Here is a 142,204-nt window from a genome sequence, read left to right as displayed (position 1 = left end):
GTAAAATCAACATGGATATATAGATCATGTTAGCTGTTCTGAGGGGACTGCCAGTGTTACACCGAAACATATAACATTTGTTTAGAAATAATAAAAGGTAAGTTTTACACCACCATTAGTGCTTGCTTTAGCTGTATTCTTAACACAATCAAAGGAAATATTTTTTTTGTCTAGTGGCAAACTTAGTAACAGCATAAATCTGATCATTTCAGATTAGAAACCATTTTAAGGCAAGCTTGCTGACTTTGGATTTCTTTCACCAAATTCCTAGAAAGTTGACACCAGTAGCTGCTGTGGTGCTGTGCATGGTCAGAAGGGAAGGAGTCACATCTCTGCTGAGATTCTCGTCCAGCCCTCTGTAATTCCCTAGCTGTGAAACCATTTCATAGCTGCTTATATTCAGCATTTGCATCGCATTTAAGATTGATGACCAGCTGATGGAAAGTTTCACATTTCTTGTTCTTTTCCAGTGATCAGATATTTGCCTAGAGTGAAAAAAATTAACATAAGAAAATGAGAGCCCAGCACAGCAGCAAGGGTTATAACCTGGGAGCTATAAGAATGGAAATGTAGGCAGCTAGAGAAGGGAATTGAACTGAAGTCCTATACAACTATAGCTTGTGCTCTGCTGTTTCAACTGTTGGGCTAAGTACAGACACCAAAATTTCCCCACTGTGTACGATCTTCAAAACAGTAATAAAATGCAAATGGTTTAGCTTTGGATGTTTGGTTTTTGGAGAAACTGCTCCCATGGTGGGGATCTTTAATCAATAGCTGTTCAAGTTCTTAGTTCAGGAGTTTAACTAAAATCCACTGGTACAGCTGGAGGTGAAAGGGAAGATTGATCTTAAGCAAATGAGCGCTCTTGGGTAGGATTGTTTCAATTAGAGACATTGTCCCGTGTTCTGCCTTTAATGATTAGCCATGTGCGTTTCCTCATGCAGGTGGAATGTCAGTCACCCATGCGTTATCTCTTCAGTTTGAAAGCTAATCCATATGCTAAATGGATCGTGTTCTGTTCAGTTCCTCTATGTTGACATAAATTTCAAAGGAATAATCACTAAATCCATTCAAGAAATGTTTTAAATTTCCTTTGATATCTAAGAAATGAATATATGCCTTCACTATGTGTTTTGGCTGTTAGCTGTAAGTTTGAGTTAGATAGACTTGATCTGATGCATAGTTGGCTTGTACTTAAATTTCGTATATGTTGATAGATCCAAATAATATCTTTTGGCTTTCCTCCCCTTAAAGATGAAGTGCTAAGGCAAAGGAGAGAACTTCCTGACAACTCGACGGAGTTTGTTGGATAATTTCACTTTCTCTACCCCAGGGTGCTACAACTTGTGGTGGTTTGTATTTTAGAATAATAGATCCTAGCTGTTTTGGAAGAGTAGGGCGTTAAGAATTCTTAGTGAAAGTTTTAATGCGTGTGAGACGATAGGTGTATCCCTCCTGGCAGAGTACTTTCCTTGTCTGGTCGCTGAGTTTATCTGAACTAAAGAAGCATATGCTATCTGCAGAGCGTGTAATCTATTCAAAATGACCTTTAAACTTTGACAATGGCTTGTGGTAGAGTACAGGTATGACACACACATCTGCCCCAAAAGAATGATACCAAGATATTAGCTATTTGATCAGCGGGGTGGTGCTTCAGTAATTTCAAATTTAAAGTTATTTAACTTTTAATTAAAAATCAGGAAACTGATCATCTATAGCACTTGTTATTGGGCACAGCTGTGTTAAGTGGGTGCTTGTGGAAGATCACAGAACAAATGGGAGGTGATTGGAGCCTCTTATGGGACCCGAAGCTGTGTGTGTGTATCCTGGATGTGTAAGCTCAGGTGTTAGCACGCCCTGTGCTTGACTGGTCCTCGCTGGTGTTTTTTGTGTGTTGCTGTTCTGGTGGCTGGGCAGAAAACAAATGGTTTAAAAAGTTTACGGTTTAATCAAACGGTTTTCAAAGTTAAAATATGCAGCAGGATGTTTTTTTCCCCCCTTTTGTTGTTCAGATGGCCATTTCTGTACTAAATCTTGTACATAGCTGTGATGCTGTGTTGGTGACACCGATTTCTGTGCCAGCGGGCAGCGTCAAACATGAGCTTGACTCCTGTGAGAAGCTGTGCTGGGGGACACGGAGACTTCACAGCGCTACCACCTAGGGAGCAAGAGGAAATCCTCCAGCCAGGCGATGCCCCTCGCATACCGGATAGCTTCGGGAGGAAACTTGGATCGTTTAAACAGGAGCGATAGGCAACTGACCTGCTCATCTTCTGAAACCCTTCTTTTGGAGCTTTGTTTTATCACAGGCTTTTAAAAAATAAAGAAGTTGGGCCAATTCTTGCAGTGCAAACTACCTGAATTTTCTAGCAGGACTTGCAACTTGCCTTTTTTCCCGGTAGCAGCTGGTTTGACTGTTGTAGGTGAGCTGCTCTCCAGGGCTGAGGCACTTGGTTCCTAGTTGTTTCCCAGTCAGCTTCATGAAACTGCATGCAATATACACACACATGTATCAATGAAGAGCAAAGCACTCTTATTCAGAAAAATTGATCCTGTTTTAAGCCAAATTTAGCCAATCTGTTAAAAAAAAAAAAGTGTATTGCCATATTTTCACTTTTTTTTTTATTAACAGGGGATAATGAGGTCCTTCATCACAACTGTTACTGGAAGTATTGCTCCATAAATCACTCGTTCAGGTGTAGCTTCCCAAGTTATTTCCACATGATAAAAAAAAGTCAAAAAGATTCTACGAAGAAATTCATAAAAACTTGTTTAGGTAACCTGGGGCTGTTTTATGTGGGGAAGCAAAGTAGTTGTTCATGGCTTTGTCTTCTGAGGATGCTTCGTGCAGGATGAGGTCATAGAATCCTAGAACCATCAAGGTTGCAAAAGCCCTCCAAGGTCATCTGGTCCAACCACCCCACCACCACCAATGTCACCACCAAACCATGTCCCCAAGCACCACGTCCAACCTTGCCTTGAACACCCCCAGGGACGGGGACTCCACCACCTCCCTGGGCAACCCGTCCCAATGCCTGACCACTCTTTCTGAGAAGAAATGTCTCCTCATTTCCAACCTGACCCTCCCCTGGCACAACTTGAGGCCATTCCCTCTGGTCCTATCACTGGTTACCTATGAGAAGAGGCTGACCCCCAGCTCCCCAACCCTTCCTTTCAGGCAGTTGTAGAGAGCAATAAGGTCTGCCCTGAGCCTCCTCTTCTCCAGCCCAAACCCCCCCAGTTCCCTCAGCCTCTCCTCCTGCACTAGTTGGGTCAGGGGCACATCTTGACAGCACACATGCTCTCTAGGGTAATTTGTGGCCCTGCCTCTGATGCCTAACTGTCTAGCCTGGCTGCCTCGTTGGGTCCATGCCACCGCTTGCCATGGGTTGGCTAATCCACAGCTGCACGCCTGGTGTGTTGTAGATGCTGCACCAAAGCAGCCTTGTGTACAGACAGCTGCTTGTTTCTTGGGTGGGAATCCTCGGTCTTGCTGTGCCTCTCACCTTTGTACTGCTCTGCACAACCAGCTATCGATGTGTAATGCTTTAGTAAAAACAATGAATCATTTGGTTCTGTCCCGTAAGGAAGGCCGAGCAGCTGTAAAGATTGTAGATATCTGGGTTGGGAGAGCAAATACGTTCTTTTTCCCACCCAAGGTACTCTACCACCCGATGCTGCACAGGCCGTATCGGCTGACCTCAGCAGATTTAAGTAATAGAATTGCTTTGGTGTGGGTGCAGTTGCACATCTTCAGTGTCGCTAGAAAGTCTGCAGGCCAGACCTTTGTCATGATTCTTTGGAAAGATCTTGCTTTGCTGAAAAAGGAAAAAAAAAAAAAAGTCTTTACTGCTAAATGACTTTCAAGTGATGTAATAAAATGATTCAGTATTTTCTAGTTTAAAAAAAAATGATTCTGAGGAAATCATGTAATTTTGAAATCTTTCCTGAAATTTGATACGTGATTTAATGTAGGTAGGTGAAACAATTTTACAGACCCTCTTATTACTTAGAGGTTTAAGGCTTTGAAACCTTTATTTGAAATATATTTATGTTGGACAACTCTTCTAGATTTCGTACATCACTTCTCTGTTCTTGTGTGCCCATTTTCTTATTCTCTTTACGTTGACTGGGCAAAAAATCACAAAGTCTTCAGAAGGTCCACAAATCATCCCGCTATTTGGCCAGGGTAAGCTTAAAAACATGGTTTCTTACAGGTTCTGGTACCTGACTGCTTCCACTGCGTGGATCTTCCCCTTTTTGTGCTGTGGACTCCCTTTGCTGCGACATCTGCTGCCTCCAGGAACCTGCTGTGAACCGAAGACAGCTTTTATGTTCCCTCCTTGTGCTCCCACCCCAGTTAGCCTTGTGTTGTGGGACGGCAACATCCGTGGCCGTGCATTAATTGCAGCCTAAGCCTCCCGTGTACGCCCGTCCCAGCCAGCGACAAGCTGAACTTGAAGTTCTTGTTGCCGAGCGCTGCTTTCTTTGCAGCGACGATCCCTGATGGTTATTTCACGTTTCCGTGCCGTGTGCTGCGCGCCGTGGAAGTTGGAGAAGCTTTTGGAGCTGGAAAGGTGGGGGTAAGGAATCAACCCTCCTTGTCCTCCCCTGCACAACTAGACCACACCTAAAACATCACCCTGAAAGTCACCACTCTTTCACCGAGGGTTGTTTTATCTTTTTTTGGCCTTTTCTGAGGTGAAATCTCTTCCTTTTAGTGCCTTGCCCGTGGGGTTGGTTACTGGGGCCCGAGATCCGCTGCTCTGGGCACTTGGGTTTCCAAATACGCAGCTGGTGTTTTGATGGGCGGGCGTGAGACACCTCGTGTTAAGGCGTAGGATGTTGAAACTGATTATACAGTTGTTCCCTCCCTTAATGAGGGCTGTCGGTGGGGTAGGATAAATAAAGCCGCGTGTGATGCTCTGCCTGGCGAGCCAACGCAGGCAGCAGGATGCGGGGCGCTGGGTCCCTCCTGCTGCCTCGCTGCTTGCTTCTCGTGCCCTGCCTAGCACACAAATCGCTGCTGTGTTTCTTTACCTGATGAGCATTCCTCGTGCAAATACTTTCAAAGAGGCTTTCAGATAGATTTAACTTTTCCGAAGTACATCTGACATAGGCGCTTTAGCGCATAAGGATGTACCAGGCTATTAAGCATCTGTGCTGATGAAAACATCTCCTGTTGAACACACTTGTGCATCTGTTCAACCTGTGTTTTATATAGAAAGAAGCTTCTTAACTTGTTAAACTTATTTTGTAGTAACTTATTTCACAGTCAGTCTTCCCCTTGTTTGCATTTGCAAATGCATTTTCTTCCATTCAAGGCCAGACTTGCCTGTTTACTTCTCTCCAAGTTCATTCATATGCTTTTCACACAAACACTCATCAGTCCTGTGAGGGATGATTTGCTGCTGCTGTCACAGAGCCTGTTCTCTTTTACACACAGCAGCAGAACCCAAAGCCTGATCTTGAAGTCTTTTTTTAAGCACTTCTTTTCAGCAGAAGATCCCATCTAGAAGGGGTGGAATTTCTTCAGTAACTGTAGGTAGTGGATTTTCAAGTGACACCTCTTTGGGACTATTGACTAGTTGGCAAATGTTGCATTTAATCATAGAAGTTCTCGCTTTCTTGTGTGTTGCACCTCTTAGGGCAAAATGTGCCATCCCGCGATGCCTACCTGTGTGTTTGATGTGTGGTGCTGCCAGATAGCCTCGCACAGAACAGCTCGGGTTGTTCCTTAGGTGACAGGGCCTGGAGATGAGGCTGCAGGGCTTGGTTTTAATGATCCGGTTCAGAGCACTCCTCTTGCTGAGTAATATCCTCGCATTGTCTTAACACCAAAAGTCATCATCCAGTAATAGATAACCGTGACTTAAAGATGAGGTCATGAATGCCTGGAGTCATCCCAGTTTGACTTGTAGTTAAAGGAAGGGCTAATCTCTCGATCTCAGGACCTTTTGGATGGGGAAGTCATTTCCTGCATGCTTCCTTTAGTAATTACACTTGGAAATGGCAGCTCTTCCAGTTCTGGCAGCACTGGTTCCGAGTTTATGGTGGCTGTGCTACCTGCTTCGTGTGTCTGAAGAAAGCTTGTCTGTCCCAAGTCCTTCCTGATGAGAGATTGATCATGGCAGGACAGAGCTTTGCCTTCAAGGATGAATGAAACCTTTCAGGTGAAAGTCTCCAGTTCAAGTCCCAATAGACCACACACAGGCACGGGGCTTGATTTTTGATTCTTATTGAGTGATGCTCATTGGTAAAGCTATCTGAGTGCCAGTGACTGATTTTTGGAGTGATAATAATAGTAAAATGTCATCGGTAATTGTGGAGAGCGAAGTTAAAGCTTCATATTCAGTGCTAGCAAGCTGCCTTATGTCACGTTTCAATCTTAATAGTTGCTTCTGTGTGTGTTACTGTAGCATCATGCTCGTACATCACCTCTTCATTCATCAGAGTTTGAAACTAAGTTACTGGAGTGCTACTTATTATTTCGGCAGTTTTTCAACTTTGTCTTCTCCTGGTGACAGTCGTGACACTAGCAAAGCTGGAAGGAAGGTGGGCAGGGTAACTTTTTTAAACACCCGTTTGAAGATTCACTAGATCTTGTCTATCAGAAGTCCACGGAATAAAAATTGGGTAACGTTGTTTCAGCTAGCCAGCCTTGGTCTCTGCTGTGCTCCTAACCATGCTTTGTTACAAAGAACCAACCGTGTTTTAACTAAATTAACCTGTCAGCTTCTGGCGTTATAGCTAGAGGTGCGTTCTTTCATTTTACACTTCCTCTGCTGCACTTTCGAAGGTGTTGATTGCGCTGTATCAAGACTAAGCAGTCTTTAAATTTTTTTATTGCTCACACTGTACCAAAGGCTAGAAGAGTTTACTGGTCCATTTGGAAGCCAAAAATCTGAGGTTTCATACTTAAAATTAATTCTAGTCTTCCAGCAAAGCTTCATTAAATAGTAGCAATTAAGAATTCTTTTGCTCTTTAAAGTGTTGGATATTCGAAGCTGGGAGTTGTTAGTCAGAAGTAGCATAAATTATTTTGGTGATTCTGTTCCAGGACCTTCTAAGGCAACTGCAAAAAACAAAGGAGCACCTGGAATCTTGGCAGCAAGGAAAGTGGAGTTTGTATTATCAGGTTCTGGTGGACCAGAGACACGGTGCTTTTCAAAAAATTATTCATTTCCCTGGAAAGCCCCAGCATTTTTGTTGGAAATATTCATTTATAAAATCAGTGTACTGATTTTTTTGTCATTGATCTTCCGTCATAGAACATGCAATAATAATTAAAAAAAAAAATCTGTTTTGCAGATTTAATCCAGTGCACAAATGAGATGAATGTGAACATCCCACAGCTGGCGGACAGTTTGTTTGAAAGAACGACCAACAGTAGCTGGGTAGTGGTCTTCAAATCTCTCATCACAACCCATCATCTAATGGTGTATGGAAATGAGGTAATACAGAAAACGGTATTTTTCTGAGAACAGTTACAAGAGTTCATTCCTATTTCAGCTAAATTCTTCCACTAATTATCTTTGAAAGAAAATCTTTATTTTAGCCCGTTTTGTGTCCAACTTTGCATGAACATAAGATTTATTGTATCTGTCTACTTAGGTTTTTCTGCTTCAAAGTTTGTAGTGCTTGTTCTGAATGCAGATTTGAATGCTGGAGGTACCTTTTTCTGTGGTGTTATTTAAAACTCAGCTCCTAACTGATTTCTACCATCGTCTCCCAGCCTTTTACAGTGAAGGGAACTGCATGCCTGTGAGCTGGTTTTGAGCGTGAACATCACAGTAACACCAAATCCTGTAGAACAATTAAACAAATGAATAAAACCCCAATTTAAACAAAAAGCAGTAAGTTTGTTTTGCTCCACAACATGAATTCCTATGGGGCTTTATTTTTCAAGACGCCAAGCATAGCAGCTGCTTGGATTTTCTGTGTTTAAAAAACAGCAAAGCTTTTCTATACTTTTCAGGCTTTATTAGAAAGTATTTGTAAACATTGCTTGCTACTGCAAGCAGTCAGTATAACATAAGCTGTGTGAATTTTGGAGTTGAGGGATAGCTTTAGAAAATTACACGTAGAATTCTGTAGACAAAACCTTTAATTTCAGTTTGCATTCAGCATTCTTGTATTTTCTGTGACTGGGTTGTGAGGTTTAAATTAAAAATAAATAAAAAATACGTGCCTGCATACATACGTACAAAAAATGTAAGCATTTACACACACGCACAGGTTTCTATTGCAGGTTAGCTGCAGAGTACTTTTGGTCTTGGTGAAATACACTGGATTTATCCTTTGAAGCTAAGTAAGCCACAAGAGGGCAAACTTTTCATGGTGATGTTAAGCATCATTGTTGGGCTAATTGATACTTTCCAAAGTAGCCTCTACGCTTTTGCTGTGCTTGCACTTTTTGGTATAAGTTTTAAACCGATACCGCTATGCTTTACAATTAAAGGTATTCACAGAACCACTGTCTGAAATTCGTAAAATTTTAAGAATAAAACTGCCAAACAAATTTTGCTTGACAAGTGTGTTACAGAAATTATGAGGATGAGTGCTTCTCAAGATTCAACTTCTCACAGCTAGAAATGGTACTTGAACAATAAACAAGGAAATCATTGAATGCTGATGAAAATATCTGGAAGGTGATAAAGAATCTGTAAATCCCCCTGTAAAAGTTGAGAAGCGTTTGGTCCTCCAGCTTTCACTTTATTCATTTATGGCTGAGCACTGAGTGCATTACCCTCCTCTAGTCTATTATCTATTTATGCTAATGAAAATAATTTAGTACGTGTTACGCTAATCAGAACTGTTTTTTCTCAGTGAAAATGTTGTTACAAGTGAATGATTGTCTGGATTATATTTGTAGCCACTCTCTAGAGAGTGTTTCATAAAATTATTTTTCCTGCTAACTGAAGATGTGCTGCCAGTGGTCTGAAATGTCTTTAAAAGATGAAAATCACATCATTCGTTTTGTGAAACAGTTTGGAATTACTTGTAACTAACCTGAGATGTACTAAGCATGGTACTGTAATGTTTTATATGGATTATTATGTTTGTTTAATGCTTAATTTATAAGCAAATTAACCTGTTACCTTATTTACATACTTAAGCTAAGTGCTATTAAAATTATGTGCTGAGTAAAGATTCCATGGGAGACTGGTAAAATTAAATGCACTGTTTTAAAATTGAAGTTAGTGAAACAACTTTGAGCATACAGAATGAGGATTTGAAGGGATTTTTTTAGAAGCTTACGGTTCGGTATTCTGGCTTAAAATAAACAGTCTTTCAGTCAGTCCTTCATGCAATATCTGTGACTTGAATTTGCTCACAGATTTTTACTGAAATAAATAAATAGCTTCATATGACAATTCAGCTGAGGTTTTGTAATAGTTTCCGGATTTGAAATCAATTCTAAAGCCTAAACGCTAAATTTTATAACCTGGATAACAAGAGTTTCTACTACTGTTACCTCAGTTCCAGCTCACTGGTAATATAGTAAAAGGATTCAAATTTTTCCTCTCATCTAGCGTTTTATCCAGTATCTGGCGTCCAGAAACACATTGTTTAATTTGAGCAATTTCCTAGACAAAAGTGGATTACAAGGTAAGATATCTCTTTCATTAAAAATTAGTAGTGTGCTGGCAGACAGTAAATGCAACTCAGTAATTTTGATGGACCCTTGTCATTGAAGAAGTAATTTCTGTGCATTTTACCCCCAGAGTGCATTTCTTAATTTAGAGTGCTGTCATGGCATGGCAGAAGTTACATGCTGGAGGAATTTGTTGCATCTTTTAGAAATAATTCCTATAAAAGTTTCTAATGTCTTTAGTTACATAGATCTGAATTAGGATTCTTGAGATTTCTGAGAAGACGTCTCCATTTGGAGAGGTGTACTTTGATTAGGAAGTTAAATTTCGAAATGCGTCATACGTGCATTGGGTTCAGTATGTCGGTGAGACAAGAACTGCTGTCTTAAAATAAAAACGATAAAACAAAAACCCGACCTAATGTATTTCAGAATTGCTTAAAGACTATTTCATCCATTTTTGAGATGGATGAAATAGTCTTTAAATTCTGTGGGTATATGAGTTTTTACTCGGTTCAGATTTATTAACTGGAATATTCTTCCAAACCGTTACACTACAGTTCAATGCAGTTCTGATCATACATGTGGCTGTCTTCCTCTTTTTTTTCCATGAGGTGTTTTTTGCTTTCTGCATTGCTTTTTATATAGCTGGTTGTAATTTTTGCTATGAGTGTACTAACCCTGGTATGTTGGGTGATTGCCTGGGGACAGCTGCCTTTCACGGATGGCCAAGGGTCTACCAAATTGCCTCATTTTATCGAGTCTCAATTTCCATGTTCCCAATATAAATTATGAACAGATTTTTTTTGGCCTGCATTCTTATGAAATATTTTGATAACTGTTAGTCTGTCAACACCATCTTAATTTTAGTAAAATTTCTATCACATTCTAATTCCTTCAATGCCTTCTTTTGTTTGCTTCAATGCCACTTCTTTTGTGGAGTTGATGCAAACATGTTCATGAATGCATCATATAATTATTTGGTAGTAATTTCACTCCTAATTTTAGGAAATGTGCATAAAAATACTGTTTTGCTTTTGAAAGTAATTTCCTTAGGAAGTGAAGTATAAACTTCTACATAGTTTGGTTCTTCTACATGTTTGCAGTATTGTCTGTTGGATTTACAAGCTGAATACAAGGACGTACACAATTCTTGGTAACACAGACTAATCTGGCAAAACCAGGCAAAAATATAATGAAGACCAGGCAAAAATGTAATGAAGCTGTCTTGTGTTAGTATCTTGAACATTTAGAGTAAGGTTTTTGTTCTTTAATTGACTGGGTAAGTAATAAGCTTCTGAAACTTCTTTTTTCAGGGTATGACATGTCAACATTTATCAGGCGGTATAGCAGGTATCTGAATGAAAAGGCAGTTTCCTATAGACAGGTGGCTTTTGACTTCACAAAAGTAAAAAGAGGGTAAGAACTGCTTTTTGGTTTGCTTATCTTGAGGTTCTGTCTTACATACATCTGTAATTAAAGTGGAAATATGTTGGTTACAGCTTAGTGCTGTATACGTAAAAATATTTGTGAAATTACACAGTAATGGCTGTTTTCCTCACTTAGATGTGCCCCACAAGACACGCTCTCAACTTCCTAGTAATACATATTGCCAGAATATTTGACTTCAATTATTGTAATCTTACTTCTTGTAAACTTTGAGTTTAATATATAGAAATGAAAAACAGTATGCATCAAAGTATATTAAGAAAAACGGATAAATTTTCTGTGATACATCAAAAAGTTGCTTTACCTTGTGTGCAGTATATGGGACTGCAGCTTACTTGTGCATCTAGCTTTGGAATATTTAAATGACACATATTTAGTGAAACAATACTTTGGATTTCCTGGTGTGTCTCTGTTCTTCACACAGCAATTTTGGGGAAAGTTGATTGCCTTTGTTAAGGTAGTGCAGCTCATACTTTTGAGAAGACATTGTGGCAGTTGCTTTTTGTCTACCTGAATTAAAAATTTCCCTTGAAAGTGAGCTCCTTCAAGACAAATTGGTTATTTGAGACTTGGTACCTGTTTTGTATGCAAAATAACAATGTAGAGCACCAGTAATTGGATAACTTGTGTGTTATTAATCAGGAGATGTCGTTCATGAGAGGCCAGAGAGAGTATACCGATCACGGCTAAAAGTCTTTCCCTTTTTGTTCATTATCTCTGTAAGCAGTGTTTTTTAAAGTTTAAAAACAGTTTTACATTTGAACATCCTTTATCATCCATAGACAGGATAATTTAGTGTTGCTAAAATCTTATTTCACCCACAAAACTTAATTAAAAATTAAGCAGGGGTTAACCATAGCATTATGCCATCTGCTACTGTCTTGCAGCAACGGAAGTGGCCTGAGAACACTGTCCAAATCCCTTAGGTCTCATTGCTAATACTGTAGAGCCCATTTTGTTTTAAACTGTAATAATAAAGTAAAAAGGGAATACTTGGATTTCTCTTACTCTTTCTGCCTTCAGAGATGATTGGAGTCCCAGCAGCACCAAACTCTTAGCCTCACAGCAGGTGTGCATGGGGGTCAGGTAGCTGCAGACCCACCAGAGGTGCACACTTGTTTCGTAGTCAAGATGTTCTAGGCCTAAGAGGTAAATTATTTAGCCCCCAGCCTGTGCTTGGAGGTTCTTCCACGAGGTAGGAGAAATACCTGTTCTGGGGACAGCGATCTGTTGGTTCCACACCTCATTTTTTTCCAGGGCACTGCACCCGTGCCCTGTCACACTGGGCTTATTGCAGTCGCTGTTGGCTGTTAGGAGGGAATAAACTGCTCGAGTAGAAAGCTGACCACAGCCAGCTGCCTGTTGCCTTCCAGGTTGGAGAACAGCCACAGCCTTTCTGTGCAGATGCACAGACTTGCACTTCCAGGAAACCTTTGGTTTGCTATGTGCGTGCAGATGGGCTGTAAGGCTGGCTGATCTGTCTTACAGGCAGCAGTTGTTTCTTGTCACTGAGGTGATTTAACCTCTTCCTTGGCTGTTGCTTTTCTTGGATATTTGATAGTAATTTCATACATTTTTTTTCAAATAGATGGCAAAATAACACGTAGTCTGTTCTGAGCAATTAAACAACCATTGGTGGTTCACCATTAAAAGGAATTGTCATGTAAACTCTATAACCTTTCTGGAAAAGATTGAAAAGCATACTACTGAGCTTGTTTTTTCATTCTTACTGCTTTCAGTCGGAAAGAAAATAATCTAGAGTGACATGAAACAGTCAAGTTATTGGGAAAAGCATAGGTAAAAATATGCTTCAGGAAAAAAACAACCTTGGGAGTGTTTTTTTGGTTACCTGATGCGTCATAACTACTATATTTCTAAGCAATATCAGTTTCATTCCCTCAGAATAAATATTCATCTTGGAGTCATGTTTTGGCCAAATAAAAATTGCTGCTTTTGTGCACTGCAGTTATTACAGCTGTATTGGCCAGACAGCATTTTTAAACATCAAAATGCCTGCTTTGTATGGCCATACGAATTTAAATGTTTTCACTGACCTGTTTTATTTTCTACATTCCGTTTCTCGCTAACAGTTGCCTTCAAAATTCACTCGAAGGACTTTCTTTTGTTTTGTGCAAACAGGGCTGACGGAGTGATGAGAACAATGAGCACAGAAAAACTCCTAAAAACTGTACCAATTATACAAAATCAAATGGATGCACTTCTTGACTTCAATGTAAGTTTAGCAGCGTGTACACATCAAACACGCTATTGACTATTGTACAACCTCTACAAGCTTGTAAAATAGGTTAAGATTAAAGGTCTTGAACCTGGTTCCGTGTTCTTCCTTTTTGTTCATCTTATCCACGGAGTTTGAAAAGCAAAATGCATTTTGTTCATTGATATACCCCAAGAAACCAGAAAAAAAGAAATGTGATGCTCACTGGAGAGAATGCTTCATACTAAGTCAGTGCTAATTGTGCACATTGTATAATAATGTTATTCATGTAGAAGTTGATTACTTCTGCGCTCTCTTCAGTTCTGTTAATTAATGTTAACATTAGTTAACACAAATGTTTATCAAAATAATTGAATTTATTCTCTGCTGAGGGATCCTGTGTTGATTTACTGCTTACCTTCCAGTAACAGCCAATGAGATGATCGCAAAGCATGCATCGGGACAGACTACTGAAGTTCAACTCTAAGTTTCCCAATAAGGGATCAATTCAGTTAAATTAACTTTTTTCTGATCTTCCTAGGTCAATAGCAATGAACTTACAAATGGTGTAATTAACGCTGCCTTCATGCTTCTCTTCAAAGATGCCATTAGACTGTTTGCTGCATATAACGAAGGGATTATTAACCTCTTGGGTAAATATAACTGCTTTCTGGAATGCTATGTTTTGGGGAGGGAGCTCAGTAAACAGTTGCAAACATCTGCTCTTTTTTTGAGAAACAGAAATGGTAATATTACTGGTTTTACAGCAATACTATTTTTCCCAAGTCAGATTTATTTCCAAGGATTTTCTGTCTGGTTGCATTTTTCACTGCATTGTATATAGGGATCAGCACGTTTTTGAAAGCAAAGCCAATTCAAGATTTTATTTTCTTTTTCTTGTAGTGTTTTGTTTCTCATTGAACTGCTTGGCAAATATGAACCATAATACTGATTCTTTTTTTTAAGAAAGAAGAAACAATCGCATTTTGTTTGTTGTTAAATGGAGCAGGTTACTGTCAGTTACCAGTTTGCAGCCACAGTATCAATGATTGATTGAGTGGCTTTTGAAGCCTTAATGTTGGTTGTTTTAAGTAATTGGCTGGCTTCTGTTTCTAGAGCATATCTTGTGTTTTAAGGGAAATTATAATTTCCCACTTTGGGTCTTTTCACTTGTACACATTGCACATACAAGGGAGACAAAGTCTAGAAATAACTAAGTTGAAAGTAGCCTGATGATATGCCTGATTTTAGTTGTATTCTGTGATTGGATCAAGCTATGTGATTGCAGCTATTTTTATATTTTTATATTATTTATATTATATTTATATTTTTATATTTTTATTTTTATATTTTTATATTTTTATTTTTATATTGCTGGCAAAATGGAAAGTAAAATCCAGAATTAGTCAATGAAGGACAGATATATTTAGAGTCCCTGTCAAGTTGTTTTCCCTTAGTGATAAGAACTTGGATAAAGTTGCTTTGATTGATGTTTTGAATGAAGCCCAGTATAGAAACAGGCCTGAAAGCACTATTTCAAGAAGGTGGGGTAGAACCTCCCACTTTCAGCACCAGTGTTTTGCAATCTGTTGCATCTCGTTGTAGGCCACGCTATAAAAAGAGGCATCAGTCTTGCAGAAAATACCACAACCTTGCCTGATAGCTGAATACTGGAATAGTGTAGACTTGTGACTGTCAGATCATAAACTTTTTTTTAACGAGGAGGATGAATTTACATTTCTTTGGGTGACCTATTCTTAGGCTTGACAGTCCTCTTCAGGGTGCTTATGTTTGAGAGATCTAGTACCTCCAAGGTAAGATTTAACTGCCTGCAGATGATCATTAGCTCGTGTTTAGTGGTGCTTTTGTCATTTGGCGTGAGTTAGGCATGGTGACTTCTGCAGTTAACGTGGCAAACTAAATCTGCAGGCATTTTCCGTTTGCCCTGTTTTATTTGCTTTTACTTTTGAAATACACACAGGAACGTTGCAGGATGCTCGATTTTAGTTAATGCAAATATTCTTACTGTTTATAGAAAAATACTTTGATATGAAAAAGAACCAGTGCAAAGAAGGTCTTGATATATATAAGAAGTTTCTCACTAGAATGACACGGATTTCGGAGTTCCTCAAAGTTGCAGAGGTAAACCCCAGTGACTGAGTCCTCTAGTCGAAACAGTCTGTAAAGTGCTTATTTTCTTGTAAAGCAGATACTGCTTCCTTTCAGCCTGTCTAGTTTCATTTCCATCAAAGTGTCATCCTGTCAGTCTCTTTCCTTGTGATCAGTTCATTTGAGGACTGTGTTGAAAAACCTGACTACAAAATACTTTTATATTTATACATCCTCCTTAAGTGAAAGATAAACCAGTATTTTAAAACTTCCTTGGTTGCGTAACATTGTTAGCAGTCCTTGAAAAGAGCCTTGCTGTAACCAAGGTGATCTGCTACTTTCCATGTATTCTAGTTTGAAACCCAAAATTCTGTCATTTTAAGTTTTAGATGAAATAACAGCTCAACAAATAAGAAATTGAGATAAGTAGGTGAACCTGTGATTTTTTTAAAGATCTTTTGACTAATTCCTATAAGCATGCTCATAGAAGATAAATATGTATTTAATGTATTTATTCTGTTGCATTTTGAAGGATTGTTGAATGTCCTAGTATTAAGAAATTTCTCAGTTGAGATGTGCTGCTGCTCTTGCTTTACTTTTCTTTATTATTCATAACTCTTTTTGCAAAAATCTCAATAGTAAAGCTTGTTTTTGTTGTTTGTCCTTTCAATTGATAGGCTACTATCTTTCTACTGTAACAGTGTACGTGCTGCTGCAGAACATTTAGTTTGTGCATTTTAGAAAACAGCAATAGTTAAATAAAGCTGCTTTAAAAAGCTTTGAAGGTGCTTTATTTTAGCACTTACATCTCTGTATCAGTAGGTCTGAACTTGCTCCGTAAGTTGTGGGATAGGCAAAGTTCTCCAGCCTTACAATTTTGAAACACTTGATTCTCATTCTGTTTTGTTTCTAAGGTCACATCTGTTTAAAATCTCTGTAATGTGTGTGCATTTAACAAAAGAATTTCCTATAACCAACCATTATAGAGTTCAGATTGTCAGTATTTACAACGTATCTGGACAGATTTATGCTTTTTACGTGATTCCATCTTAACATTGTTTGCTTTTTGAGCATCTCTGCCTGTAAAAAACGCAAACAGATTCTAAAGCTCGTTTGTTTTATTACAGCAAGTTGGAATTGACAGAGGAGACATACCAGATCTTTCACAGGTAGATAAAGCTATTATGCATTTGTCAGTACATGTCTGTTTTGGGGTTGCATAATCAGAAGAATTTGGCATTATAGCGTTCACTTCTGCTTTCTTGCATATGTTGCCACCGAGTTATTTCAAAGTTTGTGATTAAATCCAAACCCTGTCAGAGCCTGGCTTTCATATGCAGTGATCCTATTTTAAAATGTTATAGGCTGTTTATTTCACACTCTAATTGAGTTTTGAGACAATGTAATTTTCATCATGCTTGATAACACAATTTGTCCCTGAGTTCACGTAATGAAGTTCTTACATGATGTTATGAGGCTACGATTTTTAGCAAGCTTGTTTTTGGCAACGTGCCCATTGAAATAATTTGTGAAGGTTTGCAGAGCATGCACATAGAAGTGACTTTAGGTACAATTTCCCTCTTAAAGTCTCCAGAAATACAGACTGCTTCTGATTGTTTACTGTTTCCTAGCTGTTAATTTTTACATCTCTTGACATATTTCAGTACCTTATGGGTGAGTCATTATGACACCGAATAATGTAGTGACGAGACTAAATCACCTGATATTTAAAGTAATTAAATATCAACTGGGCGCCAAGATGTGATATAAGTATTTTGAGTTGTTACGAGTTGCCTTAGAGTTGTACTCTCTGAAAGTCTTTTAACTACTGACTTGCTTTGTCTTTAGATTTTTCCTATCTGTTACCTGTTGTGTCTCTTTCCAGGCACCAAGTAGCCTTCTTGATGCTTTGGAGCAGCATTTAGCTTCTCTAGAAGGAAAGAAAATCAAAGACTCCACAGCTGCAAGCAGGTGCTTATGCCCTTGTCCTTTAAAATAAAAAATAAAAATTAAATCAAATGTTAAGTCCATTATTTTGGGACTCCATTATGAACTAAAGTTTGCATAGGTTCTGTTGAAGTGAAGATTGTATTGTATTAGTTATCATGGTATAGCAGGTTTTCATATGTCTTGCTGAGTACTTCAGACAGTTTCTTCCTTGTCAACAGAAATAGAACCTAAGGAACTGCAAAAACTTGCTGTAGAATCCCACAGTGTAGTAGTTAGACTTCTAACATCTAATCTTGAGCCTTGGAAGAGAAACTGTGGTTTGTTTTTTTTAAATTAACTGTCAGAAATCTTTGTTTTGTTAATAATTACACTTCCATAAGTTATGGAGCATTTATTTACGAATGTCCTTAGGATTCCAGATGAGAGAGACTCTTTCTTTTTTTTTGTCAGAAGCAAGAAAATGCTTCTAGAAGTCCTTAAATTAAAAATAGATGCTCAAAGTAATTGGGGATTAAATCATTCATTGGTTTTTGAATGCTTGCTAAAAGACAAAGTACAATACAGAGAAATCCTCTAGGCGACTAACTTGATAATGATTAAATAAAAAAAAAAAAAACCTTTATACTGGAGGGTGGGGGAAAAGACTTGCAAAATTAAATAGCATTTATTTTTTCATGTTCAAAGAATAAGGCACTAACATTTTGCATGTTCTTGTTTATGGTGGTGACAATTTTAGGACTTTAGCACTGTTTTATTAGCTTTTGTAGTGTTACTTTAGTCTGTTTTACAAGTCTAGTATTTAACTTGAATCTTTTTGCACGCTCTTAAGCATGATAAATTGCGGACTTTTCATCTGGGTTTTGCTGGTTGCATTGATAGTTTCTTAACTAAATCTGTTAAATTAACAACAGTTTGAACTGGAACCTAGTTTCAGAGATTTTTGTGTATCTACACATATTGCTGTCCTAAGTCAATAGGGAAAGAGCAAAAGCTTCAAATAAAGATTTCCATGACAGAGTTAGGAGGGGAAACATTTAAGGAAGGTAAACCCACGATCCGACAACATGTGAGAGTAGATTGATTTCTAGGCATTTTTATTTTGCAAGTTCATACAGTGTATCTTATTGACACTTACAGTACTTGTACAGTGATATAACCAGTGTTTTAAAGAGTTCAAAAGGAACTGAGCAGGAGGGTGGATACAGGCAAAGTGTTCTTCAGATGTTTCTATCACGTGTCACCTATTAACAGCCAGCTTTTCTCCGGTCCAATTACTTTAGGGCTACCACCCTTTCCAATGCAGTTTCTTCCCTTGCAAGCACCGGCCTGTCTCTGACAAAAGTTGATGAAAGGGAAAAACAAGCTGCATTAGAGGAGGAACAGGCTCGCTTGAAAGCTTTAAAGGTAGGCATACAGAACTTTTAACTGAAAACACTTCTGTGCTCTTATTTGATAGCTTAAGATTCTTGAGGGAGCAGAATGAAAAGCCAGTGTTGTTAATACTGAATGGGTGCTGGTGGCAAAGCACTGGAAGTAGACTCTTACATACGTACGCCGTACAACTTGTGAAGGGTTTGTTAAAGCAGTTTCTGAAGGATTTGGGGCACCCCTGACTCTTGTAACTATCTTAAGTAACTGACGTGCTACTGTGTGGAATAATTAAAAAAGCAATCTTTAGGTTTTGTTTTACTTGCCTCCAAATTCATATACACAAATGTTGTTTCTGGATTTCTTATGCCAGCTCACTTTCCCAACAGGAGCAACGTCTAAAAGAACTTGCAAAGAAACCTCATACCTCTTTAACAACTGCAGCTTCTCCCGTGTCGACTGCAGCAGGAAGCATAATGACTACACCAGCCATTGATATTTTTTCTACCCCTAGCTCTTCAAACAGGTATGCTTCAATGGTGTTGCTTCACTGTGAGATGGGGTGCAGCCAGGGTTTCCTCTAAACTTCGGAGGAATGTACGTTGGAGAAGGTTGTTTGGGTGTAGAGCTCGTTAGTGACTGAAATGTTTTGTGTAAAGTTGATGGGAAAATGACCTATCACTAAAAATAACAACGTAGAAGTGTTTTTCATCCTCTGTTTGCAGAATAATTTCTGATAAGGACCAACTGCTGACAGCTCTTGTATCTGTTGTCAGGCGAGCAAGACAGTTGAAATTGTAAATTGCATGTGTCCTGCCCCCAGAAAACCTTTCAAGTTATTTTAGGAAAAGTCGAATAAAAGTTCAGTATGGGAGGTCTTAAAGATAACACAGGATTTCATGTTGCATTTCTAGATCTTCAGAAGTTGAATTGTAACAAATGTTCTGGGTAGATTTTCAGAAAAAGGACAGCCTGAAACAGGGTTTGAAAGAAGAGAGGCAGGTTTTTCTGTCTTGAGTTGTATCTGGAACATCTGTCTGCAAGGACTGGCAAAGATAGCGCAGGAGTACTCACTGCCTGCTAATCCTGCTCTTTGACTAGCAGGAGCTGTTGGTATGAGTAAGTGTGTGAGATTTATTCTGTAAAATACTTGTCAAATCAAATAGTATCAGCGAGTACAGTGCTTCTATGAGTACGGAAGAAGGAAATAGCTCTTGCAAGGCGTATTTTTGCTTTGGATTTGAACCTAAACCTGAAGAAGAATTGCTTAGTTTCATTAGAACTCATGCAAGAATCTACTTGCCCCCTTTTGCTCTTTGCAGCTCTTTAAAAGGAGTCAGCACTTCTACAGCCTTCTGTCCCACTAGAAAACTATTGTAGGAAGTTACTTGACACCACATAAGTAGCAAATAGCTGAGTCATGTGTAAGGAGCTTGAGAATCTTTCAGTGTTCGTAACTGAAAGGTTTCCTTGATTTTTTTTAAATTGCTTTTTAGAGGCCAAAATATTTGAAATGGCAGTATGCTTTGAACTAGAAACTTTGAATGCCTGATTTTCCTTCTTACAATGTCTGAAATATAGAAATATCTGGCTAGACATGCTTCATATTTCTAAATTCAGTTGCTGGCAGTATAACTGTGATGAGCAAAGAACAGATTTTACAACAGAAGCTGCCATGAAGTGGGTTTGTTGGATTGTAAGTTCAGTTGCTTGCTATTAGACAGAATGTTTCCCGTTGAATTGTTGACCTGGACAAGCTTTACTTGAAAATGATCTTGACGCTCCTGCTCACTAAACAGGGCTGTGCCAGACCATGCTATTTTTTAATAGAGGCGGCGGTGGCAAAACGGGATTTTGATCACTGTTGAAGTGAAATAGTAAGAACAGAATGACGCAAGGAATTGGGTCAGCAAGAAGAGATAAAGGTCTAGGATGTCCCTTCTAGCCTTCAAACTCTGCCAGTCTCATTTCAAGAAAACCTTGAATGCCACACTTACTCAGCTTCTGTCTGTAGCCAAGTGTGCAGATGTTGGTTCACTTCACATGCTGAAAAGTTCCAGGTGAACACCAGTGCTCCCTTTCTTTTTTTAGGAGGAATTTAATTTTGAAATTAACTCTTTGCTAGAGGATGAGTTTTATTGTGCCTGTTACTCTCGAAGTCACTGCAAGAGTTGTATTTAAGACTTCGCTCTTCATTTCTGTAGGATATTCTTGGATCTCAGTTTGGTTTAGATCTGAGTGGAAAGATCTGATAGATTGTGGAATTTTTAGATGTAACTTTTCGATGGCGTAACCCATTAAAGTAAGTTCCATCAGCTTGATCTCACACTGTGGGGCTTTCACGAGATTACTGAAAAAGTTGCTGAGGATTACTGAACTTAAAAGTCATAGCTATGGTGTTAGACTGTGAGGAAGATGAGAAGGCTGGTTATCTTTGTCTTGGCTTTGGCAAAAGTCACTTGGTATAACGGAACTTTCTATATTAACACTTTTCTACAAAACTGAAAATGTGAAATTCAGCCAACTTAATGATTATGGCTTAGTTGCATCCGTTTTGTAACAGCCAATTTGTAACAAAGCTTTCTTTACTGTTGGCAATTGTTAGTGTTTGCCTTGTATCGAAAACTGTGGTGCAGCTCAAACAGTTGTATTAATTTGTCGTTGTAGCACTTCAAAACTGCCAAATGATCTGCTTGATTTGCAGCCAACGTTTCATCCATCTGTACATCCAATATCTGCTGCTCCACAAGTAGGAAGTACCTGGGGAGGTAAGAATTCTGACTCAGATTAAGGTTCTAATTGCTGTGGCAAGATTCCTGTGAAATGTTTCCCTAGTCTGTGGGATGTTTCTTCAGGAAAAACTTGTGAAGAGAACTTGCAAAGACAAGCTAGAAATGGATTAAAGGAGCAGGGGAAAAGTCAGATCCAGGTACAGATTAAAGTAATGTAGAAGCATGTGGTGATCACAGTCTTGACATAAGCGTTGTTAATAAAAATGTTCCTTTAGTTCCAGCTGAGTCAGCCTTATAACTGCTGTCTTCAAGGGTCACATAGCGAGCTACAGAAGCTTAGCTGTGAGAAGTGATTTCTGTGAAGATGTCTGTCAGATACTGAACCGTATCATGCACTGAACTTGAATATGCAAGTTTTCAAATACATTTTAAATGGTGTGAAGGTAAATCAATTTTGCAAGTGATAATAGAGAAGAATTTAGATGAGGCAATTGTGAGACAAATGTGTCTAAAAAGCAAGACAATCCAAAGCTAGTTTTTGAAAACAAAACAAAGCACCTCTTTGAAATGCAGCAGAAAACTTGTATTTAACTACAAAAGCAAATAAGCTGTGGCTAAAGCAAGGAAAGACATCCAGCCAAAGTTGTTTTTTTTTTTTTTTTTTTAACTGAAGAGCTAAATTGTGAAAGGGAATCTCTTCAGTTTATTTCAGAACATGCAAATTGTCATTCTGCTCTGTTGCTGTGATGGACTGAATGAGATCTTAGCTGATCTTACTGATCTCAGCATGCCCTTAAACCGGGGAGGCAAGGCAGGAGTATTGTAGAAAGTCATGAGTGTTACTTCAAGATGAGTTAATCTTAAAGCTTTTGGTCAAAGCTGTTGCCATTCTTCTCTTTGCTGCTTTGCAACGTTACAGAATACTTCTTGTGTAGGTAACACGTGCTGGTTGCTTGTGTTGTTGGTTATACTGGTGGGGGATTAAAAATCTCTTACAAGATGTTTCTTTTTACCTTTCTACATAAATGACACATAGTTCCAGAGTTTAGTATTTTATTCTGTGGCTATTTCCAGATAAGCATTTTAACAAGCATCTGATTTATAGCAAATTTCTTTTGTGGTGTGGAAAAAAAGTGGGAGGTGCTATGTCAAAAAACTTTATAGGCATTGGAGAATACTATTCTGAAACTTTACATCACGATTTCTTTTTTGAGCTATAGCTTTTCCAAAGCATCTTTCCAGTTAACTTACTTATTTTCGTAATAAGGAGTGTATGTATTCCACTTTCCTGTTTACTTTTGTTGTGTGCTTCATGTCTTGTATCTTTGTGTTGGTCTGTAGGGAAATAACACACGATTTGGGGTGATGGAAGCAATAGTAATATATGCGCTAGCTTCAAAAAAAATCATGGCTGGCTTGTCCTTCAGTTTGGCTGAGCAGAGCATTTTTTGAGAAAGATGCAGTGGGGAGCATATCAAGTTATGCAGACAAATTTCAGTGCTTATTAGGCTTAAAGTTTAGAAATGGAGAAAAATGTTTTGGCTCATCTTGTTTGCTTTTGGGAGTACCTTCTGTTTCAGCTTGTCCTAATTATCTCGGGTGGGAAAGGACAGGGAAGTTACCTTCCTCATGAATGTCATTCACAATCTAGGGTTTTTCATTAATTTTATTTTTTTTGGTATTAACAACCTGAAATTGAGCCTGGAAGTCTGTTTGTTTAATGTTATGTGTTACTCCTGGTAAGGTCTTCAGTAATAGTCATTGATAATCTGCTTACTAATGACAAGTTTCTAAATACTTTCAGGATTAAATTACAGATTGTCTGCTGAAGTTTTAGGTCAAAACTCTGAGACCACCAGGTTTTTTTTGTTAGCTTTCATTAAAAGAAAATGAATCTATGTGGCTTTACAGACATGAACACTCACTTCACATAGGCGAGGCAGATAAGAAGTGCTTTCCACGTTTTACAGATGGGGAAATCTGAGCAATTAACTGACTTGCCTGAAGTCATACAGCCAGTCAGTGGCAGAGCCAAGAATGGAACCTGAACTATTTCCAGTCCTGTGCTCTAACCACTGCACAGCATCCCTCCCTTAGGTAATTTTCTGACATGATGATGTTTGTATTTGGTGTATGTGGTGACTTTGAGAAGAGTATGGAACCAGGTGCGGATGGAGTAGAGTCAGTTACAGATTGTGACTTTTATGCAGCAACTCTTAGGTATGTAATAAAAGGATAAACTGTTACAGAGGCGTTACATTTGGGTTGCTGCCTTTCATTGTCATCCTGAAAAAATGTTAAAGCTAATAACGAGGTTAAAAACTCCCAAAGAATAGCTTCTGTAATCGCATGTTTTCAGTTTATTTTTTTCAAATTGGAAGAGATACCACTGGAAAACCTTTGTCTTTCTTATCTCAGGTAAGATACTTCTAGCTGGATAACTTAAAGATAGAAGTTGGCCGAATTTAGATTACTTTTTTTAAATGCACCTGAATCACTAATGCCTTCAGATAGCCTGAAGGTGCAGAGCGGTTCCCTTGCCACAAGCAGATGCCATGTGTATTCAAGGATGAAATTAGGCTCTAGAAATGTTTAGGTGTTGCTGTCAGGAGAGACAGCTTTTTTTTTTTTTTTTTTAATTTGAATATGCTGGGAAGTGGATTACCCCAACCTAATTAATTTTCAATTACCTTTGTGACAAGCATTGGCAGGTTTTGAGACTTGAACGCAGTGGCTAGAGCTAGAATGAGACAGACCAGCAAAGAGTCTAAAACCAGGTTATATTTCTGAATAAATCCTGATAATATAAAATTGCATTGCGTGGTCTTACTAGCCAAAACATGAGTTTATATTCAGTCTTGGCATTTGGGAACAGAAGGTGGTATTTAACAGTTTTCCTATTTTGTGCATGTTTAATTTCAGTAGATAGTAGATACAAACTAATATTGTAAACCAATATTAAAAAAAAAAAAAAGCTAAAAAGAGTAAAGGAAGTTTTTATCAGAGCTGTTTATTGGAATTGTTCAAAGACCGTTCTAGCAGTATTTGTTTTGGTATTCTTGCCAGTTATCAATTTGTGCCTAAATTTAAGAAGCACAACAAATGTATCAGTGTGGAAATAATCAGTTTGCTCTATCTGATGGGAATTTTTCCAGTTGCAAGGAGAACCAATAGGATCAGAAGAATGTGAAGCAGCAACAGAACAAGCAAGCAGGCGTTGATTGCAGAATAATCTGATCTGTTTTATTGTCAGATCTGTTTGTTCTGCACATTCTGAAATAGCATTCGTAACAGCAGTTATAAGAACCTGCAAGCAAGGACGCAGTTTCAGGTGGCTGGCTGTCCACAAGTACATTAGGTGGTAATATGGCTGTCTAAAACATGTGTAAGCCAGTGGAAGGCTTTGTATTGTTGGTATATATAACAAATACAATATTAGCTTATGGTGTTTGTTCTTTATTCACTGTTGGGCACTGTGATTTTGATAACAATGATTTACAAAAAGGCCTTTTAAGGTTCCTGCGACATAGCCAGGCAGTCTGGGAGAGAAGTCAAGTCTTACTGAGTAAGACGTCAAACTTGCAGAAAATGAAAGCATGTATTAAGCCTGCAAAGTATAATGGTTCTAAAACATTTTCTTTGGCACTTACATATGACTGAAAGCTACATGATACCAAGCTGTTTAGGATTTACAATTAAGAATCGTGAAGGTCAGATTTGGGCAGAGAAAATAACTTAGTTTGAAACTGCTGCCTACAACACTGTAGTATTTGCAAGAGTTGTGGGTAAGCTGTAACCTAACCAGGTTTAAAAGAACAATGTGCCAAAACAGCGAATCACTTGAGAAATCTCTTGCAACTATTACTCCAACATTTCTGTATGTGATTTTGTCTAGAAGAGTAAGCTGCAGTTCTAGGCAATGTGATAAAACAGTCATATGCAGGGCTAGATGCAGTTCTTGCTGATCTCACCAGGGAGTTCTTGAGTTTTCCACCAAGGGTTCATGTACTTTGAAGCCAGACAGCTAAGCCTCACTTCTTTTTGTCAGTAAGTTATTTCACTCTAGCTGTGTTTCCTTTTCTTTTTATATGCTGGATCCTGGAATACTGTATCCGTCCTCAAGAAACCTCAAAACTCTTCTGTGTCTAGGAAGTCGCTCACACAGATCCGTATTTCCCTTATTCCCACTACTGTCCGTTGGTTTTTAGTAAGGAACTCTTTCCTTGACACTGTTCCTGGCTGTTGTCCCTTGAAGCAGAACAGGTTTTTGTTTGCTCACAGCTAATGGCTGTTGGCAGGAAGGAACAGGCTTCTGCCCTGTGTGCCTACCTCAGTGCAGGTAAAGCTCTCGAGAATTACACGATGCCCAGTAACAAGATATCCATAAACAAAGTTTAAAGAACAGGAGATGGAAAAGTGCAGGTTAACAGCTGCAGTGTTGGGGTTTGGGGGATGTTCTTTATTTCGTTAAAGCCATCTGTAGAATTGACTCCTTTCTTCCCATCTGGGCTCTGTTGTGGTAGGAAGCAGTCACTGCTCTGGAGAATTTGTTGCAGGTATCAGAGGGCGTGACTGAGGCAGGCAGAAGCTGGTTGTAAACACAACCAAGAGAAGTAATGTACTAACTCTCTATGTAAAACTATGGAAGAAGCACACTTTATAAGACCAAGGTGGTTTTAATTCATTTTAAAATTACATGAGTGGCTAATACCTGTAGTCTTTCTCTTGAGCAGGGAGTGGATAGTTCTGGACAACTTGAAAATGAGGTAATTAGCTAGGTCACCCCAAATTTAGAGATGTCCAGGAGAAAACTATACTTCCTGGACTACTCTGAATTCTTACTCTCCTATCCCTAGGAAGCAACATATAACTAAATCCATCTCCCTTTTCTTCTTTCTCTTGCTCTCTGGAATTGGACAGATCCTTTTTCTGCTACTGTTGATAATGTTGATGATGCCATTCCAAACCTAAATCCTTTCCTTACAAAAACTAACGATGCTGCTCATCTGTCTGTGTCTTCTGATGTTTCTACTTTCACCAGTAGGACACCCACACATGAAATGTTTGTTGGTAAAGTACTGTTTTAAACTAATTACCTGTTTCCTAAAATTTTAATAGTATTTTGGTTTCTAAAGTATATTTGTGGGGCCTTAGAGGAACTGAAAGCTGGTCATTTGGGGCTTTTGTGCTATGTTAGAACTTGATTTGTTAGCTGTGCCATGAAAATAGCATTAGTATCCTTGCTTAACTGCCTAAGTGTTTTTCTTTTTGATGTAAAGAAACTTAGATGCTGTTAAAGCAGTTGCATTTCAGTACGTTTCAACACAGTTTTTTATGCTTGGGAATTTTAAGGTAAAATACTCTGTGTGCCTGAGAACTGAAAGGAAATGCTACTTTTCTGTTCCTCACATTGAAATATTCTTTATAAATATCCCCCTGCAAAAAAAAAAGTGAGCTCATATGTTTTTTCCCCAGTCGTGTTGGCATTAACAAAACTGATAAAGCCATGGGCATTTTGGTACATACTGTGCTCAAACTCTACCCACCAGGCAATCGACTAAGAACTCACCTTTTAAAAACTATGAATAACTTAGTTCAGAGGTGATTCCATGTGCTGTCATACTAGAAATCCCTCTGCCGTTTCTGTTGGTGCAGGTACCTAGTAATTTGATTGTTTCAATGTTTTAGCTTTTTTAGAAAAAAAAACAGTTAATTACATGCTAGTTCTGTTCCTAAGCAAAGTTTGGTTTAAAGACAGTCTTGTGGAACCAACGGGGCTTTCTTTTTGCAGGTTGAACCCCACTAGAATAGATCTCAGAAGAATCCAGACTGTCTTATAAGAGAGATTTGTTAGCTCTGACATTTGTTAACAAGGATAAAACAAAGGATCGCTTCAGAGATACCACCTGTATTTTGCCTAGTTTCCTGGCTCGTCTTTTCTTAGTGGGGACAGAAGGAGGAGCAGGTCTTTAGAGCAGAACTTGTGCTGTGAAACGCCTGTCCAGAATTCCCAGGGCAGATTAGCTGGCTAAGGCAGGAGCTTACAAGTACTTGAAGCTGTAACTCCTGCATAATAACCTGGTCTGTTTCTAATCACTCTTTGCCATGCTTCCGAGACAATGTGTATGGCTGCAGGCGGATGGAGAATGACTGTTTGAAATACGCCTTTTTCAGTAGGGTTGTTATTCCACCACATCCTGTGCGTTTGTTCTGCAGCCATACAGAAAGCTGTGTCAGTGCAGGGCTGTCAGCGAGCAGCTGGGTGAGCTTTGGGGATAGTTTGGTGTCACATTCGTCACACTCAGCCCTGAAGTCACCGGAGATGGATGGCCTTGTGACACTGCTTTCCCTTCCAGCATCTCATCCTGTAAAGTCGTATCTCGGTCCAAAGATCCTGGCAGATTGATCTGTGAAAAGTAGATGCAGCTGTAGTGGTAGCACAGGCAAGGTGCTACGTTAATGTGAACATGGATTTAAAATAATTCTTTCTGATTCTTTAGATCGTTACAATCCATTTACTGAACTAAATCCCTTTGTGGCAACCAAATATGAATCCACTGTTGGGCTGTGTCATTATATGTCAGGTATATTAAAAAAAATGCCTTGAAGCTTTTACACTTTTTTTTTCCAAAGGGTGTAAAACATGGCATTTGCTTGAAAAGAAAAGAAAAATGTGTTTATCCTAACATAGCTGTGGTGTTGAAACAGTTCTTTTTCCCTTTAGTATTATAGATAATGAAAACTTGTTTCTTGTATGTCTTGTGTGTATTAATTTCATTGTGTTATTTCTGTGTTATTAGACTATATGTGGGTTTATAGGCTAACCTGAAATTAAACTTCTGAATAGCAAATAGAGTATATCTTGGTTCTCTTTCTGTAACTCTCCTTCTTCTTCTCCTTTCCTGGCTTTCTCTCTTTTGTGTGCCATGCCTTATCAGACTCTTTTTGTGGTCCTCAAGCTTACCCTAATGCTTCTCATTTCCGCAATGAGCCTTCTTCTGTAGCTGGTCTATTTGGAGGTAGGTAATGAGATACGGCCTTACCACGAGCACGGAAATTTCAATGTGTTGTGTGCCTAGAGCTAGTAGGTATATCATTGGCTACAGAAGTGTGTTATTACTTTGCCTCCAACTTTGATTCATGTAGTAGTGCTTATGCTAGATGTGTTGTCACAAGTGGTATGTGACTTGTGCTAAGTATTTAGTGTGAGAAATGAGTATCTCCCCATTTCAGGATTTCCTGTAGTTCCCATGTTGCCGCACACCACATGGAAGGCTTCCACATTATGAGTATCTTCTCATCTTACTTAGCCTCACTGTTTTGAAGGCAAAGGGACTGGGATGTTGCTGCTTCTGCCACTTCGGTTGATATACTGCTCTTAAGCAGTGCATTAAAACAAAAGTTTGCAACAAAACATGCCAAAGGTATCTGCTGCATTAAATTACCATCAAATCACTTGTGCAGCTATGTAATATTGGCGTAGTGACTTGGTACTGATGCTATTTCAGGAATGCGTTGCTGACAGTTGTTAACTAGGCTGTGGACTGTGACAGATAATCCATCTAAACCAGGTGGAAAGAGTGTTAACATTGCTGCTATGCCAGGTTTAGGAATACCTCCAGTGAATGTTTTGTGGAAGAGTTAATTCTTAAGCACATAAAGTTACGTTTTGTTTTACTGTCTTTAAATAGAAACCGGCTAGAGTCATTTAATGAAAGGTTAAATACTCTGTGTCACTGTTTCCTTTGTTTCATATCCAAGAAATAGAGTAATTAGTTCCTGTCAAATCTTGTTTTACTCTCTTAAAGGAGCTCTGTCTGGCCTTTGCACCTTTCTAAACATGTAGGTTAGACAACGTGCCCTGGACTGATGGTTCCTACCAGCAGTAGGATTAGATCTTTTCAGAGCCTGACTCAAAGGAGTCCCATGTAACATTTTGTCTTCTTGCTTAGCTTAATGTAGCTTGAAACATCCTAAAATGTGAGAGCAGGAAGTTTAGCTTGTACCAGTTAAGCCCATTTTCTTAAGGAAAAGTCAGAGCTATTTTAAGTCACATTTTTTATTGGTACAGGCACAATTTTAAGAGTTGCAGGACATCCCATCAAAGGAATTCCTATCTGCAGTTCAGAGTCTCTGAAATGGCTTGTTACAACTTGACGGTATACTTGTCACAGATACTCATTTTGGTTTGTTGTTTATTTACCCTCTATCTTCTCCCACATTACTGCTTCCCTTCTGTTGCTGTATGCTGGTCAAAATTTTCCTTTGATTTGTTTTTAATATAAGTTGTATAAATTCTTAGTGGTGGATGCTTTCGACTTGTATGTTCCTTTAAGACAAATAAGAAGAAAAGGTGATCCAAATCAGTCTATTCTGTGAAGCTTGTGTACAAGGATAGCGCCACATAGTTATTAATTGGTAGGTGAAAGCTCATTTCAGGAGAACAGTAAGATTGAAATGAGCTGTCACAGCAAACTAAATGAAATCTGACACATCAGTTCATGGAGATGTTTTATTACCAAACTATTTGTCACCCTTTCCTTTTATTTTTCTATATCATCATATTTTCTGTTCTCTAACAGAAAAAAAGTTGATTTTCAAGATGGCATTGCATTCCTCGGTGCTTCTCATACAAAAGGAATAACTACTTCTGTAACTGCCTGAATGTCAAGATGTAGAGGCACGCATGTATGCATAGATTTGCATGTGTGCTATATATAACATCAGAAATGTGATTTTAGGAACAGCTCAGCATTCACTTTCATATTATTGAGCAATCAACTTTATTTAATATTGCCGCAAAATCTCAATACTTTGTGCTGCAATAAACTTGCTAAGTGTTGAAAAAAATATGTATTTGGCGAACACTTTACAAGCAGACCATAGCTGCTTTACAGATGCACGAGAGGAGACAAATGAAGTAATTAACGTGTTCTCAAATATAACTAAGCAAATGTTACAAAAATGTTAGTATTAGGAGCCTCTAACTGAGGGATTATGAGTCAGGCGTCTTGGGACAGTACAGGTGTTGCTTTGGTTGTATCTGAGAGCAGCTCAACTAACACAAAAGATGGAGGGAGCAATCTGCGGGCAGCTAATCTTGAAAAAGATTCTGTGTCCAGCCAGCTGCATTGCCTGCAAAAGCACAATGATTATTTCTTAATACATTTATTGTAAGTAGTTTGTGAAAGAAGAAGGATGTTATAAATAGTGCAGAGATTTAGCAATGGGGCGAGGGTCTGCCGTGGCCTGTCTGCCTTATATTTTGAGAGAAGCTTTTTTTTTTTCTTTTTGAGGAATAACTTTAAATAAACTGCTTCTAGCTCTTTCCCAATACACTTCTTGATGTCAGAGTATAATCTGGGTATTTGAGGTATTCCTAATCTTTCTTCAGTACTTAAATAATCTACATGTTTGTTTGGCTTATCTTGCGTAAGAAGGTAAATTTATGGGAAGCATACTTTACAAAACGTTAAACTTCCTTCTTTTTCCCCACAGGGTTCACTCCGTCCCCTGTTGCTCAACCACAGCCATCAGCTGGCCTTAATGTTGACTTCGAGTCTGTGTTTGGAAACAAATCTTCTAATGTTGTCCTAGATTCTGGTGGTAAGACATGTACTAAAATAGATGATATATGTCCTTTAACATTTTATTTATTCTTGAAGTATAAATCTCTTAATCTGTTTTTACTCATATTGCTGTGACAATGTTCCAGCTGAAAAAAAGAAAGCAGGTTTTAAAAGGTCAATAACAGCATTCTTCATCCAGCTCTTTCTTGGACGATCAAAAAATTTTTTTCCTTACATGCTATTTCTGTATGCATTCTGATGAAATGCTTACATTTATTTCCTGCACTTAAAGCTTTTGTGCATTAAAACTTCACACTGTGAACAGCCCTTCTCATTTGTGTGTTGTCAACTGAAGTTTGCACTTGGAGACCATGGTCATAAGAAGTAGAGTTAATGTTGCTTCTTAACTTTACGTGCAACACATTTTTTTAACACTTATTTGCTGATGTATTATACTTGGATGTGGAGATGATTTATCTGATATGATCATTTCCTGAAAATAATCAAAACAGTTAATTTGGATTGTAATCATATGTTCTTTTGAGCATCTGAGAAGTAAATACTTTCTGGTCTTTTGACATTGGATTCTTTTGGTATTGGATTGGTTTTGGTCAAAAAAGTGATCTGCTTAAAAACAAATATGTATATTTTGATAAGATTGGAATTGTTTAGATATTCTTAATTTTGTTTTACATTTTAATTGTTTTATAGTCATTGTGAATCCATTTCATGTAAAATAGACGTCACATAAGTTAAACCAGTAGAGTAAAATCTCCCTTCTGTAGTAAATATCTCCTTTATCCATAGGCATAGTAGTCTTATACTTCTTGTACTTTGTGGCATCACTAGGTTAAATTTTGTATTTTAGCCTTTGTGTTGAACTTGCTGTCTACTTAACTGAACATTCATGGGAGGCCAGTGACTCAAATTGCTTATTTCCTTTATCATTCAAAGGCTTTGATGAATTAGGTGGTCTCCTAAAACCAACAGTGGCCTCCCAAAACCAGAGTCTTCCAGTTGCCAAAGTACCACCTAACAAGTTAGTGTCAGATGATCTGGATTCATCTTTAGCCAACCTTGTAGGCAGTAAGTATTGAATGACTTGCATATAAAACACGTACTTAATTGTTTTAAGTGAATGGAATTTCAATAGTGTCTTTTCCTACTTTGTGACAGATTTGGGCATTGGAAATGGAACTGCTAAAAAGTGAGTATGCCTAATCAAAAATTAAGCATTTTGATTTTCTTGGTAGTGAGATTTTATGAAAGTACAGGTCCAAATGTTTCCATAAGAATAGCATGTTAACTTTCAGAGCACGCTTAGGATAGTGCTTCATTTCTCACGTGAGATACAATGAGTTGTTAAAAGCTGGTTGAAGGTGATTGTAGGCTGAGTAGTGACAGTGAAAATACTTGGCAAGGTGACAGCCTTTCTATGATTCCTTTGGGATTTTCTGCATATTTGGGAAATGAATTGATCAAAATGTTGTAGTAGTTGTAGCAGACCTTATAGATACTTCTGTGTGATTCAAATGTGTGCAGAGCTGTATTAATGACTGTGAAACCACAATGTCACACTTGACATTGACCTTTAGAGAAGAGAATTTCAAAGCAGGGCCTATTCTAGAATAGCTAATATGTGTTCTAGCAGCAAAGTTGAGAATGTGATAAGCAAATTTCAGGCTTATTGGGGCATTCTGTGCTGATTGTGAAATCGTTTGAGAAATACAGTATGTGGTTGTTCTTAACTAAACTATTTTGACCCAAGGAAAGTCAGCTGGGCTAACTTACCTATACTGGGGAACTTGACTGAGCTTAGATAAAGCTGAGGTGGCTCATACTAGACATCTTACCTCGCTTTTCCTACCACAAACAAGTTGTCATGAGACATTTCTTCGACTCCTTTGCTGAATGAAAGTCATGTTTCAAAGAGGAAATGGTATTTGCCTGAGGGAATTTAGTAAGCAAATCCATTGTTTTCTAACAATTTACAAATTTATTTGAAGTGATGTAAACTGGACTCAGCCAGGTGAAAAGAAACTAACAGGCGGTTCCAACTGGCAACCCAAGATTGCACCTACAACTGCGTGGAACGCTCCGACGTTGGTAAGCAAATGCTCATTTTAAAATAGAGTTCTGTGTAATTAGATATGTGGACTGACAAGTAACTGAAATTTGTAAGTGACCTATAGCTGTAGTAGAAAATTGAAGAAGTCAGTTTGAGATGTGTGTTTGTATTTTGTTTTCGTCACCTGTGCAGTACTAGTAAAGTAGTTGCAGTTTGACATGCAAGTTCATCATAAATTAGTATTTGACCAGTCTCTCATGGCAAGATAGCTGGCTTTGTGTTTCACTAAGCTGACATAAAGCTGTGAATTGAGGTGATGTGGGAGGGCACTTCACAGTCCGGACAAGTAGAAGTGCGAAAAGTGTGTTCATAGGTGCATCCCTATGTCAAGCATGTCTAATGTTACAACACGTAGCCTCCTCTGGGAGTGAGAATGGGCAGGGAGATTAATCGTGGGGTACTTGTACAGGTGTCTGTGCAGCAATGCAGGCTATAGCTTTCTTAATGTAACTACTGCTTTCCTGCCCTGATGTGTGCAATCATTTTTAATGCATGTCAGTTTGGGTGATGTCTATTTCTTAGTGTCTATTGTAGCATGTAGTATTGGCAAGGGGGTTGGGTAGCGCGTAGGGCAAGGTTTCTTGACTAATGTGTCCAAAAAAAAGTTTATGTGGGTAGTTTTCACAATGCTAATGAACACTTTTGCATATGAATCCTACTCACCCTTTCACCAACGACCTGGAGAACTGACAGAACAGGTAGCAAAAAGTCCCTGAGGATTTATTGCAGCTGTAACTGACTGGGGGAGGTTGAAGCCACAGTAGAATAATAAAACATCATGGATTAGGAAAGTCTCTCTCTCTGGATCCGCCAGATCTTCCCTAGTGGGTGCCCATTACCAGCTCAATCACGTAGACAAAAATATTTGTGGGCCTTACTGGAGGGTGTGTAGGTATTGAAGAAACTGGGACTACTCACCTGCTTTAACGACTGGTGGTGTAAGTTTACGTGTGTGCTTGGATCTGTTGAATAACTTGTGTCTTGTGTGCACATCTTCTTGTGATAAGTCATTAAACTTAACAGCTTTTATTCCGTAGAGATACTTTTGAGACACTTTGCCTGTGAAACTGTTAACATTAAAAAAAATAAAAGGAAACAGAAATAATCTAGAAGAAAGTTTGTCTTCTTATGCTGGTCTATTTATTGTGGAGTTGCTGCTGCTTGCTAAATAAATATGCTTTTGAAAATAAGGCTTTCTTGCCTTCAGAAAAAAGGCATATATCAAATAAATGGACTATGCAAAATACTTACAGACCTACTGGTGACAGTATCACAGATGTACGTTGTCTCATTAAATGACTTGAATTACAAGAATGTGTAGGGGTAGACATTTAATGTATTTGTGAACTAAAATGCTATCTGTGTATATTCCGTTGTGTAAGTATTTGCTTCTAATCCAGTGTTATTGCATTATGTAATTGTTCTCCCTGGGAAATACAGAATGGCATGCATTTTCCACAATACGTAAGTGAAACAACCCACGGCCTTTTTGCAATCAACTGGCATGCTGATATTAACCACTGCTGTTGCAGAATCTCATAACCTTCTTGCTATTTACACATTCCTCATTTTAAAACCTTTGGTGTGCCAAAAAATTCAGCTTTTCCTAGCATACACAAACTTCATAGGTGTTCTGCAGGCTCTTGACTCGAATGATGGCATGGGAAGTACCGAGATTTTTTTCCTTGCTTTAAACTGTACCATTTGCTGCCAGAGAGCTGGGGTGTGTGTCTGTGCTGCCTTTAATGCACTTGGTGACTTTTGAATGAAGATAAGGTGTTTGTGTTTGAATAACTGCATGAAATCTCACGGGCTTCTGTTATACTTGGCACTTTATCCACATTTACGGTAGATCTTGAATTATTTTTAGTGGGGAGAGACCAATATGCCATTAATGCTCCTATAAAAAAAGAAAATCCACGCTGACAGTTTACAATGGGCAAGCAGTAACCTGTGCTTGCTGTCTGAGGAATGCAGGTTTTTTTCAGAGGTTTTTTAATGTAAATATTGGTCTTTCCCTGTATCCTGTTTTCATTGCAGGGTAACTAAGTAAAGGATGGTAGGTCTATACTTGAACACTCAAGAAACAAATTTAGTCAGCATGTTTGTAAGTGTGTAAGCAAAAAAAATTAAAAAAAAAAAAAGAAAAAAGAAAAAAAACAAGCAAACAAAACCCTTCAGGGCAGCCCTTCCTGCTGTGTGGAGTACCTGGGTAGTAGGCAGCATAGGGGATTCTTGACTGGGGAAATCTGTCCTGGTGACAATTGAAATACCGGTGACACCAGCCACTGTACATGAGCAGGCAGCTGATACTTAAGAATTGACTCCAGAAGCAGCATTGCTGATGTCTTATTCATTAGGTTACCACTTGTCTGCTGTAATTAATGCAGCATTATGGATATTTTGCTGCTTCCCTTTTTTCTGTATTACCAATCTCCTGTGCACTGAGAGATGTGTATGGTCTTTGTCTCGTTATGAACAGTACTCCCCACAGCACAGGACATGGAAATTAAACTTTTTCTTAAGAGAAGCTCACAGGAGGTGGAGAGGATAGACAGCAAGCTATCTCAGTACTTATAAGCACAATTCATTGTCTGGAAAAACGACACATTTTTTGTCCTTGTAAGAGTTTATACTAATTTCAAAAGCGGCCCGTGAAACTGAAAAGAAAAAAGTGGTTCTGATATGAAGAGCTGTCTTTAATATATTTTCCTACTTTCTAAGAGTTGTCAGCTGTTTTTATGTACATGTTGCCAAGTTGTTTATAAACAGTAGCTTCATCCCATTTTTTTTCTGTTGACAGCTTTCTTATTGTAACTTCATAAAAGTTACGAGCGGGTTGCGGGTAATATAAACGTGTCTATAAAGTATTAAGAGGATTTTTAACCTATTCAAATTGAGTGCACTAATTGGGTGAGTGAGAGGGAATGTAAGGTGCAGATTCACGTTTTCTATGTAGATGTAAATTCTTTTTGGAGTTCTGTCTGCTTTAGTGAATGATCCCACTGTAGCTTTAGAACTAATCATTTATCCTGTTAGCTAGATTTACTTTGAGACTGAGGAAGAGACAAGAAAAGCCAGTTAAGTTACCATCCCAATCGTTAGATCTTAGAGTTGAATTTATACTGAAACATGGTAGGAGAATCCCCTGGCTAGATAGAAGAGAATTCCTGTAATGTCTACAAAAGCAATGGTAATTTGACCTTTTGATCCTTAAAATTCGCTCTTAAGATCCTTTGTGCACCGTTATTTCTGATTTTGAAATATAAACATTTACTTCATGGGATTCAAAATTTTTTTCTGAATTTTCCCTCTAAAATTTCTGTTTATCATACTTTGTTCTTTAAAGAGAAAGCAAAGAAAGCCAGCAGAATGGTAGCTTGCAGTTTAGTCAGCCAGAGTTCAAAGAGCTTAAAAGCAAATATTTCATTATAAAATTGTCAAGGTCATCTAGAAGCTTTAGCTTAGATACTCAGTCTCCAATAATTTGGGTACATTTTAACACAAGACTGCAAATTCTAATAAGTGCACAATTACTCTTTGCTATATTCATAATGTGCAAAGCGCTGCAGCGTTAGCAGCGTGCAGCTGGTCTCCTCCTCTCAGTTCACCCCCGTTTGTCACTTCAGGCACCACCCGTCATGGCGTACCCTGCCACAACACCGACAGGAATGATGGGCTACGGGATGGTAAGTAGAGCTGCTGTAACCCCAACAGAAGTCAGACACTCTGTTAGGATTTAATTGCTTATTGCAATTTAACTGCTTATTGCAGTAGCAGTGATTTTTTTCTGAACTGCTTTACTAGAGACTGAATTTCAGCCCCTTATTCTTCACCAGATCATTAAAAACCTGGTTTTCTGCATGAACATAGTGGGTTTTTTTACATGAAATTCAGACTTTTCTTACCTTACCTGGTTGTTTTTTTGTTTAAATTAAGACACAATATTCTTGTTGGGCTCTGTTGGTGTAGGAATAGATATATCATGTAAGTATAGCCACACTCACAACAGGAGTGTTTTATGAACTGAAACCATCCTCAGGTCCATGCTCCCAACCTCAGCAAAAGGTATCTGTATGGATGATGCTACAAACCTGCGAGGTTGTGGCACTGTGTCGTGGTGTCGCTTGAGAATTGCACTTCTCACTGACACACCAGTGCCACAAGTCTTTTGATACAGACCTGACTTTGCTGCTTGTTGCTCCGGAAAATTGTTCAGAGTGTTGTTCTTAGCTCCGATTTGAAAATACTTCTGAAATGATGGGATTTAACTCTTTATTAGTATGCTTTTAGTGGTACAGCACAGCTTTGCTGAGTTGAGTAAAAAGGGAGGGAGTTTTCCTAGAATAACTATTTTGCTAAATGGCTCCCTGATTTGTATAATAAAAATAAGCTGAAATGCTTCATCTTATAATCAAATTTGATTCGTGATTTATAATTCATATGCCTTCAGTAAGTGAACAGTAAATGTGGCAAATGGTGTTCTGGAGGGTCTCGTGTTCTCCATTACCCACCCCCTAACTCCTGTAGTGTGTTCTGTGCAAAGTCGCTGTGGTTAAACTGCCTTAGTGCTGACTCAAACTTGATCAATACAACCTGGCACTGCAGGTGCAAGAAGCATTTTCCTGGTGATTTTGATTGAGCAGCCGGGGAAGGTAACATCTTCAGAAAGTAATCTTCATAAAGCAGCTTTAAATGCCAGTAGGAAATGGCAACTAGAATTAATAGTAGCCATAGCTCTGCTGTTCCGAGTTGCTGTTACCTGTTCAAAAACATGCAGCATCTGAGCCGATGGATGAGATGGGCTGTTACAGAATGACCGGTTGGCTTTAGAACACATCCTGAAAGTCATTTGGGCTCATTCACACTTGACTCAAGACATTTACTGCTAGGAATCTCATAAATGTTGACCTGTTTTACAACCTAGTCTTTATTTTTTCCTAAGACCAATAATACACTCCTAATACCGTTATTATATGTTAAATTCTTAATTTGGCAGAATCTTAGAACACTTTAGACTTTGATTGCAAAATGACTTACCGTTAACTTTGTGTAGTTCTCAGTTTTGAATTTTTCCTGAACTCCACCAGCTCTGTAAAATGGCTCTTACGCTTCTGGAGGCATGGACAGGGAAGTGTTGTCAGACCCCAGTTTCAGGGGCAAGACGAGCAGCACAAATGCTTGTGTTTAAACAAGTATTTCAGTGTTTCAGATCTCTGCAGCAAGAGATTAAATGGGCTCTGTTGTTACTGTGAATATTCCTTAACAATGCTCTGTTTCTTACTAGTGACCTGTATTTGTGGAATAAAGTAGAAATGTTTTATATGATTGCACATATCAGATATGGCCAAGGCTTTTCATGCATTTACTGTTTTCCTCTCTCTTCTTAATTAGTTGAAATACATTAATGCTACATATGACTTGATATTGTCCTGATTTTTTTTTTTAGCCATCACAGATGGGAGGTATACCAGTAATGACACAGCCAACTTTAATATACAGTCAGCCCGTCATGAGACCACCAAACCCTTTCGGCCCTGTACCAGGAGCACAGGTGTGTACATTCAAAATTACAAATACAAAAGGAACTAACTATAGCTGGGTCAGTTTCTTTAAAGGTACTTCAATATCTTGTGTTGGACAAACGCATTGCACAAGCACGTTAGTTCATGTAAGGATTGATTCTTATGTCCAGGGTGATGGCATTGAGCTTGTTTTACAAAAGCAAAGCAGATGATGTCTTAAGCCATTGTTCTTCTGGAAGTATGATTGAAGTTTTCCTTTGTTTACGGCATAGTAAAGATATTCAATAGCTGTACAAACCACTCTGGACTTTCCCCACAAGAAGGATGCTACGTGTGCCTGCTTTTTTGGTTCTCATGTAATGTTCTGTATAGATCCATTCCTAACTGGCTGGAATAAAAGATGTGGTGAAGGGATACTCTGAACACTGAAAGTAGCTGACTATCCATGCTGCTCCTGAATTCTTCGCTTTTGTTGTTTGTTTTGCAAACTTCTGTCACTGGGAAGATTGCCTGGACTCAGACCAAGAAATAGGGGGGGAGGGAAGAACGTGGGGGGCGGAAACAAATATTGAATGCTTCCATACTATTTTCAGAAAACAGGGAGATCATTGAGAATTTACCAAGATACTTATATTTAGTAAGTGTAGTAAGGTGGAGCCAAGTTTAGTTGGAAGATCGGAACTCCGGTATTAATGCTGCATGTTTTTACTTGCCAGTCACATGTTTCTTAAAGTTCACGCTGTACTTCGTGATTCTATTTTTAAAAAATATGTAATATATTGGGATTGTATTTTGATTTTACTATAAAGTAAGATCAAAGCTCTGTCTTCATAGGTGGCTGTTCAAAAACATGCAGGTATTTCTTCATTTAGGTGAAGCACCCAAACTTGTGTATGGGGTGTGTGTGTGTGTTTGGGCCTCTGGAGTGTGGAGGGAACAGACTTCAACAGTAAGTTGGAAGGGAAAAAAGCCTCAAAATTTTCTCCAGTGCCTTAATCTGATCCTTAACAGGAAAAGCTGTTTTACGCTTCCAGTGGGCAGTGTCCAACCTCTTCTCACTTCAGAGTTATGTGGGTAGATTTATTTTTTTAAAGGCTTTCTGTGAAAGAGCCACTGTTAAGTTTCTTCACCTAGAAATGCTGTTTGCAATCAACTTTCTTTTGGGCTTCTGAAAGCAGATTTGTACGTTCATTGTCACTTCAGGCAAATGATTCAGCATCTTTTGCTTGGGGTTTTATGTATTTCATGGAAAAAATGTTTGACCTGCCTAATTAGGCAGGCCTGTCTAATTCACTTATAAACAGGTAGGTGGGTCTAAATAGGTGGGTTGAGCCTTCCTGCCTCATTTGACATCGCAGGGCTTGGTCTAGGTTGAATCCCAGCTGGCTGTCATAACAGGAAAAGGAGGAATTAATCACAAGTGAGGTGTGTTTATTGTGCTTATCTGACAGCATGCTTGGTTCCTGCAAAAATGAATTTGGTTGAAAACACGCCCTTTGAATCAGCACTTACTGATGACCAGGAAGGATTTTCCTTCAGACACGGTCTGCATTGCTTGCAGGTGCTGAGTTCTCAGAAATCTGACTTCAATAAAGCAGAAGGTGTTGGAGGTGAGGCTTTGGGTCTGGTCCCGCATAGTGCCTTGCATTTCAAGTGGCACGAGCACTGGGCAGTAAGGAGGCGAAATCCAGCTCTAAACCTGTTGGTGCTAGAGGAACCGATGGCCAGTGCTGTTGTTCTTAAAAGCTTCTGCTAAAAAACTGCTGTGGTACGTTCTGGTTTTAGTTATATTTATAAGCAGTATTCTAGATAGATGTGATAGATGTAGGAAACCTCATCTAACTATACTTCACACTAGTTTTAGGCTTCCTTTTTAATAATTAGTCTTGTTAAAATATGTATTTATTCTAAGTTACTTTGTCTTGTCTGAATTTAGCTGAGCCATCTAGTAAGTATTTGATGTGAACAGACTTCCTGAAATTTCACCTCTATTTCTGGTTACACGCTGATGTTACACAAATGGCAGAGCTCTGAACCTACCAGTCTTCCACACTGCTTTCAAACTGGGACGTTTCTTTGGACTTGATTTGGTAAATTTCCAATTAACACCAATTTAACAGGATTTTTAATGTGCAGCTTCAAGTCATTTGACCATGAAGAGAGAGGATGTGACGTGAAATCAAGTTGCAATGGGCATGCCTTGCTGGAGTTAGGACTCTGATAGACTTGTCATTGGTATCATTAACCTGCTTCAAATCCTGGAGAGTGGTGTTGGGGTGGGAGCTGCAGCTTTCCAGAGGGAACAGCTGGGTTGGAAAGGAGGGCTTCTGACACCCCGAAACTGCTTCTCGAGCACTTCCCATCCTGTCTCATGGCTCTTCCATAACCTGTCTGTGGGGACTGGGTCAGGGTGCTTCATTGGTAGCAGGGTTTCGGGAAGGAGATAGGTTTCAGTCCTGGTAGAGAGTATTGATCCTAAAAGAACTCCTCCCTATTATATGGTTTCCAAAAAATTAATGTGAAAAATGTTATTTTGCAATGGCAATATTTACACTCTGGGCCCTGCTGCAAGCAGTTGCCATGAGCGTGTTCCCTGTCACACGTAGGTGGGCAGACACTGAGTGGTTCTGAAGGAAATACACCTCCACGCAGGGGGTTCTGCACTGGGTACGGAGTGCGGGTGTGCGCTGGTCACTTGTGACTCAGTTACCAGTGAAGTGGTGGAGCTGGAAGTGGAGAAAGCCGACTGTTAACTTGTAACAGCAAAAACAGGCAAGTTCTGTGAGGGGCAAGGGCAAGCATAATTTAAAAAAAGCACCGTTTATAACTGGGAAAGCACTAACAAAGAGGAAAAGAGCTTTAAAAAAAATCAAGAAAACAAATAGTAGATACTCCTGCCATTGCAGCTTGGGGATTATTGGTTCCTTCCAGCTGCTGAAAAGCCAGCATCCCTACCTGTCAATTCTGCGCTTCGTATGGCTGAGTTGGTAGTGGGGTGCTTTAAATACGTGGCTGTCTGGTGGGATTTTTGTCAGGGCACGGACTGGCGGCTTCACTCTTCAGTTCGCACTTAAACAGCAGCAGTTGACAAACTCTTGTTTATTTCCCTAAGAATATATCCCGTGCTCTCCTTTTAGGCCCCAAGTTAAGAATGATCTTTTAGGTGCTTTCCATTCTCTTTTAAGATGCCTCATACTTTAAGGGGAAAAGACGCCGAGAGCTGTTTCTTCAGGAGAAAGATGCCCGGGCAGCTGCTGGGCACGGTTCCACAGCTTTCCCTGGGAAGCAGGCAGGGCGCTGATGTTCCTCAGGAGTGTCAGGTTTTGCATCTTCTTTTGGAGAAAACTGCTGGGAAAGTGCAAGGCTACCTGCTTGTTTGGAAAACACCCCTTCAAGTTTCCTTTCTGGAGGGACACATCTGGCTCGTTTCCGCATTATGCCAAGCATGGCGAGGCTTTCTGTTTCCCATGTGACCAAAACCTTGGTTTAATAGTTGGTTTCTGCCATGTTTGCCTCTTAACCTCCCCTTGTCCTTTCATTACATGTTCAGCTTTCATATTCTGTCATTCTGAGACCTTTTTTTCTTTTTCTTTCCCTTTCTCTGTCGTCTTTCCTACTAGCTGTCTGCAGCATCCAGCCCTTCCAGTCAGAGTCCTCACAGAGCCTCAGGAAAGGACCCCTTTGCAGAGCTCTCTCTCCAGGATTTCTTGTAGAACAACTTAGGTATTGTCCGTTATTCTGGGGAGATGCTGGTTTTGTGACATAGAAATTAAAGCTCTAATTCCTGCTTTATGGCTAGAAGTGGTTTAAGAAAATGCTAATAAAAACCAGTCGAGTTGGAAGCATTGTGGAAGTGACTGGGAATTTCAGTATCCTTGGCAGTTCAAGGGCCCCATCAAGCGGAGCAGTGTTTAGCTACAGCCCACTGGAAACAGTTTGGTAGCTCCCTTCTGCGCTGCAGGAGCCAGGGCACGCAGCACTTGCTAGGGAGACCGGCCTGGTTCTGCCTGCTGTTCACGGGTACATAAACGTCAGGAACACGTTGAGGGCTCAGGGTTAGCAGCACCCACCTGACTGCTTCCGACGGTCTGCTCGCGCCCTTCGCCGACTGCTCGGCCTCCTGCAGGAGGTGCTGGGCTCCGAGTGTGCAGGGTTTGCGTTTCAGTACGGACGTGTCGTGGGATTCTCCTGTTCATGTTGTTATTGGGGTGGGTGAGAGCAATAATGAGTGAAACCTTAAAATAATGTAAGAATAAAGAATACACGGTGCAAAGAGTAGGCTGTTAGCGCACGGCGCGTTCTGCTCGTCCTTGGGCACTTCCTCTGGAGCAAAGCGAACATGGCCTTGAGCTCCCTGTGCGGCCACGCTGATCTGTGTCACCTTGCTGCTGGTGGCGAGGTCCTGTGGATCAATCAGGGTTGTTCTTGTTGGATGGAACAGCTCAGTGCAAGCAGGTGTTCTGAAGGCCGGTATAGTCGGACAAATGTCCTCATCTGTTCTTATTTCTTGGCAAATTTCTATTCACAACTTCAGAACTGTGGCTATCCTGGGCATTTGGGGAATGGAAACCTTTGAAGAAAGCACGAGTTTGTAGTAAAATCCCACTTCTCGTGATGCCGGATGTTAACGTGAAGGTTTTTCGTCTTTCCAGATTCAGTTTATGTAACTGGGTTAGATGGAAGAGAAAGAACGTTTCCAAAAAGATGTGCTCACCAGTAAGCCCCCACTCCAGGAAAAACCGAACTTCAGTCTGTCAGACTCTCCTCTTCCACTAAGTGATGCCGTGACACGATGAAGACCAATGAAGGAACCTGGGACAACTCCATCGGAAAGCATCGATACGCAACACAAAGCCAAGAATTGACATCAATAAAGACTGAGATCTGTTCTTTCGTCCTGGTGACTAACACGTCAATACTTTCAGCTTCTAATACTATCCATAATCGATAACGTACAAAGAGAAGCCTTTATTCTGGAAATTGAGATTGGTGTTTGGAAATGCTGTCTGGAATGGAGATGTCCTTTACCGTAACTCAAAACAAGACTCCGGGGAGGGGAGGGTCAAATCCTAACTCTTAATTCTGCAGTTACCTTTTCTTCAGTCCTCACAAATGTAGGCACAGCAGTAATGGAAATTAACTTTTTTTAAAAAAAAATTATATATTCAGTTTGCAGTAGACATTCCTTATGTATTATTGTTTGTATTTATTTATGATTATCAATTTAACATTAATATTGTATCAAAAAAAACTCCTTATGAAAATGAGTATGGATGTATACAGTATGTCTGATTTTTATCCACAAAGAATGAATCTGATTCAGAATGCTTTTCAGCTGACATACAGAGCACTAAATATTTTAAAGGTCTGAATCTAATGAATTCTCAGTATATATGGGAATTAGGGAAGAGCTGTAAAATGCATTAATCCTTATAGTCAATTCTGTGCCTAGGATTTTGCAAGGGAACAGTTAACTGACTAGGAGAAGCACTACATTTTTAATTCAGCATTAGTGCATTGGGAAGGAACTTTATTGCTTTGTGCTTGGCATGTCATTATTTTTACATTTGACATTATAAGGCCTTTCCAAAATGAATGTGAGGAATTGCTTTCACTTTAAGACTTTCCTTCTCTTCTGTAAAAAAAATAAATAAATAAATTGAGGTATCGTGAGTTGGGGGGGAAGCCTTTTCATTTGGCTAGTGCCATGTTTCTGATCACGTACCTTTTAAGAGTTAAAAGCGGGAAGTAGCTTCCTTACATACGTCTAATGGGAATTTAGATAATGAAGAATTAAAGCAGCACTGTTGATCGGTGCTTTGTGTAAATACATCATTACTTCTGGGTGGAGAGGGGCCTTCAGAAGGATAGTCAGTGATATGAAAGCAATTCTGTACATGAATTAAAGCATACTTGCTGCATTGTCTCTGCAGATTCTATTTTTGTTTAAAATATTAAAATGTATGTTAGCAAAGATGGGTGGATTTTCAAATAAAATGCAGCTTCCACAGAATTTTGTTACGGTATGAACGTCTGAGGTGCTTTTCTTTTTTGCTGCTTACAAATGTGCACTGATACTTGCATTGTTTACTTAATAAAATACCAAATGTATTTCACACGTGCAGATTGTATTGCAGGCCCCGTGCACCACACCGTGAATGCCACGATCTGTGCGACGTCTTCCTGGTGGTGCCGTAGCGGAGGGTCTTAGTTCATCGTAAGGAGTTGTCGCAGCAACAGTTGATTCCTTAAGATGATGTTTCCCCATCTTCTAGTCTTTCAAAATACTCATGGCAGTAAACTTGCACTGTTTATAACCAGGCAAGAAGCACAAATACACCAAAAATTATTTAGGTACCTTCCCCAAGATAGCTAATGCTGGAGAAGGTTTGAGCAGCTGCTCACGCCACCGTCTGCTTTAGATGCTGGTTTTCATCACGGGGTTCTGATAGAAGTGGAATTTCCCTCTCAACTACCCTAAGCTGGTCCTGAAGGTATATAACTGTACACCTTAAAATGATCAGTAATTTAGAATTTCTTTCTAAAAACATAAATAAAAACATTGAACCTGTTTCAGCGTACGTAATGCATAAGCTTAGATCTGGTGAGTTTCGTATACAACTTACTTAAATCTTTACCTCCCTACAATGAGGCTTTCAGTCTGGGGGTGTGCCACCCAAGAACAATTTCTTTTCAGTTTTTGCTTGCAGTTAGAACATCAGAAATGTGGATTATATCTGAGTCGAGGTTAGATGGGAAAAAAAAAGTGGATGTTTGTGTCCTGATGGCTAAATTGGTGATTACTAGGGAAGGGATTGTTCAGAAACGTTGTTCATAGCTCATAGAAAAGGTTAAGGTAGACACTGTTCCTTCTCCATATCCCGGTGTGCTGGGGTGTGATAAACACCGACCTTTGTTTTAGGACTGATGCTCTGTGCAGTATTTTCAGTCTGTTTTGCTGAATTTACTTAGACCTTTTTGATTCGTTAGAGCCCCTTTGGGGGGCTGTGAGCCTGAGGTTGCAAACTCCTGGTCTCAAAAAAGGCTCTTCTGTAGGGATGACTTAACTCTGTTATCCTCTGCTGGTAACTTACAGTTGCTGTGTTACGGAGCACAGATGCTGCCCAGGCTAAACCTTGTTGGAGGCTTTGATAATAAACTTTTAGTTTTACTCTTCAGGGAAGGAAAAAAAAAAAAAAAAAGGCTTGAGAATTTTCTGAGGATTATTTTCCCATTTAACGTGTTCCTAATAAGTATGTTTGCTTTCGTTACTGCTGGAATAACACTCAGTTGTATCTTAACTGAAAAAGCATAGCTCAGACATGTTTCTTTTTGAATTACTGTGTGTTTTCAGTAACAGGGGAATGCGAAAACCTGATTCTCTTCAAAACTGAGGTCAAAGGTTGTATAATCTAGAAGAGCAAACTGTCTGAGAAAGCTTCCTGTGCTTAGGAAGCAGTGGAGGAAGCAGTGCTTGGTTAGAGGGTTGGAGCTCTTTTTAGAGTTTTGTGAAGAAAAGTAGCATGTAGGAATCAACATTTTTCATCAGAGATGTATATAAATAGAACTGTTGGACTTGTTTCCTGAGACGTTTATTGTTGCCCCAACAAGAATCTGAACAGCTGTAACCTCGCAGCTTTTTTAAAAGCGCGCATGCAGATTGTTCATCTGACAACCTAAATTCTTCTGCTTCTGTTAAATGCAATCGTTCAGTCGGAAGGACCTCTGGAGACATTGAGTCCAACCGCCTGACCCCTTCAGGGCTAACCAAAAGCTCAGGCACGTTCCTGAGGGCACTGTCCAAATGCCTCCTGAACACCGACAGGCACGGGGCACCAACCACCTCTCTAGGCAGCCTGTCCCAGCGTCTGATCACCCTCACCCTCTTTGTTTCAGTTACAAATTAAACTGAGCTGCTGCCTGCAATAAATTCACACTGCCGGTACCTCGGGAAATACTTAAAACAGTCATTGCATGACTTTGTGACGTCAGGTGCCCGTTCAACCAGCTGCTGAAGTCCCGAAATTCCAGCTGCCAAACAGCCCTTCAGCAAGAAAGGGGGCACAGGGTGAAATCCTGCCTCTGCTAGATGAACAGTACGTGTTTGCAGAGCCTGGTGGAAGTTTGGGAGAGACGTAAATGGATTGCAGCTTGAAGGCCGTGACATAATTGAGATTGTGGCAGAAAAGGGAGAATCAGGTGCCAAAGCACTGGGAGAGATGATAGAGAGATCGAAAATGCTGATGGGAGCAGGAGATTGATGAGGGAATGCGATGGGCAGTGAAGAAATGTGCTGAATATGGAAGAAAAAAAAATGTTAATGAGAGCATATGTAAATAAGAGCTTTCTCCTTGGTCTGTTGGCAGGCCTCTGACTTGACCTTTGCGGCTCCCGCACGCTGCAGTGAGGAGAGCACAAACGGCCTTGGCTTCTCTCGCTGAACTTGCCCGACAAGAAAAATCTGTGAGTTCCCGATGCTTTCTGTGCTAAAACAAGAGAATGAAGGGAAGGGGCTGATCCGTGTGCTCCGTCCTGCCTCCATCAGAACGACTGCGGGAAGAGCTCTCAAGGGGTTCCCCCGGCGCCAAGCAGGGTGGCAGCAGCGTTGCCCTTTTGTGTCCAAAGGCTGAGCAAACAACTCCTTCCACTTCGGTTGGGGGAGATGCTTTGTCCAAGGTAACACCTCAGTCTATGAGTTGAGTGCAATGTGCTTCTTGCTGCTTTTCTTGCTTCTCTGCTGAGGAAGTTTCCTGAGGCGAAGATGGAAAAGCCTTGGAAAAGACAACTTCCTGAGCTGTTCTGCTGATAATGCCAGTGAAAATGGGTTGGGCGCAAACCCGTTGCTCTGTCTCCTGCAGCGTACGAGGAGAGCTGAGGTCAGGCTTATTTTCATAGTGCAGATCTCTGCTCCGCTCAGTGATAACAGCTGAACGTCCCCGTGCCAGCCCCAGCAATTCCCCAAGTATTGTTTTTGCTAAGAAGCGTTATTTGATCCAATTTTAGCTTCTTGCTGCTCTTTAACCGCTAAAGGTGGGGAAAAGACCAGCAGCACGTCAAACCCCAGTTATTTTGTGGAACTGTTCTGTGGGCTGAACATGGGAACAACTGCTGGCATCTCGTTACTGTGCCGTGTCCTAAAACAACACGCGGTGCTTGCGGTCGGCTGCAGAACACAAGCTGTGAGGTGTGGTGGTACAAAGAAACATCCTTGCTCCTACAGTGGGTCAAAAATCCAAGGGTTTTGATCCAAGGGAAAGCCTTTTTCAGAGGAACATCCAGCTTTAAAACATCAGTGGCTTTAGGTGCTAATGATATTCGGTTCTCTGGTCCTGGTCTGTCAGTACAGCGAAACGTTTCAGTCCATTAGTTTCTGCCCTTATTCTGGCAAGCTCCTCGCTGCCCGCAGAATCCCTTCCGTTGAATACTCTCGGAAAGCAGGCAAACGAGAACAAATGCTGCAGAACAAGTCTCCTGCCCTCGTTTCTCCAAACCTGCAGGTCTGCACCTGCGGAGAGATCGCCTGGTTATATAACCTGGCTGCATGGGAGGCTGCGAACCTCTCCAAACACCCATGTTCCCCGCAGCTCGGGCTGCAGAGCACGGTGCTCCAGTTGCTTGCCCCTACAGGGAAATTGCTCAGAGAGGGTTCAAACCAGCCATACGCTGAGGTAAGTATCTGAAATCGCTTCCATGAGCACTGCAGAGCAGTACACACCGCTCTACTTTGTGTTTTTAGCCATTTGGTGGATTGGGGTTTCTTAGTTGGAGCACGTGGACTTCAGTTCTATTGAAGCTGCTTACCTGCAGCTGGGTGCTGCTCACAGCTCTTTAACTTGAATTTGACTTTCAAGTGAACACTTGCAGGAAAGTGTCCATCTGTCCCAACTCTCCCCAATGCTAAGAAAATTGCAGTTTTAACAAAAAAAACCTTATATCTTGTAGCCCAACTAGTGTCCTATGCTTGTAACCGCAGTAAAAGGAAAATATTTCAGCACGCAGGGAATTTCAGGATGCTCCTCCTGTGTAAGTTTTGCACCAACTGGCACGGTGCCCCCGACTCCCGTTGTTTAAGCAGGAGTTGGAGGTGGTAGCTGTGCTGCCAGTGTGCTGATCAGCTCCTCTGCTTTACAACACCTTGCTCATGCCTGAGAGTTTTTGGCAGTAACAAAATTATCAAATCCAGATGCTAAGGACCTCGCTGTTCCCCCCATAAAAGCCTCCCGCTTGCCCTAATGCTAAGCACATGGAAGCCAAGGGGATTTGAGACACTTGACTACGTTTTGCTACAGGCTGTTGCTTCTGGCCTGTGCAGGCTCCCTGTGGCTTGCACCCTAATTAGCATGTTTCGCATTTCTTTTTAACTCCCTCTCGCCCACACAGGCACTTACTGTTAAAATCTAAACGGTGATTTCAAGCTGCAAAGTTGTTTTTTTCTGAGGTACAAGTTTATGTTGTCCTGCCACATGCCCTACGGTGCGGTGTGGATAATGGGCATAAGCACGGAGACGTCTGGAGAAGGGCCCTACGTTCACATCCCTGTAAATGCCCTCGGGGGAGTGGTGGGAAGAAGGCGAGGCTTTTCTGTAACAGCAAAAGCCATATTCTAATTCTATGACTATACGAAAAGCCAGACTAACCACTGAGCAGAACTAATCCCGCTTTCAAGCGCGCCAGCTCATGCAGCTTGCACTCAGAGAGAGGCGGCGTAGCCACGGAGGGGCTGCTGTTGTGCTTAAAACGTTGGCACCTCACGAGTCGGGATCCCCTTTGGACACACGAATATTTAGGAGTCACCTCAGCCTCTGCTGTAACTCAGCAGGGTTACAGCAGAGACACGGCCAAACTCATTCAAGCGCTCACCACGTGGCAGTGCAAGTGAGGTTGGGTTTGAGATGCGGGCTCCTACTTTTTGTGTTTGTAAGGAGCTGCAGACAGTCAGCCCCTCTCACCTCCAGCTCAAGGAGACACCTGCTGGGCAGGAACGGCTGAGGTCACCTGGAGAATGCAAAATGTTTGTGCTGAAGCATGGGATAAACCGAGACGCTGCACGGCTATAAGTTGGTCGGTTATTTATTTTAAAAAAGCTTTCTTCCAAGTACCTGATTAACCCCTCAAGAGTTTAAATTGGACTATTTAATGCCAGCACAAGTTTCTAAAAAGGTTTTTGACCCACGCATTTCCTATTTGTGCCTTTGGGGAAGTAACTGCATTGTGTACTCCAGACAGGGCGTCCACGATGCACAATGAGAATGGGAAAAAATCCCTGACTCAGTGTGCTAAGATACACGTCCAGAGAGACCAGCCACAGAACAAAAATAAAGGCTTACACAACGTACTTGGCCAATTCTGAAACAAATTTAAAGACTTAACTGATTTTTATGCTTTGAAATTATGCTTTTGAAATTTGAAAATTAACTTTTAGTAATTGCAATATGTTTAAGTGGAGTTTTTCACGCAGACAGATAAAATACATTCAAACATTGAATTTCCAGCAATATTTGAATTGTGCTTGGGTAAACTGGGTTCTGATTTAGCAAAGAATTAAGTGTTTTGTAGCAGTTCTGTATTTTATGGCAGCCTACGTTCAGTGTCTGCTTGAGCTGAAATTCTACATTTGACACACGGCAAGTAGGGATCACAAAGCTTGGCTCATAACAGCTCAGATATAACTTCTCACAACAACTTCTCAGCTACACGTGCAGCTGTTTGGACCAAGAAGCCCAAGATATGCCCCAGCAATACCTCCAAGTCTAAGGAAAACAGCCATTCAGTTCGCCATCTGGGCATGTCCCTAATTAAACGTCTATGTGGAGATGATTCAGACACTCAAAAATAGTAACCACAAAGTCCACGCACTCCTTGAACGACTGAGCAAATATTTAATGAACCAAGAACGTTACATGTCTGCTAACAGCACAGCTTCTCTTTTTTTTTTTAACCAACCTGTTCCTTAGTCAAGTCTTTGATCATCTGAGCTGTGATGTGCCTGTTGGATTTACCCATAGAGCCATCTTCCGTGGGGCTCTTGCTTGGCGTTTCTTCTGGCTCCTTGTGAATAGGCATGGCTCTTCCAACCACACACATTAGCTTTGACTCCAGAGGACCCAGTTTTAAGTATTCCTTAAGTAGAAAAAATATCGTTCTTCTGCAGTTGCAGAGAAAAGAGGCAGCTCTTGGACAACAAACTAAACGAACAGCATCTTTCTTCTAAAAAGCAACTCTACAAGTGTTGTCCTGAGGTTGCCGTGTTCAGTAATTTCAGTGTTAATGGGTTAGCCTACAAACCAGCTAATCTTAGGAGGATGCAACCCTGCTGCTCTCTTTTCCTGTGTTTTCACCAATAATGTTTTCTCTGCAGCCCAAATTCTGCTCCCAAGTTTAGTTCCCTGAGAAGGATTAAATGAATCCAACAGCTCAGTACTGCCAAAAGAGAGAGGTCCAAGTCCAGCTCAGTGCTTGCACCATGTTTGTGCTGACTCTGGCCTTCTCTAGGCCTCTGACTCAGTTCAGGTGACTAACCCAACAGAAAACTAATTCCAGGGGAGGAAACAACAAAAAAAAAGGTGGGCTTTTCTGCTGGGACAGTGAGTGAATCAGCTAGAGAAGAGACCAATGCGCACTACAGTTCCCTAGAGGCAGCAGCAGTACAGCCAAGGCTAGGGAGAAGAAAGAAGGAACCCTACAGCACAAGGTCTTGAATCACATTTAGTAAATGATTTCCTATTAGTTGCCAATGCAACGCCACTGTTTGCAGTTATACCTTAATTTTTGTGAAATACAGGAACGTCAGCAGCACCTGTGTCCCCCAGCGGGGTGGGCTCTGCAGCGCTAGGGAAGAAGTAAAGCTAGCGTTCCTCTCCTGAGGCAACAGCTGCAAGGAAACAAGCACCTGGACAGATTTTGTGTCTGTTTGTGAAATGTTCAGCTTTTCCATGCCGTGACTCTTCAGGACAGAGCCATTCCCTAAGGCAGTCTCTGATCAAAGCAACAGGATGACTTCTCTGAGCACAAGTTGCAGGTTACTAAATTAATGCCAAATTTCTAGAAATAGTTGTTTGTTTAAACAAAAACTAATGTTATTGTGTTTGAGTAGAATATTCAAGGGAAAGGAAACATTATGGAGAGTTATCTTTACACAGTGAGCCCTGCAGTCTGTACCACTTCCACATCACTTCTTGATTTTGCAGTAGAAATCCATGACGTGGAATAATAATATATTTTCCAAAAGTAATTAGCTTAGTTACAAATGTGTTCAAGTTCTCATAACTCAAGTGTGCAGTATTGGATGGAACCAGAAAGCATCTTTTTGCAGTCGAGGATCTCCTGGAGCAGTATTGCCATCACCTCTTTTGAGGACTAAACCCTGTCCAGGTTTTTTTTTTGCTGTAACAACACTGGGAATAAAACCTCTCCTGGCAGTTCACGCTCCATTTGTGTCAGTGAAAGACCCGATTACCTGAACTCATACCTGGAAATCTTTTTCAACTTCATACAAGCTGTTAAGAAGTGGAGTCAATGATTTTTCCTGCAGCTCCTCATCACTGTCTTGAGGCTTCCCATCCTCTGTTTCAGACTGAATCTTTGGAGAGGCTTTTTTCTTCTGACAGGGCACTGTGGCGCTTCTGAGGCTTTCCTCTCCATTTGTCTTTGCTTTTTAAAGAGAAGAATAATGTGCATGTAACTGTTAAAACTTTATGAAGATCAGAATTAGTACTCAGTATGAGCATTGCCTGCCATCTTTACTGTGGCTTGGCCAGTGCCGTGTCATAAACAGCTTGGCAGGATTTTTAATTGGCAATCCAAGCCAAATGTTGGTTTTGCTCACTGCGTTTTCTATGTTTATTTCTGCTCAAAACTTCTGATCAAGATCAGGGACTGAAATTGACTGGAATTAAGAAGTGATGGGCTTATGGGACAGGAAAAAAATAGCTTTTATTAGTTCAGCTTAAATCCTGTAAAGCCATGAATAGCTAAAAAACAGGAAAACAGCAAAAACATATATTTCTATATCAGTGTTTGCATCTCTATGTACACATATGCAAGTTTCTGAGACACAGCTAGTCTACTTATAACTCCCCTGCACAGCTCACATTTGCAGTCGAACAATTCTCGTGATGGTAGACAGTTCTGGACATGGACTGTCAAGTTTTATGTTGGTCTGGGACAGTGACGTGATCCCAGCTTACTGGAACAAGAGCTACTTAACTAGGTGAAGGTACAGCACGGGTAACAGCCAAACTGTTCAAAGTAAACACATCTCTAATTCCAAGCTCTTAGTCAACGTTTGCTGGTACCTAGTGGTTTCCAAAGGCCCATGCATGGCTGGAACCGATCAGAACTTCACATATTCACAACTTCAACAGACTTTTTCACATATTTACAACTTCAATTTCCGCAACTTACCTTTTCAATTTGTCTTTTTTTTTTCTCTCTTCCTTCTGCTCACAAAAAGATGCAAAAGAAAACACGATGCTAAGGAATCCATATAAACTACTCTGAGTGCCTAAACACATTGATGTGGTCCTTCTTTCCTAACAGCATCTGTTTTTCCTGGGCACACCTACCAGGGCATATTCAGCCCAAAGTTCAGTATTGCTTACCAAGATTTTCAGTTCAGGCTGAGCTCCACGCAGCTTCATCTGCTGTTGCTAGCGATTCATTTAAAATTAATTTTGGTGTGCCTCTATGAGCTGAATGACTGCAGGGTGCGAGTACATGTCAAGTGAAAGCCAGTGTGTCCTCTCTGGGACAAGATATGATAACGAAGTCATGATGACACGGATCAGTAAAGAACTGATTAAGATATGAAGCATCTTTGTGAAAGGTGGCTGATCCTACTGACCATGCTCCTGGCTAGCTGTATACGGGTAATTCCATTCAACAACCTAAACACTGATTTCAATTTTCAAACTATTACAGACGGTGTTTTCTCCTCCTAACCCAAACTACAGTTTGTCATTATTGTAGTGGGAAATTAAGAGCTCACCATGTAAAACAGGCAGTTCGCAGAAACCTTAAGCAATAAAAAGTTTTTCAATGTTCAGTGACTTATCAGTTCTTACAAGCTGCTGCCATGTGCATTGCCTGAGTACTCTCTGTGCTCTACTCCTTTAATTTCATCCTGGGAGAACTCACCTTGCAAGCCAGCCGCCTGAGTAAGACACAAATGCCTATAAAATTAAGAAAACAACAACAACAAAAGTGAAACTCACATTAGAGGTCTGACTTTTCTCTCTAAATCACCCTGTGCAATCTTTTGGGGTGGGGAGAGAGTGCCTTTTCTGAAAGCCATTTGCTGCTTAACCACAAAGGCAGGATAGCGCAATGGCTTAAAAATGCAACAGAGGCAGCCAGGTAGCTTAGTGGCTATATGCTGCTCTTTTTTGTTCTCAGTGCTTTAGTTCAACTATGTCCATGAGACTAAAAGAAAACAAATGTTATAGTCTCCAGTCAGTCCAAGATTCAAACCGCAGCTGGCAGCTCTTTCTTAAAAGCAGTCCAAAGTTTGGAGAGCAGAGAAAAATGTTCACTTCTGACTTAAGACACTGAACTTTTTTGTGCAATAGGGCTGAAATCACTGAGCTGGGACTAGGGAATGAAGAGGAGGCATTCTCATTGTTACGCTGTGCTTTTGATATCGTTGGTGATGACATTTTGCAGCTAAATTAATCATTCTCTGGGAAACAAGTTCAATTATTTCAATACAAAAGGAACTAATACTATAGACACCTCTACAAAGAGAGGCATCCCAAGGCCTCTTCCTTACTTCAGCTCAGTACCACATGCCATCTGTTTCACTGGAGGTTGCAAAAACCCATATAATTTGCATATTAATCCTCACATCCTTTAAAATTTTGCTAACAATAAAGGAAAAATCTATTACTCAGCACTTGGTCTGAGAAGCTGGGTCTGAGACAATTGCAACAGAAAGAAGTTATTTCCAAGACCCAGTTGTGTCTCCAGTAGAAAAAAGCAAGTGTGGCTATGTCTTTATAGGTTAAAAAAAAATAAAAAAATAAAAAACCAGCTTCTTCCCTGAATTTTGTTATTTAGGAGGTTACAAGGTCACTGTCATCCTTCAAAGATACAAGTCCCCCATGCAGTCAAATTCTGCCTCCCCACAACTAGAAAATTACCTTGGTTTTGTTGTTGGAGAGCCCCAATAGCTTTAGAGGCAGGAGTAGGCATTGTTTTTAAAAGTCATAATCATTTCTGAGTCTGTAAAGGTGTCATTTTACCTGGGTACTCTCAGATTCTGAAGTTTGCCATCAATCAGTTTTGTCACTAAATTTATATTTTCTTCTTCTAGGAGCTGAACAGAGGCTTTCAAGTCTCTCACTTTCTTTTGGTACATTTTAACCTTTTGGCAATTAAAAAAAAAAAAAAGTAATTTTAGCTAGACTATACCCATATTGGAAAGCTTTCCTAGTAAAATAGTCAATAATGTATTCCTAGGAAAAAAGCCCTGACAGCAGAACCGTCTCATGTGGCCAAACAGTTCTGGAAGAGAGAAACTCTGGATCTTTCTTTTTTTCAGTTTCACACCGGACGTTTGAGAGAGAAAAATCTTTGCAGAGACAAATTCGGGCTCTTGCTGAGCAAATGTTCCTTTTCTAACTCCATAAAACCTTCTTACCCAGAATTAGTGATGCTTTCAGTCCAAGTTAGCCACAACATTGTCTAAATCCCAAGTTTTACTGTCTTTTGGACATATTGCAATAAAGTTACATTAACAATAGGATACCAGCTATTCAGTTCCAACAGTTTCTCTTCATTTTCCTGAAGGACAAGCAAGTTCTTACCTCCTTCACTGGGAAGTGGAAAGCACTATGGGATGGAAACCTTTCCCAAAATCAGAGCTATATGAACATATGTAAAAACAGTACTCAGTGACCTGAATGCTTTTGTTCTCATCTAGGCCAAATTCACCCAGCTATAATCACCCAAATATGCAGTAAAAGGCTACTTCCCATTTCTCCCAGGGGTTAAAAAAGGTGAAAATGGCAAGACATTAACCAGTAACAGAACGTGGCTTGGCATCATGAGGTGATGCAGCTTTGTATCCTCTTGGTGTGGCACAGTAAACTTGGAAAACTGTGACTGTATTCTCCAAATTCATTGAAATTTTGAGGTAATTATTTTATGTCTGTGTTGGTAACTCATTTTTCAGTTCAGTGTCGAAACTGGAAAAAAAAGTAAATTTTGAACTGGGACAAAACTGAAATCTTTATCTCCCTAAAACAATATACTGGAAGAGTCTGTCAGCTCCATATAAACGTCAGCCTGAAGGAAAACATTCCATCTGTATAAGAAAAGCCAAGGAAATGAATGGATGAATTTAGAGGATTGGAGAAGTCAGTGATAATAGTTTTGTTTTCCACAATAATTCAGAGCACTAACTCATACCATAGGAAACTAATAACAAAAGAAATTAATTCATAACACTGGAAACTTCTAGCTGAGAGGAAAGAAACCCACAGCCCTCAAGTCTGAGAAGAGGGCCTGTCAGCACGAAAGACTACTCCAGATTGGATCTCCTCTGTTGACACTGCCTAATAATGTGTAAAATTTGTGAGACAGAAGAAGGGAAGGGAGTCCTCCAGCTTTACATACACATTCTGTGATAGGACGTTTAAATTCAACCTCCTGCTTGTTTATGCAGATTAAGCACTCGTTCCCTTCTGCTGACCACTACCTCATTGCCTCAAAAGCTGTGATACCTGAAACTAGTGGGTAGAAGGGAGAAACTGCCAGGTTTCTTGATCTGGCACTAAAAAATTGTATGTTGATTCATTAATTTCCCCTAAAATTCTGCTCAGTTCTAAACCATGATGGGGAAGGGCATTTCCTTCCTCCAATCTCTTGCTTAGATTTGATTGCAACAAAGAATCTGCATTGACTGGAACTAACACAATATCAAACTTTAAACATGGAAAAATTAGTTTCAGGAATTTGGCTCACAAAAAAGGTTTTCTTGGACACAAAATGTTACATATATCTAATATTTAACTCTAAATTGCCATTAAAGAACAATTTAAAGCTATCAAGGAACCAATTACAACTTCGTGCAATTTTGATTTTCCTCTCTTCGGTGTCCTAATTTCCGGGGTTTCTTTATTATCTCCCATTTAAAGCTGCCTGAAGCCCCCTTCTCCAAAACTGTTTTCATCCCTCCCATTAAAGTCTTCAGAGTCCAGTCACTGGAGACAGTTATGATTGCAGGCCGCTGTATTTCAAACCTGAACTGCCATGATAAACTGAGAGCAAGCGATCCTCTTACCTCTTCTTTCAGCCACTCATTCTCTTCAATTTCTCTGATGCTGCTTTTGTCTAAGTATCTTACAGCACTCTGGGAAAACACAATTTAAGACCATCTCTGAAAGCAGGACTTTGACAGTGCTGTATACGAAAAAGAACCTTCTGCTCTTTAGCAGGAAATAATTAAGAAACATCCACAAGACAGACTGTAACATCCCCTGAGGGATTACGAGCAGATTTAGCCCACAGCGCCAGCTGTTTCTTCTCCATCACCCATATAAAGTGTGCTTTATATGGCAAGCAATTTACCAATATTTTATAGTTTCCTATATTTGAGTTAGGAAATTTTCTTTTTTGTCTATCAATTTCCACTGAGTTCCCACTACTGTTCAAATCTTCCTGTTTGCAAGATATCAAACCTTTGGCTCTTAAAAAAAGACAAGCCAAATCACAACCGAGGCAGCACTGATCTATGACAAGTGACACGGAGAGCTCTGTGCTAATGAGCCGTCACTACTATTTCATTATTGATGTCAGCGAGAGGAAAGGAACAACTGGGAGGGAAGATGCCAATGTAGATCACTGTAAACATGAAGTCCTTTGGATTAGGTTCTCACATGACATGTTTTTTTGATCTCTATGTAAACATAAAAATTAAAGTGACAGCAAAAGTGACATGTTTTTGAACAAGTACTACCTGTGCCCCCGTTTCCCACAACTCCTCTTGTACAATGCCCCATGTCTACTCATTGATGGTCAGATGTAAGAAAAAAAAAAAAAGGTTATGTCATTAGTAATAAGCTAAGCCATATTCAGTAAAAGTACTAACAGATTGTTTTGCTCTCACTTTGTTAGAAAAGTTCCATGTCTTAATTCCAGTTAAGGTAATTATTAATGCAGAGTACAGAAATCATAGCTATGATGCAGTTGGTATTCTGAAAAAAGACAGAAGGGATACCTCTGGTGCCTGTTCCTTACTTTTCTTCGTGTACAGCTCAACTAGTCTGTCGTTTTCTTCTTTCACTGCTTTCAAAGCCTTTCTATAATATTCTTCAAAGCAAAAAAAAAAAAAAAAAAAAAAAAAGACGTCATTATCTAACATCAATGTCTTCTGACACCAAATAGATACATGTCATGTTGTTCCTTAGGAGAAACTTGTCAGCCACCACCCCATGCACTGAATCCTGTCCCGTGGAGCATCTAACTTGTCCATAGAAAATGTCCTTCTAAACCCAAAGGACAGTAGAGTTAACTAAAAAACTAGAAATCTGAAGTAGCTTGCAATTTGCTGTTGGCAACTACAACAGCTACTAAGCTGAGTAATTCTCCTCTAAGATATTTGTATCTTACCACTACATTTTGACTCTCTTAATAGCACAGCTCCTGGATTTATGCAAGAGATGTGCTTAGAAAACATAGGTTTTAGATATAGAAGCATATTAGATCATTCTATGGCAGCATTTTTTCAGACAGTTATCATTATACAGGACCTAATGAATTTTCTGACTTATCTAAGCCTTCCGGGGGGGGGGGTCCAATTTGACAACAGGACAAAACAGAGAATGTGGCAATTGCCTCAATTATTTGCTTTCATTGTTACTTGTGGTCCTTATTTAGAAAGTATGTCTTGTATCTAGCTGAATTGCTTTGACTTCAAGTTCTGTCCTCCTGCTATTTAATTATTTCATCCTTCCCTTCAGTTGTTTTTGTGCTACACTAAATAGCCCGGCGCTGCTTGGTATGTTCTCCTTGTGAAAGAATTAATGAGATTGTAGCAAATTTCTTTGAAGGAAGGCAATTCACACTTGTTCCAGAAGCTTGAAATTCTGCCTAGCTCTGCACTTGTTGCAGACAGCCTGCTGCTGACCTGGCTGTAAATGAGTGGCTGGTTATGGACCCGCTGTGGAATCAAAGGCAGTCAAATAAGAAAGGTGCATTAGTTGTGCATTACTTCCTAATTTAGCACGGTGGAACCTGGCCTACCTTAATCAATCCACCATCTGGACTTGGCAGAATGAACTGGGAAGTGCTTACGTACTGTAATTAAATCACCTCTTCATTCTTTCAGACAGCGAAACAATCTGAGATGTATTGGGGGAATAAGCAGAGGAGGAACTGTTCAGACACGCTCGTTTTTTCTAGGGAGGCTATTTACCCTCAGTCTCACTGCAACATTGTTTTCTGCAGACCTCATGTAAATGTAAGGCTTTCCTTTGCTGCCTCTACACTCCAGTGATTTTGTTTAAAATGTCATCTCCAGACCACAAGAGCTATGCCAATGTCAGGTACCTAAAAAACCAGGAACCTCCCTACCTATGCTTACGCCCTAAGCCTGTTACATGTGTGAGAACTGAACAAGCCCAATTTGCTGCAGCATCACACTGGGAACTTGTTGGATGTAAGCTAGAAGACAGTACTCCCCAGCCACAAGTTTGATTTCAGGAGGCTGAGTAAAAAAGTATGCTAACATCCCGTAGCGGCAGCATCATTTTGCAGGATGTTAATTAGGCAACTGCTGTAGGTATCTCTGTGACAGCCTCTCTACAAACACACTTCTGTTCAGTCACACATTTGGGGCTCTGTAGCCTGTGCTATGCAGGAGGTCAGACTGAATGTTGCTATTGGATCGTTCTGGCGTTCTATATAAGAGCCTATTCTCTTTTTCTTTCCATATAGCAGCAGCTGTATAGCAAAAGTTTTCAATTGATTGAGAACAGGGAAAACACACAATGAAAAACACCAACCTCTCTTTGAATACAGAGCTTGATCTCTGACGGGCTATCTGGCAACGCAGAAAGCGTAATGCAGATCTTAATCATGATAAAATATGTTTCACGAGACAAAAAAAGATAGCTGGCTGGCTCGTATCCACAGTAGCTGGTGCCTGGTAATGGCTGGCACGGAATATAGGGAGACTGTTAGAGCAGTGTCACTGCCTGTTACTACCAGCTGCTTGGCTGTAGTCACGCATACTGAGAGGGTCATAAGGGGAGAAAACCGGGACATCCTTCTCCTGTTAGCAGCACGGGTTACATACCAGCAAAATATTTAAATGATTTTAAAATAGTGCAGTAGTAAAGAGATCTAATGGGTTCGTAAAGCACTCGGCACCAGAATACATGAGCTCTTAAATTAATTCCCCTGTTGTGTCAGTGTTGAAACAGTTCCCAGGATCTGTGTATGTCTGCGCTGGCAGTTTTGCAGGGCCTCACGCATGAGACTATGCAACCAGGAGGCCAAGTTCAAACCACTGGCTGTACAGCTCCCTCTAGTCCTGAATTTAAACCAGCGTGCTCAATTCAAAGGACGGTGTTCCAAGAATGAGCTCATACCACGAGCCTGTCAAAGAAGTTTTCAACATGCAAAGTGCTTCAAGCGTGACGAGAAGCAACAAGAGCAGAGTCAACATTTTCAAATAGGAGTGCTAAGGGAGATGTGTGTGTAGGAGATCTAAACACGCATAAACCTATTAAAAAAAAACAAAAACCTGCTGGCCTTCACAGCAACATTTTTAAAAAACGGGTTGCCTGTATTTTACAAGAAAATAGTCAGAAGAGAAGGTTATCAGTTTCTTTAAATGCTCATCATTTCTGTAACTTTATTAATTTTGTTAACAAAGTGACTTTCATGGAGATAGAGAGAGTTCTGTCTTACAGCACGATTACGCAGCTCAGCTTAGGTACACAGTTTTGAAAAGTTGTCAGAAATGACTATAACTTGACCTCAAACTAAGTTTATAATTTAATTAATTAATGCAAGTAATGTGCATTACACTAGCTGTAAACTGACCTGTAGCCCTGTGAAGGTCATCTTTGACTTCCTTGATGTCTTTTTCCAGATTCTTAATCTTGTTGGCATGTGTTTTACTTCCCACATTTTTGTACTCCAACCAGTAATCCCTCTCACTCTGCTTTGCTGAAAGTTGTCGGTCAATTTCTTCCGTTTGGGAGCACAGGTCTAGTGAAATAAGAACATCAGATTATTAACAATTTCTTGAGCTGATAGTTCATAATTCTTATGAGTTCCTCAATTTCTTTAATAAAGGCACTTTCTATGGGATTGGGGAAAGAGGGGGGACTCTTCTGCGTTACAGCACACTACAACATGATGACACAGTGTCAAGGGCCACCATCGTTGCTGAAAAAAGCCAGCTCTTATTCTGCCAAGGAGACAACAGTTCTCACTGGCATGTTGTAAGTAAAGACATGTGATTTCACTCCGACTGAAAATCACAGGGATGGCAGCCACGGCTTTCAACAACCAAACCCAGTCATTTTTGCTGCCATGATTTTTGATTTTTTATCTTCCAGTGGAGCCAGTGTATAAAGCTTTCATTAATTTCAATGTAATGTAAAATAGGAAGTTGCACAGTAATACATGTCACGTGGAAGGAATAAAACAGTCTAATATACTAGGGCTGTTTATATAAAAGACCCACTTCTTTTGAATTTTAATTTGACTTAATTAACAGATTTACTTATAGGCCTCCACAATTAAATCTGGGGAGGAAAAGCTGTATGCTTTTTATGTAACAAAGACACTGAATCTCTACTTAAATTGCAAAAAAGTATTTAATTCCAAGCGTGTAAATTACAAACCATGCTTCTGCAACTCACAATGTACCTTTCAGAAGTTGTTCTTTGTCCTTAGCGTACTGCCATGTGGCTTGCAGTGACTCTTCCACGTCATCCCTAGTTACAACCTCCTTTTCATCTTGCTCTTTCTCCTTTTCTTCTATTTTTCTGAGTATACGCCTGATGTGTGTCTGCTGTTCTTCCTTCAGATGGTTGTTCTGTGAGAGTTGGAAAGGCAAATATTGAAACGTTTTCAAATTGGTTCTCAAAGTTACAAACTTCAGCAACGAAGAAAAGTCAGATCTGTACCAGTGCCAGGATACACTGCAAAACCACTCAGCTAAACAGCTATTCTTCATGTTTGAAAAGGATGGAGGGGAGAGGAGAGTTTGTCTCAGAAGTTTCTCAATAACTTCAAGTCCATTACCACAAGGAAATGAGAAACAAATGACTGCCTTACTCTACTTGGTGCAGCACATGAATAGTCCTCCATTGCCTGGAAAGAAAGCTCCTTGTGGGTCGATTTAATAACATTGTTCACATGCACAAGTTATTTACTTCTTCACTTCGACATTCTTCATGACAATTTACCACCTTCATGTGGAAATGTCATCAATCAAGTCACTTGCACATAACCACAGCAGAGAGACTTGCCAAAGCTGGAATTCGAGTTATACCTACCAATTCCACAACTGTGATTACGTCCCCTTGCCATCACCCTTTTAAATGACACTCAAATGATTTGAAATTACTGATTATATTTGCTCCCAAAGGACACCAAGAAGGAGCAAACAACCACACCAGCCAAACTGTAACAACAACAATGCAGTAGAGAGTCTCATACATTTCCCACTTTTAAAAGGATTAACACTAAACCACTCAGAAACATCAAGCAGGAAACAAAGAAGGGAGCCCAAAGAGCTGTAGCCCAAAGAGAAGGGACCCCAAATAGCACTACAAGAATGCCCTGAAGTACTTTGTACAATCTGAAGTTTGAAGAAGTCCTTCAGAGACCATGAACTAGGCTTCAAGTCTGAAACAAACACCAAGGAAAACTAAATAGATGGGTATTTTTTAAAGCAAAGGAACAAGCAGGCATGGGAAGGACAGAGTTTGTTTTAGTGTCCTGCTCTGGGAAGTGCAAGCCGCAACATTGTTTGATCACCTGATGCACTTAAAGAATTTTTGAGAGATTTTAATTCCTTTCACTAGATGACTGTATATATATCCACTTTCAAAGCTCACTGGCCTCATTTCTCAGGTGCCATACTTAGACTATTACGTATACGTGTCACTCAGGTGCGATTAGAACCTCGATCATAACAAAGTTACTTAACTTTGTTTAAAAAAAAATCCTAGTAACACAACTGTTAACCAACAAGAAGGGGTCTCTTTATCAAGCAGTGCCAAAAATTAAACCTAGACAACAGTGTGATGCTCTTTTTTTGTTCATTTTTGATTGTAATTAAATTTGACAGAATAATTAAACTCTCATAATTTGTGACAATTTGAAACTGTGCAATTTCATTGCCTCGGAAGTGAACCAGAGAAGGTCAGCAAATCGCTATACGTAGTCAGTCTGCTAGTACTACCAACAAAAATCAGATAATGCTGTTTCTTCTTCTTTATGCTGAAGCTGTATTCTTTACCTCCTTGAGGAATATTTGCAGGATTGTTTGAGAAGGTAAATCTGAGCATAATACAGTAAAGTTACCAAGTGAAAGGTTGGCTTGCTATCCTCTGTTTGATGCAGAGTAATTGTAAATACTTAGATAGTTGCTGAGTACCTCATATGCATTGGAAATCACCTTCACTGAACTCACTTGAACTAAACTCCTGTGCCCAAATCTGCATTTCCACTCCTGCAGCTCATTTTTTTTTTTGCACTGTTGTATTTAGGACAGCTATGTTTTATAACACCTTTTAATTTCTCACCTTATAAAGTGATTCACTAACTCTAGTTTCATTGACTGCAAGAGATTCACTGCAATGACTAGTTGTAGTAAATGTAGCATTTGGATTAAAAAAATAAAATTGAATCTGAGTTAAAATACCATGTATAAAATGTGGTGGGAGGAAGAAATATGGTGGGAGAAGGATGTGTGGTCACTTACTCTTTCATGATATTCTTTGTTCTTTTTTTCCACTTGTTTCAGATCACACAAAACCTGATCAATTGCTGCTTCTTTTGTTTCAATTCTGTGGGGAAAGAGTAAAGAAAGAGAAATCCTTTCAAAAACAAGAAAAAGGAATGCCATTTAAGCTAGATTAGACATAAATGCTACTTGGATGTATTTTTGGTATCATATTGATTCACTAATTTGGGACTACTCACTGCACAGAAAGAAATGCCTTCCATATAGAACTGGACCTTCGTGTCAGTTTGGATCTCATGCTCATAGTGAGAAGCAGACTCCCTGCTTATTCCATCCCTTTGGCTACTGGAGTGGCTACTGAAGGGAAGAAGCAGGTTCTTTCCTTTCCGGCTGTGGCTCAGATGACCTACTGTTCAGGTCCCTTTTAAGATAAGATAATTTGTGCTCTGTAAATACTTATTACTCACCACTCACTATAGAGGAAGCCTAGACAGCTCACTCAGAGATAGGCCAGGTGAATCCCAAACTGGAGCCTTAAATGGCATCCAATTCTCCCAAAATTTTGAGTTGGTGAGCCTCAAACTGCTTTTTTCACCAAGAACTTAAGTTTACTTTAATAACTTGTTAAGTAACTCTAAGAAGTGCTAAGGGAATGGGGACTGCAGTAGTTCTCTAAGTAAACCACATTTTTTTCAAAGAACTAGTACACTGCTGTCACGATTTTCATAGACCACTTGTGATCCTCCTTGCCACAGCGGCTGAAGAAATGTTTTTTTTCTAATGATCTCTCTTCTAGAATGAGAAATGTTGGACTGCAAATGGTGTCTTTTTGCAAAATTCTCTGTAATCTTCCTCCACCTTCCTGAAATTCATTCACCACACAGCACAATAGACATGGTACAATTATCACAATATCTTTTACTGTTTCAACTGCTATTGTTTATTTTTGTTTGTTTTGTTTTTTTGTTTGTTTGTTTTGTTTTGTCTCTCTCTACCAAAATATGTATTTTTAAAAGAATGTTGCATTTTCCTGGCTAAAACTGGGTCACTCAGGGACTGAGTCATGTAAGTTGGAGGTTACTAGATTTGTCTGCTCTGCTCTCAGTGTGCTCCAAGCTGTGCTTCAGGTTTTCCACTAAGTACAAGGATATTAGTTAGAGGGGCTACATGGAGGGACATGGAGGTGATGGCTACAGCAAAAATACATTACTTATCAGACAAAGGTGACAGCTTGGCCACACACTGTGACCTCCTAAATCACTTGCCATATTAAACAATCTTTGTGTTTTGAATACTGATGTGGATCTTAATTTCTGCTACTTTAAGATTTTCCATGAAGTGGAATTATATATCTGCCACTTTGTTAATGTAAAAAATACATATAGGTAGAACAAATATATGTTATTTTGTCTACTACATATTGAAACTTTCATCTGAAGATTTTTTCCATGGTATTTGTCAGATTCCAAAAGCCAAAAGCTAGACTGATGATTCCTTTGATACTACTTTTCTCAACTCTGTGTGCTAGCTGAAATATTTCATCATCTACCAAAAAAAAAACCCCTCCTCTCTGGTACCATCAGAGTTTTGTCCATCTAATATAGGATGTTACTGAGGCAAGTAATTCACAGGACTGCTGTTCCTATCCAATCCTGAACTAGGGAACAGTACTGAAAATGCAAAATAACACACTCGCTGTAAACAGCAACCATTCTTCAATGTGCAAAAGAAAATGCAGGAATGGAAATTAAACAAATATTATATGCCTGAAAATTCCTAAAGAGGAATGCGAAGGACATTAGCTTGTATTATTAGGCTGCTTTGCACAATATAGCAGTACAGAAAAGTTATAGATGACAGAGACAAGGAAAGAATGAGAGAAAGAGAGGTAAGGAGAGGGCAAATGAGGAGAGGGAGAGAGGGAAGGAGAAAGACAGAAAGAAAACTAATTTTCTTCCTTTTTTTCCTCTACTTTTGTTTCAGAAACTAAACATCATGTGTCAGTACTAGACCGCATTTCAGTGGAAGACTCTTCAGATAAAGTAGTTGTTTGCTTGGATATCTGAATATGCACAACAATAACTTTACCAGAAGCCAGTTTTTCCCCTCAGCCTAGTAATACAGTTTGCTTATTTCTTAGCAAAATATTTTTCTTGGCTGGTTTTTTTGGAAGATATTATTTGTGATAGGATTCAGCTAAACTCGGTCTGTTTCACTGTGGAAGTTTGTATTCTCTTCTTTGTAAAGTGAAACAGAAAACCCCACATCCTGTAAACTCCTATAGATGTCGCCAGAACTGCACATGGTTGCTCTTTCATTTGCTCACCCTGCTTTTCATTTCTACACTGAGGTAGTGCTGCTTGCTCTTTAAAAATTACGATAATTGTTGAATGTTGCATGTTGAGGTTTTTCCCTTACAAATTCCTTCTCTTATAAAAATCACAGAGCTTAATTTTAGTCCTTTCAATCATCTTCCCAAGAGACTGGAGATCAAATCAATTGGACTATTACATAACTTCTTGGCATATTCCCCTTAGCTCCTTCTGTTCTTTGCTTGATTTTAAAAAAAGCTTTAAGGTTCTTCTCCATTGTTTTCAAAGTCAAAAAGTTGGTCAAAATCAATTTTTCCTCTCTGTGAAAGCCTACAATGAGATTTTGCCTGTGGTCCTCTCTGAAACTGTGATTTTAAACACTGAGGGAAGAAGTTGAGGGTAGAATTACTATCCTGTGAGTAAGGTTCTTGTTTTGGGTGCACAGTTTCATCACTTAGTGTGTGCAATGTCCATGGAGTCCGTCCTGGCACTGAGCACCTACATCCTCTGTTAGAAGTCGAGGACAGTGCTTTGCTCAGCTGTGCTTCTGACTTCACTTAGCCTGTGATTTGCAACAACATACACCAACTATACATTCCGATGATATTTCACAGCAGCTCTGACTGCTATTAGAGAAAAAAGGAGAGCAAGAGTTACTGACTAAGAAGCAAATAAGCCAGAAAAGCATTCCTATCCACTCACAAGAACTAAAGAATGTATACAGCAGGGAACTGCACAGTTAGGAGTTGCTAATTAGAAACAATTTACAGTCTGGGTGTGCGTGACAAGAAATAACATGGTCTTATCTAGCTGCGCCTACACTCTCTTGAAAACAAACCCTTCAGCTCCCCAAATGATCAAGAGCTTCCATTCAGCTATATGGAGACCAGTGAGGGAGAGTTAAATGCATTATTAAGGTGATTATATATGTCAGTCTTGTCTAGGGAGCCAGCCCAACAGATGATGCTGAATTACTCTGATAGTAAAGGATTTTGTGTTTGTTTTCAGGCTTTTATCACTGATTTATTACAGACGTGAAGGACTGACACTGAGGCAACAGTAGCTTTAGCGTCATTTTGGATATAAATTCATGGAAAGCACAGGGGAGAAATGATGACAACTACTGTTTGGAAAATAATTTCTAGGTTGTTTGGCTGGGTGGGGACTCTGAGAATTAATAAGGTCCACGGGACGTGGGATAGCTCTGTCATGACTGATCCTGTTTCCTTTGGATCAACGTAAGTAAAGAGCAGAAAGCAGTGCCTGGTTGTTCCTGATAAAAAGCTTGCTCCGAGATAATTTTAATAACGCTTTTCAATTTTGTTAAAAAACTCTTGCTTTAGGTAGAGCACAATGAGAACACGACTTGGAAATATGTATTGGTGCAGCAGAGGTGCCTGCATTCAGTGAAGGATGACGTTGCATCAGATACTGATCTTAGCAGGGTTTTCTTTTCCTGCTGTACAGGTAACTTGCCAGCAACAACTTTTCATACAAGACGTGGGACTGAAAAACGGTGATGGCCTTTCTTCAGATGATTCCCTACAGTGACAGTCATTTTAGAGATTTTGGAACAATCTGGAGCAGCTCAGAACTTATCCTGCTTAAGGCCAGGATTTTAACTTGAGGATCTACTGCACATAGCACTTTCCTTTGTGCTCCACTCTCAGCTGCACCAGAGGAACAAATCGGAGGTCTTGAGGTTCTGGCTAGTGACTACATACCTCTGTGAACACCAGAGAATTCTAGAAAGTACAATCAAACGTGATCCTGCACTCTCAGAGCATGCAGATCAAACATCTGCTACTAACAGACGAAAACATTTTTAGCTTTTATTAAAACTCATTGTCCTAAGTCATGTCCTAATGACACAAAATTATTTCTGACCCACTTAAAAGCTTTCTTATAGGTGTAGCATAGTAGTTGAAAAAGTGTAGATTTCTAAAATAGCCTTGAAAACTCAAAATAAGAAAAAAAAAAAAGGTACAGTGCAAAATTACCATAACCAATGTGGTGATCAGTTCAGGTTCTGAATTGGATACTTCTCTTTGCTGTCTGCTTTATACACTCATGTATTCCACATAAGTGAAAAGTTAAATATATTAAACCTACTGAAATTCCAGTAAGGCTTCCTGGAAAGCTGATTCTTCTGAAAGTTGCTCTTTTGGTTTCTCTTCTTTCTTCTTCTCTTCCATGTTTTTTGTGGTACTTCTGCTGGAAGCTAGACCTAAAAGGAAGACAGGGCAAGCAGAAAGGAAGAAACAAAATGAGAAAAAAATGATCCACAAAATGTCTTATTTTACAAATGTCAAAGGCTGCTGAACAATTCTAATATAAACAAAAAAAGATGCTTTGTTGACAGCAACAATCCTGCCTGTATCAGAACTCAGGTCCATGTTCTGGGGACATCCTGAAGTGCTGTCCTGCCCAGAGATGTTCGGGAACAGGGGCCTCTATCTCTAGCTACTTATTGCTTCCCTCACTGTGGGTTGTTTTACATTCTCGCAAATCAAACAAGCAGTTGTTCCTTTTACAGTCCTTCGTCTCTGTTTCTTTGTCAGGCTTGTTTTATCAAGTTCACTTGTTAATATGCATCTCTTTCCCTCTCCTTCTGTTCTCCTAGCACTATGAATATTTGCCATTCACTGCAACTCTGATATCAGTTTTCATTGTCAGAGCTGGAACAAAACCACTCTCTGAAGAGATATCTGTGTCAGCAGTATTCCCTGGGTATGTTGTCACAACTACCGGACTCAGAATTCAACTGACAATGAATAGTTCTGTAATGGAACTGGTAGCATATATTATATAAAATTAAAAAGTCGTAAAAAAGAGCACTTACAAAGATTTCTCACTATTTGCAGTCACATCATCAAATGTTAAATTCAGGTTAGTTCATATAATGTAGGAAGTTTTATACTGAATGACTAGAAACATAATACATAACCTGTTTTCATTTTAAACTGCTTTTCTGCTCAAGTTCTGAACTCTGTTATCACTCGGATAGCTAAGATTGCAACAATTTATTTTTTTTTTCTGTGAGTAAATATGCAGAAGCTGGATACTCTTCCAGCTCATTAAAATGAGCACAAGGAAACAGGAAAAAAATAGTGGAAAGTAACACAGCAAGCCTGCCAAATTGATCTAAAATCAAGGGAATGAAGTTAAACCAACTATTGACACATGCACTCTAATCCATACACTGGCACATGCCTTCTCGATGCTTTCACCATACCCTGAAGCAAGGCAAGGTCAGCTTGCTGCATGCAAAATTGCTTTCTACCCTAGATGAGTAGCTGATGCCTGCTGATGAAACAAGTGAGCGTGCTGAGAACAGCCACTTTGCTGCAGAGTATACCGCAGAAAGGCCTGTAATAGAAATGCTCACTGAGGGGCAGCTCTACAAGTGAAAGAAAGGGAAAACATACGTTGGGTTCTAGGTCAATACGCAGCTCCCCAGACCATGGAATATCTTTATCATGTTTTATCCAGAAGAATTTTATTCCCACTCTGTTGGAAACCTTGCACAGATTGTGTCTGTTCTGCTGCCGAAGACAAATTCACACTCTTAGGGACAATTGTGTAAAGCAGTCAGTCACAATCTCTGCAACACCTGATTATTTAAGTCACAAACAGAGCTAATTCCATGCATAGAATCCTGGACAAATCTTACTCCCACCAGCAATATCTTGAATTTCCAAAGTGTCCCAGCTCAAAGTTTTTATGGCTGCTACATATGAGTAAAAGATTTCTATTGTTGAACTTCATTACAATCATGCCTGTGTCACAGTATCACTATGACTGTGGTAAAAACTATAAACATTTATTATGCAAGAAAAAATCCTTTTTTATCTGAGCACCCACTCAAGTCTGAAGCCATATAATTCCGTAACATTCAAACACAGCTTTTACAGATATTGATTTGTTAGGCTTCAGTTTATTTAATACAATATTTTTACGAAACCTTTAAAAATTGTTACAACATTCAAGTTAGAACATTCAGATCGAGATTTTCAAGAGACCAAGTGAATTAAGAAAAAAACTCACTGAGACAAGGAGTTAGGTGCTTAACTCCCCTGAAGCTCTTTAAAATTTCCAGATCAGATCCACAAGTGTAGGATATGTATTTACATATAACAAATAATCTGACAGCCATCTCCAGTGCAGAATTAACTGGGTGGTATTGAATCTACTTTGAACAGTCATTTTGTTGGTTTACCTCAGAAATGGAAGATCACTGCAGAAATACCTAACTTTTTTTTTTTTAATGTTCTCTGTCTCTTCTATTAAATGGATAATTGAATCCCTTGCTTAAAATTGGATACAAACTGAAAACAGTTTGAGCAGCAGTACTTTGGAAAGGTTTGTTTTCTGGAACTCAAGACCTAGGTGAACTCCAACAAAGTTTTTATGAACTTCTTCCTGTGCAGGGAGCAGCAAGCCTCCCAGCTGTAGAATAAGGTGAAGAACATATGATAATGACAGATTTGCTCTATTTTGCAAGCCACAGAAAATACACACAGATGAGAGAGAAGAAAACATGTTTAGGGGGACTGAGAATGGACCACAGACTTTAAACCAGCAGGAAACCATTTGGAGAAGGCAAGATCTATTTTTCTTCTCCCAAACAAATAAATCAGAGCTCTTGGTAGACTCCCACTATTGTCACCAGCGCATTTTCAATCACTAACTAATGCGGTCACTTCGTTCTTCGAAGGAAGCAGGTCCCATACACTGCCACCCAAGTGCCATGGCTCCCAGACACTCATTGCAGTGACCACCTACACGTCAGCTCACCACTGGTACAAACTCACTGTCATCAGCACCGCTCACAGCAGCATTTGTACCCACCACATGTATCTGGAGGAGGCTCAGGGGAGACCTTATTGCTCTCTACAGTCACCTGAAAGGAAGGTGGGGGGAGCTTGGGGTTGGTCTGTTCTCGCAGGTAACTAGTGATAGGACCAGAGGGAATGGCCTCAAGATGCGCCAGGGGAGGTTCAGGTTGGAAATGAGACATTTCTTCTCAGAAAGAGCGGTCAGGCGTTGGGACGGGTTGCCCAGGGAGGTGGTGGGGTCACCGTCCCTGGGGGTGTTCAAGGAAAGGTTGGACCTGGCACTTAGGGACGTGGTTTAGTGGGTGATAGCAGTGGTAGGGGGATGGTTGGACTAGATGATCTGGGAGGTCTTTCCCAACCTTTATGATTCTAGGATTCTACCCCAAACAGCTGCATTCCCAGCAGACCCCACCACCAACTACCACAACCCCCTCCCCAGCCCCCAAAAACCATCCCGGCGCCCCCAACCCCTTCCTTCACCTCCCTCGGGCACATCCCCCCCACCCCAGGCACCCCTCCGAGCCCCCTCACCCCAAATCCCCCTCGCGGCCCGGGGCCGCCCCCGGGGCTGTGTAAACCACCACCGCTCCCCCAGCCCCGGCACCCGCTCAGCACCCGGGGCTCGGCAGCACCCACACAACGCCTCAGCCACCCCTCGGAGGGCTGCCGGCCCCCCACGTCCCCTCCAAGCCCCACGGTGTCCCCAAACCCGGCGGCGGTCGGGCAGCGCCTACCCCGCGGCGCCACCGGCGGTCGCCGGGACGACGGGGGCCCCGAGCCATGAGGGGAGCTCTGAGGAGCGGCGGCGCCCTCTGGCGGGGAGCGGGCACCCGGGGAAGGAAAGCGGCCAAAATCCTGACAGGAGGAAAGCTTTCCTGGCTCGTCCCAGGGCAGGATGGCTTGTAGGAGCTTTTTCAGGGCTTGAAGGCGGAGGGCAGCCGTCCTCCTGCCCCTGCCCGGCCATCGGGGATGGTCCCCCTGGCCGTCCCCCTGGAGCTGAGGGAGGGCGGTGGATGGGGGAGGCACAGCTAAGAAGCCAGCGTGGATGCTAGGAATAAGCACCTGGGCTTAAAACAGGGGAGTGAAAGCGTTGGGAGGGAAAAGGTTTGTCTTCAGTCCTTGAGGAAAGCCTCCTTCTCAGCTCCTAGAAATCGAGCAGCACACAAAGTGTTCCATCATCGGCTGGACTGGGCTTTTGAGAACAATGCTGCAACACAGCTCCAATTCAAAGATGCCCTCATCCATGGCAGCAAGCCTTGTGTTTGTTTCATCTCAGAGCAAAAAAGCAGCAAAACTCTCAGGCCCTATCTGTATGCACTTGACTGCTAAAGACATCTATTTTATGATCATGATTATCAAGCCAGTCTCTTCCTTACCACAGAGAGCACCATATACAGTCAATTTACCCACACTACCTGTTTCCTTTCACAATTTACACTTACTGTATACGTTTTATTGTTACATTTTAAAGGATTTTTTAAAGGTTTTTAAAAGGTTTTTGAAGACTTAGCTTTTAAAGATGTAAAGCAATGACTTCTGTTGGTAAGATGTGAGAGGTAAGATGATCTTGGAGATCTTTTCCAGCCTTAATGATTCTATGATCTATGGCCTGAGTTAGGTGTGATTCACATTAGTTCACATTTTAGCAGCTGAATGTGCAAAGGAGACAGATTCTGTCTGGATGAAGCTGGAGGAAGGAAAGCTGTATCAGTTAGATGCTTTGCTTCACTGGATGTTATGGCTCTTCAACTAATACCTGCTGTTCTGTAACCACACCAAAGCACTCATTTATGTTTCCTTCAGAGGAGATGCCTTCCTTTCTGCTTTGGAAAATGGCTAGAGGAAAAGACTTGTTGAATTGAGGGGATGAAGAAAGAACGATCCACTTTCTGAATCTGATAGGAATATCACTGCACAAAAATACCTGTAGTTTTGTTGTTGTTTTTCCTAAAGAGGTCATAACACTTTTTATTATACTGCAATCAAAAGCATGCTTATATCTTTTCTTTGTGCTGAGAATAAGTCTGGCTATCTACGGAAGATTGAAAGGAGGGTTGGTAGGGCATGTCATCCCAGCACTAGTTTTCATCTTCTCACTGCCACCTTGAGAGTGTTCAGGCTCAATTCACATGAAAAACAGCCACTCAACATTTATACAAAAATCAGACTTTTCAGATCTACTACTCCAGGGCAGAAAAACTGTGGGGACAGGCTGTGTACTGGTTGCAGGCTCTTACCATTTTAGGTCACTGAGGAATCAGTCTGAGGGGCCTTGCATGTCATTCAGGTATTTTCAGTTTGCTCTTTATTGCAAACATATAAACATGCAACTAGCCTGAGATGGGACAGCCATGATCCCATTGATTTATGCTTTTCCATAAACCCTGTGTCAAAACCTTTTGATTAAAGGGGGGATTGCTTGGGGTGCTGGGTGCACCAGACCCATCAGTTCCAGCTCCATCCGGCAGGGGCCAGGCGTACCCACAGCTGCAGGCTGATACAAGTGTGTCTGCTCTGAAAAGGCTCAGACTCACCACTGCTTTCCTCTTTCCACTTTTGGACGGCTGACGGGGAGAAAAAGATATCCAACACAATAGAAAAATGCATTACGTGTACCAAGGTGTCAAAAGGGCCCCCACTTCTAATTAATGTACCAAGCTGTGTTTCTCGATGTTTACAGAGCTGGAGTTCAGCGTGGGTTTGAATAAATGCAGCTTAGTACACTGCATTAATCTAAATAAACAGGGTGTGTGGATAAGAGGCACTTGAATGGAGATTATTAGAGGGAGTAACTGAGTTTTAAGCTTTCACAAGGTCTCCAGTTCACTCTGATCCATGTGAACTGAAAAGAAGCCCCATTAAAATCCAGAATATTATCAGATAATGCATAAAGCATGCTCTACTCTCTACTTTTTGTTGACAGGAAGGCCCACATAAAACAGCTGAAATTGAAAATACACGTAATTTACTGACTCTTGATAAAAATGCCACTTTTTTTTTTTTTTCTAAAGAGCATTAAATTATTTCACCATACCTAAGTTTGAGTAGCAGGTGAAATGTAAGGCTTTATGATGAGTAGGAATACAGTGTTGATTACGGAGGATTTGGGGAGTGAATTGATGCAAACTGTGGACTCAAGAGGGAAGTCTTTGAAAAGTGGGGTCCCGTGAGCGTGGCCAGAACACACCCTGAGCAACTTTGCAGGTTTGGCACCGTAGGCTCTACTTTAAGCACTCCAGGGACTGAAATTTTCCAGGTTCCCCCAAACAGAATTAAAAATATAAAACAAATGGCTTGGAAAGATCGTATGTAATGCAAAAGCAGCACCACAAGGGCTGTCTGAAGGACAGGGAGTTGGCGCTGTCGGCCTGCTCCCAGAGAGACTCCAGCTTTGTCTTGGCACCAAGACAGCCAAGCCAAGCCAAGCCAAGCCAAGCTCAGTTCAGGGGAAAGGTCCTGCTGGAACATCCTACCAAATGGCGGTGTGTGTATTTTGTGCCACCGATTAAACAGAAAACCACTTACAGTGGCTTCCTGGACAAACAGATGACTGAAACCTTCATTATCACTGTATGTATCTACTGCAAACAGGCGTATCTTAGCTCCTCTCAGCTTACCTATCACCAGATAAAGTGAAATACAGATCATTTTCCCTCAAGGCAGCCAGTCAAGCCAAACTCTACATGATTTGTGTGGACTTGATGAGAAATACCTCCTTTCCAGCTGATGAGACAGCTTCCACAGCCCTCCGCCTCAGCAGTGCCCTCTCATACCCCCTCCCAAAACTCCTTCCCACCTCCCGCACCCAGGGCAGTCCCCGCACCCTTCCCACACCCCTGACAGTCTCCCCACACCCATGACACCCTCCCCACTTCCTCCAGCCGCTCTTGCGGTGCCCACAGGTGCCCTAAAGCCGAGCCCAACCCCGTGAAGGCGGGCCGGAGCTGGGGGAGCCGCCCTGCTCTGAGGGGACTCGGCGCCGCCATTGGCGCGGCGGCTGCCGGCCGGGGCCGCGTCGACTCTTGCCGCCGCCTCCCTCTCCTCAGACAAGCGGGGAAAGCGGCTGCCGGCAGGGGTGAGAGAACCTGGGCTGCTCCTGGCCGGAGGGCTGGGGTAAACCACGGGAAAAAGGCGCTGAGGTGCCCCGTTGGGGCTGCCTGGAGGGGTTTTGTGGGCGCCCAGCGGGGTCTGGAGTCAGAGCTTCGCTCCGAGCCTGAGGGGTTTCGCTGGCTGAGAGGAAGCGAGGTTTGTGGCTGGGGACTGGTGTGGAGAAGGGAAACCTTGTCCCTGTGCGCTGAGACCTCCTTGTGGCCATGGGCGGTGAGTAACTGCCAACTTCCCTGGACCTAGCTCTGTAGGAGCCTGCTTTCCTACAAACAGGACTCGCTTTGCTCGGAGAGGGCTCTCAGGGCTTACTGGAGAGATGCTAGTGGCCTCTGTGGAAAGAATAAACTTTTTCGCTTTGAAACAGTTCATTGCATCTTGCGTTGTCTCTAGAGGGACTTGCAGGGTAAGACCTGGCCCTAAAATCTGAGGCGCTCGGTTTTGTGGGTAGAAGGGTCTCAGTTGTGGATCTGTCTTATAGGATAATCACAACGGGATGAAGGTCGCGTAAATTTGGGGGCAGTTTGTCAAATGCCCTTGTGATTATTTCAGAGCTTCCTCAAAGGTGTAAGGAGAGGAGATTTAAAACTGTGAAGTTATGAATATCCAGTGCTCTGGAACTGTTGCCCTGTATTTAAAGCTGGTAATTACAGGTCTCGATGGTCTTAGTTGCTGAGGTCAACGTAAGGTGCTTGAGAGCTCTTTGACAGGAGGTGCTGGAATCAAAGTGAGAATTTTGTGATTTTCATTAATTACCATCTTTTTTGCTTAATGTCTTGTGCACCTTGTTTCCTCCCTGGAAGAGAAGGGTATGATCTCATCTGCTTTTGACGTAGCTCATATTATTTTGGGAAGTAAGACTTACCTTGATTTTGCTAGCATCTTATTTATTGTGCAGGGTTGTTCAGGTTCCATCAGAGTTATCTCCTCTCTGTTCTGCAGGTCTCTTTTGCTCTCACCACACATCTTTCCTGCTTGCTCTACATCCTTTGCTCTTATCTTGCAAATTCTACTATTTGCACGTATTTTCCTGTGCGCTTCTTGGGCAAATGTACCCCAAGTCCCTGTTCCTCTGTTTGCAGTTATGTGCTTTTGTATACTCATGCATACCTGTGTTATGAAAGTGTTACAAGATGCACATATGCTGTTACCCATTACCATATTTTAAAGTGCTTATGTATGGGTTTACAGCAAGGCAATGCTAAGGCATCTTGCTTAGTCTGCTTCTTCTTCATTGGTGCAGCAGGCCTGTGCTTTGGCTACAAAGTACGTCTTGGAATTTTCCAAACCTGGCATTGGACCTGTCCCATGTGAAGGAAACTTCCTTCCTCTTGCAGCCCAGAATAATGTAGCATTGGTTTCGCTGTCAGGCTTTTAGAATTCAGTGGAACAGATCGTCGTTATTTACCAATGCTGACAAAGACCAAAGTAAATGACACTCCTTTGCCCCCAAAAATGAATGACAGGAACATGAATTTGTCTCTTTGCTGAAGTACCAGGTGGGACCATGAAGTTACGTTCTCTGGAATAAGCTCTTGTCATTCTGCAGGCAGCGCTTGCTGGATTCCCAGGTGGAAGTACTGCTCCAGTTTAGTACTTGGAGGAACCCTCTGATGCTTTCACAGAAGGATGGGTATTAGCTGTTACATCTAGAAAGAAAAATTAATCAGGAAGCTAAACAGTGAGAGAAGTCCAAGGAGTTGCTTGTTTTCTACACTGTATTGTGGTCCTTATGCTTGTGACAAAAAGGAATCTGCTTTGCCAATGATGATAAGAAACATCACCAGAGACAAAAAGCTACCAATAAAACATTATTTTCAGGCAAACTGAAAAGTAAGTCATAGTCACTCAGCAGGAAAAATGTTTAATTGTATATTTCTTTAATTAAAAGTGAGGGTTCTGTCCTGTGGAAGTCAGTCTTTAGTTCATTCAGTAGTGACTTGTTTTGCACCATTATAAATTTTCTCTGTATAGTAAGTGCTCTTAATTCAATATGACTGACTTTAAATCAAAAAACTGTTAAAAGCAGTAGGTAATTTTCTGGTGCTCCAAGTCCAGCAGTTCTTATATTTAAGGTTAGATTTAGGTTGTTATAAGTCAATTTAAGGAGGCTCCTTAAATTGTTTGGTCTCCCATAGCTCAAACACTCAGGCTTTCCTGTATGTCGAGCCAATGCTGTTTCATTTGCTGTATGAGCAGCCTCTGGTTCTTGAGCTTTCGGGGGCATGAAATGACTGACAGCTGGTTTGAGCAGACTTATTCATGCTTCGTTCTTGTGGTTGGGAGTCATTCAAATTCACCTGGGTACAGCAACAGGCTGTGCTAGATTCTTACCTCATGGTGTAAAGCTGCTGTGCCACACATAACCTGACAGCTTACTGCAGTGACAACGGGGAGAGAGAGGGGGGAACGTGTGTTGAGGGGGAAATGAAACTCCTTTTTCATCCCTTCTTATTTTATGGCTCTTTATCTGTCTGGGTAATGCCAGACTAATTTTGAATTAAATTCTGCTTGGTGTTCAGTGCATATATACCAAATGAACAAACAGCTTTGGGGGGAGGAAGGTTTCTTCCACCTTGCTATATTCTTTTTCCTCCGTAGTATATTTTTCTTTTTCTCTCTCTCCCAGTCAAGGAAATCTTACATTTCTGCTTCTCTGTCTGTGTGCGCATCTATGTATATAAATAAAAATAAAAGTAAGAACAAAGGAGACTTGCAGAGTAACCAGCAGAACAATGCCCTAGACTTGCTACCAGGTGCTTTTGTTCTGTGAAAGGACCAAACTGAATATCAGTAAACTCAGTATGGAATTGCCCAGTGTTACTAACAGCCTGATTCGGACTGATAAGTTGTCGGTGACTTACTCCTGGGCAGGCCGGGGGGACTACAGTTAGACAATGTAATCTCAGCTGTGTAACTGGAGCCCCAGAAGCAAATCAGAATATTCAAAGGCTTCTGAGTTAGAAATGGCTGAAACAATCGGCTTTTTAAATCTTAAAACTTCCCCCCCATGCTTTTCTTATCTATTAAGTTTAAACGATTTATGTCCTTCAGAAATAGCATTAAAAATGGGACATCACTTATGAAGAATTAAGGGTGAGGTCCAGAAAAAAGGTTGTGTAATTGCACTTTGGGCTCCTTGAGCAAAAGGTATGTTAAAGTCCTAGGCAGAAACCTAACAAACAACCCAAAGCAGTGAGCCTTGGGCCCTCTATTGTGCTCCTGCCCACACAGATCTGCCACCGTCTTTGCTGAATTTGCAGGTTGCCTGTGCTCCACCTAGGAATACTCATCCCACTGTGTTTTTCTCTCAGCTGTGGTGGGTTGTCTGGGGTTTTGTTGGTTGTTTTTTGGACGCGTGCAGTAATTTGTTAGTGGAAGCGCCAGTACATTTTTCTTCTTTTGTAGTGATTCGAGGACTTCTCTGCAGGTGGAGAGACCTGGATTAAAAATGAATCCCCCAGCAGAACTGAGCAGGGCTGGCAGCATGAGGATGGAAGTTAGGAGGGAAAGCTCAGTGACGTGGTGGCCCGACTGCAGGGAAGTAGACTTGGGTGCTTGTTCCTGCTCGCAAGGGTGCAACATAACTTCAATAATCATTCAGTTTAATCCCCAGTAGCGCAGCCCCAGGGAGGGTTAAAAGTGAAGTCAAGGAAACCGTAGACTGTCATATCTTGGTAAACAAGGGGATGTGAGTTTGAATCCTCTTGGATTTGGGTTTTGGGCTTCTTGGGAGTGTGTTGTAGGCATTGGGCAGGAGAAAGTTCATGCCTCGCATTGCTCTCCTCTTCAAGAATGAGCCACTCCTGCAAAACTAAATACCCTTGTTCAGGGACAGGTTTTATACTCACAAACTAAACTTTGGATTTTTCTAACCGTACCTCCGAAACAATTTCCATCGCAGCCTTTCTCTCCCTCTTTCCTATCCCTGTGCTGTTCAGCAGCCTTTCCGTGACAAATCCCATTCAGGCGGCGCAGTTTGACATTGTGCCCCATCCAGTGCAATGGCAAGCTGCTACGGAACCTGCACCTCACCTCCCACGTGTAGCGACTTGAGCAATTTAGCTCCCGCTCTGCCCTTCCAGGCTTCTCATATCGCATTGCCAGCTGCCCAGAGCCGTCCTCCTGAGTGCTCTGTTTGGGGCTGCCTGCAGGCGCTCCATGAAACTCGTACCAACCCGGGAAAAGACTGGCTTTTGCACGTGATTGTTTGCACTGCCGGGCTGGGCTGTCTCATGAGCGAAGCTTTCATGGCTGATAGACTTCCTGTTATTCTGGCAATTTAATATCTCTATTAAGGAGGACTGACATTGCTGCTGGCTGGTTTCAAATTCTTAGCCAGAAGGATTGAGGGAGCAGGTGGAATATTTATGTTATGCTGATTTCCAGTGCACAGTGACGTTTTAGCTGGATGATGAGTGATTTTCCTCTTAACAGGGAGCTACAGCAAGCTTTTTTATGCATCTGTATAAAAACAAACAGCAAAAACCCCACTAAGCTTCCACCCTAGTGGAAGGTATCTGTGCCCGTGGCAGGGGGGTTGGAACTAGATGATCTTTAAGGTTTATTCCACCCCAAACCATTCTGTGATTCTATTAAAAACTTCATTGCAAAGCTGGAGTTGTTTTTTGTGATTGAGGTGAGACCTGATTCTGACTGTGTTCAGTTTGCGGACTGTAGGCTAACTTTTCTTTAGTCACTTACAGTTTTAACTTATCTGTAAATTTCTCCAGAGTGTTTTCTTCTTTTCCACCTCTTTCCTTAGCTCGCTTATTGCTTCTCTGGCTGCAGGACTCCTAAAGACCGTTCTTTTTCTACTGGCACCTGATTTCTAGTGGTGAGTGGATTCTGTGCCTGTTTTCAGGCACGTGTGTCTTCCAGCGAGGACTGGATTAACTGACGCAACCTTTCTTTAGTAGCCTTCAGATTACATCAATTGTTAGGTAAGTAACTTTAAGCTAAGAAATGTGCCTGAGCAGTGTCCGAGGTCTGTGGTTGGTCCGTCAGCTCATGAGAAAGGACAGCCAAAGGGCTTGGTTTGTTTGCTGGCTGTTTGCGCGCAGTAGTCATCAATTAAACCAAGCCACAGTTACAGCGACAAGGCTGGTGCCTGAAAAGTAGGGGGGCTGCAGTGACAAATTGAATCGGGAGTTTTGGGTGAGTAAGGGCTGACTCTGCCTCCTGCAGCTGCTTGTTTATACGGTTCATCGTGTCTGAGAGCAGAGCGTCTGTCGCAGCATTCTGCGTGATCTCAGGCTTGTGCCGGGCTGCTGGCAGAGCTGCCTTGGTGAAGCTACGAGGTCAGTAGCCTGCCTCAGGGGAGGCGAAGATGCTGCAAAAGTTGCCCTCCTGATTTGGCAGCTTTGTGCTCCAGATGCACCACGAGGCTCTACGGTGTGCCCTCCTGCAGAGGAAATGTGCTACACCACCGGTGAGCTGAGCGGCTGGCAGCGAGAGCGCTTTAGGGCAATTCTGTGGTAGATAAGAGGCAGCCTGAAGTTCCAACGTTCAGAAATACGGTGGAGAAAAATCAGCGCATCGGTGATGGTCGCCGTCCTTGCGCAACCACGGACCTCCACGGCTGATAAAGCTCAACTTGAATGAGGAGAGCTGGGGAAGAGCCCCCGCTCACCGAGCTGCAACAGACACTGACCCGTGGGGTCCCATAGTAACATCGGTCCGTTACTTGGTGAGCCTGGTCACCTCACAAGTAGGGACACAAAGCAGAGATGTTTAGTGCCTTCTTCACCTCTCTTTAGCACTGATGGGACCCCCAGAGCCCTGTGTTGGACAACCGTGACTGTGAGAATAAGCTTCCAGCTGAGTCTGAACTTGTGCAGGATTTGCTGCTCCAGCCGGACGCATATAAGTCTATGGAGTCCGATCAGATTCCTCCCAGGGTGCTCAGAGAGCTGGCTGATGCCGTCATGAGACCTCTCAATTATTTTTCAATGTTTTTTTGGGAATCTAGAGAAATCCCAGTCAACTGGAAGCTGGCAAACCTAGTCCCAGTTCGCAATAAGGGCAAGAAAGAAGACCCTGGTAGTTACAGGCCTGTCAGTCTCACGTCAGTGCCTGGTAAAATTATGGAGAAGATTATTTTGGAGGTTGTTGAAAACCACCTGAAAGACAACGCAGTTGTCGGTCACAGCAGGCATGGGTTCTCAAGGGGAAAGTCCTGTTTAATGAACTTAATTGCCTTTTATGACAAAGTTACTCACCTAGCTGACTAAGGGAAGCCTGCTGATGTAATCCTTCTGGATTTCAGCAGAGCTTTTGATACTGTTTCTCACAGTATCCTTCTGCACATACAGCCAGATAAATGCAGAATGCAGTGGGCGAACTCTTGGCTGACAGCTGGGGCTGAGGTCCCTGGGTTTGTTCAGAGCAGGCTGAGGGGAGGCCTCATGGCGGCCTGCAGCTCCCTCACGAGGGGAGCGGAGGGGCAGGCGCTGAGCTCTGCTCTCTGGGGACAGCGACAGGACCCGAGGGAACGGCATGGAGCTGGGACAGGGGAGGGTCAGGCTGGGGGTTAGGGAAAGGTTCTGCACCCAGAGGGTGGTCGGGCACTGGGACAGGCTGCCCAGGGCAGTGGTCACGGCACCGAGCTGCCAGAGCTCAAGAAGTGTTTGGACAACGCTCTCAGCCACAGGGTCTTATTTTGGGGTGGGGCTGTGTGGAGCCAGGAGTTGGACTTGATGATCCTTGTGGGTCCCTTCCAGCTTGGGATATTCGATGATTGGTGGGCTAAAATTGTCAGAGACACGTGGACAGGCTTTGCAGTCAACCCTTTGCAAAGCTTCGTCAGAAACTGTATACTTAAGGGTCTTCTCTCTGGTTTCCAATACTGAAATCGCTCTACAGAATGTCTTACTGTCAGCTCTGAGTAAACGTTGACGTAAGGAAGCATTCAAATGCAAATCCATGCTTGTTCTCGGTAACATGAATTCTTTGCACTGATGCTGCTAGCCCCTTAGTCAAGTCCTGTTGTTCGAAGGCCTCCTCCATCAGCGAACAGTCTGGACCACACCACGACTGCAGGAACTGCAGCTCAGTGTACTTTCTTTTCACATAGAAAAGGTTGTTTAACCAAGGTTATTTAACCAGTACCTGAACTTGTCAACCCTTCTGTATTGGGAACGTTGCACCTTTGATTTACTGAAAGCTAAAACCAAGAATACAGCTGACAGGATGTTTTTTATCACTATTCATTGATCGTTGAGGGAATTAATGCAGAAAACACTACAAGTCCAATGCAGAATTTATCAAGGAAGTAAAACAAACCACCTTTAATGTGAAAGGAAGGTGTCAACGTCTTAACCAAACCTTTTAAGGACTTCATCAGTTATTTGCACTATGAGATTGATTTTTTTTTTTTTTTGAGGAAAATTTTTTTGCCTTGTCAAACTCCCCAGCTAGGACTTGAATCCGTCTTGTAGCTATGTTGGGGAAAAGTTCAGGAAGAGCTAGCCATCAAATGCGGAAGTGTGCCAGATAAGCGTCGTACAGTCAGGAGATAATTTCCCACCACGTAATCAGTTTGCTTCCAATCTCTTAAATAACTGAATGTTTATTTATATCTGTTTTCAAACAAGACAAAAATGCTCTTAAGCGGGACCCTATGTGGGTCTAATGAAAGCGATGATGGGAGCTTGTGTCCTGTGAACCCCCACACTCCTGCTTTTGGAGGGAGTCTGTTCCCTCGGTGCAGGGAGAGGAGAACAATTGTTTCACAGCAGACAGCGCTCTGCCTTCAGAGATCTGGAGGGCTGAGCCCTCTTCACCATTGCATTTCAAGTCCCTTGCCCTGAGAACGTATTCTTCATGTTGTAACCATTGATTTAAAAAAAAAAAAAAAAAGCTAGAAGAATGAAGGTCTTACAAATGAATTGTTAATTCAAACAATATATTATGCCAGTGCCAATGGTATAACATGGAAGGAAACACAACCAGAATTGGAAAGCCTCGGAATTTGAGAGATGCTGATGTTATTGATGTTAGCTTGCTGGAATATCTGTAATTCTGAAGCTGCTTCGTAAAGAACTCAAGTTCTTTGAGTAGTTTTGTACATTTGACAGTTTACAATGAATGGCTTGGCATCTCTGGTTAATCTGCTGAACAATGGTCACAGGGAAAAGAACAATTTAGGTGTGTTTCTCTTGGGTTCCTCTTTAATTTATGAACCTCCTGTTCCAGAGACCACATCTTTTTGAAACCACCGGCCTAATGACTGTATGCCGCGGAAGGTAGAGAGATTCTCTTTCCTAGGCACTGCTGCCAATATCCGAGCCCTGTGAAAAGAAGCGGCAAGCTGCCATACCTTATTAAAGGGATTAGGCCACAACCAAAACAAATTGTTCTTTCCTCTTCCAATTTTCAGTTGTTAGCTTTTTTTCTTCTTGCTGTTAATGCTTTGCTCTTTTGTTCAGAGTAAATTTTACGTAAACCAGAACAATTGCCCGTGTAATATCAACGCGATGATGGCCTTGACTTCTTACCCCCCCCCCCCCCCCCCCCCCCCCCCCCCCCCCCAAAAAAAAGTAAATCACAGGCAGAGCAGTGCGGACCACTGACACAGGTATTACTGGAGAAAAGTGGAGTTTTTCTCAAGTGCTTGCATTACTCCAGTTGAATTTGCTACAAACCCAGCAATTAGTAATGTTAAATGTTCTGGAAAATTATTAGATAATTATTATTAAAAGGCCATCAGTAAGAATACTTTAGGATTGTAACTGTTTTGCAGGTTAAAACCAACTGGAGTCATCTCGGTACTGGTGAGCAAGGGTAAGGCGTGAGCAAGGTTTGTTGTGTATCTTTTTTGGCTTCCTATTGTGGCTGTTTTGAGTAGTTGTCTGGTACTATAATTGCAGATAAGTACATTCTGTCCCTTAACTGTATAGTAATGAGTATCCTACAGGGGAGCAGGTAGGTTTATTATTGGAGTAAAATAAATCATTTCTGTGTGTGTAAGAGCAACTTTTTATTGCAGATACCCTCTGTTTCTGCAAAGCTCCCCGTACCACCGCCACCTTCTGCCTCACAACCAGCTAGATAAAAACCTCTCTGCCTCCCACTGACTAAACATACATGTTGGCAAACACAGCCCTTTAAGTTAATCTCTGGGCCTGCTGGAAATCTGATCTATGTTGTACATGTAGCTGTTATCGTTTTGAAAACGCTCCGATAACGCCTCCTGAAAGAGCAGTTGGATTGGCTGCAGATATGCATATCTGACTGGGAGATCTCTTCCCTTCTGCCCCCTCAGGAATGAAAATGACAACAGGCCTCCTCCTGCGTGTTGAAGTTCAGGCTCACGCCGCTACAGCCAACCACATTTTAAACTCTTGAATGAGCACTTAAGTCCCCCTTGAAAGTTAAAAGGTTTTCTTTCTCCATTACCCAAAGTTAACTCCGTAGCGCTCTGACCTCCTGCACAAGTATCTTCATGACTGTCTTAAACTACTTGTGCTTGTGCCAGCGCTGGCGTTTAGCTTAATGAGCTGTTCTCCCTCCAAGGGATTTGCATCGTGTATTTAGAGAAATTATACTCCCTGAGCCTAGGATGGTGCTGTGTTATTTGTGGTTGTGCTGGATAAGTGTCAGTGGAGAATAAAATTTGTTCAGGAAAGCGTGATTTTTTTTTTTTTTTCCCAAAGTAAAAAACTTTTTCCCATTACTGCCTGACGTTAATCCCCAGGGTGATGGGAGACAGTCCTGCAAAGCTCTCGTTGCTCCTACTGTTGTGGGCTTCCTCGTTTCAAAAATAAAGGATTAATTATTTCCTGAGCATGTGCGTTGAGGATGAACAGTCACCCCTTTTCTGAGAATAAGGAGTTTCTCTGCAGATGCAAACTGGGTTGCACGATTCTGTTTATCTGTCTTCCTCAGCTTCCTGTTGCCTTGTGTCTGGACTTCCAGCTCACCCAAGCTGCCAGCGCTGGTGTGTTGGAGCAGTGAAGAAATAGTCAGGAAGCCAAATCCGCTTACAGTTAAGAGCCAGTAGGTTGCTTGAAACTGAATTCCTTACGGCGTGAAGGTGATGAAGGTGAGAGTTGTTGGTCAGCCAGGCCTGCGGGGTAGTTGTGCCTTCACCTGAAGGAGCTGGTACAAACCAGGGTGCAAAAAGCAGCCGAAAGCGTAGGGTTGGCTGTCACCGCCTTCCTCGTGTGAGAAGGCGTTGGATGCAAGACAGCTTCTCCCAAGCAAAGCATTAGCAGCTTGAGGAGCCCTTGAAAAGCAACTTTGCAATGTAAATACACGACGTTATGAGGCTGCTGCACGCAAAAGGAAGTCTTGTTGATTTGGATGGAACGGCTGACGGGGGCTGTGCTGGTTGGTTTCTGATCCTGGTGATGACTTAACGTCAGTCGTGGCAAACTACTCCGACCTCTTCCTTGCCTCTCCCTCATTTCATCCCATATGTATGCACGGAGTAAAAACTTAACAACCAGGGCTATGATTGCGCTACCTCTTAATACGGTAGCTCATAAATGAAGTATTTGAACTCAGATTCTCTTTTCCTACTGGGGAGAAAGTAGGGGAAAAAATAAGGCTCAGTTCAGGGCAAACGAGGTTGTCTGTCTTTTATGGCTTGGGTGCTAGAAGAACGTAAAGCCTAACTTAAAGGCATCGGGACACAAAGCCGCTTGAGGAGGTTCTGGGAAACATTTAGAAGACAATTTCTGGATGGTTGCCAGGGCTAAAGCACTTGGAAGTTGTGAGCAACTTGAGGGTGGGGAGAGAAACACTGCATCTCGGGCCTTTTTTTTTTTTCTTTGTCAAACAAAAGCTTTCATACAGGAATTACAGAAAACATGATTTCAGATTCCCGTTTATTACAGGGAGTAGAAAACTTTTATGAAAGGGAGCAGTTGGTGTGGTTTCAGTTGGATTTGAGGGGGGAAAAAAAAAAAGCTAAATATACCAAGACTCATAAATGCTAGTCTACAACATGAGATGACCGCTTTTCTCCAGAAATCGGTCACTGTGGTGTTTCTGTTGATTTCTATGATTTAATGAGTCTGCTGTGGGATCTTTCAGTTGTATGTGGGACTTGGGTCTGAGAGCTTTCCTGCCAAGAGAAAATTTCCCATAACAGTGTCTCCAAAGAAAATGCTGAGACCTCTCAGTTCTTTTCGGCATGTACAGGGGCTTTAAGAAAAAGCTTGTGTAAAAAGGGTGCAGATGAAGAAGAAAAAGGAAAGCAGAAGAATTGAGCTCGGGGTGCTGGTGGGTGGCTTGCAGTGGAAGAAGGCATTGAATTTGAAATTTGGCCTTGGACCTATAACAGATGCTCTATTCAAAGCCAGCAGATTTTTTTTGTTTTTTTTTTTTTTGCTGTCTGTGCTTGGAAGCAGTGCTTACAATCTTCTGCAGAAAGCCAGCCGTGCAGTAGCGTGTGTCAGCAGCGGGTCTCCCAAGGCTGCCCAGGTACACAGAAAGAGGTTTTTGTCTCGTTTCTGCTGAAATCTGTCCTGCCTTCAGTTTGTGACTGGTACGGTTCCAGTGACTTAAGTCTTATTATCACGGTGAAACGTGATACAGTTTGTGCTGTATGGATGATGCGCGTTAAAGGGGGGAAAAAAATAATGCTTTTTTTTTTCCCCAGCTGGTTATCCAGAGAGATTAGGGGCCAGTTTTTCAGGGACTCAGACATGCCTTAACTGAAGCATCATGTTATTATCTTTGTGGAGGAACCTAAAGGATCTGGGCTGCGTTGGTTAAGACTTGGGAAGCTTATTGTCCTAACCTAGGATAGGAGCGAAAGCAACTAACGTAATGCCATGCAAATCTCCGTACAGGAAGAATGCAAGTGGGTAAGTGGAACAGAATTCACATAGGGCTCTCCTCCTCCGAAGAGCTGGGAGGAGAACGTGACCTGATTAAGACAGCACGGTGTCTTAAACTTAGCAAAACGTGGCACTGTGAAGCTCGTGTTTAGTCCAGGAGCTGTATCCCATCATATCTACTGGGTGAGGGGGGAATTGGTTGAGAGAAGCCCCGAAAATGAAGCGTGAATGCGAAGTTAGTTGTGGAAACTGCTCTGCAGAACAATGGTATCTGGGAGGGTTCGTAGCAGCGGGCCTTGCTTTGAGCTCCCCCAGGCCTGATTTGTAAAGGCTGCCCTGCTGTTTCTTTTAGAGTTTTGAATTAAACTGACAGATGTAGCTCTCCTCCGTCGGCCTCCTTTGAAGACAAAGGTGCTATTCCTGCGGCAGCTTCCTTACAGGCTTCATGGACCTGCTGAAAGCAACTTGCCTGACTGACATGGAAAAAGAAATCCTCAATGATTCCAAGTCAGAGGTGCCTAGGTTGTGGTTGCAACGTGGGTTTCTGGCCCTGTGGCCGGTGTGCACGTGCCAGCCAGGCAGCATCCAGGGTTTTTGTTCAGCCCTGCAGATGCTGAATGTTTTATCAGCTGCTGTGGAAAGCGTCCACGCGACAGTGAAGGCTGATAGCCATACCTCTTGTGGGTTCTGAACAAAATCAGGGTTGTGTGTGTTTGTGGCTCTGTAGCGAGCACTTCTTATTTCTGCCTAATTACGGGATAAATCATTATTTTTTGAATGTGCTTTGAAAAGGCCAGAGTGACAGGTGGCAGGGTGTTTGGGATACCGTTATGTCGACTTCATGGAACAAAATCCCCATGAGAATCACGGAGAAGATTCACATAGCAGCCAAACACAACCACGTGCAGAAGGTTGTGGGGCTTTTTCAGGGTGAGGGGGGCATGACCATCAACCTGCTCACGGCTTCCTTCTGCATCTGTACGAAACGCTGTTACCTGTAGAGATGAAGTTTCCCTTTGCATGGTGCCAGTGCCAATACCTTGTTCCGACCTCTCGGTTGAATGTTCACAGACTCAGGAGCAGGCACAGCGACTGGTATGTGATTTTAACACTTGCTAGATCGCTGCCATATAAGCAGCCCATCTGCAGGACGGTGCTGTCAGGCTGCTGGCACCTACAGCAGGCACACGTGGCCCTAAAAGGCTGCGGCGGCAGCTACCTGGAATGGAGACGTGGCCGCTAACATCAGCTGCTTCTCTGCTGCCTCGCACCAGGTTTATCCCTAGGGGTGCTTCTGAGGCTTGCATTGAATTCACTGAATTCTTTTTCTCTGGCTTCCTCATATCCGTGATGCGGTTGTGCAGCACTAACAGACTGTACTCTAGACACAGGGGGCTCTTTCCCTCTCCCTTATTCCTCCAAGTTTTTTGAAGAAGAGGTTTTTGCCTTTAGCGGTTGGGATTGCCTGGTGAGTGAACAGTCAGCTGCTTTTTTTTTTTTTTTTAAATGTCTGCAACTATTGCCTGTAAACCAGAGTCAAGGCAGCGTTTGAAATTCCTACTTAAGGACGTGGTTTGGTTTGGGTAAAACAATGAGGTTCATGTTACTGCATGATTCCTGATTCCACACAGTCAAGACGTTTATGTAGAAATTATTTTGCTTTTATTACAGATGTTCTGCAGAACAGTGGTTGGGCCTTCATGGGATCGTATTCCTGACAGAATTATACACTATTAGTAGGAAAATGTTGTGAGTAAAAGTCAAATCTTGTAAATTCAGCTGTATTGCAGCCTGTGGCATCTGTAGATACCCTGACTTTCCTTCCCAAGGTGGGGACTGGTACAAAGGAAAGGGAAGTGATTCAAACTTCAGTACATGTCTTCTGGAAATGCATCCCTTCCTCCTGAGCCCGGGGTAGCAGGTCAGAATGACGGAGCTATTCTCCAGTAACTTACAGCTTCCAAAAGTTTTCAAGTGGTACCGTAAGGATCCTGACTTTGCAAATGTGGTACCTGACCCTGCAGTGAGGAGTGTTTGTTTTGGGGGAAAGAGTATTTTGGTCAAAAATCTGTCGGAGAATTCCCATTTGGGAGGAATTTACAGAAAGAATCTCTTAAAATTGTTGCTTGTTGTTCTGAGTAGAAGTGAGAAGCGTTTGAGTGATAAACACTTTTGTTACAGACAAGACAGAATCCCGCAGAAAGAGGCGTTGCAGTCGCTGGAGAACACGCTCCCTACGTCTTGGGCTGGAGCACACAAATCCCTCTGATGCATTCCCAGCCTCCTCCCATCTCGCTGCTGCAACACGTTGCGTTTGGCAGCCTTCTGACGACTTCCTCAGGATTTTTCCTCCGGGGCTTGTGATGACTGCTGCCTTTCTGATCTCCTGGAAGGAGGAAGGAGTCTTTGAAGACTCGGAGTGGGAAGATAGGTGTGGAGGGCAAGGCACGCACAGCGTGGTAGGAGTGGAGTAGGGTCCAAAAGTTCAATGGCTCGTCCTTATGGGACGGCTCTTCTGCTCTCTTTGGTTGGTGACCTGCCAAAAATGGTGTCCTAGAAATGTGCTAACGATAAAGAAACCAGCGTGGCAAGCTCGGGAGTTTTAGCTCAAGCGTTAGGGTGTTGTTGCTGGTTGCTGTGTTGTTGTTTTGTTGTTGGTTTTTGTTTGCTTGGTTTTCTGTTCCTGGAGTTTGGACAGTCTTTACACAAACAAACACCCAACTTCTAGCCCTTGTGAGGAGAGCTCAGGGATGCAATCCAAGTCTGTACTGGCAGAAAACGTGTGTGGAAATAGCTTTGTGTGGGGCACTTTGTGCAGGGCGCTTTGCCCCATGCCCTGAATCAGGGCTGTGAGCAGCAGTGGGTTTTCCTCTGAGATATCTGACTCCTGCTGATCTGTGTGTGGTAACCGTATGCATGGATTTCCCCTGTGCTCCTGAATATAATGGCAGTGCTTATGACTGTGTGGCTTTGTTTTTGACTTTAAATGGATGCATGCTAGGTGTTCTTGATCTTATTTTTTCTCCTTCCTTCCGAGTTGTTCTGCTGACTTAAAGGACAGCTTAAAATGCACTTATTTTCAAATTTTGCCATTTGGATGGCGCTTGGTTCTGCGTTTCAGCGTGAGTCAGTATATTGAAGAGGAATATATTGTTGTGACCACCTTGTTCAGGAGGCCTGTAAAACGAGTTTGACTTGAAGTGACCATTTGAACTTCACAAAGTGGTTTAATCACACTGAAAAACTCGTTTCTTTTAATTAAAAAAACATACGTAAACAACTTCCCTGATGTTTACAGCTTGTTCTTCCTTGTCTCTTTTTTAGGGAATGATTAGGCTGCTCCTAAACACTGGATGCGCTGGATCAATGACCTGTCACTCCAGCAGGCAGAGCTGAGAAGACATCGTCGCGATGGCGAGCAGCAATGTGGCACCTTCCCCAAACTCTCTCGTCTAGGGAAGCATGTGCTCACTCCACAGCAACAAAGCCAAATCTGTGGCTTTTTAAATCACAGACTGTAACGTGGTCCAGTTGTCTCAGTGCCTGCTGAAAAAGACCTTTCTATACCCTTAAAAGGGACTGCAAGACTAGCCTCAGCAGGATTTAAGATCTTCCTGGACACTTAACCCTATCCAAGCCCACCAAGATGATTGACCTAAGCTTCCTAACAGAGGAGGAGCAAGAGGCGATAATGAAGGTGCTGCAACGGGACGCAGAGCTAAAAAAAGCTGAAGAGGAGAGAGTCAGGTAAGGGACTTGACACCCTGGGATGTCCTAGGAAGACGTACACGGTTGGTATGCATCTGAACAGAACTCCTGTGTTAGTTTCCTTGGAAAGAATGTACTTTGCAAGCATCAAAACCTGCAAACTGAACCATAAGTAAGGGTATTTGCCCGAAAGAGAGCCCCAGAGCCCCAGACAAAAGAAGTCAGTGTAGATGCAGTCAGCAAAATGCCTGAGTGAAGGAGTTGTACTTCAAATATGTGGAGTGTTGGTGTAACAGTCCAGAGGAGGTACTGACCCTATGCTTCATTGCCAAAAGAAGTCCTTGCAAGCCATGGCGAATGTAGAAAATTGCTCCCTGTTTGCTCTGTGGTGTCACAGAAGGAGCAGTGGATTGTTTGGGAAGCTGTACTGTGGAGTGTTTTGTGTGCTTGGAGGTTTTCCTGGAGCTACTGTTAGGGTAATTGCTACAAATAGAGATGTGCACGTTGAAAGCGGCATTGCCTAGATGGCTTGACTTTGGGAAAGTCACCCACACTGGTACAAACAGCCGTTTAATGGTGGTTTCAGCTAACACAGGTAGCTAACTGCTCAAGAATGAGGATTTTAGCAGTTAGTCTCTTTAATTTTATCTTTTTCTCTGGTCAGACTCGATACCCAAAATGAAAAAAGGCCCAACAACAAAAAAGAAACCTTACATGCTGAAAGGTCAAGGTGCTGTACCACAAACTAATGTTTACAGCTCTGTTCGGAGGCTGGATTTTCTCTCATCGATTCAGGAATCTTCTCTAGGATTCTTTTGCATTGTGATGCTCTCGATGGAGAGATGTATTCCCTAATTAAATCTTTTGAAATTACTCTAACCGTGATGCTGCTTGTCTGCAGGGAAATATTTTTTGATGAACGTCATCTGTGTAGGTATATCCCAAAAGGAAATGGAACAGCAGCCAGCCGCTTGCTCCAAAAGCAGTGTTTATTTTGCTAAGTACGCTTGTACGGTCTTGGTGGCTTTTGGTCAGCTGCACTCAGCAAGTTATTAGCTTATTTCTCCTACTGTTCTTCTCCTGAGAACATTAAAGGAGGAACAAGTAGCTTCTCCTGGTTAGAAAGGCTCTCTGCTCAAGGCATGTGCTTCACTGGAGGCTGGAGGTGAAATCCTTATTAGCAATGTTCCTGTTTTTCTACTTTTTTTAATGCAGCCTGAGAGGGAGATGTTTTTGCCACATAGACTTGTCTCTCATTTCAAAAAGCAGAAAAGGGACTTAAGAAAATACCCCTTCTGCTACAATTTTCTTTACTCCAGGCAGGAAAACACTGGCTTTGCTGCTGGAATGGCACCACAGTGCCAGGTCTGAAAGCGCTCAGGAGTAATTGCAGCCATGAGTTTGAAAACATCTGGGAAAAGGAATCCTCCTGGAGCAGCAAATCCAAAAGGGCACTCTTAGTTGTGGTCTGCAGAAACGCTGTCAACAAGTATTTTTGTCTGTGTAACTTGGCTTGTGCCATTTGTAGTTGTAGCTCGAGAGGGTGTGGTGGAAAATGCAAAGGCCTGCAGCTTGCAGTAGCCTGTAATCAGCATGTTTCTACAACTGAATGTCTCCTCTGGTTTCTGAATATTATACCTTCTGGAAGCTTACATCTGAAACCGATTTTCCTGTGTAGATGTGGCAAACGGAGCTTGTTTTTTATATAGAGTATATGTTAAAATGCTTCGTCAGTTAGCTCTCCAGCCAAGGAGATGTAATATTTTGGTTTGAATTCTACAGCCTTGCACACCTGGAGGACTCTGAGAGCTGGGATCGAGTGTCGTTATCCAAGTATCACACCCTGACAAAGTGCTCTTTGTATGCGTATATAATGAAAGCCTTTTCATGTGATCTTTTTCCCCTCTAGAAAGAAATTCTGAGGCTTGAAGGGTGTTCTAATAACCTGTTCCGTCTATGGAGCCTGTGTGCTGTCTTCCTGGAGTGTTGACAAACCGGTAACATGACAAAATCCTCTTTGAGCACCACCTTAGTGGAATTTTACAAATCACCTGATGAGTCCCTTCCCAGCTCACAGCTCCTGCTGCTGTGTGGCTGAAAGTAAAACGTGCCCACGCAGCCTCTTCAGGCTGTCAGCTTTAATTCCTGGCTCGTCGTGTGCTGTAACGGATGCTCACCCCATCCTGCAGCTTTTGTGGTGCTCTGAGTTACGCTGGTAGTTTGGGGAACAGCATGCCTGCTTCCCCTTTAACCTCTGCCAAGACCTCTCCCGAAGGAAAAGGGATATTGATGCTTTCTTCTCATGGGCAAAAGGCCGATGGAGAAATCGGATTACAAGAGGGTGTGATGGAAAGAAATCAGTGGATACTTCATCCTCTTTTTTGCCTAGGGCAAGAAGAAGCCTCTCGTTGCTCCATTACCCCAGGAGGTGCTGCCAGCCTCGCACTTCTCCTTTCCCCCCTTCTTTCTTTCTGCCTCCTTTCCCCCAGAAGCTCCTGGAAACACCGTTGTGGGCTGTGGCTGGGGTTGTTTGCTCCTTGTGTAAATGAGGGAGGCTCGTGATAGGGAAATGCTGATGAGGAGCTGTTTGTGAGGAGGGTGGTGACTGCAGAGCACCAAGCCCCTGTAATGCATCAAGTGTTATGGCGCTGGGTGTCACTGAGAGAAGGCTCCAGGGCTCTGGTTCTGCTGGGCGTTCCACGCCCTTACTTTCTCCTACAGGTCGGGGGATTGTGGAAAGCCTTGTAGAAATTGGTTTTTGCTCCTGTTCGGCCTTAGCAGACCTCTTACTCAGTCGCTTTGCAAGGCAGTGCTCCCTGTATTGTAGGCTGTCAGAAGGAAGTGGTTTTTCTCCGTGTATTTGTTTCGAAGGATGGGAGGTATGTAAGGTATTAGTGCGAGCTGTTAGCCCTGGTGGAACCATACTAACGTGAAAATGGCTTTCAGTGACTGTCATCAGAACGCATTCTTAAAAGCTTCACAAGTGCTTTTCTGATAGATACCACAAATTTTGAGGGCGTGCTTAACGGAGGCACGGTTCTCGGTGGAGATGGTTTTGAACGTGGGTACCAGTTCAAGTTTAAAGGGCTGGTTAAAGACAAAAGAACCTAGAGATGTTGTCTTTCAGGTGCTGTCAAAACTAATCTTCTGTTTTCTGTAAAGAATTACCTGTTTTTGCTGCTCTGCCTCCAGGGTATGTCTCCCAAATGTTCTAGGGATAGCTAGGGATTATTTTTAAAGGTAAGTCTCTGCAAAAGACGTTCAGCTCACCACCTTTTTTCTTATAAATCCCTCTATGTTATATTTGGACTATATCATGATAAAAGTTTGGGTGTCCGTAAATTATTGGAAAAATCTCATTTAAAAGAGGCACGTGGCTCATGGGCAAGGCAAGAGCACAGTGTGCTTGTACATGCTCTCCCTTCTGCCCTGGCCAGTGAAGAGAGGGACACCTTGTATATTTAACTGAGGTCTCTTAGGCTGGCCATCATCCGCTCTGATCCACACTGAGTTTCTTTGAAAGCTTTCTTGGGTTCTGGATCAGTGCTGTCACCTGTGTATGCCTTCAGTTTCTCTACATTTGTATCTAAGGACGTTAGGATCCTGCCAGAGGCATCCCACCTAGTAACGCGATTCTGGGGTTTCTCTCGGGGGACTGATGTCATCCCTAGGCCTCGGTGGATTTTGATTCAAGCTAGTTTAGTAATAAGTGCAACTAATAAGAAAATAAAACCCACGGTTCTTGTGGAGCTGTTGTTAAAAACATGTGAAACAAGACCAAACTCACTTTGCAGTGAATTTAATTCTTGTATTTTTAGGACATAATCTTGTGCCAACAAGGAGTGTGCTTACTGTGTGAGCAAAGGTTTTTAATCTGAAGTTAATTCCAATGTTAGCGATTAAAAAAAAAACAAAACTCCATATATTGACCTATTGTAAGATGCTAACGAATGGGTTGCTTGAACTCTTTTGCTGAAAATACAGAGAGAGCTGAGTATCTCCTCTTGTCAGCCAGAATTTGCTCTCACATACTTCTCTGACATAGTACGGAAAAAAAATGGAAAATAATAGTTACTGATTGAAATTTGTGCTACTTTTCTAATTCATACTGAAAGCATAAACCTGGATCTATCGGTTCTACTAGGGACCTCCAATTAATTTTAACAGCCTTACTCATTAGGAAGCACGATGTGCTGGTGGTGAGAGTGTATACATGAGTGTGCACACTGGCCAGCTGCTCCTTCTGTGAGAGATGCCTTTAGCCAAAGCAAGGACTTCTGAAAGCTCTTTCCCAGTGTTCTTTGACTCCTTTCTTTCTAGCCAGGCAGGTCAGCTAAAGGAGAAGGAGCTCCATCACGCTGTGAACAACCCGGAGTATTCCACTGTCCTGGTTTCAGTTAGGACAGAGTTAATTTTCCTCCTAGTAGCTGGCAGGGTGCTATGTTTTGGATTAGGATGAGAAGAGCGCTGATAACATGCTGATGTTTTAATTGTTGTAGAGCAGTGCTTACACCAAGCCAAGGACTTTTCAGCTTCTCGCTCTGTCCTGCTAGCGAGCAGGCTGGGGGTGCAGCAGGAGCTGGGAGGGGACAGACCCAGGACAGCTGACCCAAACTGGCCAAAGGGGTATTCCATACCATCTGACGTCACGCTGAGCAATATATAGGGGTGGCTAGCCTGGGGGGTGGGGGGGGCCGGCTGCTCAGGGATAGGCTGGGCATCGGTCAACGGGTGGTGAGCAATTGCATTGTGCATCGCTTGTTCCGTACACGTTATTCTTAGTAATACTATTATTATTATTATTGTTATTGTTATTTTCCTGTCTTAATAAACTGTCTTTATCTCAACTCACAGGCTTCGCTTTCCCGTTTCTCTCTCCCATCCCAGAGAGGGAGTGGGGAGGGTGAGCGAACGGCTGTGTGGTGTTTAGCTGCCAGCTGGGTTAAACCACAACATCCACCCAAAGGAGCTCGAGGATAAGACTGCACTGCCCTGCTGCACATACCCTCCTCTCCTTTGCTCACAGAGGCAGTTCTCACTGCCAGAGATATCGGGGGGTCCAGCTCATCAGCTCAGCATTAACCTTTGTTCAAATAAATGAAACCTGGCCTTTCTCTTTTTTCCTTTTTTTAAACACTGGAAATTTAATATACCCCCCACTCCTGGTTTAACATGGTAACAGGGCAGAATTTCTGAGACCTTTTGCAATAATAAAGCTCTCAAGCAGCACCCGCAGTTGCTGCTTTCTTGAGTACGTAAGTACCTGAATAAACTGACGTGAGCAAGTTCCTCTTGGAGCTGCAAGGTGCATCTGTCTGGAGAAAGAGTACAGGCTCATCTCTTCTGGAATTATCCTGCCTTATGGGCATTTTTTAGCACCAGATGTGACCAACTGAGTGCCAAACTGAAACCTTTGTCTTTAGAGTAGATTAGTCTTGATGCTGTATCTGGCCTGAAATCCTAAAATGAAATCCAGTCTTTAACACGGCATCAATTCCAATAATGCAGGTTCTTTGCTCATTTACAGTTGTTGTGCGAGTCCTGTGATCTGTCATTTGGTCAGGGTTGTTTTTAGGCTTTATACGTCTGTTTTTAAAGCCTATGACATACTGGGAATGTGGCGTTTGGGCAGATCCTGTGGGAGAATGCAGGTACTTACAGCAACCTCACCTCCTCAGATTGAGGTCATCTCGTACTGCTCTCCCAGGCTGGCTCTAGTACCACGGATGTCTTGTCACAGGACAGCTGCTCCTTCGCTGAGAAGGGTTTGAGGTCTGCTTTCCCTGGCAGGTTTATTTGGGTTGTGTATGTAGAGGGAGGGGAGGCCGTTGGGAGTTTCGATGCAAATCCTTGAAAGCAAACAGGCCGACCAAACAGTGGAAGGCAGTAAGAGAAATGAGGCAGGTGGAAGCTAACAGAAACCGTGAGGGCTGGCAGATCTTAACCACCTGCCCTCTGCTCTGCAACCTCACCAGTCCTGCTGCAGGTTTCCTGGATGGAATGAAGTTAGGCTTGTGTAAAGTGAGAATTGCCCAAGAAAATTGTCTTTCTGTATGTCTGCTTGGACAGTATCTACGTGATTTATCATGTATTACTTGTAAAATGAAGCTTATTTTGAGCTTGGTGGTGCTATTAATAGGAGAGAGAGTGCTGACTGCGGGAGGTGTAGTAGAAAAGCATATAAGAATGAAGGGCTTGATTTTCGGTACATAATGTATGTGTAGTTTAAGTGAAATATGGGGACAGCATGCTAGTCTGGTGCCCCAGGTGTTGGTATCTTTTAGGAGGGAAATGATGCTCAGCAGAGTTAATCTGGCCTGTAAGTTTCACAAAAAGGTATTCAGCATAGAAGCTGGGATCATCGTTTTGGTTCCAAAAACCATATTTCAGTGAGCAACTCCAGAGTTGCCAGCTTTCACTCTTTTCTCTCCAGAATCAGTCTTGTCTCACAAGTGTGTAGTTCAGCCATTCTGATGTTCCAGGTCTGAATTTGTTTTCCTCTCCTACTTCAGAATAAATGCCAGTTTGTCTCGTTAGCCGTGAGGAGCTGTGCTGGCTACAGCCAATTTACTTCTCCAAGGATCCCGCAGCAAGATGGTGGCTGAGATTATCATCAGGGTATCACCAGTAGACTTGTGCCTATCCAGAAGTCTGGCTGTATTAAAACAGAAGAACGTGCACGACCACGAACAGAACTAGGCTGCCTTTTCCTCATGCCCCTGCTTACTTCATCCTACCCAAAACATCACTATCCGGAGAAACCCCAAAGGCAAGAATTAAGGAGGTGTTGCTGATGAGGTATCACAACAGGGATGGGGAGAGGTGGTATAACCTCACTAGTCTGCTGTATTATTCTTACTACAGCCTTCAAACAGCTTAAAGTTATATTGCATTATTTATACCAATCAAATAAGGATTGATTTTTGAAAATTATATGCACGTAACTACTATGCAAAAAGAAAAATCCATATTCCCCACTCAGGCTTGGCCGTTATAAAAGTTTTGGGTGTAGTTCTCTACCAAATGCCAGAGTTCTCTATCTCTGTGCCTTATTGAGATACAGGCAAAGTGGCATGTTTGTGCAGATTGTAGTGTGTACAGTTACTCCTTTTGACTTGTAAGCCTTTTATGGCTGTTTTGCACTCTCATAGAAGAAGGAAAAAAAAAATCAGCAGGCGTGACAGTTACAGTGCCCTGTCTAATATCCTTTTACTCCTGTCCCTGCAAGAGTGGTCCTGCAAAAAGCATAAAAATGGCTTGTTTGGATCAGCTTCCAAACACAGAACCTAAATCCCTTATCTTCTTTTTGTTGGTTTGGGGTTTTTGGTTATGATTGCAGCAAATAGAAGTGAGGATAAACTCCTGAGAAGTCTCTCTCCTTCCTTTTTCTCTACTCATTTGGTATCTCATTTGTAAGAGGAAGGCTTTTGAAGTGGATTTATAGCCAAGTTGGTGGTGTCAGGCTTTAAAAAACGTTTGTTTTGCCACCAGTCACTGGGGTACTTTTATCATAAGTTCAGAATAGAGTGTGTGAGCCACTAGTAATAAATAATAATGTAACGAAATACTAATTAAATCTAATAGTAATCAAATCTGTCACTTGGAGCCAAACACAGATCCTGATTTAACTGCTTCCGAGTTGTCACCTCTTGTAAATTTTCTGGTGGTTTGTAATGTGGGCTGTGAGTAAGAGGGTCAGGAGGAAAGAGTGAGGAGATGCTGAGGAGGTTTAGCTGAGCAGTATTAGATGTGGTATGTAGATATCAGGCATGTACTGCTAGATCCTGTTGTTCTTTTTAAAAATAAACCAACAAAAAACAACAATGGCAAACAAACAAACAACCCCTCCCCCCGAGGTCATTATCGCTTTGCTTTACCAGGCAGTGAGCTCTCACACTAGCCGACAAAGCACAAGATAAACCTTGTGGATTTGCTGATAGCAGGGTTGACGCGGACTGATTGTATCGGAGCAGATTTCCTGCCTTGCAGTGGTGGTACCATGTGGCTTAGCCTACCATCAGATGTTCCAGAGGTGGGGAGAGACAACCCATTTTATACACGATGGGTAGGCTTTGCCTGCAGAGCGCCTGGCAGTTGCTTTGCATGCAAAATCAAAGTAATCCTGGCATGTACTTAATGCCCAGGTGGGAGGAGAAATTTGTTGTCTTGCCATCAGAAATGTTCTGCTGAGACACACAGTGGAAAAAGCCCGTTAAGTAATGGGAGAACTCCAGCCTTGTTTTAAGAGAGGGTTTTAGAATGAATTCTTTTTGACTTGCGTACCTTCACTTCCTTGAGTTTAATCTTGCTGTAGAAGAGATGGGCGCTAGCTTTATTATAACTTCAGGCTGTTCCACTCTGAAAACTGCAGCACAGGGCACCTGGCACGTTGAGAGACCACCGAGGGGCTCCACAACAAATGCATACGTTACGTGAAGTCATTACTGCGTTTTTTCCTAATTGCAAACTTGGCGGACTGAGCCTGCAATCTGAATCCTAATCTGGATTCCAGCTAGTCCTTTGGTCACCAGGAGGAAAACGAGGTAACGACACGTTGGTCAGCCTTTCTCTTGACGGAGGAGCTGGCGCAGGATCAACCGTTGGCTTCCAGTTCCGTGGCGGTGCTGGGAGGCATACGTAGCCCTGGAAAACCGTGGTTGCAGTCTGACTGCTGCACAATTCCTTTAAAGGTAAACCACAAGCTAAATCCAATGCGCAGCAGTGAAACAGGCGCACACAGGACAATCAGTTTTTTTTAACTGCTGAGGCTTGCTTGTAGCAGGGCTTGAGATCTCAAGTTGTGTTGTGTAAAAAAAAAAAAAAAAAAGTCATTTCTAACCCCAGCAGCTGTTTTTGCAATGAGTCTATGATGTGTTGATGAGCGTGGACTTCCCAAAGCTTTTTTTTTTTTTTTCCTGCCAAGAGCTAAAGCTAATTGTATTTCTCTTAATGGAAATCTGCCTCTTGAATTGTGGCTGGTAAATGGCTGGGAATAGCTAATATTTGTTGCTTTAATTCCTCAGAAGGTGGGACTGAGGGGCTATATGCTGCTCTTGATGAGAGGAGCGGTAAGCCAATCTAACAAAGGTCAAAAGTGCTCAGACTATGCAGGTGAGAAGGCAAAAGAATTAAATTCCTAAGTCTGATGTGGTGAGCTTCCATCACGTCTTAAAAATGCGAGGTCTGACAGCCAGACACGTAACTTGTACAGAAAGTGCTGGGTGAATTGAGGCCACGCTTACACCTGTGTTAGCACAGTTATCTCCCAAGGTCCGGGAGGGCTGTTGAGCTGGTGGAGTTAAGGTATGCTGACTTCTGTGGGCAGCAAGCAGGGGTGGGAGCACTGCATGCACTGTTGAATATCTCCGGAGATATTCAAGGCCCGTCTGGACGCCTACCTGGGCAGCCTGCTCTAAGGAACCTGCTTTGGCAGGGGGCTTGGACCCGATGATCTCTCGAGGGCCCTTCCAACCCCAACAATTCTGTGATTCTGTGATCCCTGCCAGCCGAAATGGTGCAAACCAGCTGCTCCTGCTGGGATCTGCTGGGCTTGTAAAGGCCCCCTGCCGCACCCTGGTTCCAGTGGTCGCACACACAAGCGAAAAGAGTGAGCAATGCCCGGGCTAGAAGGGCTGAATCAAGCAGAGGGAGGCTGTTGAATGCTTCTCCTGTGACTCAGTCCCTTCCCACTTGAGAACCTCCCTTGGAACGTGTTCTCATGCAGCCCCGCAGCGCTGGCTGGGGTCAGAGCTCTGCTGGCCTGCGGGCTGTGCAAATAGCTGGAAAGCCAGGCCCTAGCCTAAAGGGGCATCTGTTCTGAGAAAGTGAATAACACTTGGGAAAGAAGGCGAAAGGGAGAAGCAATCGTCTGTGTTAAAAGTTCTTCCATTCTGCCTGATGTCTGGGTTCACAAACGGGCTGAGCAGCGAGGAGTTGCCTCACAGCTGAGCAACGTCTGCCTGAGGACGCGGGGGAGCTACTGCTGGGCTCCTGCTCCAACCTGGAAGACCTGCAGCAGTTGAAAAGTGCTTGTTCTGGCTTGGATGAAGCACGGAGTTATAGCAAGAGGGAGGGCCAAACTTTAATTTGTCCAGTAATGCTGAATCTTAGCATTGAAAAAGCCAATGCTGGCCTTGCTGCTGGCATCCTCAATGGGATGTAGCTGCTCAAGGCAGAGAAGCTGTTCTTACATCTGCTGAGGAGGGACTGACTGTTGACAGCTGCTTTCCAAGAGAAGTCAAATATTCAAATCCTGCTATCTATCTATCTATATAGCTATATATCTATCCTGGGCATTAAAATAAAACTTTCATTTCTTGCCCTACTAGGATGAAGGAGTGGCTGAGCAGTAGGTGAGAAGGGCCTCTTAGTGTCAGGGTTGGGACTGGCTCAGTGCCCTTTTTCTGTTCTGAATCCTTGTCTGTCCTTGGCAGTGAAATCTGCCACATCCAGTAAAAGGACTGTGATTGTACCTGTGTGAGTGGACCAGAAGTCTCGTGTCCTAAACTCACAAGCACTATAGAACTGGCAGTGACCTTGGCCACCAGGCCCGCGAAGGATAACACCATCTCATGGCCATGCAGCACGTGTTTAGCCTTAATGTTTCTGAGTAACTTGTAGAGCTGTTTTCTCGTGGGCTGTGTTTTTAGCTTATTTGCTGAAGCGTCATGAATGGAGAAAGCAGATGAATCCTGATTTAAGTTTATTTTTCCCTTCTTGAGTAAGTACCCTCTAAACCTGCACAGTAACTTTCCTGGTCTGTGGGTTGGTCTTCAGGCCACATATAAGACAAATGACTCACGTGTTATGTGCCTAACAAGGAAAGGAAATGATCTCTCCAACTGCAAGTCTGTTAAAGTATGACCTGTAAAAGCAGAGTGACCCTGCTGCCTTCCTCTTTAACTTGCATTCACATAAATTTTATCAAAAAGTGGGACGATTTGTCCTGTACACTTCTGGAGGGCGCGTTTAGAGGTGGTAGTACCGCATGAACAGCTTGACAAAGCATCTGAGCCTCAAAACAGCCCTGAACTTGCCTTTGGCACAGATTTCCTGTGCTGCCCTGAGAGCTTATCTCAGCCTTAACCTTGGGACAGGCCTTCGGAGGCAAGAAGTCACGATCTGCAGTTACTGGAGGCTTTTCCAGGGCTGGCTCAGCTTGCAGGTTGATCAGAGCAAAACATCTTCTCGAAGAGCTGCTTTAACGGATGCTCTGAGGGCAACAGGGCTGAGGCTCTTCCCTCCCCAGCTCATTGTCATCTCTCATAATCATCTCTCATAATCAAACAAGGGAAGTAACTGGTTAGAAGATGGAAATAGCATGCTGAGACAGCTTCAAAACAATCAAAGAAGCAAAAGCAACAACAAACAATCCGAATCCACAAACAAAAAAACCCCACACTTAAGCACTTCCAGAGCACAGCACTAGAACAGATCCATCCAGGCTTTGATTATTTGATTGTCGTCTCCTGATTTCTGCAAGAGGAGTTTTGTTGAGTCTTAAAAAGCAGCAAGACGAAGCAGCAGAAAACATTTTATTACTTAGTACTTTTGCCACTTCCTTCCCCCACCTGTTATCTTGCATTCACTATTGGTGGGAACCTGTATACCTACATCATATTTAGTATTTCCCTTCTGTTCATACAGATAAGTAGTCTGTGCATGTCTCTGTCTCATTTGTTCAATCTTTTTTTCCCTCCAGGCATTTACCAGAGAAAGTCAAAGATGATGTTCAGCTAAAGAACATGAGCGGACAGTGGTTTTATGAAGCCAAGTCAAAGAGGCACAGAGATAAGATCCATGGAGCAGATATTATCAGAGCTTCCATGCGAAGGAAGCCTTCCACTGTTGGTAAGCATTTGGCTTATGTTTTGTTGTGGAAAGGCTGGCATGGAGATGACTCTCTTACTCAACTAACTTCCGACGCTGTTGTATGTGAAATACAAGAAGAGTGTATAAGTGTTATGAACAGAAAATGGTTCAAATGGGGGATTTTGTATGTAATTCTACAGTGTTGGTTTTCCACTCAAGCAATGCTATGTACAAAAGGAGAATTCTGTGTGATCACAGAACGGTCGAGGTTGGAAGGCGCCTCTGGGTCCATCTGGTCCAACCCCTGCTCAAGCAGAGACACCCAGAGCAGGCTGCCCAGGACCATGTCCAGGTGGCTTTTGATAGATCCTTTCTCAAAGGAGGGAGATTCTACAACCTCTCCAGGCAACCTGTGCCTGTGCTCCATCACCCACCCAGCACAGAAATGCTGCCTGGTGCTCAGACAGAACCTCCTGTGCTCCAGTTTGTGCCCACTGCCTCTTGTCCTGGCACTGGGCACCACCGAGAAGAGCCTGGTTCTGTCTTCTTTACACCTTCCCTTCTGGTATTTACAGGCGTTGATGAGGTTCCCCTAAGCCATCTCTTCTCCAGGCTAGAAGGTCCCAGCTCTTCCAGTCTTTCCTGACAGAAAAAATGTTCCAGTCTCTTAGTCATCTTTCTGGCACGTTGTTGGACTCTCTTCGGTAGGAAGCAGTATGTGATGACTGCTATCAGGAGGGACAGGCTTGTGTTTACGCATAGGACTAAAAAAACCAGCCCTTTGCAGTCCTGGATTGCATTCTTTTTCTCTTGAGGCCCTATGAGTTACCCTAGAACAGGTGAAGAATCAGTCTGATTCTTCAGTATGGATTTTCCAGATCTCAGGTGGTCTGTTTGAGACCTCTGAGATTTAATTTTGTACTTTTAAACCTTTCTTTAAAAAAAATAAATAAAATTTGTGGATATAATGTATTTAACATCAGAAGTAAATGCAGTTTAGTGTTTCAGGAGAAACAAAACAAAAAGAGAACGTAAGAGCTGCTCCATTGGACTAAGCCAAAAGCTCTTCTTATGAGCATCCTGCCTCTGAGTGCCTGGCAGCATGTGTAGTCTCCAAGACTAGGACCAGTCTGCAGCCATTTGCACCTAAGAATTTGTGAATTAGAGGAGGTATTTCTGGATTTTTTTTTCTAATTTTCTAAATTTTCTAATTTTCTAAAAACAAATTTTTTGATTTGTCCAAGAAGTTCTTTAAAGTTGTTCCTCTTTAACACTCACTGTGTCCTGTCTCGAGGCCTTCTGGAATGAAGATTTCCCACAGAAGTGGTAAACATTTACTTTTCGGGATTTGAGCTGATCACCATTAATGTCATGCCTGGGAAGAAAGTGAGCAGTCAACCTGTGTTCATAGAAGCATAGGTAAAATAGTATATGGGGTTTTATAGACCTCTTATAAATCTCTCTATCACCTGGCGGCTCTTCTAGTCCAAAGAGAACTGATCTCTGCTGTCGTTCTTTATACAGGAAGCGATTTTATTTCTGAGGCCCGTGTCCCCTCTTGACCTCCTGTTGTTCTACCAAATCCTTTTGACTAAAAGGGCAAGAGTCATACATACATCCATTCACACTAGATTGTACTGAAATTTGTAATTTTAAGCTCGATTAAGGGATTTGTGTGTGCTAATGAGGCAAGTATGATGCTTCTCAATGCTGGTGGAGGACTATAGCTCGCTACTTCCTATATTTTTTTTTTTTAACTAAAACTTAGCCAGATTAGACAAAAGAAAATAATGCTATATTACACCTTCACAATACCTATATTCCTAGAGATAAATTTGGATAACAGCAGTTTAATCAGCTTGTGATTACTGTGTGACAGATCTGGGTTTTTACCTTAACATGGAAAGGCCTGAAACAGAAGGCACAAATTCACAGGTCAGTGCAGAGTGTTCTGTGTTTGCCTGGTTTGGGACTTCTGAAGGTTATGGAAATCAGCTGTAAAACTCTAGCTACAATTTACAGTAACTCTTACATATAGCTTAAAGGAAAGTACTTAAAGCCATATCTTAAAGGAAAATTAACTACTCCCAATCTTATTCCTTGAACAAAGGCATACTGTTACGTTCAGAGCTATGTGCAATTGCTCAGCTTCAGTGACTCATTACATACCAAGATATTTTTGCTTGTAGCTGTGGATGACGAAAAATAAGAATGGAAATCTTGCTTATTTTTTCATACTGCAAAAATACTAATTTCTAAACTGTTACAGAAGCACAAAAAGCAGTAGAGGAGATAAAGTAATGTTTTGATTCTGAAAGGGGTTATTGGAATTGGATTCTGTCCCATTCCAAGAAGAAATGCAGATGTGTGGTCCTTCCTGAATGTGGTAGGGTTTGGGTTTGTTTTTTATACATATCTTCTTACCATCTTGTGATAATTCTATCCATAAAGGAGTAACCACCTGCTTAAATGAAAATTATGACTAACTTCCAGTTTACTGCTGTAGACAAGGAGTAGTTGACTTGATTTACTGAACTTCAACTTTATTTTCAATTTCCTATGGTTTAGTTAGTTTTCCTTTCTTTAGGTTACAGAGGTTGAATTTTTAATGTTTATCTAGCTGCAAGAATTACAGGATCAGTCTTTACTAGGGTTGTTGTAGGAAACTTAAAACAGTAGAATTGTTTGGGTTGGAAGGGACCTTAAAGCCCATCCAGTTCCAGCCCCTGGCCATGGGCAGGGACACCTCCCACCAGCCCAGGTTGCTCAGAGCCCCATCCAGCCTGGCCTTGAACACCTCCAGGGATGGGGCATCCACAGCTTCTCTGGGCAGCCTGTGCCAGGGCCTCACCACCCTTTGAGTAAAGAATTTATTCCTGAAATCTAATCTAAATCTCCACTCTTTTAGTTTAAAGCCATTCCCCCTTGACCTATCACTGCACCCCCTGACAAAGAGTCCCTCCCTAACTTTCCTGTAGGCCCCTTTAGGTACTGGAAGGGCCACTGTGAGGTCTGCCCAGAGCCTTCTCTTCTCCAGGCTGAACATCTCTGCTCCCTCAGCCTGTCTTCACAGGAGAGGTGCTTCAGCCCTCTGATTGTGGCTCTCCTCTGGACTTGCTCCAACAGGTCCCTGTCCTTCTTGTGCTGGGGGCCCCCGAGCTGAACGCAGGTCTCACGAGAGCAGAGCAGGGAGAATCACCTCCTTAGACCTGTTTTTGGTGTGGTCCAGGATGCAGTTGGCTTTCCGAGTGCATATTGCAAGCTCAGGACAAGCTTTTTGTCCACCAACCCCTTCAAGTCCTTCTCACGGCTGCTTTCAATCCATTCTCCACCCAGCCTGTATTCATGCTTGGAACCTTGCACTTGGCCTTTTTGAACTTCATGAGGTTTGCGTGGGTCCACCTCTCACGCATATCCAGGTCGCTCTGGCTGGCATCCCTTCCCCCTGTAGTGCCAACTGCATGACTCAGCTTAGGGTCATCCACAAACTTGCTGAGGGTGCCCTCAATCCTACTCTCCGTGTCATCAGTGAAATATTAAACAGTACTGGTCCCAGTACAGGCCCCTGCGGAATACCACTCATCACTGGTTTCCACCTGGGCATTGAGCTGCTGACCGCAACCCTTCGGATGCAGCTATCTAGCCAGTCCCTTGTCCACGAGTCAAATCCACGTCTCTCCAATTTAGAGACAAGGATGTTGTGAAAGGCCTTGCAGAAGTCCAGGTAGATGACATCTGTTGCTCTTCCCTTGCCCACCGCTGCAGTCAACTTTGTTGTTGAAAACGTCGCCGTCTAGGATCACTTTAAGGTCTAAAGCTTGAAGTAGTGAAGTGAAGTATTTAGAGCAGCATGGGAAATTTATAGTAGTATTAAAATATATAGTCTTGAGAAGGTACCAGATCTGATTCTGTACATAATTCAAGTGTAGTGGACTTCTGAAATAGCTGTAAGACCCAATGTAAATACTTCTCTTTGCTTGTTGTGAAATACTGTATGAACACGTGGGAAATAACAATCTTCTTCTTTCATGTTTTAGCTGAAGCGAGTCAGAGCAAATCAAACAAAGCAAAGAACAGCTGGGTGAGCAATGTTAATAAAGAAGTCGTTGTGCCACCAGAACTCCATGGCATTGTGGAACATCAGGAAGAAGAAGAACTGAAGTCTAGTTCAAGGTAAGCTGTCTATTCAATCACAGAATGTGTACATCAGGACTGGTGAAATGTGTGAGCTGTAAGTTCCTTCCAAAATATTGTCCTTCCCTCTTATTTCAGAGATCATCAACTATTTCCTCCGAGCAGCCCAAGGAATCAATGCACATGGAAGGCTGAAAAATCGTAGTTGTGCACTGTTAGATGGTCTGTATTTGAAGGCAGCTATCTGTAGGTTACTTCTACAAGGAGAAAGCTGCCAGTGGTGTGTGGAATGGTCCCGTGCATGTTCCTCGTGTCACAATTTTGTCTGACTCCAGAAGTGAGACCAGGTTTTTCAGGTTAGACTAGCAGGCCATGGTCAGTCCCTTTACTAATATGGGGACAGTAACCTCTGCATCTCTTTATTCAGTCACTCAGTGAGATCAGACTATTGATTCAGCCTGAATTTTAAACTTGGATCATACAAAGAATCAGATTGAAAAGTTGCTTTGGGATGGATTTTCCATGGTGTGTGTTTTAAGACCTCTTAGACTCTTTTAAAGAGGCCAAATGTACTTCAGGTGGAAAGAATGAGAACTTTTGGATATTTGAGGCAAATAAATGCGATTCTACCAAGGAATGTCTCTCTGCAAGGTAGTCTTCCATTCAGAGTAAGGCAAGACAGCTTGGGTATGACTGAATGTCTACAGCTGTTGCAGAAAAGCTGGATAAGTAGTTTCTGAACTAAGGAGGATTTTGTATTTAATCACTCTACCTCAAGTCCGTAAACATTCCAAACAGCTCCATTTTGCTTTGAAATATCCTGAATTGACTTCTGAGAGAAATGTCTCCTTTCTAAAATACTTAAATATAGTAATTAATTTGCAGTATGAGAAACATCTCTCTAAAATGCCTACATGTTAATTTGCTGTGTGAAAAGCTTTCAGAAAGGCTGTGTTTGAAAAGAGAAATGGTGATCTCCTAGCTAGGGAGTCTCCTAGCATGTGGAAATTAATGTCTTTAAACAGGCAGGTTCTCAACCCCATTGAGGAAACAAGAATGAGGGTGTAACAAATACATCTACTGTTTATGCTTCCAGTGAACAGAGTGAGGTAAGAGCCAGAGTTACTTTTAGGATGACTGTTTTGCTTCTGGTTTTACTTCTGTGCCATTGATTGGTTCTGTAAACTTTCACCTTTTTGTCTGTCTTCTTCATCCTTCTCTGTACGTCCTTTGTTTTTTCTTTGCAGCAAGGCTTGTCTCCTGCTATGCACTTGCACAATATCTAGTAGCAGTTCAATCTTTCACTTTCGTGGTCTGCAAACTGGGCATACACGTTCATGATGAATGGCACCAAAGGTTGGTGTAAATCTTAACAACTCTGGCTTGCTTTGCTGGTCTTTCTTACCCTTTACATTTCGTTATCAGTAAACTCAGAGGGGTGTCTGTCCTACCCATGTCTGAAATTGTCCTGAAATGTCAACCAAACTGCTTTGTCTACAGACTTCCCAAACAGTGGAGTTGTATGGTAATGGTGATTAAATTTGTGTAGCACAAGAAAGAGCTTAGCTTCCCCTCCCAAGTTGACTGATAATGCTGACAGTGTTAGTTTTCACCCAATGTAGGTTATTTACAGTGGCTTTTACCTTCACCAGACTATGGAATTATTTCTTTATGAACAGCAGAAGGCATGCTGCTGTTGAATATGTTTTTTACAATATTTTGCATGTCATCTCCCACATTAGTGGAAGGAGATGATACTGTAAAAGAAGTACAGCTTCATATTTGTACCATTAAAACTTCAGATTTTTGACTGATCAGAGAGTAACAAACTTCATCAACTGCTAGGGCAGCCTCTTCAAAAAAAAAAAAAAAAGGCACAGTGAGGTTTAAGTGCATGTAGACTGTGTGTTTGGAATGTGACCAACTTGATTGTGATCTTTAACTTCAGGTGCTTTAATGACTTATTTCAGGTCACACCCATGTGAATTGTGATAATTATTGTCCAGGACCCTCTCCTGCCCTCTGCTCCCAGTTGCACTGTCTGTCAACCTGCGTGCCTTATTTGTGTGCGCTCAGGATGTTCCCCTTAAAGCAAGCTCCTCTAGTCCAGGCTTCATGATGCAGTTGGAAGCAGACCTGAGGAAGGGATCTGTAATACGTGGGCTGGGCACTTACTTGCCCTCACTTTGCATACGTACTTGATTAGATGTCTCAGATTATTTGCTTGCTCCAGCACTTCACACTTGGTAAGCCAATGTGGCAAGTCTATGTGTAATTCATTGCTTATGATTTCAATAGAGGCTTATTTCACTGTAACTGAGGTTAGTCTATGCAATGGTGCAGCTGGGAAATTGCAGGAGGTGCCATACGTTCCTAAATAATTCCTCCTTTCTGTTCTCTTGCTACTGGGCTGTTGAAGAGCCTGGTCTGACCTGGCTGCATGCCTGCCTCTAATGGCAGCGACTGATTGAAACTGAGAGGGAAGAACGATCCTGGGAAAGCAGTGGCCCTACCTGTTGGGGGGAAGAAGGGTTGTTTGATTCAGGCTTTAGGATAGCAGAGCCACAGGGAGTTAATTTCTGTTGACTCTTCCTCTTGCAACACAATAGCCTCAAAATGGCTGGAAGTAAGGGGATGAAATCAAGTATTACTCTGGATCTTGGTATTGCCTGAAGTGAGTTACCAGCTTCTAGTGTTCAAATGCTACCTGTGGTTCAGGCACTTGGGCCTTTAGTATGTTTTTAAAGTGCTACATTAAGGATATGTTTGTGGGAATTTTATTTTTAGGTTTGTTTTTGCTTTTCTTCCCTCCCTTTCCTTCCCCTAGGAATGGGCTTCAGGCCATTGCTGGCTTGCAGACTTTGCACAAAGTAAGCAGCTGCTAACCTCAGGACTGGGACCAGAAGATATGTGATAGACCTCTTTTCTTCTGCATCCCGTTAAACCAAACCACTTCTAACTGAATGTTAGTTCAGTTTTAGTAGATCTATGTTTACATCCTTCTGAGGGTCAACTTCAGCCTTGGGGCCAGCTCAGTTGCTGTTTTGTCAGGGTGCTGCTATATTAGATGTAATCAGCCCACAATAATATTCTTAAAATTAGCATGCTGAACTCCATCCCCAGACCCCAAATGTCTAACTCCTGTAATGAAGCTATGAACACTTGTTTTTTTTTGTAGGCGTTGTATCCCAAGGTGCCTGTCTCGCATACCAGGCCAGTTGTGTGAAATGTCTTTTGCAGGTGTAACCTTGTACGGAATGAGTTTTGATAGCGTGACTCAGACTGTCAATATTACCTCTGCTCGGTGATAACCATCTGTCTGTATGCTGATTCTTGAAAAAGGGCAGTGTTAAAGGGGTTTGCTCTTTCAAATTAGGATTTGTAGGTTTTTTTCTTCCCTTGGGTAGAAAGTACTCGTAGCCCACCACACTGAACAGGTGACAAGTGTGGGCCCTAGAGTTCTGCTAGGTGAAAAATTGAACAAAACCCCTAAGTCTTAAAATCCATGTAACTTTTCTGGATTAATAGGGGTGCTGGGATACCTAGATAAGGCCATTTATGGAGTACTGTTAAATTGCACTGGCTTTACTCCTTCCAGACGGGAACTTCTGCACCAGATTCCTAACCCTTTGGGATGAGCCCAGGAAAGTTTATTTGCCTGATTGCGAGGCCATTTCTGAGCAGACATGTCAGACAGCGCACACAAATCTCTAACCCCTTCCTCTGCCTTTTCTCTTGCCTTGACCTTGTTGCCTCTTGGTTCCTGTCCAGTGCTACCAGCGCCTGCACAGGTTTGGGTCTGCACTGTATTTTTCAGCACTTTGTTTCGCAGAATTGCAGTGCTGTGTTTCTTAAGCCTGGCATCATTTATTAGCTTGGCTTCATGCACTCTTAGATTAGCCTTGTGAATGCACGGGTCTCTTTGGCTTTCTCATCTGTATGGGTTGTGAGTAAATTCCCATGTTTAAACCCTGTGTCAAGAAACTCAGTTGTAGGGTCTTGGTTTTTTGTTGCCCACTTCTTCCTCTTTCCCCTTTCAGGATTTTCAGTATATAATGCCAAAGTAACAACTCTTTAATTCTTCTTTGGTACTCTGAAGTAGCGTTGCATTGAAATATTGCGTTATTGTATCCGTGTTCCATAAGCATTTTGAAAATTCTCTTTCCACCTGTTTAAAAAAAAAAAAAAGGAAACTAGTCAGAAGAATGTCTGATAAGTTTCCTACACCCAGAGTACATAAGAGCATTGCCCTTGTTTAAAATGAGGGAAGGGTTGAAGCATTCATGACCTAGACCTTAAAAAAAAAAAAAAAATCATGTTTGTCCTGTTGGGTGGTAGATGGTCAAGATGAGACATAAAGTACAGGAGCTCATAAAAACAAAAGCGCAAACTCAAGTGCTCATAAAAAAAAAAAAAAAAAAGAACCCAAACTCCAGCCTGGCAGAATGAAGATTCTTTAAATATATGTATCTTCATTTTTTAAAGTCTTAGAACGAAGGATCAAAACTGTAATGTGAAATATTTTTGACGAGAAATTAAAAGCTTCAATATTAAGCTCTTTGAGAACTATACTTTTTCTTATTTAGGAGCTGGGATGAAAAAAAAGAATCTTTTTAGAGCTGGTGTGTGCATGTGAGAGGCTGCCGCAGTTAGTGTTGAAATATAAGAACAACTTATTTTGCTCACCTGTGAGTTTGGTGCCTCCCTGAAGTTTGTATCATTATGCACACAAGTGTATTTCTTAAAGGTAGTGTTGGACCAAAAGAGCAAGGAAGAGATGGGGAAGGTTATAGCTCAGATAACTGTTTTTTTTGTTGTTTGTTTGTTTCTAACACCTTGTGTTCAGGCTGCCTGTTAATTACCTTCCTTGTAATGATGTTTCTCCGTTTGTACTATAGGAGCGATGTCACTTTTCAGATGTGCTTAGCAGTCCAGGTAGCCACCAGCCATTTCTTCTTCAGTTTTGAGGTTAACAGTGCTGAAACCTGGAGAAGCTGGGAATGTTGCTCTCTACCCAGCAGGGCAGACTGTTGCTGGTTACATGATCAGAGAGATCTTTTAGACTCAAAATATAAACAAAATCTGATTGGGGGGAAAAAAATCCTTGTGCAAATAGTCAAATATTTTTTGATGTAATACAGGAGCTGTTTCTTCTGGCTGTTTTAAGTTCTTCTTCCTTGGGGTATACTTAGTCAGGATGACAATTAATAACTTCATTCATTTGCAAAATCTGTGGTTTGATAACATCTTAATTGAAGGAATAGCTTGTAAGGTGTCCCTCTGAGGGAATCTGCTCTTGTCTGTAGCATGTCAAATCTTTTCTGTAGTGCTCAGGGAGTTCCCCTGATTTTTCTGGCTTGGACACTTTGCAAAGCTCTCTTTTTACTGTACTTAGCAATTTTCTCCACTTTGGTTTCAGTTCTAGAAGTACAAATGTAGGACAAGAATAGTGGTAATACTGGTACTGTTTGGAGAATGACTATGTTTACATAAAGCTTGCTCAAAAGTCTAAAAGATATCAAAAACACCATTCCTGTCCTGGCAAGTAGAAGTTACACTGAATTCTTTACTGAGCAAAGAAATTGTTGCAAGGAAATAAATCATCAAGGTCATCCCCTTGATATGGAAAGGAGAAGGTGTGATTCTAAATCTGATGGGAACACTGAAGAGAAAACTTTAGGTGCCAAGAGGTCGTATTTGAGTATGTGCAATTGAATATCTGTTTCTGCATTTTTAAAAAGGCTGAAGATAATGCCCAGTTTGCTGAAGTCGTTATATGTTGTTTCCTTGCAGTTCTAAAACAGTAACTTCTGGATTAGACAAACCAGAGGGAAGATCTACGAAGGCAGCAGTCTCGCCAGTAAAGGTATGATTGGTATCAAACACAGCAGATGTTATCTTTTTACATTTTTGTATGTTTCTTTGCTTGAATGATCAAGATAATTAGATATTTGAGGAAGAAAGATAATAAGTTGGAAAAAAAATAGTATTTTTTGTTTTGTAGGGAGATAATGGAAACCAGTAAAAGTTCAGTCCTTATGTACTGTTATGACTATAATCGTTGGCTTTCTGTGCTTGACATTATTTCCAACTCCTTTAGCCACTGAAAAGAAATGTCTTGCTATCTTCCACTATCTGTAAAGTACAGAAGTAGAGAGAATTTCTTGTAACTTCCAACAATTTGGGATTTTCAAATGTCTTTAAGTGGTGGTTTCTCTCTGATGTTAGTGACTTTAGGAGGAACAGGATTAGGCTGTCACTAGCATTTCTGATACTTCCATGGTTCATGTTATTTAGGTTTCTTGTCATGTCTCCAACTTAAGAAGCATGCTTTTAGCCTCTGCCAACAAGGTAGTGAGGCAGAGGAAATCACTGTACTTTCATTTATTCTGCCAAAACTGTACTGATAAATAACTTGACTCCAATTATAATGTTCATTCCTTTTTTTTTTTTTTAGCAAAGGAGAAACCCATTTAATTCCACTGTATCAGGTGATAACTTGAGCAGTGGAGAATCAGAAAACAGACCAGACATTCTACCTCAGCTATCAAAGAAGGGTAAATATTATGTTTAACATGTCTGAATTTCTTGGTGGTGGATATGGAAATTTTTACTTTTGTTGCTTCTTATTGTAGGATAAAACAGATTTTCATAACTATTCTACTTGAGTTATCATCTAGTTCATTTCAAACGTAACGTAAAACATGAATATATTTAAGAAAATGGCTGCTTCACACACGTAAATGGGTTTTGATTCTTTTTTTCACCCACAGTTCTTGTCAGCATTATGCACTCTGTCTGAAAGGACTGTTTTGTCCCAAATCACTAGTAGAGAACATAGAAATTTCCTTGAGTTGGGCATTGCTATCTATATGACCTTCCAGTAATTGCTGCTATGAGCTCAACAGAAGGGTCAAGCCTAACTGTCTTTAATCTTTTTATTCTCAGCCCTGTTTATTTTAGAATAAAAATAAATCCTGCCTTTCCCCCAGTATTCTCTGCAAGCAAGTAGATAAGTGATGATATATCACAGTATGGGCAGTTGAGACTGTAATTTACAGGTTTGTGTGGAAATTACTCTCCTGTATGTGTTATGAAGCTTCTTAACAGAAAAGAGGGAGGCTTACATGTTAGAAATAAAAAGGATCTTCATATCCCTACTGAGAGATCATTCCTGCTTTTTAGCCTGTTCTATATATAAATGAAAATAGATTTTCTGTAGCTTGCTGTTTGTCTTCTGAACCTGAAGAGAGGCTTGTGTATTCTAAAGCTGCACTTCCCTGCAAAGTTTGTCCCTTGCAGGATTTATACTGATCAAAAATTTGGTGTGCTTCCTATCTTTGGTATCATCAAATTTTTCTTATTCTAGTAATATTAATCAACTAGAATATTTTCATCTGTTAAAACATCCTGCTATACACAAAAACAAAATCTATGTTCATTTTCCTCCTGTCTTTTGCTGCATTTTTAATGAACCAATGTTATCACTGCATTCCAGATCAGCAGGGGGCATGTCATGCCCCTGAGTTTATGCAGATGAATGTCGTTGTAAACTCATGATTTCTTCTCTGTATACATCTTGCAGAAATTTTGTCACCTTCAATAGAGAGCCAACCTAAAACAAACGTACTGAGTGATGAAACTGAGACACCTAAGAAGCCTTCTGTAGAACCTACGGATGAGTCACAGAATGGACTGGTTAAGCGTCCTATCCCAAAAGCTAGAAAATTAGTTCACAAAATAACAGATCCTGTGCCACAAAGAGAAGACATTGTTCCAAAACCAGCCAAACGGACCCAGGGGGTTAATGGAACTGGTATACCTCCTAGGGGCATTCTCAAACGCAGTTCAAGTTCCAGTTCCACTGACTCAGAAGTTCGTGTTAATCAGATGTTAGAAGTTCAGAGTAAGAATAGTATTCCTACTAAAACTATTTTTGAAGGAGAAGTTGAGAAGAACACTCTTACGGAGGAAGTGGAAGAGTCCGCACAAATTTCACTGGAAAAATTAAAACAAGTGAGGTTTTCATCTAGCATAGGAAAAAGGGAATCTCTGCAAAGCCCACAGATCCATCACAGCAAAGAAACAGGAGAACTTGATTTGTTAGAATCTGGTGAAATAAAGACTAGTGAAAATGATGCTGTTGGAACAGACTCACTTGGAAATAAGCAAACTTCCACTGTAAAGCCTTTGGGAACCCATTCGTCATCTGTACATGTGAAAACACATAGTTTACAGGAAGATAAGTCTGCATCCAGTCCTTGTGACACTAATGGGTCAGTCTTCCTGGTTAATAAAACGTTCCAAACAAAGATCGTTACTCCTAAGAAACTTGAAACTCCACAGAAGACCTCCACCAATATCCTATCAAATAGCAATAAAGAATTGAGTGTTGATGAGACATGTGAAAATAAATCCAACCAGTCCATGAGCCGTGAATCAAAGTCGCTCAAAAACTCTACTGGTAAGAGAATAATAGGAGTGAGGAAGAGAATGTAATAGCATATAGCCTGTATTCAGTAATGCTCAAATTGTTAGTACATAAAAATTAACAATTAAGAAACAAATGATAGTAACATGCTATATGTTGCAGAATTTCTAAAACACTTGGATTCTAATTCTCTAATGTGCTACATGTTTTTAGATGATCTCCTGTTGGCATTCTTAAGAGTTAACAACCAGATTTGAGCCTGGCTAGGCATCTTTAATGTGGATGATAAAGGTGACATGGTGGCACCTGGATAAAATTTCTGTAATAAAGCCTGGTAGATGTGTCTGGATGGGAACTGAAGAATTCTTGGTGTACTGCAGTTGACTGTCTTCGGTAGTAATCCAATTGTGACTTGAGGATTTGCTGATGTGACTAAACACAAATATGCTGTTTTTTTTCCTCCCTCCCCCTTCATTGGAACCATTTCCTTTAGAATAGGAATAACCAATCTTATCTGCTCCCACTCCCAAAAGTATTATGGCTAATCTTCTAGAAAAAGATCACTTTCCAGTAGGATATCTTAGTGATAAGGAATTTATTTTTCATATGCAGTATGGTTCCTTCCAAAACCACAAGAACAGAGAACTCTTTCTTCCGCTAAGAGTTCAAACAAACACAAAAACAGAAACTGAGCGATTTTTTTCAAGATTGAAAAATTTTTAGTCTTGTGTCTGATTCCTAACTCTGATAAGTTCATTTATGTTTGTAGATGAACACTTGCTTTCTGCTGAGACAAAAGCACATGAGGTATCAAACACCAATTCTGCAGCTCTTCAACAAGGTAAGCCCAATCTTGTTGAGGAACGAGATGCTAAACACACTTTCGAGCCTGACAGACATGCTGACGAATTTGTGAAAGTGGCCGATGAATCTGTATCAAAAGTCTTAGACTGGTTTAAAAGAAGTTCTGGTACTGAAGATAGGAAACCTGTATCAGCCAGATCCCAAGGCAGGGAACTCAAAGAAGTTGGCTTTTCAACTGGAACAACAGTTCTTCCTACAGAATACAGTGGAACTAGCATGGATGGAAAACCAGAAGTTATAGAAGAGTTACCATCTGGAAGGGATAAACAACTGAATGCTATTTCACCCACAACAATTATTTCAGAAGATAAACAGATGACAAAAGAGAGGAGGAGACCTAAGCAGGGGGACGAGAATGAGGAGCAAAATGACAAATCACTAACCGAGCCTGACTGTACAAGAATCGAAGATAAAGAATTGGGTCAAGAAATCAAGCAACAAAATCAAAAATCACGTGTCTTGGAACATCATGAACACAAGCTACCAGCTCAGAAATATGAATTGGAGAAGGCGATAAGAGAAAAAAGAAGAATAAGGGAGATTAGAGCATTTTGGGAAAGGGATAAAACTATCCCCAGTCACAGAGAGAAAGAAGTTGGTATCAATACTAATGCGTCAGGTGGTGGTGCCTTGAAAGGTCTCAGAGAAAGTGACAAAATAAAGCCAACTGCAGAACACCTACCTTATGGACTGGATGATCAGAGCAAGAATACATTAAGAAGTGCTGAACTGAGATATGCAATTGTGGCTTCAAAAAATGAATGTCAAAACTCTTTTGAGTTTGGACAAGGCCGTGAAGTTAGAAAACCAGAAAGAACACTTCCAGCTGACGGTGAAATTCATGAATCCACAAAATTGGCAAAAGCCAGTAACATAAAGCCTAGAGTTTCTGCCACTTCAGCTTCCCCAGAAATTAAAAATAAAGATGGGAAAGAAACATTTAAAGGAAAAGTTGGTGCTTGTTCCCAACAGAAGCCCAGCTTCCAGGTTTTTTCTTTAAAAGAAAAAATGAGTGAGAAGTCCAAAAATCAAATTTCAAATTCTTCACAGTTTCAGAGTTTGAGAAACTTCTGGGATGCTGGAGTTAAATTACAGAGTAGCATTGACAGGAGAGATGTTTCTTTGCCAAATAATACTGTTAATAATAATACTTCAATAACCCACCAAAAAAAATCAAAGGAAGATAAGGGCAGAGATAATGTGAGCAAGCAAGTGTTAATCCAACATCAAACACAAGCCTCTGAGAGAGAAAAAACAGAGAAATTAGATTCTGTGATATGTGAACTGCCTCTAGGATCTCTTACCTTAAAAGGTATGAAGGTAACACACACACAAAACACAGACTCTGTCCAGTCAGTCAAAAAGCCAGTTATCTCTCAACCCCAGGAACAGATGGGTCTTCACAAGCACGAAGTTAAAGGACATATAGAAAAAAGTATTGCTTCATCAAAAGAACATCCTCTCAGAGGATCTCAGAAGATGCAAGCTGGTTTGCAGAACCTGCTCAGAGAAACCTCTGTATGTCAACCTTCTGAATTAAGGGTAGGAATGAAAGCATCTGAAACAGTGAATAATATATCACAAACTAATTGTAGTGGAGAATCAATATGCCAACAAGATACCAGTCAGTCTGAAGAGGTCAATGAGACCGCAGAGAGGTCTGTTGCCCCATCCAAGGTCAGTGCCTTGAGTTCAGCTTTAGAGAAACTGATGAAGGAGGCCTCTGAAACACCACCTCCTAAACCAAAACGTGTGGACAGGACGTTACAGAAGACTGCTGAGATACAAGTTAAAAGCACGACCTATCAGCATGATGGAGAGTCACTGCAGGAAATCAGTGAGTCCACAGAGAGGTCTGTAGCCCCATCCAAAGTCAGTGGCTTGAGTTCAGCTTTAGAGAAGCTGCAGAAGGAGGCCTCTGAAACACCACCTCCTAAACCAAAGCGTGTGGACAACACATTATATGGGACTGCAGAGATGCAAGTTAAAAACATGACCTATCAGCGTGATGGAGAGTCACTGCAGGAAATCAGTGAGTCCATAGAGAAGTCTGTAGCCCCATCCAAAGTCAGTGGTTTGAGTTCAGCTTTAGAGAAGCTGCTGAAAGAGGCCTCTGAAACACCACCTCCTAAACCAAAACGTGTGGACAGCACAGTACAGAGGACTGCTGAGATGCAAGTTAAAAACACGACCTATCAGCATGATGGAGAGTCACTGCAGGAAATCAATGAGTCTATAGAGAAGTCTGTAGCCCCACCCAAGGTCAGTGGTTTGAGCTCAGCTTTTGAGAAGCTGCTGAAGGAGGCCTCTGAAACACCACCTCCTAAACCAAAACGTGTGGACAACACAGTACAGAGGACTGCTGAGACGCAAGTTGAAAGAACTACCTATCAGCATGATGGAGAGTCACTGCAGGAAATCAGTGAGTCCATAGAGAAGTCTGTAGCCCCATCCAAAGTCAGTGGTTTGAGTTCAGCTTTAGAGAAGCTGCTGAAAGAGGCCTCTGAAACACCACCTCCTAAACCAAAACGTGTGGACAGGACGTTACAGAGGACTGCAGAGATGCAAGTTAAAAACACGACCTATCAGCATGGTGGAGAGTCACTGCAGGAAATCAGTGAGTCCATAGAGAAGTCTGTAGCCCCACCCAAGGTCAGTGGCTTGAGTTCAGCTTTAGAGAAGCTGCTGAAGGAGGCTTCTGAAACCCCACCACCTAAACCAAAACGTGTGGACAGGACGTTACAGAGGACAGCTGAGGTGCAAGTTAAAAGTGTGACCTACCAACTCAATGGAGTGTCATTGCAGGAGAAGACCGGTGAGACCACAGAAACATCTGCACTGTCCAAGGCTGAATATAAACTACTTGATGTTAACTTGCAAAAATTACTGAAAGAGGTCTCTGAAACACCAGCTTGTATGCTGGAGAACATGGATGAAAAGATGCAAGGTAAAACGTCAGCCAGTCAAAGTATGTGTCGTCCTCCTCAAGAAGAGAGAGATCACCCTCAAGAAATAGAAGAAACGATAGAAAAATCTTCTGTTTCAAATATTGCAAAATTCAGAGATTTCAGTAGCTCATTAGAAAAACTCCTTCAAGAAGCATCTGAAGCTTCATCTCCGGTATCACGAGAGGTACATAAACAAGAGAAGTCTAGGGATCGTATGTTTCCATTACAAAAAGAGTCTCTGTTCACGACAATGTCACAGCCTTATCATAATGCTTTAACTACTTATCATACACAGAAGACAACTATCAAGAGTGGAGCTCCTGAACAGAATATTGAGGCTTCAGTAGATATTGAAGCTTCTGACCTACTTAAAAGAAATGGGGCTTTTAATCAAAAAGAACAGAGAAACGTGCCTCCAATAGATCTCCTTCCCCTGGAAGGAGAGACTAATACAGCTGTGAGCAAGACATTCAAGGTAAATGGCATAGGAAGGACAGATGAAAGCACATCCTCGGATGCCTCTGAAAATAATTTAGAATTAAAAGAACTGTTGCAGTTGAGAAGAACAAGCACACCTCTTAAAGATGAGAGCAATTCCCCCCAGCCAGGAGGAGCTCGACTCTGCCTGGCCTTTCAGCATGAGGATAATGATGAAGATGATGGTGACAGCTCAAATTTGGGATCCAGGTTTTCAGATGAAAACTCTGATTCCTGTTCTGGAACCGGTAGTTCAACTCGTGAGCCATCTAATTTCTAAAATTCATGGTGCTGGGTGGTTAAACATGGCTACAGCTTTTCTGGTAGCTAACTTGAAATATATTAACCAAAACTCTGATACTTAATCGAATGCTTTGGATATTTGTTTTGGAAAGATGTGAAGGACTAATTAAGTCCTTTAATTGGAATTTTTTGACAAACATCTACTAGATTTGGGTAAGGTCATGGGAGTGTAGCAGCATGAGTCAATCACGTCAGTCTTCATGCCTTACGCTTTTCTTCCTCCTTTGGGACATCTCTTTTGAATCAGTAACATTATAACACTCAGATTCTGGTATTTCTTTTAAATACCCTGGATTAAAAGAGGGGAAAAAATAATCAGTGGCTGACTGAGTTTATTCTTTAGCTTGACCAGCTAATCTTCAAAGGTAAATCTGTGGCTGGATATAAAGACAGTACCGATACCCTGTGCGATTTAATTTAGTATTGCTGCCTGTTGCACAAGAAAATGGCCGTATAAATGAAGCAGTCTAATTATGAATACTCATTACTTGGTTAAGCTGGAAGCTCTAGTCCATGTCTAATGTGATATTTTAACCTTTTTATTCTGCTCCTGAGAGACTGGGAATTTTCTGAGATCTTGCTCGCCTGAGCAATCTGTGATGTTCCTGGGGCATGCTAAGAAACTCCGGAGCTTATTTTGAAAGTGAGATTCCAATGGAAATCAGCTGGAAGTCTGTTCTGCAAGACAAATGAGGAAAAATAAAACACAATTTGTTTTTGCCCATAATTACACTATTGCTGTTTGTAAGGCCTGATTGGCTGGCTGCAGTGGGAAGGAAATGGGATAGGGAGGAGAGAGGGTCTTAGAGCACTCTGAAGGAGCTAGGTCTGTCCTGAAACTGCTCTTGGAGACAATTGCATGATAATTTCAAGGATCGAAATCTCTCCACAGGTTGTTTTTTTATTTGTGGTTGTTACTCAGTATTGAACAGGAAGTGACTTTCACTGGGCAGAAAAATATAATGAACAAATTTACAGAGGGGAAAAACCAAAGCTACTAACTTCTATTTGTGCTGTTTCGTAACAAAATGGCTAAATCTGAGTTTATCCTACCTAGTTCTTGCACAATTAAGTACCATGTTTGCCTTAAACTTCCTCATTAGTCAGTACAAACGCAGGTCGAGTCAACGTGTGTTTCTACTGATACCCGAGGGAATTTAGAGAGAAAAGATTCTTAACTTAAACGCTGTTGAAATTGGTCCGCTTCACTCCAATTTCCATTTGAATTTAAGTTAAGATGGTCAGGTGTCAGTTTCAGCAGTTTCTTCAAAATCCAGGCTTTTGTCTTGTTTGCATGTCTCTAATTTTGGAATGACTGAACACAATGCATTCCTGACTCTGACCCTTAGGATTTACTTAGCATTTTGCGTGAATACTCACGGTCTTTGTTAAAGATCAGAAGATTCCCAAAAGAAATCCATGGTTGTTTTTTTTTTTTAAGTGACTTGTTTAAAAAAGCATGTCTGTGTGTGCAGTGTTCATGTGTTTTGTCTCGTAACAGGTTCAGAAGAATTAAATCCTGTTTTGATGGCTTTGAAAAGGAGTGCAGATAGGAAAATGCCTTCCAAAAGTCTAGAGGACATTCCATCAGCCACCTCAAGTGAGCACAAAGCTTGTGTGTGTCTCCCATGACCCCCAGTTTGGCTTAAACATGCTTATGCTGTGTTTCCATACAGCTTTGCCAAGCAGTATTTTTGCCTTACATTGCTTCTCACTAAGTAGTATGGAGTTTGTATGGTAAAACTGAATTCTCGTCTCATATGGATTAGTTTTCAGTTCTTAGTGTTCCTTTTGAAACAACACTGGTATATCGAGCAGACATCTTCCAAAAATGCACTGCGTCAGTCAGGGATGATTTGGTTTTGGATAGTTAAAATGTTTTCAATAGTGAAAGTATTTGGGTGCAACCACTCAAATCAGTAATGAGCTACAATTGCTGCTCATTTCTGGCTGCTTACTTGGCTCAAATTAGTAGACAGTGGAAGTATGAAAAAGTTGTCTTAACGTAGTAGTTTCACCTGTGTATTCTAGCAGTTAATATAACCAAACTAAAAGAGAATGCAATGAGACAGGATTGTACTTAACATTCATCCCTGATCTCCCTCTGTAGCGTCCTAAGATTATGACTTATTATCGTTCTTATTCCTGTCTCTGTTCATGCTGCTCCTCAGTGTTTTCATACTTATTTCACTTCTAATGGGGAAGACATGAACTGAATTGATATTTGAGAACTGAAGCGTGGAGGTGTAGATTTTGAAAGATGTTGGCTATTGTTGGCGAATTACTCTTCTAATATTACTTATGCTATTGCTCCCTTCTAACTAGTTCCCAGATTTTAGGTTATGCACTAACATTGTTGTAACAGCACGCTGGTAGAAACTGTGTCAAGATGAGACCGCTGCTTGGATGCAGAATTGAAGTAATGTTCCAAGTTGAAACCATCTCCTGAATTTAGCCATTCCTGTTGCTCTGCTGGTGTATTTTTTTGTTGTTGTTGTTTGGTTGTATTTGTTTTTTGGTCCTTAATTCTGTGATTACCACTGCCATCCATTTTATCATTCTGAACAGCAAGCTTTCTAACCACGTGTTACTTTTTTCCTGCACAGATAAAGGAAAAATAAATATTCCAAAGGAAGAATTAGCTCTTAGTGCTGAAGATGGTAAATATCTTTTGTGTCTGCATGGAAATCTATTGTTTTTCAATGTTCTCTGTTTGCTAGCAAAAGATTTGAGAAACCAGGAATTGTGTTACTCTTTCAAATTTAACTAACTTCATCATGACTTCAATGCATTTGTAAAATTTTCTTACGTTATTTTACTCTTAAGCACTAGACTTCTGTTATGACCTGTTGCATCTGTAGAAACTGTGCCACCCAGCAGTGTACTATTTTGATCTTTGGCCATTCTGCCTATAAAACAGCTTCTGAAATCATTGAGAGCTTTGAACACTAGCACAGTTGAAAAACTGGGTGTAATTAAATATTAAATTTGTCTATTCATCCATTGCATTGTAAGATGCAAGACGATTTTTGCTCATGCAAAACACTCTTCAGAATACATCAGTTGAAAAGGAACCTCTCTAAATTCCTATCTCAATCCAGCAAAGCAGAATTACTTTAAGCAATAGATGAACATCGATCTGTTAGTGCATTACAGGTGCCTTACTGTCAAATTTTTCTGTATTCCTTCAGAAATTACAAACCTAATCAAAACAAAAGCAAACCTTGTCTAAGGACATGTCAAAATAAACATGTTGGAAAGCCACCGAGGAGCATTGAATATGATGGAATATAACACAATTCTTTCCTGTTTACTGCATTGTGGCACTGCAGTTTAAAAAAAATAGTTCTGCAAATTTGCATTTGTCGTGTTTTAGATGCTTCAAAGCATTTTGAGTGTTAGTTGTTTATAACAGAATACGTGCCGTGTCCAGTATATTAACAAGTCTTAAATATCATGCTTGATTTTACCTTCAGATGGACAGCCTTATTGGAAACATGTACATTCAATATGGATTATGTAGACACTTGTCTGAAAGGGGTAGCTTTTTCTAGTTAAATTTAGTGAGTGAAGTTTTGGAAAAAATTATGGATCCAGCGAAATTGATAACTGTACAGACAGAATAAGGCAAATTCTCTTGAAAATACCAATCATGTTTTGCTTTGCTAAGCTTGCACATTCGTGTTCCCTTTGTTATGATTCAGCTCCTCAAAAGAGGAGAATGATGCAAAACATAAAAATTCACGGGGTCAGAAGAAGTCAAGACTTGCCACATGTAAAGGATAATGATGGTAGTTATAAAATTGTATAGCTGTTTGTGCTACTGAATGACTTGTCAATACTGCACTGAGCAGGTCTGAAAACTGATCAGGATCAAGAGAGGAATGAAAATGCAGCAGGAAGTGAGTAATAGGATTCTTCCAACAGACAGTGGAGAGGTTTCTCCACTGATACTTAAACTAATACATTAAAAATCCTTTTTAATGTAATGGCTGAATTATACGTCTGGACTAGATAGCTGCTGAATGAGGAAGCTGCATCTAACTGCATACTGACAGTAATTTATATGTTAACCACTATTTGAGCTTCAGCTGCAAAAGCTTTGGAAAAGCTTAACTTAACGCCTTGCAAACAACCCCAGCTTGTGTGCAGTTTTTAATTTTATGCAATAGATACGTGCTCCTGTGGCTGTCTGTCTGTCTCCAAATAATTCTGTGTTGTAAGTTATTCAGTATTGGTGCATTTAACAACTTGTATCCAGTGTAAAGAACTTTAGTATGTAGAATAGTAACTATGAGTGGTGTTAGCCCACAATTCTCAGAATTTTTCATGCTCTTAGAGCAAACTGGATTTTTGCTTTAGCTTGTGCAGTTAAGCTTTGTACAATGAAATCAGTGGAGAACATAGGAAGTGAATTTCAGTCAAGGTATGGCAAAGTTCAGGCACTGGGACAGGCTCCCCAGGGCAGTGGTTACAGCACCGAGCTGCTGGAGTTCAAGAAGCGTTTGGACAACGCTCTCAGACATAGGGTCTGATTTTTGGGTGGTCCTGTGTGGAGCCAGGAGTTGGACTTGATGATCCTTGTGGGTTGGTCCCTTCCAGCTTGGAATATTCGATGAAATTTGAAGAGATATGCTGCAAGAATCTGCATCGTTAATGAGATATGCATCTTGAAATTAACTAGGAATACTTGAAACTTCCTTGTTCACATCTAAACATTGCTTGATTTACATAAATATTCTTACCGCCATTAATTGGACTAGGAAATAACAGAATTTGGCTTGTAGACTATCTTCTTACCAAGACCCTTACGATAAGGTTAGTACATCAGTGCACTTACCCTTGTTCTAGGAAGAAAAGATAGAAGGTAAAATGAAAATGTTTTATCACATTTGATCAGAATTTGCTTTCAGCACCCCGTTGTCATATGCTGTCAAGCAACATGAACACTTCTTCTGCCAGACAAAGTTTTGTGGGCCATGTTATAGGAGATGTTGAACTAAATTATCCTTCCTAATAGTAGCATCTCTGAGTCCCATGGAGAAAAATAAACCCTTGCATCCAAGGTGTAAACTGCATGTGCATGTATTTCATCTGAAGTTGTTAGTTTCTAACTGTGCCCTGCTATGGAATCGCACTCTTTTGATGTACGAACTCTTTTGAAACTTTTGAATTGCTGCTCTTGAGTCTCCACAGTGCCTCCGCAGCCTGATAAGCTGTTTTCCAATCCTGAAAAACTCAAAGGACTGAGCAAGTCAGTACCATCGTTCCTGCAGGAAGAGGCAAGTTCCATCTCTGACGTATTGTAACTAAAACTTTTGATTGCTGTGGCATTATGCATTTACCAAATAGTGCTTTCCAGGGTCTGCCAAGTCAGCCTACTACTGGATCATGGCATGGAGTTAGTTGTTTGTAATGCTTGTGATCATCTGATTGTTACAATCTGTGGCTGACTAACTTTTCAGAAGCTCTAGTAACTTTTATTCCTACTGTATGGCCCTACAGACAGAGCGTGTTTTATCTAGGAGATTGGAGCATAGCAAACGCTTGCTGTTATTCCCAAAGGCAGTCTCTGTCCTTAAAGTAACAGGTCTTTTATCTTCTGAATTTTATCTTCTGAATATACACACGTACATTCATTTTGTTCAGAGCCTGCAATGTAAAGTGAGCCTGTAAGACTGTAAGTGATAGCGCCATCTGGTGCCCCTCCGAGATTAGAGGGGCTTAGCTTGGAGTTCTGCTTGGGGATGTAGGCTCAGGTATGATGTTCTCTAAGTGAAATCTCAGAATTTCCAGCAACGTGTTGTGCCTTTGTAAATCTTTTGGTTTTATTATTTATTAAAATATTTACTTTTTTAAGAGCATGGTGTGGGCCTTGGAATAAGCTCTGAGGCCATATTCCCAAAAATGACACTGAAGTTCACGAGTGATAAACTGCTTGAACCAGTTGTTCAAACTCTCCAGACCATCAGCAAAGAGGGGTGTTTAGACCAGGCACCAATCTCCTAACATAAATGTCTAAAACAGGTAGCTCCACTGGTCACAGGTAACAGGAGAATAGGAAATATTCTTTTCTTCTTAAGATCAACAGTGATGAATTATGGAATTGTTCGGCACTGTAGTGTGAATGTGAATTTTAGTGGCAGTTGTGCATGCAAACCTCCCCCTTCCCTCCCCAGACTTCCCCTGTAAATGAGAGTTGCTGGTGCCATCTTCCAGGTCTCCCAAATCACAGGACAAACGCTTGAGTCCTGTCAGTGAGGTGTGTGTGGACACAGGCTTCGATGCAGCCCAGGAATTTGGGGCCTAGATACCACAGAAATACCTGTCTGTGCTATAAACTGAGAAATCACTGCGAACCCCAGCCCGTATTGCTGTGGCTGCAGTTACAAAATATTGATGCTTATGCTGTTACATTTTCCTAAAAACATGACTGAAGGGTCAGGATCAGAAATATGCCATGTCCTGTCTTCACCTACTCCCTTCTAAAATAAGAAATATCCAAAATGTGGTGATACAGGTTTAATTAATCTTACCTTAAGTGCAGAACTTGAAACCATTCAGTGTCTATGAACTTTATTTAAGGATTCTTTAAAGAATCTTTATTTAAATATTGTCTCAAATTACAGCATCCCAACACTCTTTCTGCTGAGAGAAAAGCACAGGAAACTTTTCTTTTTTTTTTTTTTTTTTTTATTAACGTGCACCATAGACCAGTTAAAGGATTAGTATTTCAAAATCTTAAAGGTGGAACACCAAAGAAATCAGAAATGAGTAGGTGGGCATCTAAATTCCCAGTTACAGCCTCTGTAGGAAGCCAGTTAAGCTTATTTGTGTAAGTTTTGAATGAAGCAGTCTGATGAATATGTAAAAGCAAAAGGTCTAGATGTGATCGATTTGTTGCAGTGGAAAGAGTTTGGGGATAGTTCATTTTGATAGTCTAAGAAATTGTCAGTACCCAAATCTGTTTATTCTGCCTCACAAATTTATCTTTAAAATTGCGTAAACAGTCCCGATACTGTCTTGTAATACCTCCTGTGCTGTGAGTTTGATGAACCACACAGGCACGCATGCCTGCATATATCTAATATATACATACATGAAAATATCAAATGTATATGGATAAAATTAGCACGCACGTATTGAATATGCTGGTACTGCCTTTGGGTTTGGTATCACCTGAGTACCATCGGGCCAATAAGAGGCATGAAACTGATGAAACTTACAGCTAATAAATAACAGGTTAGAAATAAGCACTGTAGCTAACATGCAATCATAAAATTAACACTCATTGTTAAATGCTTTTTCAGTTCTGGCATTATTTTAAAAAGTCGATTCTTCTGCTAATAAACACTTTTTAATTAAAAAGGAAATACAGAGAAGTTTATCTCTTTGAGCAGAAGGATAAGACACTACTACACTAAGGAGATACCCTAAAAAATAAAGGGTTCTCTACTTTTAAATAGTAACAACATCCTTATTTAACGTTTTGAATTAACTTTAAGAAATAAAATCACGCGTAGTGCGTTCTGGAGGCATGCAGTCACCCCAGTGATCAGTAACTCCTTGTCTCTGGATTTCCAGACAGTGCTGGAAGGAAGCAGAAGTGGGTTCAGCTCTTGTACAGACCTGCTGCATGGGCAGCAGCTGAAGTGGTCTTAGGCAAACCTTGTGTCCCTCCTCGACAAGAAGGCATTTTCCTGTCTTTCAAAGAGTGCATGTAATAGGACTGATTATCCACACCATTTAACTAATATTTCCTTCCCTGGATTTTTCTGGCCAGTCCCAAATAGCCTGTTCAAACCATTTTTCTCCCCAGGAGCTCTGCCCTGGGTAGGATAGATGCCAGTCCTTACCTTTAGCCTCAGACCTAGCTGGGGGAGAGGAAGCCTTTTAACTTCTCGATGTGTAGAACACAAGAGGGAGATGATGATGCTTTCTCTAGCACCTTGCATAGGACAGTCTGACAGCATGTGTGGAAAGTAAAGAAACATCAAGTCTTTTGTACGGTGATGGCATGGAGACAGAATGGGGTTGTAAGCACATTGCCTGATAATGACCAAGGAAACCCAAACTGCACTTTCCTGATGTAAAAGCAGGGCCCTGCTTGCTCTTTTGCAAAATAAGCATCACTTCAAAAGCTATTCGATTTATCCAGTGCTGTTGTACCGTGCATGTTACTTCCAATTAACTGCCTTAAAGATGGGGATTGGAGAATCGATCGCACTCCCTATATAACAGAAAGGGATGGATGGAAGACCTGAGAATTATCGCTTGCATAGTGAAGTAGAGAAGTTGAGTTTCAATGTCCTGGTAAAGCTAACTTTGTACTTCCCATTGGTATTTGAGAATTAAGAGGGGAAAAGAAAAAAGAAAAAAGCAAAACAACAACAAAAAAGAGGTTGAATTATTACTTTACACTTTTTTCAGCGTAAGCTTTCCACTAAAAACAAAATCCCTTTCAAATTTGGTTTTACTTTAAATGCATGACCTAATTTAAGAAATACTAATTACTTGTGTTGTACTATGAAGGGATTTAAGTTCAGGTTTTCATTGAGTCCCAATCTGCATTATTAAAACTGTTTTTTCTTTTTTTAATGTTCCTTGTGACTATAAAGTACCTACACAGGCTCTCTTTCTGTGATGTTTTTGTAGAGTGATGACAGAGAGACAGATACAGCATCAGAAAGCAGTTATTCCCTTGGCAGAATCAAGAAGAGTCCCAGCTCTCTAACCAATCTTAGCGGTTCTTCTGGCATGGCCTCCTTATCCTCTGTATGTAAACCACAGCCTTGTTTTAATGGCACTTTGCTTTTGCTAATCTCTTCGGTACTGTTTCAGCTCCCTTCTTATTCCTTTCCTATTTCTTTCCTTGGTATCTGCCTCCTTCCGTCCTTCTCTCTGTTATTGAATTCTTGCATGGAATTGGAAATAAAGTGATTTTAAAAACATTTTTTTTTACTTGTTTTCCAGTAATATGCTGGAGCCTGTTTGGGATTCCACTGTGCAGCATACTTGATAAACCCTAAGCAAACAGGCTTTAACCCTAAGAGCTGAAAGTTGTAGCTGACAGTGGGAGAGAATTTATACAGAACAAATATTTAGGAATGGATTAAGGGGTGGCAGGAGAAATAAGTGAAAGAAAGAGATGGTATTGGTATGTGGGATGTATGATGAAGTCAGTGATCTAGCTAACCAAAAGTCATTAGTTTATGTGGCCTTTAGGGGAAAAGGAGAACTTTGGGGATGAACGATGAGATTTAAAAAATAGAAAAAGAAAAAAACCCTGTTCATCCTTCTATTTTTACCTATCCAGGGTTTAATTTTCTAATATGTTTTATTTTAGCACCTAACTCAGCCACATAAAGACTTTATTTTTGATTTCTTGGTATTTTCAGAAAGCATTTTGTCATAAAGTTTTAGGCTCTCCTTTCTGCAAAGATCAGCTGAAGAGCTACATAAGTAATATTTCAAGGATCTGATCACACAAATCTCCAGATATATAGCGTCCTATCATTTCATGTATTCTGTCTCAATGCAATAAACATATTCCTTTTTTTGTTCAAAACTTGGCCTAACACTTTTCAGATTTACAAATAACATTCTTTCGTTTACAAATAACATTCTTTTGTTAACCTGCTTGCTGAAGAGCTTGTTTAACACTGTTACGTTTCGTAATTGCATCTAAAGGGACACAGTTGATTTATTTTTTTAATTGTCTGAATCCTGAGCATAACTTCTACCCTAATCTTGAAGTATTTGGTGAAATGCAAAAGCTTAGAAAAAAAAATCCTCTTGTATGATGCCGGTTTTTCTCCTCTTGTATGACACAGGTGAGCGGAAGCTTAATGAGTGTCTATAGTGGAGACTTTGGCAATGTTGACGTGAAGGGGAACATTCAGTTTGCTATTGATTACGTAGAACAGCTGAACGAGCTCCACATCTTTATTTGCCAGTGTAAAGACTTGGCAGTGGCAGATGTCAAGAGGCAACGTTCAGACCCGTAAGTAAAAATACAGAATATTTTTTTTCCGATGGAAGTTGCTCTTTTAATGTGTAAATGAAAGCTGTAATTTATTCCAACCATTGCCTTCTGATGGGGTGACCAACCAAATAACTGAAGGAGGCTATAACGTGCTTTACATGTTCTTCCACTCTGAACTGAACATAAAGTTGCCATATAAATCAGTACATATATTAACATGGGAAGCTCAGACTTTGAGTTTGAAATTCTATTTTAAATTTTAACTTCCCAGATTAAGGAGAATGCAGTTAAGTCGCTTTGATTTACTTCATAAGTAAATGTGTGTGTATATTGGAAGGGAAGTTGGAAGGGGGGTTTTCTTGCTCTTACCAGCCTGTTTAAATTTTAGGTATGTGAAGACCTACCTGCTTCCAGAGAAATACAAGCTGGGCAAACGGAAGACCTCTGTGAAAAAGAAAACTTTTAATCCGGTCTATAATGAAATACTGCGGGTATTTATCAAATGCTAACTAGGCATGAAATACTGCATGCATGAAGCATGAGGAGTTTGAACTTTCCAGGTCCAGATGATCTCAGAAGAGACATCTGTGTTAAGATGAGGCAGATTGCTCTGTAGGAGTGTCTGTGTGCTTCACTGATGGGTTAACTCTGGTTTACTCTGGATACAGCACTGAGAACATTGATTGTTACATAATTCTTGCAAGCAAACTCAAGCTACTTAGGAACTTAAAATATTTAAAATAAATATTAAAACATGAAGAGAGTTTTGTTTTGAAATGAAGTGAGCAGCTATAGATGTATAAACCCAGACACATTTCCTTCCTGTGTCACTTTCAGACAATCATTGATGAAAAAGTAGCTTAACTTTTTTTTTTATCGGTTCCTCCTCCCCATTTCTCTCTCCTGGCAGTATAAAATTGAGAAGGATCTACTGAAGAACCAAAGCCTTAATATCTCTGTCTGGCACAACGATACCTTTGGGAGGAATAGCTTCCTTGGTGAAGTAGAGCTGGATTTAGGAACTTGGGACTGGAATGATAAATCCAACAAGCAGATCAACTGGTTTCCACTCAAGCCAAGGGTAGGTTACTAGGGGTGGGTTAGCTGTTCTATGTTTTCTGCTGTGTAAGTGCAAAACCAAGTCATTTTTTATTTAGCTCCTATCTTGTGTGTTCTGAGGGTTTTATACTGATTATATATGTAGAAGTTGAGCTTGTTCTTGGGCAAAACTTCGCACCATAAAATCAGCGTGTGAACTGCAGTGTATGAGACTTGTTTTCTTCTTAAATTTCAGACTTCAACAATGGCTCTGGAACTAGAAAACAGAGGGGAGATGAAACTAGCCCTCAAGTATGTTCCACAACCTGCTGGAGGTATTTATTCATTGCTTCTTTGTTTGAGTTTGTCAGGCCTTTGGGGGTTTTGTTGTTGGAGGGTGTTAGGGAGGAGATTGGTGGGAAGCAGCTGTATAACATTTTTCAACAAATTCAGGCATCTTGTTTTAATGTAGAACATTTTTTTTCCTAGAATATTAGGCCACTCTGGTCATGAATTCAGTTGAGGATCCAAGGTTCGCTTTACGATCTTCTGTTATTTTTATGTTACTACAGAAGAAATTACCTGATTGTTATAATCTCAGATTTATAATCCAGTCTGTATACATAACAAAGTTCTGTTCTCTCTCTAACAATTTTAGAAATTATGAAATTGTCAGGCAGGTGCTGTGATTTGCTAAATAAACAGTGATGACACACTAAATTCAAGCAATATTAGAAGTACAAAACAGCAATACGTATCCAGAATCTTAGCTGTATGAGCTGTTCGTTTACTCTTGTGTGACAACTGATAACTGGCTGGTCTGACAATGAAGCCAAGCAAGGTCTTTAATCCAGCCAGACAGTCAATAAGAATCAAATATATTAAGAGCACAGAGGAGCTCATTTGAAAGTGTAATTGGTGGTAAAGGCTGGCATCGCATAGACTGAAGACAAGCTGATCTCTTCATCTAGAAGGCTTGGAAAGAGAAGACCAGTGGCCTGCATTTCTTTATTTGTAAGAGAAGAGAAATCGTGGTTGGAATGTAGACATGAGGTGGCCTGGCAGTACTTTGATGGGCTGAAGATTGCAGCTTCAAAGGTAGAGAGGGATGCTCAATTAAAATGTGAGATAATGAGAGTCTAGGTGAAATATCACCTCTGAAAATGGAAAGGAACAGCTGCAACATGTAAATCGCTTTCGAAGGTAATTTCTAAGGCTTAATCAGAGCCAGGATGTTTTATTTCTTTTTACAGGAAAGAAGACTCTGTCCACTGGTGAGGTCCACATCTGGGTGAAGGAATGCCATGACCTTCCTCTTCTGAGGGGCAACAGGCTCAACTCTTTTATCAAGTGGTAAAAACTGTGGCTGAAATCATTAAAGCTGGTGGCTTAATAATGCCATTGCTGCATTTTCTAATCTTACCTTCAATTTTCTCCATTTAAATTAAAAACAAAAACACTTAATTACTTTCTGATTCTCCTTTATTGTAATGCAAATTGTCCTACAGGGCTTGCAACTTCCAGGTGCTAACTATATGCTACCAAGTAAGATGTACTGGGAGGAATTCCTTGCTAATCACCACCCTGTCATTTTGTCTGCTTAGCTACCTGGTGGAAGGGCTAGACAAATTTAAGTCAGATCTTGTCTGCTATAAGCTGTGTTTAAACAAAGCAGGTTTGTGAAAGAACGTGCTTTAGCTTAGTAAATCATGGGAGGAGATAGAAGTGAGAAGCATAGATGTATTTCTTCCACCTTCCTTTCTACAAAAAGATTTAACACATGATGAGGATAGTGAGATAGCTGGGAAATCTCTGGCAGTAACTAAAAGGTTTCAGCATCATTAGTGGTAATCCAGCAAACAAACTCAGTTGTACCTCTTCCCCACCTGACGTCCCCTTCCGATCCATCCTTTGAAGCACAAGGGTGGATACATCCTGAATACATGTGTTGGAAGGGACCGAGAACATGATGTTTGATTTCATCTCTGTGATACTAAAGCAACTTATTCTCAGTTGCTTCATAACATGCAGAGGAGCATTATTCAGTATTTTTTGTCTGATGAGTGTGTTTAATGCAGGTTATGCTGTCAAAGTGCAAACTAACAATGCTTTCTCTTTCCGAAGCACCATTCTTCCAGATACTAGCAGAAAAAGTCGCCAGAAAACAAGAACAGTGGCAAAAACTACAAACCCAGTATTCAACCATACCATGGTCTATGATGGCTTTAGACCAGAAGATTTGAAAGAAGCCTGCATAGAACTCACAGTCTGGGATCACAACAAACTAGCCAACCACTTTCTGGGAGGTCTCAGGATAGGCCTTGGAACAGGTACTGGACAATTAACAGATTAATCCTTAATTTACAAACTACATTTTATCTTTTTTTCCCCTTTTCCTTTCTATTTATTCTCTTTTTGCAAAGATAACTGAAAAGCCTTTCAGCCATTTATTTACTAAAGAGTTTCATTCAGTAAATTATCTGTTCTTTGTCACAGATTCTGAAATGTAAATAGAAGTAGTATGAGGGTTAGGGATTATTGGCAAGTTAGGAGAAACATTAGAAATAAACCTTTCTGTCCATACATTGTGTCTAGTACTGTTTGTAGTATGAGAGTATGCTATTTCTGCACCCAAAATCTTGATAACATCTTACAAACTTACACATGGAAAAACTAGATACGTGGAGGCAGTATTGGGTGGAGATAAAAGGATGGATTGTGAATGCATGGTAAGATTTGAAGACTTTGGATAGGAAAATGTATAAATTCAAACACGTTTTTAGCATAAAGACAGTATAAGATGTGTAGATATAATGACCGGGAAAACATGCAATTCTGCTTTGTCCCTTTCATTGTCCTTTCTGGTCTGAGGAGAAACAAAGAATTTAGAGTTCTTTAAAGCAAAAGCAAGAAAAAATGACTTCTTGTATGGTTTATGAGAATAACCTAAAACGCAAGTGAGGATAATAAATCTCAAACTGAAACTTAAGTACCTGAGGTTGTATTTCAATACAGAATTAGTGGACATTTTATTTTTAAGCCCTCTTGGATGTTGATTAATTTTTCCCTTGGGACGGTGAAAAAAAGACAGAATAACAAAGAAAAAAAATGGAAAAAGATCAAGTTTGTGTGGAAAATTGTCATTAATTGTATTTGACAGAATTGTTCAAGCATAAAAATATAGAACTGGATCTCGAATGCACTAGGTTTCCTGTACCTGAGAAGGTGAAGCTCTTTAACAAGATGGGCAGATTTGATTGTCAGCTCTCAACTCTGCAGCATGTTAAGTGATTGCTGTTTCTCTTAAAACCTGACATTTTTCTAGGCAGAAGCTATGGAACTACAGTAGACTGGATGGATTCCACTTCAGATGAAAGTGCCCTGTGGGAGAAGATGATGAACTTGCCAAACACATGGGTAGAAGATACGCTACCTCTGAGGATGCTAATGGTTGCAAAACTGACAAAATAAGGTGGCTTTTGAATTGCTAGTGTCAAAAAGACAACTTGGGAATGAAATTAAAAGGTGTGGGGGTGAAACTTGGAAGAGACACACAGCAGCTCTTTGATAGTCTCTGTTCTGTTGCTATTCTGTTCTCGTGCTGTCAAATGTCACTGCATATTCCAAACTAAAATTCTGCCCTCAGATGATTATGTAAATTTAAGGGCTTCTTTTATTTCTTATTCAGTGAAAATGTATTCAAGTAAGAACATACTTAGAGAATTCAGAGGTAGAGGTAGCTGTGATACTTGAATGCTTGTGTTGTCAAACTGAGGTGTTGCTGATTCCTTAAAGCTAAATTGCCAGGGGAAAAAAAAAAAAAGGAAAAGCAAGTAAATTCTTTCTGTATACTTGGATTGTTTGTGAGATGATGTTATTAGTAAGATAGCAACAGGTTGCATTTTGTTCATGCTCATTAGCACGTTTCTCTGGCTGAATCCTCATCATGCTATATTGGATCTCTCCAGCTAGGAATACGAGTGTGCAGATTTTTTTAAAGTCCCTTTGTCTGTAGTTACACATTTCTATGATCTGAAAGTTGCTTCTGTAATGAAAGAAGCACTACACGAAATGGTACTGTTGATGCCTTACTCTGCAAGGCATAGAGGACTGTTAATTCCAATGTACTATGAAAAGTTGGGGTTATAAAGTTTGCTTCTATATTTGTTAATTACCTTGCTAGTATATTGACGTTCCTTTTAAATGCTGAAGTCACAGAGGTCAAACGTTTTCATTCAAATGCTATTCCAAAGGATCTAAACTTGCCAGTTTTACTAATGACGAATGTTGGGTATTTATTTTTGTAAAGTGTACTCATTTTCTGTACCTATACCTATTATTAGCTTGTATTTTTGCAAAAGGTAATTTATCTGTTCTTCAGCGGCACCGTTAGGAGAACGCCGGGATTATGGTGGTCTGGGTTTAGATAGCTTTGCAGCATGTGAAATGGAATTTGTCACGTGTGGAAATGCGTACCACTGAAGGAAGATAAATGCATAAATTACAAAATGTATTACTTTTTTTTTAAATAAAAGCAGCCTTATTAAAGCTAATTAAGAATTCGATGTTTATTAGAAATTAATGTTTTGTGTTAGCTACTGAGTGTGAGTATGCAATACAATGAAATGCAGGCAGAAAATGCTTCTGAAAATAAATGTACATTTATTTGCTGTAACTGCATAGGTCTAGAGGCTGGTAAAGTCCTGCGGCTAAGCTTACAGAGCAAAAGAGGGCTCTTCACACTTCCAACTGGGTTGCTTAATTTTATCATAAAAATTTAAATGCTTGCGTTACTTGGTATTTATTTTACACCATGAATGGGAAAAAAGGAAAGGTGCTATTCAGCCTGCTGGGGAGCCCATGTTCTCCTTCATCAGCCAGGCCGTCCGGAGATGACGAATGCCAGAAGGAGCTGTCAGTCTCCGTCCCTTACTGCTTCAGGGGTTTCGGATGAGATTGGGCGCTGGCACAGATTCCACTTTTGCTTTTCCAGAAACACCACCCTCTCAGAGGTGGCTATTTAACAATACAGAAGCAAAGTAACTGCTGTACCATTTAAATCCAAATAGATTGTTCTGAAGTGTAGTATGTGCATCTCTCCCTACTCATACAAAAACAGAGATTTGTAAGCATCTGGCAGAGACACCTGTTTGTATTCACTGTCTACAGGATTTTGTTTTCACCTTAAAAAGTAGGTTGCTGTAAGCATGACTACCATTTAACAAGTATATAATTTGTAGTTTTATTTCCTGTGAAGCTTAAATGCAGTGCTGTGTCAAAAGTCTTCGGTCTTCAACTGAAGGGATGGGGCTGAGGCTATACATTTGCAGGCAAGTGTATGTAGTCTTCTGTGTTCCACACTGTACAAAATTTCAGTAGTTAAAAACTTAACTGCTATCAGAATGGTTGGTTTGTGACAGTACCACTCTTGTCTTTTGGTCAGGTGAAGTATCTTCTGTCTTGCTATTCCTCCACCATCCTGCAGACAGAGGCAGAATTTTGTCATTATCTCTAAAGACACTGCTTAGCACTACACTAAATAGATAAAAACTTAGTTTAAATTTCCAAAAACTATGGGAACATGAACGTTAGATGTACTTGTGCACTACCCCTGTATTTAATTAGTATGATGACAAGCAAATGACACAGCAGCATTACGTGCTTGTTTAGATTTAAAAAAGAGACAGAGCCAAATGACTGAAACAGGCCCTCTAGTACAAAAATTCATTTGACCTCCCCCAACTTTTTAATAGCTTTTTAAAGTATATGTGGAAATGACGACTCTCATAGGCCAATATATAAAGATAGCTGTCACCACACACAAAAATGAGACTTCCAAATTTGCATGAGGTCAGCAGAGATGGTCACAGAAGTGTCTGAAAAGTATATTAGTGCTTAACAATGCTAGCTATTTAAAGTTGTACTGTTATCGCTGTTAGCCCTCAATGGAGTCCGCATCATGCTACGAATCTTTAACTTAAAGATCTTTAAGGATTTTTAGCATCTGTGCTTATCTTTTTACTGTTTCACTATGTTATTGTAACGTGCAAGAAAAGCCAAAGCTGTCCTGGTGAGGTGAACTTCAGTGCCATGAACAAACGATTACAAACCAAGCTGCTTTATCAGTGGAAAATGTACTTCAACCACCCTATGAATGCTATAGGATTTAATTACAGAGCAGAAACATTACAAATTCACCTCCAGCTAAAGAATATTATGTTGATTTATTAAGGTAAGGACTGGATCTAATCATGTAAACCAGGAGGGGTTTTGGATTGTAAACATAAAAGTCATACAAAATGTACACTTTAAAAACCAAACAATGTGGATGTTCATCTGGATATGGTTTCTGTAATAAATACAGCTTTCCACCGAATTCATAGTAATTGTTAATTACAGTTGCATGTTCCAGATTGATAAAATGCATATTGAAAAATGTAAATTTTATGCAGTTGCTTACGAAAAGTTTTAGAAAACTAGCTTATTCTTTCTCTACTGTCAAAAGCAGAGGTTCTAAAATTATCCACAACCCCAAACAAGGCATATAATTAAGGCATAACTGTTATTAAAAGGCAGTTTGATAAATTAATATCTACGCTTTGATTCTTAATTCCAGTTATCTATATGACAAAGCATCTATACTCCTAGAATATCTTCATATACGTTCATCCTTGCCCAGAAAATTATTTGGGAGCAATGCAATGCTTTCCCCCCCGCCTTTTTTTTTCCACTTTACAAGCTTACCATGATTTCAGCCTGGATGGGGGGCAGCAGGAGGTGCACCCATGTCAGTATACGTGTGTTTTAAATGACATTTTCTTTACTTTCTGTAAACCATGTACTTCAAAGTCCCAGCTCTGCTTTCACGCTCTATATTCAGAAAATTCCCATTTCTTTTTCTACTTCCCATTTCTGCACGTAAGCCTGCAAGCCTCTGTCAGTGTTGCAGTTCACTTCACTCTGACTTTACCTCTTTTGAAAGACCTGGTACTGTTCCCTCCCTGTCTTGTTTGCTTTGTATCTTTTACCCTTTACTTGCTGAATAAAAGTCGCAAGTTGTTTGGGGTGAGGGATGCATCTTCTCTCAGCCCGTGCACCTTCAGTGTGTTCTGCCATTGTGATCTTCTCTAGGTGCAAGCCACGAGAGAGGACTTCAAGCCTGAGGAAATCCTCTTCTTTTTGCTGAACCTGGGTGCCTTTGGGAGCATTGGCAGCATTTGTTTGCTAAGAAACGCTCCCTGCTATTTCCATGAATTCGGGGCTGCCCCGAGCAGCCCAGATGAGGGCACGCGCTTTGACGTGAGCGATTGAGCCCCGCATCGCCATGGACACAGCAACCGCGCGCTGGGAGTGCCAACAAATGGGCTGAGGAAAACAAGCACCTGGTGAGAGAAAATCTTTCTCCCCCTAAACCCCTCTCTTTGTTGCGTTTCCTCTGGATGGCCTAAATCTTTTAGTCCTTCCCTCTCTCTTCCCATATCACTGAGTGTTTTGGCAGGAGCCAAAGTGGCACCAGCAGCAGGGGAGCGCACCACAGCGGACCCTGCTGATAGTCACCCCCATGGAGCTCTGAATCTGTCCGTGTCTTGCCTTCATTTTTGCTCTACGTTGTTTTTCATCCTTCCTCCAGTCCCTTCTCTAGGACGTTTGCCTGTGGCCTATCCTCACCTCCAGCCGAAACCCACAAAACCCGATTATCAGCAGGCTATTTCAGGTGCTGTGTGGTTTCGGGTCTGTATCTGAACGTGAAGCCTGTACTTCAGTTTTAGGCAAACTTTTCATACGTCTGGGTAGTATGCTGTATGATAAGGCACTGATAACGGTGGTGGTACTACTGTAACGTAAATATTTCCTTTATTTTTAGATGAGGAGCCAGACTTTTAACCTGCGTGCCTAAAATAATCCAGCGAATCAGCATCAAAACTCAAATAAGGAACCGTTTCTCCAGGCACCGTCCTTATATCACAGTGCATTCAGTAATTATTACCAGTCCTTAATGATCTTTTTTTATTCTTAAATCTCTAAGCTCAGGGTAAGGCTATTCAGTTACGTTTAATGGGCAAGATACTATTAAAATCTTATAAATGGATTAGAAGATTGATCTAACCCTCCATGTTTTACTTGCGTTTACAATAGCATCTGTGTTATACAGATGCAATGTAACTTTGCATCTGTAGGAGAAAATAAAGGCAGGGGAAAAGGATTCCTTAACGAATTACTTACAGCTTTATCATTTACTGGCTTTTTACCTAAATATAACAGTACTTGTAGATACAACCACAGTGCTTTGAGGAGGAATAATTACCAGGGCTAGTAATCAGCAAATGAAGAGCCTTGCATAAATACTAAGCCTACAGTTGTTTGCTTTTGCATTGTCAAGTCTGGCACCCTTTTAATCGGTCTGCCTGACTTTGAATCAGGGTCTGTGGGACCGCACAGGCTGCTGTTGGTTTTATGAGTCCCAATCTGCTGTGCCAGTGGTGTGATGGACTTCCAGAGGCAGTCCCCCAGCTTGGTGCAGTGGTGTTGGGCACACAGTTTTGGGGTACTCTAAACCTGCTGAATGTCACTACAAGAACTGGTGGCTATAAAATGTTTCGTCTTTGTGTCAGACAGCGGCTCCATGGCTCAGGATGAGAGAGAAGCAGGGATGGCCAGCCCCACAAGCGATCCGGAGGTGGGCAGGGACGGGGAAGATGTGACAAAAGGCCCGGAGGTGCTCTGCGAAGGCCCTGAAGAGGAGAGGAGAGAGAAGGCTCTGCTGCGGGCGCGCCTGGAAGAGCAGCATCGCCTCATCTGTGTGCTGAAGAAGAAAGCAGATGGTGCACGCAAGCGCTGCAAAGGCCTGGAGCAGCTCAACACGGAACTGGAGAAACTGAGGCTGGAGGACGCCGTGAAACTGAAAACGCAGACCCAACGCATCCGGCACTTGGAGGAGCGCTTCATGGAGCTGGCCAGCAACCACGAGAAAATGATCTACTTCAAGAATGAGCACAAGAAGCAGAACACGCAGCTGTGGGAGGAGAATCAGCGCCTGCGGCAGCAGAACGAGACTCTCTTTAGCCAAGCCGTGCGGGAGAAGGAAGCCAAAGTGTTCCAGCTCACTGCCAAGGCCCAAAATCTCTCGCAGCAGTTAGACTCCTTACACAAGAAATGCGCTTACGAGAGTTGCAGAGCCCAGGAGCGTGAGAAGGAGCTGCTGGAAGCTCAGAGCCAGCAGGCGAGTGCCCATGCCTGGGAGGTCGATTCGCTGAAGCAGCAGCTGCAGTGCCTCCAGGAGGAGCACCAACAAATTGCCGCGCAGGTAGAGCGCGGAGAGAGCCAGCAGAAGGCTCCGGATAGCGAGCTGCAGGCCAAGCTGGAGAGGGCAAATGAGGAGAAAGAGCAGCTGCTGAACCTGGCCATGGAGAGGGGCAAAGCCCTGCAGGACAAGCAGCTGGAGATCGTGCAGCTGGGGAAGAGGCTGGAGAGAGCCAGGCTGCGAGCAGAGAAGCGCTTTGTTAAAGACACAGCAGCAAACTATGATCGGATGGTCCAGGAGCTCCAGCAAGAGCTAGAGAGCAGCAAGCAGGCGTACAGCGAACTCTCGCTGCAGTTTGATGCCTACAAAAAGCACAGTATGGATTTACTGGCCAAAGAAAAAGAGCTGAACGTCAAACTCCGTCACTTTAAAGTGTGACTTCAGCTTTCTGCTCTCACCTCAGCAAGTGCCTCTGGTGTAACACAGCACTTCTTTTTGTTCCTTTTCAAGCGACCGTCTACCAGCCAGTCTCTCTGTAATGCGCTTACCAGCTTAAATCCTTCTAAAAAAACTGTTCTGTAGCCTCTTATTTTTTTGTTACTTTTACATAAGAGCTCGACACCATTAAATCTGAGCAGGGGTTGTCAAACTAACTAAACCACATCAGATCTGTAACATGAAAGATTAGCATGGAAAACTTAAAATATGAAATAGATTTCATTTGGTCCTAACATGTGCTGTATCACAGATTTCACTTTTTTTTTTTTTTTTTTAAGAGTCAAAAGCACGTTGTTTCCCAAAAAGGACAAAACATCAAATGCTTATTCTTTCATACTTGATTCTCTTTTGAAGTTCCAGCGAGGCTGAGCACTTAGGAGGCATCTTTGAGGATCCAAGAAAGAAATCCCACCTTGCATGAACAGTAATAACTCAGAAACTTAGTAGGTCAAACCAGTAAAATTGCAGAATACCTGATGCTCAAGCAAGTTATAATGTATAGTTTTCCTACAGCCTTCTACAGTTCTCTTAGGCTTACTTAATGTCATAGCATGATTTATATCCCTGTTCAGCTCAAGATCAATTGATAGGTCTTTTGCATGATTTCAGTAGTTTTTGAAACAGGCTGAGGTTCCAGGCAGTCTGCCAGTTTTGTGTGTTTCGTTTATAGGTGTTTTCTGCAGAGAAAATGGTAATGCACAAAATGAAAGGGCGGGTAGCTCTTGGTCCTGAGCATCCAGAGCAGCCGTACCGTGTCAGACTAAGGATGCATTGAGCCCAACAACCTCTGTGTGGAAGCGGCCAGGAGCAGAGGGCCTGGAGCTCCTCCACCTTGTGACCAGTTCATCTCAGGGGCTTACTGGAATAGCTACGGTTTCTAGCAATTAGCCGGCAATTTATCTTAGGAACTTCTCCTTGAAACCAGGTGAGACCACCTTGTGGCATGAGGAACCCTCAGCCTTCAGTTCATCTTGACGTCGTTTATTGTGCCTCCCTTTCCATCCCTGGCCATGATTGTGTGGGAACAACCCCCCTAAACCCCACTGTCTGGCGTGGGGGCAACCTATGAGGGACCTGGTGGTTTTTCTTCTAGAGGAGGCTCAGGGCAGACCTTATTGCTCTCTACAACTGCCTGAAAGGAAGTTGTGGGGAGCTGGAGGTTGGCGTCTTCTCGCAGGTTACTAGGGATAGGACTAGAGGGAATGGCCTCAAGTTGTGCCAGGGGAGGGTCAGGTTGGAAATGAGGAGACATTTCTTCTCAGCAAGTGGTCAGGCGTTGGGACGGGTTGCCCAGGGAGGTGGTGGAGTCACCATCCCTGGGGGTGTTCACGGCAAGGTTGGACGTGGTGCTTAGGGACGTGGTTTGGTGGGTGACATTGGTGGTAGGGGAGTGATTGGACCAGGTGATCTTGGAGGGCTTTCCAACCTTAATGATTTTAGGATTCTAAAACCAACACTGTGCATGCAGCGCCCCCCCCCCCCCCCCAGTCCCCTCAACCCCCTCATCCACTCAGGGGGTGCTGCTTCCCTCAGCCGCTGCCTCTCCCCACCGCCCGAGCCCCTCAGGCACCATTTGGCCACTCACCAGCACAGGGCAGGCCCCCAGAGGACAGGATGGAGGTGGGGAAGGGGAGCTGCCACCATCGGGTCAGGGCCAGAGGCCTTGACCACCACCCTCACCTCCAGCCCACCAACGACCACCACTAGGCACTGCCCGGCCACCAACTGCCCAGGCTGCAGGATGAGGAGCGGGTGGCCACCGGCATCATCCACCTGGACCACGATCAGGTGTCAGTGGAGTTCTGCTCCATCTGCGCTTGGTGGGTGTTGGCTTCCTACAAAATGTAGGGTCGAGTACCTGCTGGAAGCATTCAGGGGGGTTCTTGTCTCCCCCAGGGGCCTCGTGTCGCAGAGGAGGAAGAAAGCAGTGGTGCGGAGGAGGATAAAAATAATAAAAAAAAAAAAAGTACAGTGGTGATGGATGGTGTTGGGGGAGACGGAGAGGAGGGGAATCTGGAACTTAAGTTGGCCGGGGTGACAAGAGATCTCGAATGAAAACACAGATATAAAAGTGTACTGCAACTCAGTCATACGTTCCTGTTAAAACCTCTCTGACAGCTTCTCTTTTAGGTGCTTGCCCTGCCTGGATCCACTG

At 41.4% G+C, this 142,204-nt stretch overlaps 4 protein-coding genes across 56 annotated transcripts in view; 3 read left to right on the top strand and 1 right to left on the bottom strand.

Annotated features, from left to right (window-relative positions):
• PICALM (phosphatidylinositol binding clathrin assembly protein) overlaps nucleotides 1-44,666 on the top strand; it is a 65,211-nt gene extending 20,545 nt beyond the window's left edge. The window contains exons 2-20 of one of the 4 annotated variants that reach the window (XM_035560385.2): nucleotides 7,312-7,454; nucleotides 9,537-9,612; nucleotides 10,912-11,014; nucleotides 13,184-13,277; nucleotides 13,801-13,912; nucleotides 15,295-15,401; nucleotides 16,496-16,537; nucleotides 17,254-17,339; nucleotides 18,599-18,722; nucleotides 19,076-19,212; nucleotides 21,354-21,454; nucleotides 30,917-31,024; nucleotides 31,942-32,073; nucleotides 32,164-32,194; nucleotides 32,994-33,093; nucleotides 34,556-34,579; nucleotides 36,745-36,804; nucleotides 38,565-38,669; nucleotides 43,293-44,666. In XM_035560385.2, the coding sequence (XP_035416278.1) occupies nucleotides 7,312-7,454; nucleotides 9,537-9,612; nucleotides 10,912-11,014; nucleotides 13,184-13,277; nucleotides 13,801-13,912; nucleotides 15,295-15,401; nucleotides 16,496-16,537; nucleotides 17,254-17,339; nucleotides 18,599-18,722; nucleotides 19,076-19,212; nucleotides 21,354-21,454; nucleotides 30,917-31,024; nucleotides 31,942-32,073; nucleotides 32,164-32,194; nucleotides 32,994-33,093; nucleotides 34,556-34,579; nucleotides 36,745-36,804; nucleotides 38,565-38,669; nucleotides 43,293-43,307 (1,700 nt within the window). In that variant the 3' untranslated portion in view covers nucleotides 43,308-44,666. Of the gene's footprint in view, nucleotides 1-7,311; nucleotides 7,455-9,536; nucleotides 9,613-10,911; nucleotides 11,015-13,183; nucleotides 13,278-13,800; nucleotides 13,913-15,294; nucleotides 15,402-16,495; nucleotides 16,538-17,253; nucleotides 17,340-18,598; nucleotides 18,723-19,075; nucleotides 19,213-21,353; nucleotides 21,455-30,916; nucleotides 31,025-31,941; nucleotides 32,074-32,163; nucleotides 32,195-32,993; nucleotides 33,094-34,555; nucleotides 34,580-36,744; nucleotides 36,805-38,564; nucleotides 38,670-42,260; nucleotides 42,364-43,292 lie in introns of those variants that run through there. The other 3 variants (XM_035560383.2, XM_035560386.2, XM_035560384.2) reach the window with 3 other exon arrangements.
• Nucleotides 44,667-50,574: 5,908 nt separating this feature from the next.
• CCDC83 (coiled-coil domain containing 83) lies at nucleotides 50,575-68,075 on the bottom strand. Its single transcript, XM_035560391.1, has 10 exons — nucleotides 67,993-68,075; nucleotides 63,587-63,671; nucleotides 61,522-61,690; nucleotides 60,688-60,855; nucleotides 57,857-57,948; nucleotides 56,921-56,989; nucleotides 54,879-55,000; nucleotides 53,725-53,810; nucleotides 52,109-52,290; nucleotides 50,575-50,760 (listed from the first exon to the last, which is right to left on the bottom strand). Exons 1-10 carry the CDS (start codon nucleotides 68,073-68,075, stop codon nucleotides 50,575-50,577), a joined length of 1,242 nt encoding a protein of 413 aa, XP_035416284.1.
• A 6,383-nt stretch (nucleotides 68,076-74,458) lies between these two features.
• On the top strand, nucleotides 74,459-134,859 carry SYTL2 (synaptotagmin like 2). 50 transcript variants are annotated; one of them, XM_035560398.2, is made up of 25 exons: nucleotides 74,676-75,038; nucleotides 78,231-79,765; nucleotides 83,566-83,606; nucleotides 84,711-84,867; nucleotides 88,283-88,360; nucleotides 88,793-89,070; nucleotides 89,936-90,358; nucleotides 102,021-102,169; nucleotides 106,168-106,303; nucleotides 112,058-112,130; nucleotides 112,722-112,821; nucleotides 113,850-114,728; nucleotides 115,465-119,244; nucleotides 120,789-120,887; nucleotides 121,894-121,947; nucleotides 123,142-123,189; nucleotides 124,475-124,569; nucleotides 127,943-128,062; nucleotides 129,121-129,290; nucleotides 129,661-129,763; nucleotides 130,183-130,353; nucleotides 130,567-130,645; nucleotides 131,564-131,663; nucleotides 132,435-132,640; nucleotides 133,636-134,859. In XM_035560398.2, exons 7-25 carry the CDS (start codon nucleotides 90,258-90,260, stop codon nucleotides 133,779-133,781), a joined length of 6,609 nt encoding a protein of 2,202 aa, XP_035416291.1. In that variant the 5' UTR covers nucleotides 74,676-75,038; nucleotides 78,231-79,765; nucleotides 83,566-83,606; nucleotides 84,711-84,867; nucleotides 88,283-88,360; nucleotides 88,793-89,070; nucleotides 89,936-90,257; the 3' UTR covers nucleotides 133,782-134,859. The 50 variants fall into 50 exon arrangements, with proteins under 50 accessions (XP_035416304.1, XP_050564706.1, XP_035416296.1 ...); XM_035560408.2 differs by lacking the exon at nucleotides 88,793-89,070 and having other exon boundaries at nucleotides 74,754-75,038; nucleotides 78,253-79,461; nucleotides 79,588-79,765; nucleotides 115,465-115,536; XM_035560406.2 differs by having other exon boundaries at nucleotides 74,754-75,038; nucleotides 88,793-89,042; nucleotides 115,465-115,536.
• A 1,032-nt stretch (nucleotides 134,860-135,891) lies between these two features.
• CCDC89 (coiled-coil domain containing 89) lies at nucleotides 135,892-139,989 on the top strand. The gene is made up of 3 exons (XM_035560479.1): nucleotides 135,892-135,897; nucleotides 137,768-137,828; nucleotides 138,923-139,989. Exons 1-3 carry the CDS (start codon nucleotides 135,892-135,894, stop codon nucleotides 139,987-139,989), a joined length of 1,134 nt encoding a protein of 377 aa, XP_035416372.1.
• The last annotated feature ends 2,215 nt before the right edge of the window (nucleotides 139,990-142,204 follow it).

Source organism: Cygnus atratus, chromosome 1 (genome assembly GCF_013377495.2).
Source record: "Cygnus atratus isolate AKBS03 ecotype Queensland, Australia chromosome 1, CAtr_DNAZoo_HiC_assembly, whole genome shotgun sequence".
NCBI classification, from domain to species: Eukaryota; Metazoa; Chordata; class Aves; order Anseriformes; family Anatidae; genus Cygnus; species Cygnus atratus.
Note: the sequence above shows the minus strand (reverse complement) of the source record. Positions and strands in the feature narration are given on the sequence as shown.

Excerpts from the sequence above, each read along its gene's own strand:
- CCDC83 (XM_035560391.1), bottom strand. The coding sequence starts at position 68,075 with ATGGAAGAGAAGAAGAAAGAAGAGAAACCAAAAGAGCAACTTTCAGAA. Across the intron at positions 63,672-67,992 it reads GAAGCCTTACTGGAATTTCA|AATTGAAACAAAAGAAGCAG; the intron begins GTAGGTTTAATA and ends CTTTCCCCACAG. Across the intron at positions 56,990-57,856 it reads GTAAGGAACAGGCACCAGAG|AGTGCTGTAAGATACTTAGA; the intron begins GTATCCCTTCTG and ends GTGTTTTCCCAG.
- SYTL2 (XM_035560392.2), top strand. The coding sequence starts at position 90,258 with ATGATTGACCTAAGCTTCCTAACAGAGGAGGAGCAAGAGGCGATAATG. Across the intron at positions 123,190-124,474 it reads GAATGAAAATGCAGCAGGAA|TCTCCACAGTGCCTCCGCAG; the intron begins GTGAGTAATAGG and ends GCTGCTCTTGAG. Across the intron at positions 129,764-130,182 it reads TCTATAATGAAATACTGCGG|TATAAAATTGAGAAGGATCT; the intron begins GTATTTATCAAA and ends CTCTCCTGGCAG.
- CCDC89 (XM_035560479.1), top strand. Across the intron at positions 137,829-138,922 it reads GAGCCAAAGTGGCACCAGCA|ACAGCGGCTCCATGGCTCAG; the intron begins GCAGGGGAGCGC and ends TCTTTGTGTCAG.